The 137,611-nt window shown below is 54.8% G+C and overlaps 7 protein-coding genes across 10 annotated transcripts in view; 5 read left to right on the top strand and 2 right to left on the bottom strand.

Moving 5' to 3' along the window:
• The window catches only part of ADAMTSL5 (ADAMTS like 5), a 15,756-nt gene extending 8,109 nt beyond the window's left edge, over nt 1-7,647 (top strand). Inside the window, exons 3-12 of the mRNA XM_032763627.1 lie at nt 1-129; nt 1,613-1,673; nt 2,373-2,481; nt 2,854-2,981; nt 3,311-3,434; nt 4,442-4,525; nt 5,075-5,238; nt 5,552-5,795; nt 6,657-6,728; nt 7,329-7,647. The exon at nt 1-129 is cut by the window's left edge and continues 26 nt beyond it. Of these exons, the coding sequence (XP_032619518.1) occupies nt 1-129; nt 1,613-1,673; nt 2,373-2,481; nt 2,854-2,981; nt 3,311-3,434; nt 4,442-4,525; nt 5,075-5,238; nt 5,552-5,795; nt 6,657-6,728; nt 7,329-7,642 (1,429 nt within the window). The 3' untranslated portion in view covers nt 7,643-7,647. The remainder of the gene's footprint in view (nt 130-1,612; nt 1,674-2,372; nt 2,482-2,853; nt 2,982-3,310; nt 3,435-4,441; nt 4,526-5,074; nt 5,239-5,551; nt 5,796-6,656; nt 6,729-7,328) is intronic.
• Nucleotides 7,648-14,144: 6,497 nt separating this feature from the next.
• On the top strand, nt 14,145-37,140 carry LOC116838910 (uncharacterized). Its single transcript, XM_075071362.1, has 12 exons — nt 14,145-14,307; nt 14,468-14,602; nt 16,234-16,468; nt 19,728-19,833; nt 20,021-20,107; nt 20,720-20,782; nt 21,173-21,252; nt 21,334-21,460; nt 23,114-23,209; nt 30,523-31,429; nt 35,431-35,644; nt 36,933-37,140. The coding sequence occupies exons 1-12, from the start codon at nt 14,145-14,147 to the stop codon at nt 37,138-37,140; spliced, it is 2,421 nt and encodes an 806-aa protein (XP_074927463.1).
• A 2,507-nt stretch (nt 37,141-39,647) lies between these two features.
• Nucleotides 39,648-54,679, bottom strand: PCSK4 (proprotein convertase subtilisin/kexin type 4). Its single transcript, XM_075070467.1, has 15 exons — nt 54,506-54,679; nt 51,561-51,665; nt 50,560-50,655; nt 49,999-50,127; nt 48,262-48,338; nt 47,383-47,471; nt 45,968-46,140; nt 45,158-45,370; nt 44,774-44,874; nt 44,100-44,203; nt 43,662-43,779; nt 42,923-43,102; nt 42,073-42,197; nt 41,286-41,405; nt 39,648-40,250 (listed from the first exon to the last, which is right to left on the bottom strand). The coding sequence occupies exons 1-15, from the start codon at nt 54,677-54,679 to the stop codon at nt 39,667-39,669; spliced, it is 2,388 nt and encodes a 795-aa protein (XP_074926568.1). The 3' UTR covers nt 39,648-39,666.
• Nucleotides 54,680-55,785: 1,106 nt separating this feature from the next.
• On the top strand, nt 55,786-74,679 carry REEP6 (receptor accessory protein 6). 2 transcript variants are annotated; one of them, XM_075070466.1, is made up of 5 exons: nt 55,786-55,976; nt 67,275-67,368; nt 67,908-68,046; nt 68,686-68,854; nt 69,396-74,679. In XM_075070466.1, exons 1-5 carry the CDS (start codon nt 55,862-55,864, stop codon nt 69,467-69,469), a joined length of 591 nt encoding a protein of 196 aa, XP_074926567.1. In that variant the 5' UTR covers nt 55,786-55,861; the 3' UTR covers nt 69,470-74,679. The 2 variants fall into 2 exon arrangements, with proteins under 2 accessions (XP_074926567.1, XP_032619402.1); XM_032763511.2 differs by having other exon boundaries at nt 55,823-55,976; nt 73,122-73,258.
• Nucleotides 74,680-78,616: 3,937 nt separating this feature from the next.
• Nucleotides 78,617-82,636, top strand: C11H19orf25 (chromosome 11 C19orf25 homolog). The gene is made up of 3 exons (XM_032791643.2): nt 78,617-78,681; nt 80,142-80,304; nt 81,028-82,636. Exons 2-3 carry the CDS (start codon nt 80,169-80,171, stop codon nt 81,222-81,224), a joined length of 333 nt encoding a protein of 110 aa, XP_032647534.1. The 5' UTR covers nt 78,617-78,681; nt 80,142-80,168; the 3' UTR covers nt 81,225-82,636.
• On the top strand, nt 82,443-89,012 carry LOC116831334 (granzyme M-like). Of its 3 annotated transcripts, none has more exons than XM_032791357.2 (6): nt 82,443-82,494; nt 84,084-84,376; nt 84,896-85,052; nt 86,002-86,146; nt 87,133-87,390; nt 88,554-89,012. In XM_032791357.2, exons 2-6 carry the CDS (start codon nt 84,316-84,318, stop codon nt 88,719-88,721), a joined length of 789 nt encoding a protein of 262 aa, XP_032647248.1. In that variant the 5' UTR covers nt 82,443-82,494; nt 84,084-84,315; the 3' UTR covers nt 88,722-89,012. The 3 variants fall into 3 exon arrangements, with proteins under 3 accessions (XP_032647248.1, XP_032647162.1, XP_032647417.1); XM_032791271.2 differs by having other exon boundaries at nt 84,056-84,376; XM_032791526.2 differs by lacking the exon at nt 82,443-82,494 and having other exon boundaries at nt 82,718-84,376; nt 84,899-85,052.
• A 4,590-nt stretch (nt 89,013-93,602) lies between these two features.
• On the bottom strand, nt 93,603-137,094 carry APC2 (APC regulator of Wnt signaling pathway 2). The gene is made up of 15 exons (XM_032791167.2): nt 136,906-137,094; nt 117,572-117,730; nt 116,609-116,699; nt 114,821-114,998; nt 113,963-114,071; nt 113,581-113,694; nt 112,949-113,026; nt 107,390-107,482; nt 105,677-106,067; nt 104,404-104,499; nt 103,887-104,026; nt 102,928-103,005; nt 102,158-102,274; nt 101,577-101,791; nt 93,603-100,808 (listed from the first exon to the last, which is right to left on the bottom strand). Exons 1-15 carry the CDS (start codon nt 136,957-136,959, stop codon nt 95,195-95,197), a joined length of 7,527 nt encoding a protein of 2,508 aa, XP_032647058.1. The 5' UTR covers nt 136,960-137,094; the 3' UTR covers nt 93,603-95,194.
• Nucleotides 137,095-137,611: the final 517 nt, after the last annotated feature.

The following is a 137,611-nucleotide window of genomic DNA, read 5'->3' as shown; positions in this document are numbered from 1 at the left end:
CGGCCTGGAGCCTCAGCCCCGCCATCGGCGCCAGCCGGGCCGTGGGGAATGGACACCATGGGGAGGCTGGAGCGCCTGCTCCAGTACGTGTGGGGATGGTGCCTCCTTTCGCACCAGGAAATGCATCCGGTGAGTGAGGGAGCTGGGGGGCGGTGGGGTCCATGAGAACCACTCCCCATGGCATGTGTGACTGTACATGGAACAGGCATGACAGCGTCCTCCCCCAGGGCCCAGACACAGGGCATCTCAGCCTGGTTATTACAGGCCCAGTGCTGATGTGGGACATAGGGGTGTCTTTGCCCTGGGTGCGAATGACCCCTATGCAATGCACCCTGCTACAGTGACATGCACCAGTTCCACTCCAGGCAGGCCCAGGAATCCACCTCTGGTTCTGTCCAAAGCCCATCAGCCTAACCCTCCCTGTGCCCAGCATGGCCAGCTGTGCCAGTCCTGGGCAAGCACTGGCCCGGATTCCGGGGTCCAGCTAGCAGGGATCCAAGGAACAGGTTTGATTTCTCGAGCAGCCCGAAAGGTTCTCATGGAAACATATTTTTCTCTGGGGCATTTCCCACGACTTTGCATTTTAATTTGGATTGAAACTTTGCCGGAGGTTTCTAATGACAAATGTTTGATTTACGGGTTTTTTCCCTTTTTTGGAGGGTGGGGGAAGGAGAACAACAATATTTTTAGTTAATCTGAAAAATTCCATAGAAAAATGGGGAAGGAAACTAATTTTTTTGGGAGGTGGGGAGAATGGCCTGGATGTTCCCATCCACAAGAAATTGTGGATGAAATTTTTTAAGGCTCATTTGACATTTTGCATGGAAAATACACAGGCTTGGCCTGATTTCTAGGAGGAGGAGAAATAAGAAAGCTTAAACGTGGGCAGAAGAAGCTGCTCCGCAACCCCCAACTATTCCTATCTCCACCCCCTCCCTCCAAGTGACAAGGCTCAACCTGAGTCTGAGGATCAGACTAGATGATCCCAATGGTCCCTTGAAAGCCAGGACGCACGCGCCCAAGGGAAAGCTGCTGGGGGGTGGGGCGGTGCATTGTGGTACCAGTCCCGTTTTGGGGATCCTCAGCTGTGGCTGGGATCCCAGGCAGACATGAGCAGGGTGGAGGCCTGTGGATTTGTCTGTGCCCATTGGCCAGCGTCTGTGGGTGAGCGGGTTCCTTCTCTCTGCCCTGAGTAGCCAGGGGGGCACCTGGCGAGATAGGGCATGATTCAGGGCGCAATCTGCCCTGCTCCCCCAGCGCCTCAGCCTTCGTGGGGATGTCAGTGCTCACCTTGGCTAGCCCTGGGGGGCACCGCTGGCTCGGCAGGCGTCTGGCCCCGCGCCATGCCTGGGATTTCAGGCACCTTTTTCTTCCCCTTTGTTTTCTCCTTGTGCCCCAGTGATGCCGCCACACATTTTTCCAGCGAACTGTCACAGCTCCCACATCCCACATGCCCCACCCCAGAATCCCTGCCCCAAACGGGCGCAGCAGAGCCAGCCCTGCCCCCCCCACCCTGGCCCCCTCCCTAGGGCACAGGGCCTATGATGGGACCCCTGCCCGATGGAAGGCCTGGCAGCTTGGGAACCGCTGCGCTAAGGTGCTTTTACGGCAGGTTCCCTGAAGAGGAGCTGTGTGCGGGGGAGCCCCGGCAGTACCGAGTGTGCAAGCTACACGTGAGTGTGCACCAGAGCGACGGTGGCTGGAGTGGGGGAGGGGTGCATGTGAATCACTTTATGTCCCCACCGTGTGGCCTCCCCATGAGGCCACAGCTACACAGAGCTGCCAGCTCACAGCGAGGCACCAGTGTGCTAGACCGGGACGGCAGGCACCTGGGTTCTCGTTCTGGCTCTGCCGCTGGCCCTGGCTAGGTCCTGCTTCTCTGTGCCTCAGTTTCTCCATCTGCTCCTCGCGTGAGCTTTGCAGCCACTGGAGGGGTGGAGGTCAGTGGCCGGACCCTTCTCCGCACCATCGCCTTCAAGGTTTGTCCGTCGCTCCCACAACTGGATCGTGTTCCATCCCGTCTCGGTGGCAGACCCTTTGTGGTTCCTTCCTGTACTGTCCAGCCCAGCTCCTCTGCTGTTCTGATCTCAAGACTCACATCTCATCTGACTCCCTGGAAGGACAGAGCTCAGGGATCCAGACCAGCGCTGGGCATGGGAATTCTCCCTGATTCTTGGCCTCCTGCATTCCTCTCCCCACACACACACCTGCCCCATTTACAGGTATCCCTGCTGGGTGCACTGTAACCTGCCCGCTGGTCTCTGCCAGTACAGAGGGGACTTGGCGGTGCTTTGCCACTCCTTCACATGCCCGACGGCCAAGGAAAGGCGGGTCACCCTATGAGGCTGCAGCCCTGTGCCCTTCCCTTTCAGGAGTGTCCTGGCAGCTCGGTGCCCTTCCGGGCCGTGCAGTGCTCTCTGTATGACGGCAAGCCCATCCCGGGGACCCAGGCGAGGTACCAGTGGGTTCCTTTTCATGGAGGTGAGTCCTGGGTTCGAATCCACCCCTGTGGTGGCACCGCCATTCCACTGCATCTCCGCTCTCAGCCTGGGGGCCCTTCTCCAGCCACCCTCGCTGAACGGCAGGGCCTGCTGGTTTCCTGGCCCTGATACCGGAAACGCTCCCCACAGCCCTTAGTAACCCAGAGGCTGCCCCAATGGATGGCTCTTGTGGCTGTGGAGAACAGCTGTTCCATGCCGGGGTGGAGGAGTTGTCGAGGACAAGAGTCTGCTGCGCTACCTAACCTGACAGCAGGGTAGATCCCCCCCGAAATCCCTCCTTCTTCTCTTAATCTCGTTTTTTCCTTCCCTCTCTCTCACTCGCCCTCCCTTCCCATCACTCCCCGACCCCCAGCACCCAACCTCTGTGACCTGAACTGCCTGGCGGTGGGATACAATTTCTACTACACCTTCGGCCGAGTGCTGGACGGGACCCGCTGCAGCCTGGACTCTCCTGATCTCTGCATCAGCGGCCAGTGCTTGGTAGGGCTCCCTGCGGCTGCAGGGCATGGGCTCATGGGAGACCCCGGCTGGGACCTGCGTTGTCTGCCAGTGCCTGGCGTACCAAGGCAGAGGGGGGGTTTGCCCTGGACCTCGTACCCAAGGGGTGGCCAACGCCATGGCAACGAGGGATGCTGGATACGGCTCAGGCAAGGGGCATAGGTGGGGGAGTTCCAGCCCTGGCAATGCAGGGAGGTGCCAGCACTCAGGGCTGACCCAGCCCCCGTCGTTCTGGGGGTTGTCCCGTGCTGGGCAGGGATATTCGGTGCAGCTGCCTCGCCCTCCTTGATGCCTGCTTTCCCCTCCCCCAGACAGCAGGCTGTGACGGGATCCTGGGCTCCAGCTCTCGGAGCGACGCCTGCGGCCTGTGCGATGGCAGGAACGACTCATGCCTCTTCGTGCAGAGGGTGTTCCGGGCCGCGCTCCCCTCCTCCGGTGATTGATTCTCCAGGGGTGAATGCTTTGGCTCTTGGCTTCAACGCGCTCTCCCTGTCTCCGCTGCATGCTCCTCCTGCCCCCACCCCCACCCACTGTGCCAGCCCAGTCCCTTCCCCCTCCGGGCACCATATCCTCGTCCTGACCCCAAACCCACTGGCCGGGAGGAACTGGGCGACCCCATTGCTCGACAGCAATTCCCAAGCCTTGCAGTTGATAGAGCAGATGAGCTGGCATGGCCGGGGGTACCAGCTCCAGGAGCAGGAGGCAAAACACTGTTTGCTGTGGTGCCAGGCTCCAGTGCCCACTGTGTCCCTCCCTGTGCCGTAACAGGCTTGCTAGTGGCTTAGCAAATAATCCAGGCCCCCCTTGAGTAGCGGCAGGGGAGGGGAGGAGGGTGCCCAGCCGCATGCTAGCATGGCTCAGGGAGCCACGCCCTAGTGACGCCAGGAGAAGAGGCCTGGGGCCTCTATGGGAAAAAGGGCTGATGATCAGTGCGAAGATCCCAGAAGACAGCTGGTCTTTGCCCACAGGGCAGTGCCAGGGCCAGCTTTCTTCTACACCCCTAGAGCGTGTCTGAGCCCTGCCCTCCAGGGGGGCTTCGGGCCGCCTGAGCCCCTTTCAGTCCTGGACCTCTACAGAGGCTGCTGTCGAGGGCTTCCACCTGGGGTGGCCGTGATGGTGACTTCAGAGCTGGACTGGAGGTGGTGACCCCTGAGAGAAGGGATCCCCAGGCCCATTGCCCCGCTTGAGCCCTCCCCAGCCATCCAGTGCCCCCCATGCCTGCGTGTGCATGTGAAACCGACATCCCGCCAGCTCCAAACCACGCCGCAGCCTTCGTTTCCTTCCCTGCCCTGGACACGAGTCGGGGGAGTCGTGCAGGATGAGCTCGCCTCTTGCTGCCCCCGGGGTGGCGCCGTTGGGTTCAGCCCATGCATCACTGCAGCGCCGGGAGGAACCAGCCTCCCACATGCCCCTGACTCCTGTCTCCCCACCCCCATCTATAGGTTTCTTTGGGTACAAGAACGTGACGAGGATCCCAGCAGGGGCAATGCACATCAAGGTCACCGACCGCAGCCGCAACTACCTAGGTAGGAGGAGCCATCCTCACCCCATGGCCTCTTGGTAGCCCTGCCCTGCCTCATATGGCTCCGCACCCCACCGCAGAATGATTCCACTTCGAGTGATTCTCTAGCCCAACAGCCAGGAAGAGGAAGATTGTCCTTGATTGTGCTTGGGGCGGGGAAGGTGCCTTTAAGCCAGAACCCAGGAGTCCTGACTGCCAGAACCCCATCCCACTCTAACCACCAGACCCCACTTCCCTCCCCAAGCTCAGAAAGGAACCCAGGAGTCCTGACTCCCACCCCGCCCCTGCTCTAACCACTAGACCCCACTTCCCTCCCCCTCCTCTAACCATTAAATCTTACTGCCTAGCCCAGCTGTGCTGGGTTGGAGCCCTTTGTGCATCCTCCTGCCCCTGATGGCACAGCAACAGTCCAAGTGCCATTGCACCATCTGCAACTTCATCCCACGGTGCCTCCTCTCCCCAAGCCCAGCAGACCCACATGCTGTACCCCACCCCGGTCTTCCCCCCAGCCCTCCCTCTCTCTCACTCGAGCTGTTCCATTGTGTCTCTGCAGCACTGATGAACGGGGAGCAGAGGTACGTGATCAACGGGGACTGGGCCATCGACTGGCCGGGCGCGTACGAGGTGGCAGGCACCACGGTGCACTATGCCCGGGACCCGGACAATCACGAGACCCTCGAGGCAGCCGGGCCGACAGAGGAGGATCTGCACATCATGGTGAGGGGGGCTAGAGGAGAGAGCGACCAGGGCTTACAGACTAAGGGGTTTCCCCATCTCTCTCCCCTTCACAGGCTGATCTCCTTGGTGCCCCGACAGCACAACACCCCTGGGGCCCCGGTGCATGGGAGAATACCCCCTCCCACACACACACACACACTTCTCCCAGCATGTGTGCACACCTGGTTTGTTATTGTAGGGTCTCTCTGGGGGCCTGTTGTACGCCCCCTGGCAGGTGGGAACTGGGACATGGGCTCATGCTGCCTGGTGGGTGGGCTCAAAGGCAGCTCTCCGTCTTCCCCCTGCCAAGCAGGTCCTGTTCCAGGAGCCGAACCCGGGCATTGAGTACGAGTACTGGCTACCCAGAGAGCAGCACGGGCACCTCCAGAGCGACTCCAGCCCCCTGCGACAGCCTCATCCCAGAGGGATCAACCTGGACCCACCCAGCGTGCCCCAGCCTGGGCCTTGGACCACACTGGTGCCCCCCACTCACCTCAGCATCAGGGACACAACCACGGAGAGGTCCTGGCAGGGACCCACAGACACAGCTCAAACAGGTGCCTGCTCTGTCCCCATCTGGGTCTTCCCTCTGGGGCTCGGGCAGTTGGCCCGGATGAACAGACAGACAGTACCTTGATTGGCCCTTCTGGAGGGGACTGGGGCAGGAGAGGGGCAGGATGCTACCGCATGGGGGCATATTGCAGAGCCCAGGGGAAGCCACCTTGTCAGCAGGATCCCAGCTCTGCTGTGACGGGCAGATATAGCACTATGGGGGTGGCAGGGGGGGAAGGCCAAGGCTAGAGAAGTGCCCAATCCCAGAGGGACTCCAGGCCGGGATCCAAACCAAAGCCCCAGATCCGAGCCCCTGGGGCCCTGGGGGAAGTTTGGATCTGGAGCTAAACATCATCCCCCTGCCCCAGGCCCATTTGTCCATAGGGCACCCCCAGCTGCTGGGGTGTGGGACCAGCCCCGGCGGGGAGGGCTCTCAACACTCACTGCTCCCCAGCTGCAAAACCCTCCTGGCCTGGACAGCCAGACCCTCTCCCACCATCCACACCCCGAACACGTGGGAGGGCGGATGGGGGGGTCACTGGCACCCAGTGCCCGTCTGCGCCCCCCGGCTACAGGCAGCCCCACAGCGGGGAGCTAGAGGGTGTCGGGGGTGTGTGTGTGCGTGTTTTGGGAAGAGGTTTCAGCCTTATTGTCCCCAGGACAGCAGACTCCCTCCCACCCCCCCAGCAGGGCTGCTAATGCTCCACCACATCCCCGTCTGTCCCACCCCAGACCTTACCCAGCATCTCTCGGCCCTGGGAGCTTCCGCCGGGGCATGCAGCTGCCGGGCAGGGTAGCGGGGTTGTCTGCACCCCCCTAAACGATTCTCCACCCCCCACTGACTGCCCCGGCTTTGTGCCCTGTAGGAAGCTGCGGCAGGTGTCAGACGCCCAAGGGAAAGTCCCAGCGCATCCGCCACTACTGCCAGAGTGACTTTGGTAAGAGCCCTGGCCCGGCCCCCTGCGGGGGGGTTGAGTGTGAACAAGACAGGGGCCAGGGGCAGGCACAGGGACCACTCATGACTGGAACAGGCCAGGAGACCGCAGGAAGGGGTTGCCGGGGCAGGGTGGGCACTGAGCCTGGCTCCACATAAAAAAAACCTTGGCCACCCTGGCTGCCTGCTTGGGCTGGATCAGAGCCAGTGCCCCCAAGCGGGGAACCCCATGTCCCACTCCCCAACATTCCCAGGGCAGCCAGTTCCCCACTGTGGGGCAGACTGGAGCTGGCGCCCCCTATAGGGGAAAGGCCTCATGTCCCATTCCCCACCCCCTGAGCCTGCCAGTCCCCCCACACTCTGTGGCCAGCTTGGAACTGGCGCCCCCTAGAGGAGGAAGGGCCCCATGTCCCTTTCCCCAACACCCTAGGGAAGCCAGATCCCCCCCCCAGGGTGGATTGGAGCCAGTGCCCCCTGGAGGAGGAAGGGCCCCATGTCCCTTTCCCCAACACCGGCAAGGCAGCTGATTTTCCACCTGGCCTGTTGCTCCCATTCCACCCCCTCTCCCCGCCCCACCCCTGACTCTGCTCTCGCCCCCCCGCAGTGTTCCGGGCCCGGATCCTGGCCAAGAGGCCGATCGGGCAGGAGATGCGCTACGACGTGCAGGTGAAGCACACCTACCGCAACCGCTTCCCCCTGGTGCACCGGGAGTACGTGTGGGTCTCCAACGCCTGCGACTGCCCCCAGCTGCTGGAGCGCCGCGAGTACCTGCTTATGGCCCGGCGGCATGTCAACTACGAGCATACGCTCAACCGCATCCTGCTGCAGCGCGGCAGCTACGCCCGGCCCTGGTCACCCCGCGAGGACAAGCTGCTGCGGGACATCACTGGGCACTGCACCCGGGGCAGGCCGACATGACCGGATGGGAGCCCCCTCCCGCAGCAGCGTGGGAGAGCCCAGCCACGGACAGGGCTGGCACGGAGCGGTTTGGGGGCACCCTGATCTGTTTCCGCTCAGCTCCCCCATACATACCTGGGGTGAAGCCACAAAATCTGGTTTCTCCTCAGATCAGCCAGTCTGACCAATGCTGCCTTCACCTGCCACTCACCCCTGGGCTGGCTGGCTCCAAGGCAGGGCCCTGATGCAGGCACATCCCCTGGCCTAAAGTCACCTCCTTGCTCCGAGTGCAGCCAGACCCCCACCTCGAGTGCCAGCCATGAGGGCAAGATCTGGGGGCTGATGGGACAGCAGTTGCTGAGATCAGCCTGGGACGGAGGAAGGCAGAGGGTAATCGGAACGGGGGGATTTCAGCCTCCAGTCTCTCCCTGATCCATTGAGCGGAACCCAGCCACATTGCCCGAGGGGTAAAATGGGACTGTGGCTTCCCAACAGGGCAGGATGTTCGAGTCCATGTCTGGTGGATGAGGGGACACAGGGCTTCAAAATGGTGCAAATCCAGGTCGTGAGCCTCATAGCAACCCATTCACTAGACCGGGACCACCCTGCTTGGCCACCTCCCTGCAGCCCTGACACTGCAAAATCCATGCCATGCAGGGTGCAAATGGTGTGAGAACCCACACATCACATCCACATCAGCTAGCCCATCATGCAAACACACGCACATGCTAGCCCATCATGCAAACACACGCACATGCAAACAAACACACAAACACACAAGCTCACTCTTCAGCCCCCACATGCACACCAGCACCCAGCCAAGTCCCACCCCTCGCACATCTAAACTCGTCTGGCGCTCGGAGCGCCCAAGGCAAAGTGTCTGTGTCTGTCTGTAATTAACCCCACTCCCCACCCCCTCTCCCTGGTGCAGGGCTCGGCTGCTTTTCTCCCTGGGGAGCTGCTCTGAGTCGAGTCTCTGGGATCAGACCCTGCTGGGCTGCCTCCCCCTCCCCCAGCCCCACACTGACGCCTGCCACGTACTCCTCCTCTAGCTCTGCCCAGCAGTGATAACACTTGAGTCCCCAGAATCCCACCCTCAAGCCCACGGGAGGCGCCCTGGACTCCATCTGCCCAGCCAGCCCCTTTGCCTGGGCCCACCAGCCCATGTCCGGCGAGATTCCCAGCTGGGCTTGGTCCTTGTTCCATCTCCACCCTGCCTGCCCCACTCCCTGCTCCTGCTGGGAGCCGCATGCTCCCTTCAGCCCAGGGGTGGGCTCCCAAGAGCTGGCAGAGTTGGCAAGGGATGGGCACACTGTGAGACGGGCACCTAAGGGACGTGGGACAGCTAGAGAGGGGTGCCAACCCGTGAGGGTGCTCCTAGGGCCAGGGCAATTGGAGGAGGGTGCAGACACACCAGAACATGCCAACAGGTGGGCACAGCAGGTGACGTGCTGCAGAAGCAGGTGCAGCAGGTGTGGGCTCTGCAGGAATGGGCAGGACCTGTGTTGAGATGGGCATCTCAGGGGCGGAGGCTCCTGGGACTGGGGGTAGAAGAGGAAGAGATCGGAGATGGGCACAGCGGGAGGTGGGCCCTTCCTAATGCCACCTGAATGTGCCGCTAACTCAATACATAGCCCAGACTCGCCCTAGCTGCCCCTCGGTGGTGCTTCCTCCAAGACCCCTCTGCAGCCCCCCTGCCTGCTTCACATAGGGGCACTTCCCAGCCTCTCGCCCAGGGAGAGTCAAGCCAATGTGGGGCTCCCTTGCTGCCCCCCATCCCTTCTCTGTGTTGTGTTTTGGGGGTAATTTATTTTTGCCAAATAAAATATGTTGCCATGTTTTTAATTTAACCCTTTCTCCCCCAGTATGACCGAGTGCTTGACCCAGTGCCATGCCTGGCCTTCAAGGAATCCCCACCAGCTCTCCGCCCGCTGCCTCCGGGCTGTTTAACTGCTGCTCCACAGGGAAAGGAGGAATTCTGCATCCATTGGACCCCAGAATGTCAGTAATGAGCCAGCATCCAGCCAGGGCAAGCACTAGCTCCTGCCTTAGCATCTCCAATGATCCCAGAGGGTAGGGCCCTTGCTGCCCACATCCCCCGACATCCTTCCCATGGAGCCCATCTGTTCTCTGCTCTCAGATACCCAGGGAAGCACCTTTCCACACAGCACCCGGGATCGCCCTGGCGAGCTCCTGCGTTTACAGATGCTCCCTGGGGAGCTTTAATGCCCTTCACGCAAAATGGGCAAAGGCCTTAAAGCCTGATGCATCGGTGGAGTATGTGCCTCCCCCTCCCCCGCTCCAGCATCTCCCCACCACTCAGGGCTCCTGCTTCCCCGTCACTGTGACTCAGGTGGGGCCCTGCACCCAGTGATTCTGTGCCAGCCTCATCTCAGGGCTCCAGGGCGTTGTCCCCCACTGTCACAGCAGCAGGCTGCTAAGGAACTAGGCAAGCCCTCCCCAGCGATCACTGGAGCCAGGGGCTGAGCCCCCCTGACTCGTGCCCCCGATGATTCCCTGTTTGCAAAGCACCGTTCGATCCCGCTCAGCTGATGAACTTTCCCATCCCAGTGAAAGGATGGGGGGGGGCGGATGAAAGGGAAGCGCTGGAATAGCCAGAGCTCAGCAGAAGCCAGCGCTCTGGCCCCGCTCCCTTATCTGGAGCTGTTTCCCAAAACAGGCGGCTTTGTCTCCAGGAAACGAGCTGGAAATCCCCCATCGTCACAATTAACAATGGCGGAAGGACTTGCTCCTTCCCCTCCAGCACACTCACCTCTCACCCCTAGACCCAGAGCGCCTGCCAAAGGGCAGCTCGAATAAACAAGGGAACAGGCTGCAAAATCATGGCCGAGCGGGGTCTGATTCGCAAAGGCTGGGCCTGGGTGTCACCGGTGGATTTTTTTAGGCACGTGCTGTGGCCTTTACAGGCCTAGTGACTTTGCGCTATCGACAGTGTCTTTTGTCTGGCCCCCACCAAGGACAGCTGGAGGGTTCCAAACGAGTATGAGAACTCAGCAAGAAAGAACTAACGTCAAGTCACCATGGGAGACAGCTGGGTGTGTGTCTGGGACTTAAAGGTTGCTGAATAACTGCACTTGGCTACTTGAGGCTGCAGGGTGCAGGACGCAATAAGCGTTGACATTTCATAGCTCCAGCCTCTCCAGAGATGGCTAACCAGGCTGCTGAAATGCGGCTGCTTCTGGGATGCTGTGGGGAGAGGATTCAGAGCGCAGTGCTGGGCACTAGCAGGAAATGCGTCCTGAAGGTGAGATCTAAGAAACTGTGGAGTAGCCTCCAAAGGGATGGGTTGGCCCATGGCCCTGGGGAATACGCTGCAAAGAGAACCATCCTGTCCAGGGCAGGAGGATGGGGTAGCTGGGATCTGATAGGCTTCCCTTGCAAAGCAGCCTGGTGCACTGGGGTTGTGAGTGCCTGGCAGAGAAAGCCCATGAAACGACATCGCCGGCTCTCATGATCTTAACCTGAGTCTCACGATACCAGGTGCTTTCCTTGAAGCCCCAGTTCTTGCAGTCAGGTGATTTCATCAGACTCTGAGCTTGCATTTAAAAACACAGCACATTTCCACTCCCCCCGTGGCTGCCCAGAAAGCGTGAAAAGGTGACACCCAGAGACTCAACAGCCAGGAGGGAAAGAAACCCAGCCCCATGGTATGAATTAAAAGAAATCTTGTGATCTTTAAGCCCATCTGATGATTTGAAGAGGGGTGATAATACCTTGGGCTATGTGATAACACATGGCCACGCCCACCTGCTCACAGATACACCCATGAACACGCATGAACAAGCACTTACATGCGTGAATATACAAACACATCTGTGCACACACATATACACAGATGTGCATGCACCTGTGTACACACACACAGGCATTCAGCCCCACTCCTTCTTTCTCAGGCTCCATCTGCAGTTTGAAACAATTCCCACTCGATATCCCAGAGAGAACACACCCAGGGCTGAGCGCACAGGCTCCTGATGGCAGGTCGCCTGGCCACAAACCTGTGAGTGAAGCCGATGATTTTACGCTGGGCTGTTTATTTTGAGTTCTCCAGCGACTATCCACCAGTATATCTGGGGGCCTCACATCCCCATGGAAAACACCCGTCGGCCCCAAGGCCACCCCACAGCTGGAGTGGGGCTCCCCCTGCTGGCTGTTTGGAATATGACAGGCCCCGCAAGAACCGCAGAGTTGGGCTCGGTGTGGTGGGCTCAGGGACCAGAGCAATGTGTGTCTGACAGATCACAGGCTGGGCCTGGCACAGACCTTTCATCTCCCATGTGAACCCTCTGCCACCAGCAGAATCAAAGAGGAAACGAGAAGGGTTGTCTTGTCTCCCCAGGGCCCACAGATGCTGGGAAGAGCAAATCCACTTATGACAATATTTGCATAGGGCATCCGCCATCCCAGGAGCTCAAACATTGACGCAGCCCCGCAGTCCCTCTGTGGGGTAGAGTGTCCCTGTTTTCCACATGGGGAAACCGAGGCACAGAGGGGGAAGTGACTTGGCCACACCAATACACCGAGTCAGTGTCAGAGCTGGGGACAGAACCCAGAATCCTGCCTCACTGTGCCCAACCACTAGGCACCACTGCCCCTTATGTCTTAATTTCTGGTTTAGGTCAAAAGTGAAATGACTTTGTTGGGTCTTTACCCAGCCCTGCATGGATGTTTCATCATAGCAGGAAAAACACCACAGCAATTGGCATGCCTGGCAGCTGCTCCTGACAAGTCCCAAGACTTGAATGGGGGGGGGGGCGCTGTGGATAGGGACTGAGGGGCATCAGCAGAGCTACAGGGAGAGGTTCCACACTGGAATAGGTCCCTGTGGGTCAGGACTAAGGGGCGTTGGCAGGGCTGCAGGGGGTGAACCAAGACTGGAATAGCAGCAGGGGCTGTGGGTCAGGACTGAGGGGCAGTGGCAGGGCGAGGGGTGAGGGAACTGGAATAGCGCTGGAAGCTGCGGATCAGGAACGAGGTACACCCTAAGACCTGTGTGGGTGAAGTTTGCAAACACCTGCCTAAGCTACTGCCCCAGCCAGTGCTATTAACCCCTCGCGCTCGTGAGCACTCCAGGGCACCCGTGAGAAAGCTGGGCTGCATTGTTCGTTTTGTGCTTGAATGGTTGAGTCTCCACCTCTGTGTGTTGGGCTGATTTTTTTTTTTTTAAAAGCTCCTGTCCCTTTAAATGCACCAAGATTACCTGCAACCCCAGCTGGGCTGCATTACTAACCAACCCTGCCAATAAAACAGCTTCCCGGGGGGGCTTTGTCCTCTCTCACTGCAGGCTCTGGGTGCTGTGTTCCTCCAGCTAGGTGAGTGTTGAGGTCTCTCTGGCTCCTGGCTGTGGCTTTTCAGGCCTCAGGGAGACTTGAACAAGATGCTGGCTCTGCCCTAGCTGGGGCCCATTTGGTGCAATGAGTGGCAGGTTTTCTAAAGTGCCTGTTGCTGGGTTGTCTAGTTTATCAGAGCAGACAGGGCTCCCCAGCCTCTGGGCTACGCTTACATCATGGGGCATACAGAAGGGATCCCTCCTGTAGTGCATCATGACATTGGCAGGAGTCTAGCCCTGCCTGAGGCTGGTGATAAGTGGGAGTCCCCTTGGCTGGCTCCTGAGGCCTGGCTCCCTATATCTCTGCCCCCTGTGCAGGCGTTCACGCCAGGGTCAAGCAGCTGTTCTGAACTCACAGGAATCCCTGTGCTAGGGGCAGGTTGATGGCAAATCAAAGCCCTGTTTGTGCCCACCCAGGGATGCTGCAGCGTGGTGCAGAGGCTGGAGCAGATGTGGCTGCTGGGGATGGACTGATACCAAAGTGACTTTACTGCTCATATAGGCTGGCACTAGGGCTGCGTGACCCCTTCCAGCTGGGGCAGACACAGCAGTGACAAAGCAGCTATTATGCTGCTGTGCGCCCCCCCCCCCCCAAGCAGCTGTGGGTCCCCCTGCCTGGGAGCAAGCCTCCTCTGTCCAGAAGGAGATTCATTAGCCTCTCTGCTGAGGCTCCCAGGCAGGGGACTGGCTACAACCATAGTGCAGTGTCAGCTCCTGCTCGCTGGGACCTGGTTGGTGACTCTCATGCCCTGCCTGGTTGAAGCTTTTGTGGAGCATGGGGGAGGGACTGATTCCCCTTCCTCTGGGGGTCCTGGCCCTCTTCTCTCTCAATGACTCCAAAGGCACTTGATAGGTGCCCTGCTGGCTTGAAATGCTCCTCTCCAAGCACTTCAGCCTCTGTTTCTGGGGTGACTTTCTGCCAAGTGTTGCTGTAGGTCTTGGGCTCAGCTAAGGCCTGGATCCCTCAGGCGAGTCGCTCATAAGGGTCTGTCTATAGTGGGGAATAAAGGGGCATTTTCCCATCACCGTTTGTGAAGCGCATTGAGATCCCTGGGGCTAGGGCCCTGGAGAAGGGGCTGAGTGTTCTTGAGTCTGGTCCCGCTGACCGCTAACAACACAGGGTGGGCTGTTTGAAGGGTCTGGGTGGTTCTGTCTCCTCCGCTGCCCGTCTGCACCATGATGCTGCGCTCGGGTAAGATCACGCCCCGGGTGAAGAAGCCCTTTAGCCCCAGAGAGACCAGCGGCGACCTGGAGGATCTGGGACCCCCAGCTCGGAAGGCGAGCACCCCCAGAGGGGGGAAAAGCCGGTGGAGAGGCTGGCGAGAGGACGGCACTACTGGTGAGGGAGCTCAGGCTGGGGAGGGCTGGTGTCCCAGGGTTCCCCGTTCCCCATGGGCATGGAGTGCCCAGAACCTTTCAGAGCTGGCGCCTTGTGCTGACTCTTCTGTGGGTCCCACCTCCTATGGGCTGTAACCGCCTGCCCCCTTTGCCTCCCGCAGAGCCTGTGTCCCCGCTGACGGGAAGGGCTGTGAGGGTGCATTTTGATGGGTGCCCATCCAGCCCAGCAAGCAATGCGGCTTCCCTCCAGATCCCACCCCTGGGCATCGTCTGCTTCTCTCCTCTGGGCGTGGAGGGTAAGTGAGGCTGGAGGAATTGCCAGGTCCCTGATGACCGGGCACTCCCGTGCCCCACTTCGGGGCTGGTTCATGAAGCCGGTTGCCCTGGTGTCAGAGTCCCCGGGCGATGCTCTGGAACAGCTCCCCACAAAGCCAGGCAGGACTTTGGGGAGCCTCCTCTCCCTCGGAGCAGACTTGTTCAGGGCAAGAAGCTCACACGTCTTCACCTCCTGGGTCTCTCCTTGGAGCATTCAGCATTCCCTGGCCCTCCGTGGGCTTTCCCACAGCGAGCCCACCCAGAGCGGGAGTCCAGCTGGGGCCACAGGGTTTCTGCACCCCCATCTTTGCCGTCAAGGACGTTGACTCTTAGCCAGCAAAAAGAGGTTTATATGTCGATTGACAGGAACAGGGTCTAAAAACAGAGCTTCGTACGAACAGCGAACACAGAACCCCTCGGCCGGGTCCATTCTGGGGGGCAAGGAGACCACCTCTCGGTCTGCACTTCATCTATCTCCCAGCAAGGTCAGACTACTCACTCCCCCAGCCCCTCCTCTTCTGTCTCAGCTCTTTCCGCGGGCCAGAGGTCACCTGATCCTTGTCTCCAACACTTTCAGTTGGCACCTTTGCAGAGGAGGGGCCCAGGCCATCAGTTGCTAGGAGACAGAGTGCCGCAATTTAGGTGCACTGGCCCCTTCTCTGCAGCAATCACACCCTTATCCACCACCTAGATACTTAAGAACTGCCTAGGGACACTGAGGCACCAACACAGTGTTCAAGAGCAAACATTAAGAAACATCCCAGTTCGTCACATCTCTCCCCCCTTCAGACCGAACTGAGCCAGGTCAGCTCACCAGTGGCCTGGGGAAGTTCGAACCCCACCAACGTTCCATGATGCCCAGCATCCTCCCATTCCTTGGTGTGAGTTCACACCCAGCCCTCCAGTTTGTGCCCCTCTTAGGCTTGTAGTGTGCTCGATGGCACTTGCGAGGCCGCGTGTGGGAGTATTAGTGGCCCTGCTACCCTTTGCCACCCCAATACTCCTGGGGTTTAAACTGGGACATGGTCTTCTCCAGCACTCTAGGCTGGCGATCGGAACTCTCTTGGTTAAGAGCCCCCATCTGCTTGCCAGCTCTGGGCTGGCAGCTGCTCCCCACCTTGTGGGCCAAGTACACTAACACCTCTGCCATTCCCATCTATACTTTCCAGCTTTACCATCAGTCCCAACTCCTTGACGCGAGCCCAGCCCCCTCTGATCCCGCTGGGACACCTGTTCCTCCCAGGTCTGGCTAAAGATGCACATGTTATCAGTGTCGCTGCCGGGGAAGATTCTTCCATCACCCTCTGCTTGTCTAAGAATCTCACCGCCTGGCATGGGGTTGGCCATGCAGACACTGTGAATGGCTTGTAAGCTTCTGAATAGCCCCCATAAAACCAGACCATCCTGTCTCCCTTGGGATCAGCCCCCTGGATGAGCCCATGGGCTCTAAAACGGCTGGATCCATCTAAAGAGCATGTCCTTGATGACCTCTCTCTCCAGGATCTGGGTTGCTGCCCAGTGACTCTGAAATGGGGAACACGGTGGAGAGATTGGTCCCACCTCAGGGAAGAGATCCACCAGGGTTTCCCCTTCTTCCCAATCTCCCTTTCAGGTCCAGGGGTCCCCTACTCTCCTCCCATCCAGCAGCTCGAGAGGAAGAACCCTGCGGATTCTGGCCACCAGCTGCCTCCGATCCCCTCAAGTTCTACTTCCCCTTGGGGGAGCCCATTCCGGGACGGAATCCCTTCCCCCACAGGATCTGTCCCTGCAGCCTCCCCAAGGGGTTGCAGCGCTGTGACCAGCAAGTCCCTCAGCTTCTCCAAGGAGGGGATCTCTCTGCCAGCTCGGTCTGGGATTCATGCTGCTGGGCAGGGAGTGGGACCGCTCCCCTCACTGGCGGGGCTGGGTCACAGCCCCCTGAAGCCTTGTCCCTGGTAGCCTGCCTCCCTGCTGTATAATATTCCGCAGCAGCACGTCTGGACCAGGCAAACCTGGTTGGCAGCTGACCCTGCCCTTCCTGGGTGCCCCCACTCAGCTGGGTCTCAAATTCCCCCAGTGCGTCACGCTGCCTGGCTGTCAGTGGGGGCGGCAGCAGCAGCCTCACTGCCTGGTCTCCAGCATCAGAGCCAGCGTGAGCCCCCTCTCCAGTGTGCAGGGGGGGCAAGGAAAGCATTTCTCCTCCCCCTCAGTCCCAGGGGGCTGGTTACAGGTAGGCAGGTATCCTGAGACCCCTCCCCACTCCAGCAAAGGCCCCATTCGCGTTTTCACTGACATTTTCCATCCAGCCATTGGTTCCTGTTTAAATTAACAGGCAGTTACAGGAGGGCAGGCCTGGATTACCAAGGGAGACAGTCACCCCCCACCACAGGGCCTGCCAGCGATATCTGGAAGAACCTCCCAGTACCAGCCAGTCCGACCCCTCTGCGTCTGCACAGGGATCAGGGCCATAGGTCAGGCGAGGGCTTCCCCCAAGGGACCTTACACTCCAGGTCACCACAGCCCTCAGCCATCTGCGCTGCATCCACACATCCCTCTGTCCCAGGCCCTCGCCCCTGCAGGCGTGTTTCCCCACATGACCCCTGGCAGCCCCCTATGTCTACCACTACCACCATCACCGGAGTCCCGGCTGCTGCTGCTTCCCTGCAGCTTTTTCCACAGCCTCGATGCTCTCATGGTCCTCGCCCCCTCCACCCCTTCCTCTCTCAGGCTCTGGCTCCAATCCCATCCGTTCGATCCCCTGATGGGAACCCAATCGTGGAAGATCTTTGTTCTGGTTGGGACCAGACTCTCAGGGTGCCTGGTGCTGCTTCCAGCTGCCTCCAGATCCTCTGTTAGCCCCATCTGGGTCAGGAAGTCTGCTCCTCAGAATCGGGTCCTCCTCCTCCAAGCTGCACGATTAACTGTGCTTGTGTCAAGTCAACAGAGGGTAGCCGTGTTAGTCTGGATCTGTAAACGAGCAGAGAATCCTGTGGCACCTATAGACTAACAACAGAGGCGCGAGCTTTCGTGGTGAATACCCACTTCGTCAGACGCAGGTAGTGGAAATTTCCGGGCAGGTAAATATGCTAGCAAGCAAGCTAGAGATACGAGGTTAGCATCAGGGAGGGGAGGCCCGGTCTAGCAGTAAGGTGTGAAAACCAAGGGAGGAGAATGGTTCTGTATGGCAAGCCATTCACTCTTTGTGAGTCGAGGAGCTGATAGTGTCAAATTTGCAAGTGAATGAAGCTCGCAGTTTCTTCTCTTGAATCTGGTCCTGAAGTTTTTTTGCTGCAGGATGGCCACCTTAAGGTCTGCTATAGTGTGGCCAGGGAGGTGAAGTGCTCTCCTACAGGTTTTTGTATATTGCCATTCCTGATATCTGATTTGTGTCCATTTATCCTTTTCCGTAGTGACTGTCCAGTTTGGCCGATGTACATGAGCAGAGGGGCGTAACTCTCTCTTTGTGCACAGGATCACAATGTCCTTCTTAAGGAGCTGGTGATAGGCCATCACTTCACCGCTCCCAAGTGGCTCTGGACTCACAGGCCTGTGCTCTTGGCTCCCCATGGTTTCAGGAAGAACCCCTGGTGTGCCAGCCCTTCTCGTGATCCCACCTCTTTGCAGGTCGAGCTGCAGACTCCTCTGCCCCTGGGACTGCTCCTGCAATCCCCAGGGGAACCCTGCTACTGCAAAATCCTTCTCTCTCCCAGGGTCAAGCGGCAAGCTCCTCCGCCCTGAGACGGCTCACTGCAGCCTAGGGGGACCCTGTTACTCCAACAGTCCTTCTCGCTGGTCACACACTCCAGAGGTTAACTGCCCCCTGAAACCATTCCTCTCCAGCCTTCAGCACGCCTGGTCCTCATTATCCCTCTTTGTTTTACTGCTCCAGTCACTTACTGCAGGAACGCCATCCACGGGTGCAGTATATCCCACCTCTGCCACCAGTTGTCACAGAGTCCCGGGCGATGCTCTGGAACAGCTCCACAAAGCCAGGCAGGACTTGGGAAGCCTCCTCTCCCTTGGAGCAGACTTGTTCAGGGCAAGAAGTCCACACGTCTTCACTTCCTGGTCTCTCCTTGGAGCATCAGCATCCTCTGCCCCTCCGTGGGCTTCCCACAGCGAGCACACCAGGCGGGGTCCTGGGGAAGCCACAGGGTTCTGCACCCCCACTTTGCAGTCAGACGTGACTCTTAGCCAGCAAAACAGAGGTTTATCGATGACAGGAACAGAGTCTAAAACAGAGCTTGTAGATACAGCGAACCAGACCCCTCGGCCGGGTCCATTCTAGGGGGCACGAGCCAGACCCCTCGGTCTGCCCTTCACTCCTCGTCCCCAGCAAGGTCCAGACTAACCACCCCTCCAGCCCCTCCTCTCTGCCAGCCCCTTTCCCGGGCCAGGAGGTCACCTGATCCCTTTGCTCCAACACCTTCAGTTGGCACTTGGCAGAGGAGGGGCCCAGGCCATCAGTTGCTAGGAGACAGAGTGCCAGACATTTAGGTGCACTGGCCCTTTGCTCTGCAGCAATCACACGCCTATCCCACCACTAGATACTTAAGAACTGCCTAGGGGACACTGAGGCACCAACACAGTGTTCAGAGCAAACATTAAGAACAGCCCAAGTTCGTCACACCTGGCAAGGGTGCTTGGGCACTGCCTGCCATCCAGGAGCCCACAGACGGCAGCTGAGTGTGGGGAGGTCCAGGGTCCGGCCCCCACTGAGCTGTCTGGGGGGCCATTGCTGGTGACCCTGGGGATTTAGTGTTTGTGCTGCTTGGATATTGACTGGACTGGGACCCCTCAGCCCTGGCCTGCAGGCTCTGGGCCCTGGCGTGTTTTCTTGGGCACCACCCCATTGGGTGCCCCAAAGTCCTAGTGTGTCTCCATGGAGATGGGGTCCATCTTGAAGCCAGGCCTTTGCCCCTACAGAGCCAGAGAGCCCACGGGTGCAGAGGGGAAGGCCTGGAGCTCAGCCCCCAGGTGGAGTTGTGTATTTTGGGGAACTCCCGCCGGATGAGCCAGAGGAAACCAGTATCTTGAGTCCGTGAGTATGGAGCTCACTGTCCCAGGGGTAGGGGGGTGACTGTACCCCTGAAGCTCCAATCTATTTCTCTGCTTCCCCACATCCAGCTTCATCCACAAGGCCCTGCCCCCCAGGTCCAGCCAGAAGCCCCCCAGGAAAGAAACTCCCATCAAGACCCGCAGCACCCCTGAGAGCACCCTGGTCCTGGAGCTGGTGAGCTGGGTGGGGGGTGTCTCTGCAGGGATCAGGCACGTCCTAAAGGAACCAAATCCTCCGTGGGCCTGGTGTCACCATACAGTGCATCCTGGCTGCTGTGCCAGCTTGGGGGGCAGGGGTGGCTGCTGGGGGTGCTTGCATGTGGTGAGGTTGCTAAAAGCAGCTCCATGTTTCCTGCTTGTAGGAGGGGATCCTGGTCTGTTGCTCCCTGACATCCAGCCAGGATGTGGACTGCACCTTCCTCACAGACTTCCAAGGGGACACTTATCGGGTTAGTGCCTGGCAGGGGATGCCAAGCAGCCTTGGGAGTAATTTGGGGGGGGGGGGAACAGCTGGAGGGGCTCATCACCCTTGGAGGTGGCAGTGAGGACAGTAGTGGGGAGATGGGCCCATTCCTCAACATGTCCCTGATCTGCCCACTAGATGGGGATTGAGAGCTGTGTTGTTAACCTGGCTTCCCTGTCTGTCCTTTTCTGCTGCCCTCCTGTGCTGATCAGACTCTGTGGCCTTGCCCAGCCAGTGGAAAGTGCAGGAAGAATATTCATTTTTCATCTGTAGTTGCAGTGGCTAAAAGCCTAATAGCAAGAGCTACTGATCCTCATGCTTCAGGGCGCAAGCTGAGTTTGCATGGGGGCAGCGGGGTCAGGAAGGAGTAGGCTTATCCTGCACACCAAGGAGCTGCTCCATCCTCCTGAAGTGTCTGGAGCCAGCTGCTCTTGGCGACCAGATCGGCAGCTAGATGGGCCTTGGAGCTGAATCACTGCCTCATTAGTCTCTGGTGCTGACTGAGAAGCTGTTGCTGGGGGTGGGGGTTACAGTGCAGGGGATGGATGCTGGACCCATCAATACTGATCCCTGCTTCCTGCCTCCTGGTTTCCTTGAGGTTTACATGAAGCTGCGCCCCCACGTGCAGGAGTTCCTGGAAACCCTCGCCAAAGCCTACGAGGTACCCGCTGGGCCCATGGCCTCCCTCTCCAACAGCCAGGGCGCTGCATGGATGTGCTGGGGGGAGGGAGGAGGTGTAAGGGAGCTGGGACATCTGCGACAGGGCGAGGACTCAGCTGCAGAATCCAGATCCAAAGCCAGGCTTGAATTCAGAGGCCTGTGGGATTGTCTGGATGGGTGGTGAAGGGAAGCTGGCTGGGGGCTCATCTCTGGAATCACTGGGTCAACCCCTCTCTGCCACTGACTCCCATACCTCTGGCTCCCCACTGGTAACAGCCGGTGGTCCTCCTGAGGGAGGAGGGTTGAGGATGGGGAATGAGGGGTGACTTGGGAGCTGCTCAGACACAGCTGTGGGGGAGCCACTCCCAAGCCCTGCTCACGCTCTCCCCAGATCTTTGTCTTCACCACCGCAAAGCAGCACTACACAGAGAAGATCCTGGATGTCTTGGACCCTCAGAAGAAGCTGATCAGGTGATTGTCTCAGGCAAGAGGCATGTGTCCCCTCCCTGTTCCTGCTCCGATTCTTATCCTGCCCTGGCCTCTCCCTCCCAGGCACCGCCTCTATCAGCAGGACTGCCTCTGCGTGCAGGGTTACTATGTGAAGGACCTTTCCATCCTGGAGAGAGACCTGGCCAGGACAGTGGCCCTGGATGATTCCCTCCAAGGGTTCCCTTACCAGGTAACTGGGGGGTGTTGGATGCAGCTGGAATTGCTCTGCCTGCACAGGATGGGGGTGAGCTCTCCAAAGGCAATGTGACCATCTGGCTGTTCACCCCCACCCAGTGCCATGCTGTGGGTCAGACCTGGCCCCCCCAAGGGGAGCAATGTGTTAAAGGGCATGGGTGAGGTGTGCTTGCTGTCCAAAGCATAAAAGGGTCATTTTAGTGCCTTTCATCTCGAGGTTCCTATGGTGCTTTGCAAACAGTCACACACACACCCTGCTGCCAGAATGCAGCCACTTCTGGGGTGTGATGCAGCAGCTAAACAATACCCAGCAAGGCTAGGCTGCTGAAGGTAAGAATTGCCCCATATACGATGCCCTGGCTGGATTCTACACTCTGGCATTCTCCTGAAAGCAAACACCCCAAGTTCAGGGGCATTAGAGACCCCAAGAGGCCAGGGTCTCCCATGCTTGATCCTCACCTTGCATCCTTCCCAGCTGAGGTCCTGCTGGGGTTTTGGTCTGTATACGGCCATGCCTGCCCATAGTGCTGCCTGCCCCCTTTTGGGGGAATGGGACTTTGCAGAGGAAGTGGGGATAAATGCAGGAGAAAGCAGGATTTGGGGGATGGGTTCCCACTCAGCCTAGCTCTGCCAAGCACTTTGAGTCCAGAAAGAGGCCAATATGGCTCTTTAATGGCCTCCAAACCAAAAACGAATCCTACAAAAAGCAGAAACATGGACAAATGGTTGAAGAGGCGCCCAGACAAATCGCACACGTGGGGACAAAGTGCGACAGACCAGTTCCCAAACAGCGTTACACCCAGCATACCGGATTCTATATATACCCAACCACAAATGGGGAAGGAACGCAAGTCACGCAGGGAAAGAGCAGGCTAAAGAATAGGTAGCTACAGTCACATTGGCAGGACCTGAGGAACTAGCTGAAGCAATCTGAGAACCGTCAGCAATTCTCTGAAGACTCCTGGAGGATGGGTGAGATCTCAGAGGACTGGCATAGGGAGTTCTAGACCACTCTGCCTTCTTTCACTCCCCAGAAAGACACTAGAACCAAATTCTAAACAATCCGTTTGTGAACACATGGAGGATTAGCCAGCCTGAATCTGTAAAGAACAAATCATACCAGCCAACCTGATGTCCTTGGTTTGGGGTTACTGGCCTAGTGGATTGGGGGGAAGGAATTGTATGTCCCCATCTCACCTGAAACTCTCAAACCTGGGAAATGCAATAGAGAGGAAATTGCTAATGGTTGGTGTGCAACTGATACCCAAGTTGTCAGTGACCTCCTGCCCAACAGGGAGGGTGCATGTAATGGGTCCTGCAAGTCTTCCGAGGGTGATTCCACCATCACCCTCAGAAGACTTGTAGGACCCATTAGATGCACCATCAGTGGAGGTTTAACTGGTTAGACGAACACCCATCAGGGATGGTTTAGACTGACTTCATCCTGCCTCAGTGCAGGGAGGTTGGACTTGATAAACCTCCTGAGGTTCCTTCCAGCCCCGCACCTCTAGGATTCTGCACTTCAGGGTACATTCTCCCCACTCCTGCCCCTGGATCTCCAACCTCTCAGCGTTCCCCTGGCTAACTGCAGCCTGGCTGGTGGGACTGACTGGTTCTTGCACAGCCAATGCTTCTTCCCTCCCTGCAGATTTCCAACTGGATCCCGATCCCCGGCTGGCTGGGAGACCGCCAGGATGAGGAGTTGCTGCGCGTCCTCCCGCTGCTGGGGAAGCTTAGCCAAGCGGTAAGGAGACGAGTGCGCTGAGCCAGCTCGGTCAATATCCCTCTAACCCGGCAGATGAAGGGGCTGGATGGGATCTCGACTGTTCTCGCCTTTCATGGACATTGCCCCTCGTTGTGCTTCAGGGCTCAGCTGTGCCCTGTTTCTATGGAGACAGGCCCCCAGCTGAGCAGTGACATGGTTCCTCATGCCACTCCATCTAGGGTTATTGATCTACCAATAACATGGCAGGATCAGCTCCTGTCAGCCTTAGGAGTCCATGGTGCAGTTCATCTGCTTAGGAAAAATGCCCCAGTAATGCAATGGCAGAACATGCCCTCCCCCCAGGCCCCACACACACACCCAGGGGCTGGTCCACTGAAGGACTCCCTGGCCTTGTGGGGGATCCTTGGGAGCCTTGCACACTTCACCTGCTGCGCTTAACTTGTGATGAGAGATGCTGGGGCTAAAGTGACCAGATAGCAAATGTGAAAAATTGGGATGGGGGTGGGGGGTAATAGGAGCCTATATAAGAGACCCAAAAATCAAGACTATGTCCCTCAGGGCTGCCCAGAGGATTCAGGGGGCCTGGGGCAAAGCAATTTTGGGGGCCCCTTAAAGTTGCAATACTATAATCTTGTGGGGGCCCCTGCAGAGCCTGGGACAAATTGCCCCACTTGCCCCCCCACCCCTCTGGGCAGCCCTGCTGTCCCTATAAAATCAGGACATCTGGTCACCCTAGCCAGGGCTATGAACTACCAGGCCCACAGGTGCCGGGGCTGAGCCCTGGCACAAATCAAGCATTACCCGCCTGAGCTATAACCTTGGAAATCCCTCTTCTGCAGGGTGACGTCCGCACTGAAATCCGGAGGAAATACCGACTCTGCAGGCTACTGGCTGTGGACTGACGTCTGCCCAGGGACTGGGTGTGGAGGGAAAACCCCTTCCCAGACGTGTCCTGATGGGCTGCTCTCAGAAGTCCATCCCCACCTATCTACACTCCTTCTCCACATACAGCCAACTGGGAAAACAGCTTGGCAACCCAACGTGCGCAGAGGGCAGCTTCCTATAGGGGAAATCCAAATCTGACCCCCAAGATCAACAGTTCAGAAGTTACTAGTGCCTTTGATTACCTCAATTTTGAGGGTCCATCTTGAGAACTTCTTAAAGGGGCTGATTTTTTCGCCTACCATCTGACAAATCAGGCCACTTAAATGTGTCCCAGATGGGCACCTCGACTCAGTTAAGAATATATACACACACCTCACCCTAAGATTAACCCAAACAAAGACCCTTTGAAAGTTTCCCTTTTACTTGCTCTTCACACAGCAGAAGGAAGCTTTTTTTGTCTCCTTCCAAAGCAACAACTTCCCTGCAGGCCTTTGCAACCCAAGCATTGCAGCAAGTTCCCAGGACATGAGCACCTGAAAGTGAAACCAAACTAGAAACAACAGTTGAAACTGACCAGCCTCTGAGCAGAGAGAAATGCAAATAGCTGAAGGTAAACGGCCACTTAAATTCTGTTGTTGCCTTTGTATTAAGCTGGGCTGTTTGTATTGGCTTTGAAATGTGTGTCCTTAAAACAGCTTTTAAAAAACCCACCTCTGAGACCGTTTGTTCAGCCAGAGGGCTATATTTAAGGCTTGCTGTCCCAGAGTGGCTACAGTCTAGCATCAGTGTGCTGGGCCCCAGGGCAGTGGTCACTGGCTTGTGCAGCTCTGCTTGCTGCTAAGATTTCTCTAGTGGTACATTCCCACATGCCTCTTGCGTCTTTTTGTAGCTCACCTCCTGAATTCTTCCATCTTGCTCAAGGTCTCACTCTTTTCCCTGGGTGGGTCAGTGGAGAGCAAGCCAGGCATTCCCTGTAGCCACTCCAGGGGCGGGTGGGTCCTGGGGTGGGGGGGAAGCTGGAGGGGAATTTTTGTCCCTGGCAGGACTTGCAGCCAGCCTTGGTTTTCAGTTTTCAATCTGTTGCATGCCACTCTCTTGCCAACAGGCCTCCCCACCGTACTGGGAACTGAGCTGCTTGGGTGAGCTGGCTGGCACAGCCAACCCTGGGAGCTTGGCATTCTGATCGCCTAGCCTGGGTTCTTCAGTGAGCCCCTGGAGCTTCAAAGGCATAACTGGCACTAATGCTAAGAGTTGTGTTCAGCAAGGCCATTCCCTGGGACCAAGGAGCTGGGGTGGGTCAGCAATGGACTCTCCAACTCAGCTGCACCAAGTAGCTCTTTCCAGGCAAAACATTGATCTTCTTCCCTCCCTGCCCCCCCCCCCCCCCCCACTTCTCTCATGATCATCCACCTGCACAGCAGATGTGTAGCCCTTGTGCCTGGCGCTGCCAAGGTTGGGCTGGAGTAAGAGGTTTTGCGTTTGTGCTCTTCCTGTTTTAAGGGCCATGTGCTGAGATTCCCAGCTGGACTCTTGTAACTTTTTTTTTAAAAGTTCTTTCTTTGTAACCTTTGTTTAATAAAAACCAAAACCAACTACTCATCTCTGCTGTGCTGCTTCCCTTTTCTTCCCCCCACCCCTGTGCTGCCTGCTGTAGTGCAAACGGCCTGAACACAACTCAGTCCTAGTCTGCGGAACACGTGCCAGAGGGAAACTGTCTTCGCTGCTGGTGGCAAAGGGCTGCTGGCTTGGAGGCAGCCCCAGCCCTGTAAGGTGCTAGATCTGGTGCCCTCCAGCAGCTACCCCAGTCATGCAGGAGTAGCTGGTACCTCAGACAATCTACCCTGCTGCTGAGCCAGGGCTGCCCAGACCAGGGAAGCCCCAGCTGTCTCCAGGAGGTGTCTGCACAGGTGCAGCCAGCTGCTTGCTGGAATAGGCACAAGTTCCCCCTACAGCTGCAGCCTTGGGCTGGCACTGCCCCCACAGTGGGGTGCTCTGGCTGGGCTACAGGGAGATTCATGAGCCGACCACACAGGGTCCCTGAGCTTAGGTAGCAGCTCCTGCTGTTAGACCCAGAGGTCCCAGGTTCAGTCCCTACAGCTCATGGCCCTGCCCCAGGCTGGGGGGTCTGGAATGGGTGGGTTACTGAGCCAGCCTTTCTCTTCTGAAGGAGACTTGAGTTGTGACCTAGCTGCCTTCTCTCCCCATTGGGAAATGGGGGGGGGGGGCCTTCCTGGCCTAGGGAAGGCTGGAGCTGGGGCCTCGGGGTAGGGGCTGCATCCTGTTCTGGGAGCTGAGAAATGCCCCCTCTCCCAGTCACCACCAGCTCGGTCAGAGGGGGGCAGACATTCCTCCTCTTCTCTCCACCCCGCCCCCAGTCTCATTCCTCCCCATGCACAAGGGGCTGCAAAACCCAGTAGCCAGAGGGGGGGAAGCCCTGAGCTGTTTCAGCAGCTGCCCAATCTAGCCCTGTGGCTACTAGCGCCCTGGGTCCACAGCCCTGCCCCTGGCACCCTCTGCAGAATCCAGCCGGATCCCATCACTGGCTTATGTAACTCTATCCTTGCCCCCAGCCCCCCTTCTGCTGGGCTCAACATTGCACACATGGCTGCTGCCAAACAAAGGGTACTATTGTCAGAGAAGCCCTTAGATCCCCCCATCCTGGAGGATTTCAGCCCAGCTCTCAAAGCAATTTATGGGGGAGAAGCTGTAGTCACCAACAGTACTGCTTCCCCGGGCACTGAGAGAGATCCTAGCTGCACAGAGGCCATGCTTCCGGCAGGAGGCTGCTACCCGAGCCACCCCAGTGCAGTGAGAAACCACCTCTCTGGCCAGGGCTGCTTCACCTCCCCTACAACCAGGATAGGGCCAGGGGAGATGGGTTCTCTACCCTGACTGGCTGGGGGCCTTTGAGCAAGTCACTTCCTCTCTGTGCTTTGGGCTCCCCCATGGAGTCTTCCTGTTAGGGGAAGATGGCAATGGGTGAGGCAGCTCTGAATTAGGCAGAGGGGCAGCTGCAGAGGCCAAGCTTCTGTCCTGTCAGACGGATGGGCAGGAGGGATTAAGATTCAGGAGACCTGGGCTTGATTTCTGGCTCTGCCACAGACTGTGGTTGAGTTTACTTGGGTGAGTCACTCCCTCTGTGCCTCTGTTTCCCCTCTGTAAAAACAGAGATGGTAAGACTGGCCCACCGTACTTTGCAATCTAGGGAGGGGACATGCCTTGCAAGTTAAGAGCCGGGCTGGGCCCGGATGGTTGTGCATGGAGAGAACCAGCTTTAACCATTTCGGGGCTGGGCAGGGGTGAGGACCTCACCACGGTACAGCAAAGGAACGGTCGGGATAGTTACACACCCAAGCAGTGCAATTTTAGCAGGACCCAACGCCCCGGCTCTGAGACATGGGTGCTACAGGGGGGACACTCCTGAGACCCGGTTACATTCCCTTAGTGCTGGTTTTAGGGTCCTGAGAGTTCATCAGATCTAACCCCCACGGGGACTGTTACCCTCATCTAGCCTGATGTGCAGAGCACTGGCTGCCTGGTGATTCCTGGATCCAGCCCATATCTTGTAGCTGAGCTAGCGAATCTTAACTAGGACTGGACGTCAGGGGTAGAGAATGTACCATGTGCCCAGGTAAGTGTGTTCCAGTGGTTAATTCCTCTCGCTGGCAAATAGATTCCTCTTATTTCTAGGCCTTGTCTTGTTCTGCCTTTGCCTGCTAGATCAAAGAGCCCTCTGCTGCCAGTGGGCTATTCCTCAGGCAGGAACTCTGTCTCCTCTCAAGGGCTGATACTTACAGAGAAGCCCTTTGGGTAAGAGCAGCCTAGCAGAGGTCAGGCTGCCTGGATCCCAATCTCAGCTCTGCCACTGGGACTTGCTGGGTAATTTTTTTCTGTCCCCTTCCCTCAGTGCCTCAGTTTCCCCACCTCGTATTTGTATTCCAGGAACACTAACCCCCGTTGTGCTAAGGAGGGCATGGAAGCCCCTGCAGCCTAAACAGGCCAGGAGCAAGAAGGGGAAACTCAGGCACGGGCATATTTCTCCCACCTGGCAGTGCCCCACTCCATGCCCTTACCCCCTGGCCCATGCTGCTGCTGGAGCAGGGGACTGGGGGGCTGAAGCCCTGCTCCCGCGTCGGCTGGCTTCAGCTGAATGGCTCCGACTCCCGTGGGGGCGAGCGGCGCAGAATCGAGCCCGGGCAGGGTGTGGCTGCAAAGCGCTTTGGGGTCCTCCGCTGGCGGGGTCAGACTCGGAGCCCTTTGGGCCGGGTTAGGGGCCGGGGGGCGGCCCCGCCTGCGGGGATTGGCCGGGCTGGGCCGGGCGGGGGGAGCCGCCTCGGCCAGGAACGAAAGTTGACTCGCGTTTTCATTCAAACTTGCAGCCAAGGCGGCGAGACAGAGCCGAGCCCGGGCGCTGCGCGGAGAGTCCCGGGGACTAGCGCGTGAGCCGCGGGGGGGGCGCAGCGGCCGGAGAGAGATTGGGGGGCTCTGGAGGAGGAGGTTCGGGTGGATGCTACGGAGCGGTGAGGGAGTGGATGTGTTGGGGCATGGACGAGGGCATGGCTGATTGGGAGATATGGAGGGCAGCAGCGATGCTGGAGGGGTCAACTGGGGTAGAAGGGCAGGTGATGTGAGACGCTGTAGAGTTAGGAGGTAGATGTGGGGGCATTGGGCATGGAAGGGGGCAGGTGGACTAGCGGGGCAAGGGGGGGGGAAGGAGGGGCACGGCGGATGTGGGGTGCAGGAGGGGCAGGGGTGGGGGACTGAAGGGTTCAAATCCATTTGCACTCTGAGCTCTCGACTGTGTTTGAAGTGACCGTTTCCTAACAGAACAGATCCCCCCCGGCCCCCACCATCCCACTAGAGTTGTGGGGAGAGTCCTCTCCTTGTCTCACTTGGGGTCGCTCTGAGGTGCCGGCTTTGGCTGGGGCCCCCGGGACCGAGACGCGGGGGGAGGGAGGAGGCGTTTCACTGAGCTGTCTCCTCTCTGCTTTCCATCAGCACGGGAGGAGGGGGGCAGTGGAGATCTTGGGGGGGGGGGTTAGGGTTAGGCAGACGGGGCTGTAGCTTTTCTGAGTTTGCTTAGGAGCCCTGTGCGCCTTTGACCCCCCCACGCCCGCCCAGGTGTCTCCCAGATCCCAGTACATAGGGCTGGGTCCAGCAACTTCGCGTCCAGCTCCAGGGCTGGAGCTGATGGGGGGCGGGCGGAGATCACCTCCCTGCGGGATATTATCGCCCATCCAGGTGCATTGTGGAGGCAGTTCTCCTCCTCCCGGATTTGGCTGGTAGCGGAGATGGGATTCCCACTGTGCCGCCCCATTGATCTGTGCACCGTGGCGATTCCCATCTCCCAACAACATGGCACCCATGGGTGTGGGTCACGTGTCTTCTGTTCCACTGCAGTGAAGAGCCCCCTGTTATAAGGACACAGCCTCCCCATGGCACATTCGGGGGCCATCCCTGAGGGGTCATCCAGCCCATGGGCTGCACCCCACGAGGCCCCTGGCTCCCATGTTGGGGGAGGGACGAGACTGGGGAAATTGCTGCTCAGTGGCCCATTCACCCCCAGATTTCCAGGGGGCTCCGTCCTGCAGCCGGCATGGAAACAGAGCTGCCTCTGAGCCCCCTGGACCCTGCGGTGTCTGAAATCCAGACCACACTCTTGGGGGCTGGAACCCACATCCAGCCCCATCCTAACCCCTTTCACAAGCTGTGGGGCAGCAGGGCTCTGCCCCAATGGGAGCCCAGGGACTGCACAGCGCTTTCCCAGAGGTAGCAGCCTCCTTCTGGCTTCAGAGTCTCAGCCACCTCTTCCAGCTACAAGAGGAGCCTGCTCCCCAGGGAGGCCGAGGCCTGTCTCGACTAAGAGCACTGAGCCCCCAGCCCTGATCTTCGGGGCCAGCAGGAGAGAAGGGATCACAGCACCCATCCCCCAAGAGAAATTCTACCTCTCTGGGGGATTCTCTCCCTGCCCCAGATAACACGGAGCTCCCCTCTCCACCAAACAGATCTGCGGCGACAGCTGCTTTTCAGGCATCAAATCTAATACAATGTCCCTGTCAGTCTCTACCCGCCCATGAGAAACATTGCTGGAAGAGATTGGCCTATTACATTTTCCCAGGAGCAATGAGAGGGAGTGGGGTCTAGTGGTTAGAGCAGGGGGGCCGGGAGTCAGGATTTCCACTGGTTAGCGCAGGTGTGGGAATCTGGACTTCCCACCTCTGAGGGGAACAGGGTCTAGTAGTTGCAGCAAGAGAACCCAGGAGTCAGAACTGGCAGGACCTCTCCCTGGCTCTGCTACTGATTTGTGGGGTTGCCTTCCCCTCTCTCTCTCAGATTCCCCCTCCATGACCGTGAGACCCACCTGCCGGGACAGCTGATGAGCCCTGGGGATCAGCAGGGAATAGAGGGAGTCAGACACCCTGTTCTCTCCCCTGGGCTCTGACGAGTCTCTGCCTTGCAACTCTGCCCCTCCAGCCATGACAGCCCTCAAAGCCCCGGCCAGCTGCCACCAGCTGCGGGAGTTTGACAACGTCAAGGACTCCATTGCTGACCTCATCAACCAGCTGCAGGACATCGACCCGAGCCGCCTCTCCTTCTCGCCCTTCTTGGACCTGGACACCCAGATCTCCCTGGCACCTGTCTCCGACAGCCCCGAGTCCTCCGTCGAGGAGCTGCACTCCACCTTTGAGGAGGAGGCTTCTCTCAGCCAGGCTACAAGCGACTCTCCAGGGCCAGAGGCTGAGCCGGTGGAGGGGATGCAGAGCCAGGGAGCTGGTCCTTTCCTGGAGAAGGACCCCCAGCCTTCCAAGGTGCAGGGGGACCCCGGGCTTCCCATGGCAATGGACCCCAAAGACCCCATCGTTCCACTGGGCTGCGACCCACGGGAGACCAGCTGGGCAGGGCCTGGAGACAGTGTGGTGGTGGCAGTGCCCAAGGAGACCTGCTTCCTGGACAGGGTGGGGGCACAGACCCCCATGGTGCAGCACATGGAGCATCTGCCCACTTGCAGGGAGCCACGCAGTGCGCAGCCCCACAGCAAAGGGCCAGCATGCCCCACGGCCAGTCGGCCTCTCCCCAGGGAGGAGCAGCCGTTCCTCGGCTTGGGTGTGGAGCCGGTTTCCTGTGGCCCCGAGGAGCCCGTCCCTCGCCCACCGGGGAAGTGCTGCGGCTGCGGCACCAGCTCCCACCTGAAGGCCGTGTCCTCGGTCTTCATCTCGCTGCTCCTGGTGCCCTGGGTCCTCTACGGACTCTACTATCTCCTGCCCTTCGAGCCGCCGCTTTGCCCGGACCTGGCCAGCCGTGTGGCCTTCGCCCTGCGCTGCCTCCTCATCGCCGTGGTGCCCAGCATTCTTGGTAAGGCCTGGGGTCGTCGGGCTTCAGGGCCTGGGCAGGGGTCAGGAGGGAATCTCCTCTCCTCCTGGCAAGCTTCTGGGGGACCCAAGCTGTCACCCTGCCTGTCAGCGCCCCCCAACCCATCATGGCCCAGTCCCTGGTGCAGTTTACCCCGATGCAAATCAGGATGGTGGTGTTTGCACACTCACCCTTTGCACTGGTGAACAGTGTGACTGCACGGGGGGCAGGGTGACGAGGGGCTGGTCCTGATGTTGCTGTGACCACCAGGGACTGACTTTTGGAGGGAGAGTTATCAAGCAGTGAAAGCAGGGGGCGGAGGCTCTTGGCTGCTATTCCTGGCTCTGCCACTCACTATGTGACCTTAGGCAAGTCCCTGTCCTGTGCCTCAGTTTACCCCACTGTAAAATGAGGATAATGACCCTGTCAGGGCAGGGGGCAATTGGCGTTTCTCAGACCTGGGTCATGGCAACATCTGCTTAGAAACCCGGACAAAGAGAGCAGAATTCCAGCTTTCCTTCCAGCCCGTCTGCCTTTCTTGAGACCCTCATACAAGGGTCTCGGGATCTTTCTATTGACTCCTGCATCTTGGCCTGAGCCTGACGCTAATGCTCTGTGCTCCCCCTTGAGCACACGGGTATTTGTCAGGGGTTCCCCTCCCAGGAGACCTTCCTCCGATCATTTGGGATCCCTCATTTGGGCTCTCATGAAAGGGTCTGGAGCCCCAAGGGCACCAAGACATTCACTCTGCCCTATTGGTGACAGAAAGCCACTTCCTAGTGGGCCTGGTGCTGTATGGGATGGTGTCACCAGCTACACTGCTCCCTGGACCCCCAGGAAGTGCGGGTGCGTCTGCCCAGTGCAGGCACACCGGGCTGGATGGCTGATCAGGCTGCCGTCAGCTGGGGTCCCCCTCTGCCTTCTCATTTCCCCCTCCCTCCCTGCTCTGGCCATGGTGCTGAATGCAGAAGAGAGAAGATGTGGTCCCCACCCCAGTTAATGTCTTTGCATGCTGATGGCTTTCCGTGGGGTGCCGAGTGGCTGGGGCTTGCCAGCCCCAATCGCCAATTCCTCCTCGTTCCCAGCAGCGGGGTCTCTGTGATGTGCTTGGCAATGGAAATCTCCCTCTAAGTGGGGCCAGGGTGTGGACAGCTCCCAGAACAGCAACCAGTAGTGACCCATCACTCTTTGATGTCCTGGGAAGACTCCCCCCCCCACCTGATTCCAAACCAGGACTTTGGCACCAGCCCTGTTTTAATCTGTCCCGTGTTTTGCACTGAGCCCAGCGCCTGCTGGGGGCAGGACTATGGGTGCTCAGGGCCTGATCTGAAGGCCATCGGAGTGTTTCATAGTATCATAGAATCTCAGGGTTGGAAGGGACCTAAGGAGGTATCTAGTCCCACCCTCTGCTCACAGCAGGGCCAGTCCCAACTAAATCATCCCAGCCAGGGCTTTATCAAGCCGGGCTTTAAAAACCTCTAAGGATGGAGATTCCACCACCTTCCTAGGTTTCCATTTGATCTGTTTGGCTCAGGCTCCTAGTGAGTGCTGCGAGGTCATCCCTGTAGGGCAGACATGGCCCCTGGAGCCTACTGTCCTATAGCTCAGCCCCTCCACAGCAGGAGCACAGTATCCCCACCATGGGGCAGAGCAGCTTGCGTGGGGCTGCAGATCCTGCAGAGACCTTGCTTTGGGCTGTGGAGAAGACCTGCCAGATCCCCAGTCCTCTCCCTGATGGCTGAGAACAGCTGGTTATTCCTAGAGCAGGGGAAGTGGCAGAGCTGGAGTCTATGGGGAAAAAGGAGTCACCTCAATGCACGGTCACTGCTTTGATTTCCAGCTAAGCCCCCTGAGCGCCCACCCCTCACCCCATTGCTGGCAGAAACCTTTCCACCCCGAGCCAAGCCAGGAATGTGCTCTGCACCTGACTCCCATCTCCAGCCACCCGAGCTCTGTCTCCCACGCCCAGCTGCTCCCTGGGCTGGACACATCTGCCACTTGTACACATCTCCTGCTGTCTCGGTGCTGCCAGCACAGGGGATGAGTGTTGCTAAGCGCTGGGGCCAGCCCCCAGCCCCCGCCTGTCTCCCATGGAAGGCAGAAGGGAAGATGGTTTAATTACAGAGAAAATTCTTCCGGGTCCCTTTGTTATCTCTGTAAACAGCAAGCGGGAGAGGAGCAAACACGGGGCTGTTGGGCTGAAATTGGATTTTGGAAAGATCCCTGAGCCCAGCATTCCTGCCTTAATGAGAGAGGAGTGGGAGCTGCTGCAGCAGCTGCCCAGCCAGTCCCTGAGCCTAGACAGACTCTGAGCAGGCAAGCAAAGGCCTTGTCACCAGGGTAACCTGAGCACCTGGATGTCTCATCCGGAGGCCTGCAGTGGGCCGAATGCGCTGGGCTTTGCATGACCAGCTAGCTTATCCTCTCCCTTCACTGGGTGCTGGGCAGGGCGGTGGCCTGGCCCCACTGCTCACGCTAATTTGCTGTGCACCTCCTGAGCATCCAGTCCTCAAGTCTGTTATAATGCTTAGTGGTAGCGTGGACATGTCCAGGAGCTCCCAGACCCGTGATGTTAGGTTCTGCACAAACACAGCCCTGCCCTATGATCTAGGTTCCAGTCCCCCCACCCTCCGGCCCCAAAAGCTGCACTTGTAGGAAATTTCCCATCCCAGTGTTGCATGCACTAATAACTCTCATCTGCATCTGGTAGGAGACTGAGTGGGGAGGGATCAAAAGGGACCCCCCCTCTTCCCCGCTGAGTGACCCAGTTCTGAGCCTCTGCTGGCTCTTGCCAGATCAGGGCAGCCAGCTCCACCTGCCCTTGAATGTTTCGTGGTGGCTTTTGATTCCTGTCCACCAGGGAATGAATTCAGGGGAGAGGATTTCTGATGAGGGGCTGTGGGGGTATCAGCTGGGGAGGAGGAAGGGCAGCAGGTCTGACCTTCAAGTGTTTGCTGTAACCTGTACGGGGGATGGGGGCGACTCCTGGCTGCCTCTGAGACCGAGGCCTCCCCTTCTTGCACAGTGGGTAAGGTTTAGCAGGAGTGACAGGTCTCCCAGCTCGGCAGGAGACAGGTGGTCCTCCCTGGCAGGATGGGCCCTACCTGCTGTTTGCAGCAGCGCTCCTCAGCCCGTGCAGCCACCTGTTCAAGGCACAAAGCTAGTGCAAACCAACGGCTTTAAGTGTAGGCTCAGGTGCGTGTCTCATACTTCTGCTCCTGGAGCTCACCGTGTCCTGCCTTGTGCCTCGCCAGCCAATGGACTCAGCCCTCTGACACGTGTTTCCATCCACTGGTAACAGTAGTGCCTAGCACTCTGCAGCAAGATTGAGGCTTATCATCACCACGGTACCAAAAGGGAAACTGAGGCACACAGCTGCAGAATGACTCATGAGGTTTCACATACTGGCAGAACCCCAGATAGAAGCCAGAAGTCCTGGCTGCCACCTATCTAGGGTATTTATGGCTCCTATTTCTGTAGTGTCTGAGCATCTCACAGGCTTCATCCTCCTTCCCTCCCTGTGAGGCAGGACAGGGCTGGGGGATCTGCTGTGCAGAGAGGCTGGGACCTACCCAAGACATAAGAAGTCTGGCAGAGCAGGGAATTGAACCTGGCTCACTCGAGTGCCACCCTGACCGCTGCAGTGGTCTGCCCTAACTGCCCAGTACTACGGGCCCTATCAACTCTGAGCCTCAGCTCTTTGTCTGGTACGGCTCGGAGCACGTCGTGGGCACTGAACAGCTCTGATAAAATAGGGAGGAGTTGTACCCAGGGACTGGGTGAGCCACATTTACCCACAAGCTCCACCAAGCCTACGAGCTCTTTCATTTTGGGGACAGGGAAGATGACATGTGGTGCTGGCTTCGCTGGTGCTGGCAGCCGACAGCAGCTCTGTCTCAGCAAGAGCAGAGTGAAGGCAGGAATTGGCGCTCAGAGGCATGAAGGGGTCTGGGTTTGGCTGTGGTGTCTGATGCAAACCTCCCCCTACCCCGCCCTGCCGCTAGGTGCCATGTTCGGGGCTCTCGCCAAGCTCTGCCCGGTGGCCATTGACCCGCTGGACACACGCTCCCCACCCGTCCTGCTCCACCGGCTGTACATCACCAGCTCCACGGAGCAGCTTGTCCTCTTCGGCCTCAACACGGTGGTGCTGGCCACGTTCCTGGCCCAGGAGCACCTGCGCCTCATCCCCATCCTGGCTGGGCTGTTCTCCATTGGCAGGTGAGACGCTGGGACCAGAGATGGCAGTGGGCAGCATGGACGATGCACCCAGTTAACCCCCTCTCCCCCACACCGCTTCCTGTGCCCCATGGAGATTCAGTTAAATGCCTCTTGTCCGGCCCCTCCTTAGTAAAGACACAACTCGGAGGCCTGACGCTGCTCTTGCCCACCGTAGCTCCGCTGAAGCCAGTTCACCCCAACTGAGGATCTGGCTCCAGGGCCACCCAGAGGATTCAGGGGGCCTGGGGTCTACGGCAGCAGGGGGCCCCCACTGCCGAATTGCCACCGAAGACCCGCCCCAGGATCCGCCACCAAAGTGCTGGAAAGACCCCCTGCCGCTGGTCTTTGGGGCACTTCAGCAGCAGGTCCCGGAGCGGAAGGCTCCCCGTCGCCGAATTGCCGACAATGACCCAGAGTGGAAGAAGCTCCGGGGGCCCGAGCCCCACGAGAGTTTTCCAGGGCCCTTGGAGTGAGTGAAGGACCCTGCTGCAGGGGCCCCAAAAAACTCTCGTGGGGGCCCCTGCAGGGCCCAGGGCAAATTGGCTTCTGGGTGGCCCTGTCTGGCTCTCCAGCGGGAACTGAAGCATTCAGCTCTTTTGGGTGAAGTCCCCCTCATGTCCCCTTTAACTGCTGCTCTCCACTGAGCTGGCGGCCCCTCCCGGCCTGCGACTTGCCTCAGGGACCGTTGTGAGGGATTCCCGGCCCCTTGCTCGGGCTGCGCTGCCTTCCAGAAACTCCCTTCCCCCATTGGCATAGCCACGTGCTAGCCCGGAGCAGCGGCCGGAGCAGCGCCCGGAGCTGTCGGACCCATAGAAGTCAGTAGGTGCCTCCATGATGTAACAGACAGGAGAGCTCCTCAGAGCCTCTCGTTTATTTCCAGCCATGTTGTGAGCCAGATCTTGTTGGCACGAGCGTAACCCTGATTGCATCTCCTTGGCCGGCTGATTTCTTTGCCTGGGGAGAGCTGGGGGAGCTTTCCACAAGAGGCTGCAGCCTGGCGAGGAATGAGTTGGTCTCACATGACCGGCTGGGAGGCAATGATGGGTACCGGAGAGAGCAGAGTTGTCATCAAGCACTTGGACCTTTAACCTCCCAAGTAACTGCATGATCCTCGTGTTCTCCCCCACCCTGGTCTCATCTCCTGGTCTCCATGAATTACGTACGCTCCCCGGGGCAGGGAGTCCATCTTTATCACGCGCTGCTGCGCGCTCCATATACTTGTCCCCTGGCGAGCTGCCCTCCGGTGCGCTGGGGATGGGTAGCGAACGCTCTGCCTTTTGTGCTGCAGATGCTGTTACTGGATCAGCCTCCACGTCGGCAGCGCTTACCGCGGCTTTGGCTTTGGCATCTCTTTCTTCCCGGCCCTGGCGATGACCGTCTACAACTTGTTCTGTCTGTACGACCTGGGCCTCGCCTTCCTCTTCGCGCCCTCTCCAGCAGGTGGCGGTGGGGCCACACCAGCTCCCACTTGGGAGCCGGCGAGCCAAGGCACTTGAAGGAGGAGACGGCATAGGATGGGGAGGGTCCTGAGCTCCAGCAGCCTCCCCCTCTGAACAGCTGCTCCAGCCCAGCTTGGATCAACACACAAGGCAGCATAAAGCATCCCTGCTTCAGTCCATCCCCAGCTGTGCCCTCCCACCCCCCAGCTGGGCAGTGCTGAGTGATGGACGAGCCCCTAGCAACCACCGCAGTAAGGTCACCAAGACACCACAGAGCAGCAGGGCCCAGCCCTGTGCTATCAAGCAGCGTGGGAAGGGCTTTTCCCAGCCCAAAGCTTGCAGCATGTGAAACTGCTCCAGCAAGCTCCTGCTCCGAGGAGATATTGTAATTGACATTGAGTCGTGCCCCTGGAGATCCCCTTGGTCTCTCCCTCCAGCCCAGCCTTCCCCAGGGCTGTGCCGTGTGCCAGGGCATAGCTGTCTCTGCAGCCTGGCCAAGGTTAATCTGAGCCCAGAGGAGAGGGGCTTTAGCCTCTCCCTTTGATGTGGCCTGGTCCTACCTCCCTCTGCCATGCTGCTGCAGCCAGGGCAGGGAGATGAGCAACTGTAGTGTCCTAATGACATGCTAAGCCTGGCAGACCTGGTCACGTGGGCAGACCTGGGCCAAAAACCTGGCTTTATTGCCCTGGAAAATTAGCCTGAACTCCCAGGAGAAGGCTCTGAAATCCTCAGCCCTGTCATTTTTCTTGCTATTTCCTCCATGGGGCCAGGGCACCTCACAAACACTACCCGGCAGCTGTAGCAGTGCCCATAGAAGCTGTCCTTTCCTTTTTCTGCCACCCCCTCAAGTACAGGCAGGTTACATAACACCAACTGCAGGCACAAGCCGGGTACTCAGTTGTGTGAGTGGCTGGGGGATTAAGCCCTTCTCTGTGCATTTATGATCCCAAATACTCTTGATCAAAGTGACTTTCTGAGTTAAGAGGGGCAGCGGTGGCTTGCTGGGAGAGAGGATTTCATCCCATTCAGGGATAATCTGGAGCAGAGCAGTAGGCAGTGGACTTGATCCAGCATTGCCCTGTTCCTCAGGGGAGTACTTAAACAAGGGCCAGGTGCCCCCCGCTCCCAGATCAGAAGGGTGACGATTGGTATACAGGAATGGGAAAGCAGGCTGGCTGGGCGAGGAGTGTGGATGCTGGCGGGTGAGCTGTGTAGGATGCAGGGGGCAGTAGCTGGTGTGGCTGGTAAGCAGGAACTGGCTGGTTGTAGTGTGAGAGGAGACAGCTGTTAGTGCTGTTGGGGGGCACACGCAGTGGTGTTGCTGGGCCCAGGACCTTACAGAGACAAGGCAGGTGAGGGACTCACCTTTTTTTGTGACTCACCTCAGGACTCAGGCCAATAAAAGATGTCACCTCCCTCCCCTCGGCTCTGTCTGATCACCACTAAGAATTCAAACTCCCCCACCACGGCCCAAGGCAGAAAAAGCACCTGCCAGGATCTAGGCTTCCTCCCTGCGGAGGATGATTTGCCAGGAGAGAATATTCCCTTTCCTGGCTGAGCAGAGGTAACTTCCCCCTTCCGCTGTGCCCACAGGGAACGGCACCTGAACTGGGAATTCTGAGAAGGGAAACTTGAGGCTAAGCTGCCCCTCCCGCAAGGCCAAGCCCCTCAGCTCTGTTCCTGGAGCAGAAACCTGCCTCCCTCCTCTACTGGTACAATCACGGTGCAGGCCTGGGCCCAGCGCTGCAGGAACCCCCTTGAAATCCAAGCTGAGGGTCCGGTCGGCCGTGTCCAGCGCAAAAAGGCCATTATGTGTAGTGATGGCAGCCTCCGCTCTGCTCAGATGGTTCCTTGCAGAACCTACCTGGGCAAAAACCTCTGAACAAAATAAGCTATTGTTTCTACCTCTTCAGGCCCACCGCATCTGTTACCGGAAGGGGGATCGCCACCCCTGAGGGATTGCGGCAGCACAAAGCAATGGCGGGAGCTGGTTGCAGGAGTGCAGGCCCAGAGCCTCACAGAACGGCCTGAGGCACCAAGCTGCGATTGCTTTCAGTGGGCAGTGGGTTCCTAAAGGCCTCTGATGCTCTGGGCTGCAGAGATCAAGGCTTGGTCCTTTGTTAACTAGTGAGACCCCTGGGGCTGTCTGTGCGCCAAGCAGTCCAGCTACCAGCTTAACATTCCCCCACTCCCACTTGCAAAGTTGCCTCAGCTCACGGCCTGTGAGGGTTCAAACACCCTCCTCCACAGGGAAGAGGGACAGGTGACTGGGTGGAAAATCCTCTCCCAACTCATCACTTTTCGCTCTCCCTCCCTTGTGAGCGTGGAAGGCGACACACCGCACGCTTAGCAATGCTGCGGCCCTCGGCCAATATGCAGTAGCCCCCAGGAGCCACAGCCGGGGACAGGCGCAGAGGAGCACAGAACCCCCTCACCTGACTCTCTGACCCCTGAGGCTCCGGGATGCGTGATGGGAGGGCAGCCAATGCAGTGGTCATGGTAGCCAGTACGGTTTGCAGTAAGAGAGGAGGGCCCAGCTGTGACTGACAATAGCTGATTTATTTCACAAGGTGGGGGGCAGTCTCAGGTTCTAAGTCTGGAAGCAGCATGGCCTGCAGGCAGGGTCTGGGCTATGTGGCCAGCGCTGCCCTCCGCTGGTGGCCCCAGAGCCTGCAGCTGTCTGAGCTCATTTAAGCACCCAGCCTCTGTTGGGGTCCCAGGGTGATTTCCCCCTTCCAGGCCAGCAGCTGTGGGCAGAGCAGAGAGCCCCCTCCGCTGCCTCCAGGAGGCAGCGAGGGACACCCCATGGCAGGTGATGCAGAGGACACCCATGAGGAGAAGGCCCCCACCCAGCAGGATTGCCAGGACGATGAAGATGAAGTGCTGCCAGTGCTGCGCCGCTGCAGGCTTGCTGGGAAAGACTGAGGGGTATGCCGGCGGGGAGCAGGAGTGGGAGAGCTCGTGGAAGGTGCAGAAGGGTGGGCAGGCGGTGCAGTTGTTGGCAGTGTCCCCCCGGCAGGTGTAGCAGGACGGGTGGCAGGTGGCACAGACCTGGGCAGGGTGTGGGCTCCTGTCCAGGCTGGGGGACCTCCTGGATCGGTTGTAATAGCGGGGAGGGCAGTAGGACAGGCAGAGGTGCTGGAATGCATAGAAGGCGCTGCTGCATTCTGTGGGGAGAGGGGCAAGGGTTAGCCTCAGGCTACGTACTGCAACACGGGCTGAAATGCAGCCACCTCTAGGGTGAGCGGGTAAGAGCCAGTACAGAGCCAGCTGCACAGCTGTGGGGCACGATCTTACTGAAGTGCCCTAGCATGGCCAGTGCCCACACACAGCAGAGGGGAGCCTGGGCCCAGATCCACAGAGCTATTTCAGTAGCAGTAAGGAGCCTAGATACCTTGGAGGATCTGGGCCTTGGTGTTTAAGGTCTCCTCCAAGAAAGCCCCCCACATGGAGAACACCAGTTACTGCTCTCTGTGGCACAAAGGGTTAAATTGGCCTTGACTGGATTCAAACCTGTGACTCCAAGGAATCTAAGTGGTTTCTAGTTCCAGCCTGCTGCACAGAGCACTGATATCCCCTTGGGCTTAAGGACAGACAGGCGCACTGAGAAACTCTCAACTGCTTATGGCTGTGGGACTGAAAGCCAGAGACTGATTCAGCCCCAGCCCGGCCCGGTTTGCTGAACTCAAGTCGAATGGCTTAGCAGCCCCTCTAGCCAAGCCAGCCATGCCCCATTGTAATGCCCAACTGCAGAGGGGGAAGGACACCAGGCTGACATGAAGCAGGCTTCCCCCAATTCATTTCTGGGGCCAGCAGGAGATGCCAGTATGGCCAAGGCCCGGCGCACAGCACCTCTGAAAGGAGGATGGTCTGTCACTCAGTGATCTCCCTGGCTCACTGAGGAGGGCCACTGACTGGATTTTTGGAAGACCCAGCCAGGAGAGTCTAAAGGGAACACAGAAGCATCTTCAGGGCTGCTGCACGGATGTACCCCCCCACCCCAGCTCACCAGGCAAATGGCCTCCTCTGAGGTGAGCTGAGGTAACTCCTGGGTGGCCAGCTGTCCTGGGGTGGGTGGGTGTCAGGAAGAGCTGGCCACGTGGCTGTGGATAACTCTTGACTTTGCCTGAGGACTACAGCAGAGCCCCATGCTAATGAGTCTATTGGTGCCAGGGTGGTAACGAAGAACCAGGACGACTCACCCTCGCACGCTCCCTTGGAGTCCCGCCTCACACACTCGCTCACAACAGAGGCTGCTATCTTCCTGGCTGTCATGTCCTCGTCCGTTCCGTAGAGCTGCAGGACGAAGCTGGTGAGGAACCCTGGGAGAGGGGGTTCAAGAGAGGAGGAGTTTCAGACTCGATCCAGTGGAGCCCACGATCCCAAATGCCACGAGTTCCCTACAAGTCACCCACTCGGGCACTTCACGGAGCTCTGGCCCCGAAGGCCCCTGGCGAGGGAGCTTTCAAGGATCCGAAGCAGGTGCAACCTCAGTAGCTCCAGAATCCCCATGAGAAGAGGGAATTTAGCCCAGGCCCTGTGCACACTGAGTGGTGCGGAAGAAGGATGGGATAAACAGGACAACAAAGGAGGGGTGCACAGGGGAGGAAACGTAACCGGGCTCAGGGGCACCACTGGTTCCTGGTGCACAAGGGATTAACTTTGGCTCTGCTTCCCCTTGCACAAGCGTTCAGAGGAAGAGCGGTGAACAGCCACCTGGGAGACACCACTGCCTTTGGGAACAGTCGCTCCCACTGGGCGATGGCAACATAACAACTAACCCGGGAAGAGACCTTGCTGCCTGGAACTCCTCTGCTGGCCTACAGGGGAACATGGCTCCAGTTCTTTAGGCACATCCCCGCTCGCCGAGCTGTTCAGCAGCCTGGGATGTCCTGAACTCTGCTCATCCTCAGCTAACCAGAGGAAAAGCAGCTGCAGCGATAGCAACGGGGCTCTTGCAGACATCTCCTGCATGATGGGGAGGCTCACCTGTGTTGTAAGCATCACCCTTGTTCTCTAGGAAGAGCGTCCAGGTGCCCCATGGGTCCTCATCCCAGAAGTGCGTGGACATGAAGGACCAATCCCTGTAGCCCTGGTTGCTGGTGTCGTATGGCCTAGCGGGGGTGGGGGAAGGGAAATTCACAAACCCTTCAGACTTTGGACACTAGAAGGTCATGGGATGCACTTCAGAAACCCAGAGGTGAGCGTTGGACAAGTATCCGGGTTCTTACAATGGCAGCATCAAATGTACCAGAGCCCAAGAGACATGGCTTGCCTTAACCATTTGCCTTTCTAGCAGGAAGACTTGTCAAAGCAGCCTTCACCTCATAGCCCTGCTGGGGTAACTGTCTTCTGCGCATATGCTGCTCCCCTGCTTGGGTCAGGAAGGAACCTGTGCCCCTGTAATCTAGTGCATTGTGGAGGCTGTGGCTTCCCCTCAAGGAGGAGACCGGATACCACACCAGATAATCCACGGATCCATTCCGGTGCGGCAGTTCTGATGTCCCCAGCACAATGGTTCCATATAGAGACACGACCTACCTCTCATCTAGCTGGGACCCCCCTATCCCCCGCACACTCGCCTTTAGCAATATGGGAAGGGCAGGGTGATTGTAACCCTGACACCTACTCGTGACCCCCTGCAGGGTTGTGACCTGCAAGTTGAGAACTCCTATCCTAGTGCCACAGCTCGTTTGGAGCAATCACACTCCCTGAGATTCAGGTTTTAAGATTCTATAGCCATGAAATTCCCATTTGATCACTGCAGGCTGCACCCCCACCCCACCCCCACCCCCACCCTGTGGAAGTACCAGCAGGAAGTGTTCAGTCCACACCTTACCTGATGGCCACCAGGGTGGACTTGGTTCCCATTGGGCTGGTCAGAGAGATTGCCAGATCCCCTCTCCTGCTGTAGCTTAGAGAGATGCGGACCTGGACGTGCTCCAGGGAGCGAATATGCCTGGTCCTCCCAATGCAGGTGGAGACTTCTTTGCTGACTGTGAGTTTTGAGCCTATCTCCCTGCCAGGAGACAAGAAGAGGAGGTGAAGTGTCTGCCCCAGCTTGGGGCCCAGAAACCCAATGAGACCAGGTACGGGGGAGTCTGCTACTAAAGCCTCTTGCTTCAGTGGATGTTTTTTAATGAAACCACAAAGGAGCAGCATCAGGTCAGGTGTGTCCAGCAAACTGGAGCTAAAGCAGAGCAGAGCTTTGGGATAAAAGTTCATAGGGTCCAAGCAGAGGATGGGGATCACTCTTTGCGAGCAGGGTTATTTTTCTGGGGGAGGACTGCCCAGTGACCCAGCTCTTGTCCCCAAGAATATGAAGGACAGGCAGTCACTAATCTTTGCTGCCACCCCCTTTAACACCCACACAGAAGTGAAACAGCAGGAGCTCCTGAAGTGCTGTGGTGTTTGTAAGTATCCAGCCCATACTTGAGACCTTGGGATGGAGAGCAGGTTCCCATTTCCCTGCAAAAACGTCCTTGGGAAGTGGTTCCCAGCTCCTGCTTTTTCTACCAGAACTTCCCCTGCAACGCACAACACAAGGGGTCAGATTCCAACAGGATTTCTTCTCTTACAGGGGCATGTAGATAACCTTGACGGAACACTTCCTCTGGGGCCTGGTCGTAGTCCACTTCTTGGCCAGGTCCACCAGATCGCCAGCATCCAGGAGTCCATAGCCGTAATGGTGGCTTACTGAAAAACAGACACCCAGTCCAGGGAAGGATCAATGAGCCCCAACACCGGACTGCTAAGCAATGACTCATGGGAGCTTATTGCTGCCAGATATGCTGGTGAAAAATCAGCTCTTAGATACCCAAAGAACCAGCATTTTCTTTCACAGCACGCATGAGAGGTGCACTTGATTTAGATGCTGCAGCATTTATGGAGACCATCAACAGCTGATGAAGGCTGGTAAGGGCTGCAAGCCTCTTGTTCTTTTATATACCATGGTGGAAGTAACTAGAGTCCCGGTAGCAATTTTCACTGAGTAAACATCTAACGAGCAGCCTCACCTTTGCGTCCGACTCCATTCAGGGCCCAGTCTTCTGCCTGCAGGTGGGCTGGCTTGGAGGCTCTCACCACGAGATGCTGCATGTCGCGCCAGGTCAGTGCTGGGCTAGAGACAAGTAGCACTTGGGAAAGAGGTCTCTTGTATCAAAAGGCTGAGGTGACTCTGGGGCTGGCAAGAGGGGGCAGGTGGCTTCTGCTCATCCACACAGCAGATAGAGCATGGGCAAGCTTTCTCCAGACAGTCCCAGCTTGGAGAGGCCATGTTACAGGGTTAACAGCAGACCATCTGTGGCTCATTCAGTCCTTGGCTTCTCTGCCAACAGGAGGGCCAGTTAGGGCAGATGGTGGGTTGGACACCCAGCCATGTGGACTGGATGGAGACCCCCAACTGGTTTCCCGCAGGCAGCTGAACAGCTGGAAGGGGGCGCTCGCTTTGGTTCCCTGTAATGTATCCCTGGAGAGGAGACTGCGCAACCCAGGTCATCGTGAGCTATTTTAGTTACCGTGTTTGCTTTTGTCAGGGTGATGGGGACATATTTTGACCGTAATCCCTACAGACATTCTAATAGACTCTGGAAAGAGACCCTAGCAGACTCCCTGGGGGTAGCGGCTTCGTTGCCGAGGCAGGGGCAGCCTTAGGAGGTAGGAGTGCAGCGTGAACGCATGTTCTGCCTACTTGGCCTCCAGAGCGAGCGCGATCATCCCGGCAGCCAGGGGGGCAGAGGCCGAGGTGCCCGTGTGCTTGTCGGTGCAGCGGTGCCGCAGGTCAGTTGTCACCTGGGGAGAGAGGGTAGGTGAGGAAGCCATGGGATTGGCTTCTCAGAGAGATGCAGAGACACATTCTGTGCTGAATCATCTGCTGGGTCTGAGCAGCCTTTGCTAGTAAAGGAGCAGCAGTGAAATTCAGGGCAGAACTCTCAAGCCATCGGTCTGCTCCGCAGTTGGCCAGAAGGGGTCATTGCTGAGCTGCCTCTTGGCTGGGGCCCCGCTATGGTGGGCCCTCGAGAGCAGCCTTAACCTAGGGGAGAAAGGAATGGGCGGGGGGGGGGAAGGGACTCACGATCTGCTTCTCGCTCTTGATGCCGCTGCTGTAGGTGGTGGTGAGGGTGGAGGCACAGGCCTCGCTGTACCAGGGCACGCGGCCGCTCTGGGTCACGCTGCCCACCGACAGGGTGTAGATGCTGTTGGTGTAGCCATCGCAGTTACAGTTATCCGAGTGGATGCCGCCATTGCCAGAGGCCCAGACAAAGAGAGACCCCAGGCCGCCGCGCCCCTGTGGGGAGGGAAGCAAGCAGGGACCAGTGTTACACAGAGTCCCTGCTGCAGTGGTGTTAATATGGTGCTAATGTGGCACAGGGCTCCTCCCAGCTCCCCTGTCTGTTGGCAGTGGGGGGATTCCTGGGTCCTGGCTACAACTGACCTTGTTTCCATAGAAACACAATATACTGTAGTTAAGCTGACCAATCCCCACCTGCCGCAGCATGCGTACAGGGTGCTATTTCAGAGGGGGATGGCAGTAAATAGGAAGGGTGGGGCTAGTCCTATGTAAAATTATACCCAACATTTGTTCATACTGGATCAAACCAAGGCTCCAGCTAGCTTAGTCTTGATCAGCAGGCTGGCTCTGATGCGTCAGTGGAGGGCAAAAAAGGACCCAGCACCCAGGGCTGTGTCATGCACGGGGAGCAGAATTCCTCCCTGAACTGGCCCCAGGTGCCTGGCTGAGAGCTGCCCCGCTTGGGGGCTAGCGTAGCAGAGTGCCTAGTTCGGTGCTCTCCAGTCCACGTCATCCCTCCCCTTCAGAAGCCACAAACCCCCTTTTCAGAGGCAACAAGCCAGCAAAGGAACCAAGCCCAGAGCCCGCGCTTACATTCACTATCCCCTTGTAGAAGGCTTCCAGGGCCAGGATCCCAGGTCCATCCACAGTTTTACCATCATCCTCTGGGCCCCAGCTTGCGCTGTAGATGTGAATGTGTTGGGGGCGGAAACTCAAGGACTGAGCCTCCACGATGTCTGTGATGGGACCATCGAGCATCCTCACACCTGTGGGGCCAGGGAAGAGAGGGCGGCTAGACCAGAGGTCTCAACGAGCCAGAACTGCCCTTAACTGGCCCATGAGCCTCTCCCACTCCAGGTCAGGCAGGCGTCTCCAGTTGCTGATATTAGCATGCAAGCCTCCATGTTAGCCTCATAACCATGACCCTACCAAATTCACAGCCATGAAAAACGCGTCACAGACCATGAAATCTGGTCCCTGTACTATACAGATTTCGCAGGGGAGACCAGCATTTCTCAAATTAGGAGGCCTGACACTAAAGGGACTTGCAGGTTATTTCGGAGGGCGGGGGGGTTGCTGTATTGCCACCCTTACTTCTGCGCTCCCTTCAGAGCTGGACGGCTGGAGAGTGGCGGCTGCTGACCGAGCATCCAGCTCTGAAGGCAGCACTGCCGCCAGCAGCAGTGCAGAAGTAAAGGTAGCAGTATTGCAACGCACCCCTACAATAACCCTGTGACCCGCCCCCCCCGCACACAACTCCTTTTTGGGTCAGGACCCCTACAATTACAACACTGTGAAATTTCAGATTTAAATAGCTGAAATCATGAAATTTGCCATTTTTAAAATCCTATGACCATGAAATTGACCAAAATGGCTTGTGAATTTGGTACGGCCCCTAACATCGCCCTTTCCAGCAGCTAAGCAAGAGCTCCCTCTAGTGTACTCAAGGCTCCAGCTTCAGCCAGGTCAGCCTAACCTGGAGCACTTTGCATATGTTCAGTGCAATGCCCAGGCATTAACCAATCTCTGTAGCCATAGCAGCATGGTGAGGCAGGGATGGGGTTTTCACTATTCTACAAACGGACACACAGAGGTTAAGGGACCAGATGTTCAGAGATGCTGAGCACCTGCAATTCTCATTGGCTTCAAATGGATTTGTAACTACTTGCTGCTGCTGCAAAATAAAATAAAAAAAAATAAAAATCAATCAATCGGGTCCTAACTGATTGTCCAAGCCCTTGCAGTACGTAATCGGCAGAGCTGGATTGAGAGCTCCGGAGCTCCTGCCCTCATGCCCTGTGCTCAATCCACTAAACTGTACTGCCTTTTACGACAGTTCCATTCGGTTTTAACCAAGAGTTTGGTTTGAGAGGCCAGAACTGCCCTTATGCTGTACAGCCAAGTCGCTGTTCTGTGGCCATGCACTCCCCCCGAGGTCTGGGCAAGTTCAGGCCCTCCCTTCCCCCTGGTATCTGGGAAGTATCACACCAAGAAAGCAGGTTGCTTACCTCCAATTTTTGCGTTGTACGCGACGCCGACTCCACAGAGTCTGTTGTTGGCTGCTGCTGCCACCTCTCCTGCACAGCGTGTCCCGTGCCTGAGGGACAGAGGCAGGGAGCAAGAGTCACCACAGCCATATCTGCCAGCCAAACAACCAGATTCCTCCATATGCTCTGCTTTGCCATGAGGTACAGCGCATGCTAATGCTGACTAGCAGCTGTTCCTCTCCCTGGAATATTCCATTGGAGCAGGGAGGGTCCCTCCTTAAGTCACCTTGGGGGGTTGCTTTCCATTTGGGCACTACTCAGTCACATGCAAGTTGTGGGAAGTGGTGCAGTAAGTGCTGGCAGGTGGGATGAGAGAGAACCACTGAAAGCACCCAGCCTGCCTGATGGCCCAGAGAGCATTACATTTGGTCACTGTGAGAGGAGGAGGAGGGGCCAGACACAAGGTTAGAATCCTCCTATTTGAGTCAGCTGGGGATTCAAGGTACTGGACACTCTGGGGTACATTGCGCCCTGCATACACGCACTGGTGAGCCTGCCAGACCAATACCACGATCGTAACATCTTCACTACAGCTGAGGTGCTGCTTAGTGTCACTGCCTAGGTAGGTGCAAACCTGAGGCAGATCCCTCTGACTCCAATCCAAATGCCTGAATGTCCCCCCACAGGAACACACATGCTTTGTAACCCTAGTCCTTCATTGTTCAGGGACAGAATTCGCTTCCACCTTCTTCACCTCAATGCATCCTAATAGTGAATCTCATGATGCATCAAGAGGACAACCTTGGAGATCAGCTATACCAGAGAGACAATATCCCCAGGGCAGGGGATTTAGATCTGACACTCCAAGCAGCAGCACCCCCGTTTGCTGCGGGAACTCACCGATTCTCATCCCAGATGTTGTAACGAGGCTGTGGGTCAGGATCGTTGCTGTTGAAGTCATAACTTGCAAGGGGATCCTAAAGCAAGACGAAACACGAAGATGAGAAGACCCTGCTTAGGAAAGCATGTCTTTGTTACAATGGACATTATACATTCGCTTTAACCCCTAGAACGAAGCCAACAACCAGGTAAATAATCAGCACTCATGGTGAGTGTTCTTCACAAGTTTTACCATGTGCTCCTATGGGACACTGATAACAATAGCCCAGGGGTTAATCCAGGGAAATCCTATGGCCTGTGTTACACAGGAGGGCAAACTAGATGATCAGAGTGGTTGTTTCTGGCCTAATAATCTATTAATCTGTATTTTAATAACAGGAAACAAAGTGATTCAGTAGCAGAGACAGGATTAGAACAGGAATTCCTGGCTCCTAGCCCTGTGTGTGGGGGCACACACACACATGCACACACTTATTAAACAGGATTTAATTAAACCAGTGCAACTTTGTAGACCACTATTCTGGTTTAAACTCAGTTACACCAGTTTAACTTAGATGCAAATTAACCTGATAGAAAACAGGTTTAAATCAATATACACATCTTTCACTGGTTTTGACAAGGTCTACTTATAATCACACCTTTGGTTAAACTGGTGCTACTCTGTGTTTTGACCAGAGCACAAGGATACCTAATGCTTTACAAAGGAAGTCTGTGTCATTATCCCCATTTTAAATATGGGGAAAAGGAGGCAAAAGGAGGTAAAAAGTCACTTGCTAAAATAACCCAGCAGGTCTGTGACAAAGCCAGGAGTAGAAGTCAAGTCTCCTGAATCCCATGCCAGTGCTTTGTTCATTAGCCCAGTGGTTCTCAAGGGGTACGTGTACCCCTAGGGGTAGGTAGAGGTCTTCCAGGGGGTCCATCAACTCATCTAGATATTTGCCTAGTTTTACAACAGGCTACATAAAAAGCCTTAGCAAAGCCAGTACGAACTAAAATTTCAGACAGACATTGATTTGTTTATGCTGCTCTATAGACTATACACAAATGCAAGTACAATATTTATATTCCAATTGATTTATTTTATAATTATATGGCAAAATGAGAGAGGAAGCAATTTGTCAGTACTAGTGTGGCTGTGACACTTTTGTATTTTTACGTCCGATTTTATAAGCAAGTAGTTTTTAAGTGAGGTGAAATTTGGGGCTATGCAAGACAAATCAGACTCCTGAAAGGGGGGACAGTCATCTGGAAAGGATGAGAGCCACTGCATTAACCCATGCTGCCTCTCTGGGAGAGGATATGGCTGGGAGGGAGGAGTCAACCCAACTTCTATGCAATTTAGAGGACATACGAGGTGCACTATAGATGATCACTTATTTAGGAGATTCAATTGCTCCTTTCTCCATTCATTTTCTAAACATGTGCTGGGATTCAGCTTCCTCTAATTACATCTCATCATGTTTCTTTGGTCTTGGATATTTCTTTTATAGAAGCCATTTCAAACTTCAGAAGTTTCCCTCAGTGAAGAGGCTAAGCCTTTTGATCCAGCCATCCAGATGCTGGGCTCCCCAGAGGTGAGCCCTACCACACCAGGATAAAGGTTCTGTCACAGCTTCTCCTCTTTCTTGCAGGAAATATGCTGCAAAGAAGCACCTAGCTGTAGCTGATCAATCCCAAGGGACTCAGCTGTGGAGGTCACAACATTGGGATGCCTGGATAGTTTCAGATTGATCTTACATAGTTAGCAGACAGATCGGGGTGGTCTCTCTCCAGTCCATCATCCAGGATGGAGAGCACCACGCCCAAGCCGGTGTACCCCTTGCTCCAAGCGGTAAGGATGTTCAGGTCTGGATGGACGTCGTTGTTCTGAAACAAAAGCCAGACCAGGTTTGAGCACAAAGGTCCATTCTGGCCTGTGATCTATGAATCACCTTTACGAATCATAAAATTGTAGGACTGGAAGGGACCTCAAGAGGTCTTCTAGTCCAGACTCCTGTACTCAAGGCAGGACGAAGTATTATCTAAACTATCCCTGACAGGTGACTGTCTAACCTGCTCTTAAAAACCTTCAATGACAGAGATTGTTCTGATTTATTACCAGTATTATTCTGCTTTACAACTAAGGAAAATGAGGTATGCAGTGGTAAAGTGAATGCCTCAAGCAAGTCAGAGCTGAAGAATAAAAGCCAGAAGTCCTGGCACCTGGTTGGCTGCTCTAAATGCTAGAACCCACTTCCTCACGGACCATTAAAACAAGAAGAGGATCAGACAGGAGGAGGAAACAATATAAATTCTTACCATGTACCACTGTTTATGGAACCAAGGATCTGTTGGCACGACAGCGATGGTTCTTTTCGTACGCCTCTTCAGCGTTTGCTGCTGAAACCACTGGACCTAGATGGAGAGGAGTCACCCTTCTTAATGCCAGGGAAAGCAGCAAGTTCCTCTTCACCGATCTACTCCCAGTGACAGATTTCACCTCCCATTGTACATTTCCCATACCACTTAGGCCTTTGTGCTCTACCAGCTTGGTGGAAGGGCCATTTTTAACCATACATCCAGAGGTTTTCCATAGCCACCGAAGTAGATCTCATTTCCTGAAGCTTTAGTCTATGGTTGCAAAGCACTAACAGAAAAGACTCTCTATCAATTCCTAACCAAATCAGTTCCAAAGTCTGTTACAGACATTGTAACTGACAGGACACCAAATTAATTAGGAGATCTTTGGCAAACGCATCCAAGGTTTGCCTCTAGAAGACTACTTCTAGGAAAAATAACATTGGCAGTCGCTTATGATAAGATAATAGGGCTATTGGTCCTTATGCTTCAGATCTGATCATAAGCTGGGGCCCAAGAAGAAACTCTCTCCACCAAACAAACAAACAGTGGATAGTAACATACTATTAGTTCTCCTGCCATCCTCTGAAGCACTGGCCACTGTCAGGGATGGGCTATCAAAGTAGGTGGGACCCTGCATTCAAGGTTACACATGCTGGTTTGACAGCACAGCAACTCCATTCAATCGGTGCCTGATCTGCAGTATTTATAGACAGAACTACGGAAGCCAATCCCTTGGCCGATCCCTTTCCACCTTAGCTCGGACAGGAGGAAAGAGCCCGTGCTACGTCTCAACCAGAAGTCAGGAGCTCCATGCAGGAGTAACTCGGTGATATTCTCTGCCCTGTGCTATGCAGGAGACCAAACTAGATGCTCACAATGGTCCAGTTAAAATTCACCAACACATTTTCTAACAAGCTGAAGTTCTTTTGAGTTTCCACCACAAATTACACCCTGTTCACCTTGGGCTCTCTTTTCAGATGCACATGCCAGCCCCAGTGTCTGTTCAGGGATTCCTGCACTATGCCTCGGTGTCTGAAATGGTAATAGTCTTCCCCTTCAATTATCTGCAGAAAGAAGAGTTATATATAAGGCTATGACATGGGTGACAACCAGAACCCACCAGGGAAATTAACCGTGTATGCCTTTCAGCATAATAAACTGCAGGATCTGTCATTCTCTGAGTATACAAGCCAAATCTCTTCTCCCCTATAAGCACTTTCTCTGGGCATACTTTAACATATAAAAACAGAACAGAGTTGTGTGGGGTGGTTTTATTTTTTTTACTGGCCTGTTGCATTAGGAATTTCCATTCTATAGTCACCTTTGTCATTTTAGAATTCCCTTCAGAGTAACAGAGAGCTAACGTTTCTGATCTACTTGCCAACTGCTAGCTGACTGGGGTGGGTCTCTCTCTGTTTCCATTTTCTCAATCATGGGGCACTAAGTGAAACCACAGTGAGTGGCAGTTTGAATGAAATTTTGTTCTCCCCAAAGGACAGGCATCCGCCAAAGATCCCGAGCCCTGAACACTCCAGAGAGCTGGTTCCACAATCAGTTAGCAAATGACGTATTTTAAAGCAAAAGGCGGAGAGAAACAAGACAAAGATCTGCACAATCTTTTAAATATTCTAGGAGGCTATTTGGATGCTATAGTAGAAAGGCAGGGAAGGACACAGAGGTGGAGCTGATAAAGAGGAAATCCCTGTAATAGCCAATCTCAAGCACAGAGTCTCTGCTTAAGAGAGAAAAACGTTTTGTGGCAAGTTTTGGCTCAGAACTCAGTTATTCATGCAGCTGAGTTACCCTGAAAACAGGCCTATACAATGGTAAAGACATGCAATTGTTACTTAGCAAAGCAACACTCAGATAAAGGTTGGTTTCGCGATTGAAACATTACCTTGTAGGGAACATACTGCCAAGGAAACAGCAGAGGGTGGAAAAGGGGCAAACAGATGTTCAAATACTCAGACTCAAAGTGAATGGAAAGTGGTGAGTGGTTGCACTATTTCAGAAGTCTCAGCAATGTAGAACACCTAGAATAAAGGACAAGTAGAAATCCTACAGTCTATTCAGAGAGCGACTGTGAGAGGAATCAAAGAAAAAGAACTAAGAAGATAATGGATTTTGGAATGAGGTCTGAAGGAGGTGACATTGAATTAATGGGACACCTGGCTGTATGAAGCACCACCATTCCCCCTGCTCTGGATTTTATGAAGAGGGCAAACCATTGTATGATCAAAGCGAGCACCATGGAAGATGGGTAGGTCAATATCTGATAAAAAAATCAAGGTGGAAAGTCAGTTGGGGGCTTGTTTTGGTACAACAGAAGATCAGATTAAAAGGTGGGGAAAGCAGATTGTTTGTAAACAAACAGCTGCCCAGTGGAGTTCTCAAGGCCTAAAACAAGTTGTATAGGCAGAGAAGGTGACTCTGATCTCTTATTGATTTACGGGGATACATGGCAGGATGATGGCTGTTGGCCATTTAGAACTAAAAGGAGATAAAGCTCTTTCAGAAAAGGGTGTTCACTGGCAGGCTGGCTTTGTGTTCAGTAAGATAGTGAAGGGAGGTAGCATGATCTAGTGGATAGAGCACCAGACTGGGTTCTATTCCCAGCTCGGCCACTCACCTGGTGCATGACTTTGGGCAAGTCACTTCCTCTGCCTTCCTCCCACCCTTTATCAGTCTGGTCTCTTTGGAGTGTGAGCTTTTCAGGACAGTAGTGGTCTTTTACTAGATCTTTGTACAGAATCTAGCACAGCAGGGCCCCAGATCTCAACTGGGGCCTTCTAGGTTTTAGAACACTAAATAAATATAAATAAAAAAGTGCAGAGAATGCGTCCAGAGAGACCAGGGAATGCTGAACAGAGCCATGGACTGCAGGGTTTGGAAAAGCAAGTATCCCTTCTAGTATGACTATTACATTATTAAAAATTTAATGGAAATGTTTTCATTAATCTGGGATTTTTTGGTAAATTAATTATGGGCCCAACTATAACGGGAGAGACCTGATCTGCACCAAACTTTTCTTCCTTAAATTGCCATCCATTACTAATCCCCTGGTGGCAGCATTAGTGCAGATAATGGGCTGGACACCAGTGATATTCTTTCTGTACAAACTTGCTGTATAACAGGGCCTCTCTTTAAAGATTCATTTGCATCTGCTGTTAATGCCATATGCATCATGTATGCTTTTAGCTTGAGCTGTTGCATGAGGAGGAATTGGTTATGATGCTAGAATGTCACCATCTAAAAATAAAAATAGACCCTGAGAAAAGCATCTCAGATACAGATATGAGAGAAGAGGGAGAGTGAGGGGAGGAAAATGGATAAATAAGAGGCATGGTTTGCAGGAGAAAAAGATTGCAACGTCAAATGGCACCTATGCAGGGCTGGCCCAGAAGTCTCCTACATAGTCCTAGGTGCAGTGCTGTAGTTTCACTTCTGGAATAGTCATCTTTAATTGCAGGCCATGCAAAGTCACTGTCAGAAGGGTGAACTTCTGCAGCAGGTCAGCCTTTCATTAGCTCCCATTGCAGACAATCGGGTGGAGGAGTGACCTGGCCCCCTGGCTCTCAACAAGAGCTTTTCCACCTGGGGAACAAATGTTGGGGGTGTCTTTGGAGGGAGGAGGGTATGCTTCACTCCCCAGCCCCCCTTTTAGAAACATCTCCCCCCCCCACTTCTTGGAAAGGGGGGTTGGAACAGGAAATTGACTGAATCCATGGGGAAGGGAGGGGTGTTGGGAAGGAGAAGGGAAGAGTTTGGCAGCAGCCACTCATGGGAAGGGGGTGTTCAGTGGGGGAGGAGGCTCGGGAGAAGCAGGGTTTGGGGCAGGGGGAGAAGGTTGCTGGGGCTAGGGGTGGCATTTGCAGATTGCCCCTCTTCCCCCCCCGCCCCTCACCTGCCCCAGGCAGAGCAGCCTGTGCTTGCGGGCCAGGCGCTCGGCCTCCCGGGCCCCCGCGGACACCCTCACCGCCCAGCTGCTCAGGTAGATGCTGAGCCCGCTCAAGCCGCAGGAGGCTCCGGCCAGCAGCAGCAGCAGCAAGAGGCGGAGCCAGGCAGCCGCCCCCGCCATGGCTCCGCCCAGAGCGCGGATCCGGTCTCCCCCGCCCAGGGGGAAACGCAGGACCACCCCCGCCAAGGGGCCCTTAAATACCCCCCCGCCCCGGAGCTGCGGCCTAGCACTACGCCTGAAGCCGGGGCCTCGATTTTGCCTCTCTCCCGGGCCGGGAAAAGCTTTCTCGGGCTGCCCCACTCCACGTGTTCACACCCCGGTCTAGCCGGGGTCGCCATAGCAACCGCAAGCCAAGGGAGCCGGGCACGGCACCCTCGGCTCTCAACAAACTACAACTCCCAATGGGCTTTGCGAGGAGAGGCGGACGTTCATGGGCCGCGAAGCCTTATGGGAGTTGTAGTTTTTTAAAGCCTCGCGCGAGTGTGTTTTTTGTGCTTCCTATGATGATGTTGGCCGGGCTGGAGTATCGTCTGTGATTGAAAGAAGATGACAAAGCATGTGGGGAGGGGGGCTTTCTTTCTGTAATAAATATGTTTGTAAATATATTTTATTATTATTATTGGATTGCATCAAGATAGCGCCTAGGGAGCTCGGGTCATGAGCCAGGACTGCCCTGTGCTAGGCGCTGTCTAAATACAGAACTAAAAGACAGTCCCTGCCCCCAGGAGCTCACCATTGCAATCACTGTGTGCACCCCATCCCCTCTGTCAGGCTCTTCCCCCCCCCCGCTACCTTGGCTCCCACCTGTCCTGCTCTCACAGGCAGGCAGCCCCTGTCCACAGTCTTGCTTCCCGAGCAAGGGGCGCAGCCGGGGAGCTGGTTTGCTAGAGATGATCCTTATTTGCAGGAAGCTGCTGCTGCTCAGGCTGGGTCTCACCCTCCTCTAGTTCTGTATATTCGGCTGGGGCCTCCCCGGGGCCTCCCCCTCCCCCCCCCCGCTGCTGTCCTGAGCCCTCCTGGCATTCCACGTGTGGGCTACCCCCCACGAGAACCCCGACCCGGCCCCCTCTGACCCCCCTTCTCTCCTACCCTCCCCCCCGCCGCACCCTCTCCTGGTCCGTCCCACCTGCGCCCTCACCTGTCCCCTGTGACGTGCCCTGCCCCGGCTCTCACCTGGCTGCGCCCCGCCCCGCTCCCGCATTGGCCTGGCGCGGGGAGGCGGGCCCGGCCCGGCCACTAAGCGGATAGAGAGCTGGCAGCCGCCGCTAGAGCCGGACCACGGCTCGCCCCGTCGCAGCAGCCATGGGCTCCCTGCAGCAGCGCTTCCAGACCTTCCTCGACCAGCCCAACCTGCTCACCGATCTGCTGGGCCGGCTGGAGGCCAAGACCGGCGTCAAGCGCTACTATCTGGCCACAGGTGGGAGTCCGGGAACAGCGCCCTCCGAGCTGGGGTGCTCCCCAAGGACACCCCCCCAGGGGACCTCCCGCTCCTGTGAACCCCCCTTGCTACGGAGCCAGGCATGCTACTTCCCTCCCCCACCTTTGGGGGGGGGATGCTTCATTTGGCAGGGGGCCCCCTTTGCCCTGTGTGGGTGTCCCACTGCTGGGGAGCCCCTTGGGGCACCCCTTTTTCTAAGGCAGGGCTGCCCAGAGGATTCAGGGGACCTGGGGCAAAGCAATTTTGGGGGGCCCTTCCATAAAAAAAGTTGCAATACTATAGAATACTATATTCTTGGGCGGGGGGTGCCTGGGGCAAATTGCCCCATATGCCTCCCCCCTCCCTGGGCAGACCTGTTCTAAGGGGACCTCACCACAGATCTCTGCCCATGCTCCTCAGGGACACCCTTTCTCAACACATCCCTGTCGCATTCCTCCCATAAGAGACCCCCTTCCCCCCTGAGATCTCCCTTCCCAATGTCCCCTCCCTTGGTGCTCCCTTCCCCCAAGGACTGGAGGAGCAGTTGCCAGTTGATCCTTGCCTGGAAAGGGAGAGTCTTGCAGGTGCACTCCAGGTAGGGTGACCAGACAGCAAATGTGAAAAATTGGGACGGGGGTGGGGGGTAATATCAGAAAGAGACCCAAAAATCGGGACATCTGGTCACCCTAGCCCCAGGCTCGTCCCATGAAAGGGCTTTGCTTGGCTGAGTCAGTTTAGAGGGAAGGGAGGAGACCCTCACAAGAAGGAAGAGGCTGAGCTCTTTGAAACTCTGCTTCTTGCTGAACTCTGAGAACCTCTCCTGGTCTCTGACCACATGGGACCTCCTTGGTTTGCAATGTACAGATCTCTAGGAGCTCTTTCCTCCATTGCCCAAAGCACAGTTGTTTCTGGGTCTCCTTGTTGCTGGGTGTGACTGGGGGGCAGGGGACAAGCTCTGGGGACTGGCATCTCCTGGTAGACCTGCTCTTGAGGAACACCTGGCTGGAGGGTGTGACCCCTTTTCAGACAAGCTATTTAAGGGGCTAATAGAAGAAATCAGTGTATCATGCTGCAGGGTTTAAACCAAACTCTGCTTGGGATGTGGGGAGATAATCTCACATCTGCCTCCTGCGGGATTTCTTGCAGCTTCCTCTGAAGCAACTGGTAGGTACTGGGTTAGATGGTCCTTGGGTCTGATCCAGTCCAGCAATTACTGTAGATCCTGTGTTTGCCTCCAGTCATGGCACAAGACACATTGTTAATGTAGCTGCCTGTTTTGGCTGAATGGTCAGTCAGGGCTTCCAAGCTAAATGCCTAGCTGTACAGTACTTCAGCGACTGTTTGGAAAGTTCAGTGACTTTCATGAACTTGCCCCAGCGCTGCTCTGGGGGAAGGAAGTATTTTTGTGTGGGCGAGGGAGGCACAGAGAGGTCAGATAATAGGCCCAACAGAGAGCTTGTGGCAGAACTGGGAACAGAAAGTGGAGTCCTCCATTCCCCTCTAGCCAAGCCTCTCTAGCTGCATTGGTTTTAGACGAGACCATTCTTAAATGTTTGCTGCAGGCTGATGCTAGGAATCAAAATTCCCAGCTCCCAAGCACTGTTCTTGTGACCTGACTTTTGGAGTTAATGTGCCAATAAAAGACCTTCTTCCCTCTTTCTTAAAAATCATCTTCTTTGTGCTCCCCGAGGTCACACGGCATCTAACGTCACATCCAGCCTTTGCTTGGCTGACTCTATGAAGTTTTTACTTGTTCTGCAGCAAGTGCAGCAGCAGTTTTGAGGTAGCTGACTGCTGTAGCCTGGAGGATGGGACTGGCACAAAGTTACTCATTCATTTATAACTGTAAGCATCCTCTGCCAACTTCTAGTCCAAGTCTGATGGTAAAGGAACAAATAGTAAATTGCTTATTGGCAATTATATTTTGTTTCATCCCTCTATGGTGTATTCTCACCTGTCTCGTTTCTCCTTGGACCAACCTGCAGGATTGTGGTCTATGTAGCCAGACTCCTGTGCTCAGCTCATGGGACAACTTGCAAGATTGGACTTAGACTCTGGGGCTGAGACGGGGTTATTCTATCACATGTGGCACATTGGGGTCCTGGTCCTGATTGCAACCTTTGGGTGCTGCTCTGATGGTGCATCACCCTGGGGCCTGCATGCTGGAGTACACTTTCCTCCTTTCACCTTTGCCTGGGACTTTCCTGACTTTAAATGTGTCACAATGCTGGAAACAGCTGCATAAAGAGACATTGTTATGTGTTTTTTCAAGCAGACAAATGTTTGCAAACTTAGCCCTCTGACATCCTTTCTGCCAAAGATCCAAGTGGTCTGTGTGGCACTTGGATAATTAGGATTTAATACTCTCCTTAGTAGAAGGACATGTAAATTATTATCAATCAGATTTAAGCTAGAAGCAAGTCTATGCTGAGATAGCTACTCTCTGTGGCCTAAGGATTAACTCCTGTGAAAGGAGAGTCTGTCTCCTCCAAACCACAGGGCTTCTCTCCCTCCCCCACCCCACCCCGCCAAGCTTTAATACAAACTTTTGTTTTAGTCCAACTGCATTTTACTCTGATTTATTTTAATTACAATCTGGGTTACTGTACTACAGAGATGCTGGCGCGGAGTCCTTGACAAGTTGTCTGTCAGCGTCTGCCTGCAGTTCAGCCATGTGACGGGTAGTGGACCGCTTGAGAACAAAGGAATATTAAAAAAGCAGCTCCCTTGTAACTGATCGGAAGCCGTCTGCTTCTGTTGCTGGGGTAACGTTCCTGGCCGCTGTATGCAGTGGAAGGGGACACTCCCGCAAAATTTAATTTGCCTTTTAAACATCATTGTTCTTGTTCCCTTTTAGATCTCTTTAAAATCGATTTCTCTTCCCCCACCCTCACCCTGTGGGATGTTAAATGGAGTCATTGGTCTTTGGCCTCAGAAGACCAGGGATCTACTCCTATTCTAGAACATGATTTGAAAGGAGTATGGTTGTCATGCTAGATCTGCATTGTGTGTGGGGGTTTGCACTTTTTAACTAATATTTGCAAAGTGCTTTGGTGGTGTCTCATATTGGAGAGATCCATGCAATATGGTCTGTCTCCAGTGCCGGCTCTGGCTTTTTTTTTTTTTTTTTTTTTTTGCTTGGGGCAGCAAAAAACCTGGAGTGCTGCCGCCAAAGGGCCAGAATGCTGCCCCTTGAAAAAGTACACCCCAAGCACATGCCTGTGTCTATAATGGACTAGATTAGCGGAGGCCTTGCTGGGATGGACTGGGGCGCACTGGCAGAGTTCTGCACTGGGCAGGGCTGCGTGGAATAGCAGCTAGTGCAGAAGGTCAGGTAGAAGGTTGTCATGGAGCCACAAGATCAGCGCTCTGCCCCAGCTTTTAAACAGGCCCTGGGAGAAACCCAGGCCCCTAGTAGATCACATCTTCCTTAATTGTATGTCATGCAGCCTCGGTGCCTCAGAGGCTGAATCCTAGGGCTCCAGCACTCGGTTTCACCCCAGGAGCTCTGCCCAGCGAGTCCAGCTGAGATGCTTGCTCTTGGTCAGAGACGTTGTGTTCTTCAGGGACAATGCGCTTTAGCGAGCAGTCGCAGTGACCCCAGGCAGAGTAGGGTTTATTAGCTGACTGTAACACACCATTGGGTTGCCCTTAGATTACCATAGGGAAGCAAAGCTTAGCACATGGTCTGTCCTGGCCGTGCCTGCACTCCACACAGCCAAACTGCTGTTCGATCAATGTTTTTGGCTCTCATGTATCTTTGTCTGTCTCAGGTGAGAACTCCTGCTGAGCCACCTGACTCTCAGCTCTGCCTGCCCAAGGTCTTTGGGTGTCAGTTGTTCAGTCCCATTGTCTTTCTGGATCCTCCACTGATATGAGTGGGTGTCAGCCAACCCATTTTACCACCCATTCGTACCACCCCAGAGCAGGAACATCTCCTGCTCTGCCTCCAAAACAGATTTAACCCTTTTGCAACCACTGGGCAGCAATGAAAAGACAGAGGGAAACTGAGGCACACATAGGCTACATAAAACTATTCTAGAAAATTCCCACTGTCACAAAGGGGCATTGGCCAAGCTATCTTTGTGGGAGAACAGGGCTGGATTAGCAGGGAGTGCTGCATATCAGAACTGATCTGCACTGGCAGAGCTGTGCGGCCAGCCTCCGCAGCCAGTCACAGTTAGTCCTTTTATGACCTGTAAGGAAAAGAGAAATCCAAACACACACACACATAAAGGCCTTAATCCCACCTAATGAATGTGGTTGCTCCCCCTCCACCTCCCCCATGCTACCTTTTTTTACCCCTTTTGATACGTGTCCTATTGTAAGGCTTAAGCAGGCTGGTATTTCAAAAAGTTCCTGTAGCTAAACTTCGTGCAGCCCATAAAATCAATTTTAAGGTTCCCAGCTGAGCCCATCACAATGTGATGCTGCTTTATTTTAAAGGGACGTTGGCAAATGCCACCCTGCAAACCTTGGGTAGGGCTGAAATTAGTCCTGCCAGTCAGATCCAGGGGCTTTTACCCAGGACTTGCTGCCCTAAACCAGACCCAGAGTCAAGCTGATCAGTGTCCTGCCTCCGGCTGGCCAACCCCTGGTTGTTCAGAGGAAGGCGCAAGAAAGCAGGCAAGTGTGGGATAATCTGCCCCCTGTGAAGGCTGCCTCCTCCCCCCTAATAATTAGAGATTGGCCTAAAGCTTGAGGTTTTTATGTCCCTTTGGGGCCCATCTATGCTCTGCTCATGTTACGTGCGCTGTAACATGACCCTCCTGTCCTGCCAAGTGTCATGTCCCTCTTTGGTAACTTATCCACTGAATACAAGCGCCTACTACCACAACTCGCTGATGGAGTTCCTCCTCTGGAGGCCTGTGTTCTGGTGCTCTAACCGTAACTGTCTGCAACTCAGTGTGAACCCATCTAGATCCCTTCAGACATGTACTGATGGGCATCCCTGCAGTCCCCAGTAGATTTGTCTGTGCTGGTACAACGCCGGTCTTACAGACCGTGGCACTGCTAGGGGGTGTGGGGGGGGGTATGAAATAGGGTAACTAGCTGCCACCCCTCCTCGATTGGGAGATATGCCCACCCTGTAAATTGCAGCACCAGGGGGGTATGTGGGGTGCTGCACTTACTGCTTTGCTCGTGCTTGGCAGCAGTGCATGTTCTTCCTGGACTTCGTGTCTCAACCTTTGTGCCGTCCCTGGCTAACACCCAGCTGCTAGGAACACTCAGTACAGAACTTGGGGTTTTCTCCTCTTCTAGGCTGGGCAGCATTCCCCTCTCCCTCTTGGTACTGAGTTAATCGATGTGGTTTTAACTACTGGGACTGGGAGGGTTTAATTCTTTAGTACACGTTTGTACAGACAACGCTCAAAGACAGCAGCAGAGGTGTGTACGTATTGGGTCCCAGCAACTGGGAGACTCCCAGACAGGTTCCCTGAGTTCAGGGGACCTCTGCCACCCAGGGGAGGGGGGCAGGTATCAAGCTCCCCAGCTGTACTGCAGATGCTCAGGCAGGAGTGGGGAGAAGAAACCCAGCCCCATGCCACTGAATGCCCAGGCAAGCATGCCAGTCCATGGGTCCCACCCCTCCAAGGGACCACTTGCACTGCAGCAGAGCTCAGGTCGTGGAGCTGAGTGGCAAAATTTTGGGTGTTCCCCACCATAATCCTCCTGCTCCTCCTATGCACCTCACGAGTTGTCCCTGTGTTCCTTCCTGTCCACCAGCTGTGGGTCCCCTGATGTAGGGGAGCAAAGGAAGTTGTTTTGTTGTCCTCAAGTAACATCCCTTCACATCATAGTCCTTGCTGTCAGGTGTAGCAAACACATCCTACTTCTCCCCTACTGGCTTTCTCGTGTGACCTCCAGTAGTTCATGGGTCAAGCTGGATCAGACATGCTGCGAGGTCAGGTCGCTGTAGGTGCGGCTGATCCTGGCTGACGCCCAGATCAGTGTGCAGAAGAAGACTCTTCCCTCTGGAGGAAGAGTTTGGGGGGCGGGTTCTTCTGTTGCACATGTCTGTATGGCAGTAGCATCTAGAAGTCCCAGCTAAGATTTGGACCCCATTGTGCCAGGCGCTGTACATGTATGTAATAGACATTCTACCCCCAGGCACTCACAACCTAAATAGACAAGACAAAGCATGGGAGGGGAAAGAGGCACATAGAGGGGACGTGCCTGTGGTCACACAGCAGGTCAAGGGCAGAGCTGGGAATTGAATGCAGGTCTTTTGAATCCCATGCCCCTAACCACTAGACTACACTGCATCTCAGGTCATCTGAGCTGGTTGTCTGTCTTGTTTGCCCCAGAAGGACCTGACTGAGAAGCAAGAATCCTGGGGTCTTTGAATTGCTCTCTGCCTATCGCATCCTATGTTTTCCCCAATGCTGCTGCTCTTACATGCAGCTGGTTTTAAAAACAGTACAGACACCGTCTAGCATTAGCCTGAAGGCCAGCAAGAGACCTTCTTTCCATTAAAATAACTTTTAAGTTTTCAGTTCCATTAGCAATGATGGACGCCTCTCCGCTTTGTTTTCCTTTCTTCCAGAGCTTGCTAATGTCTCCTTGCAAACAGCTTGCCACTTAGTAGCAATTTTTGCTTCCCCTCGGCAACAAGGAATGCAGCATGTTCCCGAGGGAGCTGCTCTCTGAGCTCTTGAACAGATGGGAAGACTGGCCCTTGCACATAGTCCGATGTGCTCTGCGGCCAACAGGTTGTTCCTAACCTGGCAAATAGTTCCCCAAAGTTAAGGAAACAGTAGAAATAGGGAGGGGGAGGAGTGGGTGTGGCCTATGGGGTCATCCACCTTGAAGTGGACAGTTCAAATCCAGCCCTGGCAGGTTCTACTGGCTCCAGCAGCAGCCTCTGCCCCCCGATAGATGAAGTGAAATGAGTTGGACTCAGTCCAGTCCTCATCCTTTTTTTAAAAAAGACCAGCGCAGCCCCTGCTAGCTGGCAGCAATAACAGAAGGCTAGGCAAGGTGGAGGTTTCCCACTAGCTGCAAAGAACCAGCTGACAGAATGGAGGTGACTAGCTCTTAGTGATGTCAGGAGATGCCTCTGTCCCTTCTGGGGCTCTGCTTTGCTTGTTGTTGGACTTTCCACTGCTCCCATCAGGGTGGATTTGATTTAAATCACTAGTCAGGAAGGCTCGATTTAATCGTGGATTTCTACATAAAAGTGCATTCTTGGTGGTGGTTATAACCCGAATGCATATTCTTCACAATTCAGAGATGGATGTAGGCTTCACTTTTAGAAGATATACACTATATACATTTTTCAACAGTGATTGATTTATTTTTGAAAACTTTTCAGATTAGTTTTACAGGTCTGTCAGAAAATGAAGGATTGTTTGTTTGGTTATTTCATTTACCAAAGGTAATTGAAGCAGATAGTTCACCTCCCAATGACCTCACAAATATCTCCAATTCAGCAGGTTAATCATTAATATTTGGAGGATTTTCTTGCCATGCTGTATTAGGAGAACATCACCAGACAGTCATTTACATTGTTTTAGTTAACTAAAACAACAACATTTGGTATTCTGTTTTCTTTTCTTCAACAGCAAACGCATAATATTTTAACAAAACAAGCATATGAATTTTTTAATTTAGACATTCAAGTTTTTTAAAATCCAGGTTTGTTTTTTTGTTAAAATTTGTTTTTAACTAAAATAGTTAAATGAAATATTAAAAAAAAAAAATCAACTCAGCCAGGTCAACACGAGAAATTTAAAATATTGGCTTCTGCAGCAAACTCAATCGTCTTCACCTTCATTTTCCTGTTTGTTCACAATCTGGAAAAGAAAAACAAGCTTCCTTGCTTTTTTCAGGTCCCAAACAATTTCTCAGTTTGGAATGAATTAGTCCAAAGGAAGAAAATTATTCTTTCTACACCAGCAGAAGATGCTACTGCTGTTTAAAAGTGAGATTATCACTTCAATAGTGTCTGAATCCAAGTGCTTAAGTGACTTTCATCAGTTCACTGGTGGGACTTTCTTTAAAACATCATCAGCAAACACACATTTCTTGAATGGTTCTTATTCCCAAACTGGGTCTCTCTTATGGCCTGCTGCCATTATAGGTTTTCCCTTCTAGTCAGAGAATGGTATTGTAGATCTCAAATCACTGAAGGCTACACTCAGCAAGACTTCTGGAATATGCTGCTCAAACAGTTTCGCTTTTGTTTCTACTGCCTGTCCCTCCCTTCTCACATTATCTCCAGATTCCTTCTCCTATTCCGCTCCCAACAATCTTCTATTCAATGAACTTTTTTAAACTTTGCTCTTTTAAAGAGAGGTAAGGGATTGACTCTGTGTATACAAATTTGCAGAGTGACAATAGGGTTGAGGTCTGTTGTTTCTCACCTTTAGATATCATTTACTTATTTTAAAACATTTTTGCTGTTAACAAGCATGTTATCTCTGGAGACACAAATCCAGAGTTTGAGAACTGCAAAACTAAGCATCTCTGATGGTATCTTCTAGACTGAGCACTGCGTCCCACTGGGTGGATAGAAAGATTAACCTAAATCTATACAGAAGCCTGTGGAACACCATAAGATTGGGTCCCTAATCCATGAACTATTAGAACTCATTTACAAAACTTTTCTTAAACGTTACATGAATCTATTGTCTCGTACTATAGAATTTATAATCCCTATTCCATGATGAGATCTCTTTGAGCTATAACGTATCTTAATTAAAATTATCTTTAGTCAAAAAGCATTTTATCAAATCTTTTTGTCCACCCTGGCTCTCATGAGTCCTCAGAGCTCCTTAGGAGCCTTGCTGAGGAATGGGCAGAACTACCACCCCCGCCCCATTTCAGTTTTACTCCTGCTTATCGCTCAAAGGATGCAGCTGTATGTGCAAAGCCCAGGGGAAAGGAGAGAACGTGAGGCTCCCATGGGATCAAAGGTTCCTGCCAGGTCTCTGGAGGTTTTATTTCCAAATGCCAATCAGTATCTCGTGCAACAGGAATTTCTGGGAAGGAAAATCACAACGTACTGTAGCTCTTGGGGATCGTTAAAGGAACCTTTGAACGTTCTCTTGTGGGCCTGACCGAATCTTTCTGTTATATGTTGGTTCTTATCTTGCCTTCATCACCACGGTATCTGAGTGCCTTCCATTTGTGCATTAAGCGACAGGACCGGCATCCGTCTCGTGTGACTTGTTCTCTCACCCTCTCTGCCGGGGGAGAATTGTGTGTGTTGTGAGGTGTTAAGATTTACTGTCTCTTTCTAATCACCAATCCAAGCAGAGCAGCATGGGCAAGGCAGAGGGGAGAAGTGTGCCTTGCATTTGGGGCAGAAGATCAAGAGGTCTGTGATTTGGGGCGGGGTGGGGCTTGTTCCTGTAGGAGTTTGTTCCATGGTCTCTGAAAAAGCTCCGACTCCAGCACAGATGCACTTTACCTTCCTGGGAGAACCACAATAAGCCAAGCTGCAGTAAATAACACTGTTACTTGTTAGTGTCTTCCACTGAAGGATCTCAAACCACCTTGACTATTAATGCCTCATGACCACTCTGTGGAGTGGGTCGGTATCAAACGCTGTCCCCTTTTTTTACATATGGGGAAACTGAGGCACAAAGTGACTGGCCTAAGGTCACATGCTGAGTCTGTAGCCACCCTCTTGTTGGCAGGGAGTCATCTTAGGCCATGGCTGTTTAAATGAGTGAGACTTTGAGGGTATATCTGCACTGGAGCTGGGGGTGTAACTTCTAAAAATAGCAGTATACCCTCGGCAGCAGGACAGACTGGCTGCCCAAGTACATCCCTCAGGTTTCAGATGGGTCATATTTGGGGTGGCTACCCCCATTCTGCTACTTGCGTTGCCATGGCAACGCTGCTATTTTTGGTTCTCTGGCTTGATCAGAGCTAGCAGGGGTACGTCTACCCCAGCTGGAAATTACCTTCCTGCTCCAGTGCAGACGTATCTTCAATGTCTCTGCCATGGTGTGACGCTTCCCCGGGGTACTCATGGTTATTAGACTCCTTGCTACCACATGCCCCGTCTGTGCCCACCACGAGTCAGCTTCCCTTTGCCTCTGGGAATATAAGCACTGTCGGGGGCCCTGCTCTCTCCAAACAGCTTAAAAATAGGCACGTTCCAACCTCTGAGCATCTCCCTGGAGCAACCAGCCACTGATCCACTGAAATTCCCTGATCCTCTGCTCCCAAAGGAGCAGTATCCCGGCCCAGCCAACCAGCACAGCACCACTTAACACACACCACTTAGATTTGTTTATGGAGCAAGCAAGTGTATGTTTCTTCTACAAAGCACAGATTCCAACCATAGCCAGCAGACCCATTGGAAAGAGAGGGTTACACATCAAATCAAATCATAATACAGGTCCTAGAGCCTAAACTTAGCAAGCCACTATGGTGTCATAAGAGCCAAAGCTCGCCCCAAATACTCTGTGCCTCTTTCATTCATAAACTGAACGCTGGGCTTGCTTACTTCCTCTGTGAAAGATACCAGGGTGTCCCTTTACAGCCCACAGATGTATCAAGTGTCCTTTGGTCTTTAGTCACCCTCCTGCTGTGTGTTCCTGGCTGAAGATTTTGCCAGTCTTATTAACTTCTGCTGGGGGCTCAGCGTGCACACAGAATCTGTGGTGAAGTGTACAATCCTTTGCATATAACCAGACCGATAGAGATGCATTTCCTGCCTGTCTGATAGGGCCATGTTAGTCACCTCCTGATGGCTTGCTTTAACTCTGACCTTAAGAATATAATTTCCAGTCTGAGTACACAACTCCTTAAATATTATCCTTGTCTACAACTTGTCGTGGTTCTGCTGACCTGGGTACTCCTGGCTCTCCATTGAGACTTTGCCGGCGCTCCTTCAGTGACTCGATATTCCTAGAAAGGACCCGGGGATCCCCGTAAAACTCTGTACCTCCTGTGCCCTCCTACACTTGGCATCACGAGTTCCCTGGCTCATACATGCCAAAATGCCTGTTAATAAATGCCTTCAAGCGAGTGACCTCTGCCTGATTCCCATCATTGGATGTGGGATGGTAGGATCAAAACAAATAAACGGGAACTTCCTGGCCGGCCCTGTGTAAACAAGAGGTTGAAGGGAGTTAACCCAACCTACAAGCAAGCTTCTCTGGTGGCCACACAATCAGACTGGCCATCTGACTACCAACAAAATGGATCTGACACTGCCACGCTGAGGGGGTTTCCTCCAATCATGACTCTGCCATTAGCCAGCTATGTCCAAAAAATCTCTCCTCTGTGGAACGGTGACTCACTAGCACTATTCTCACTCCTGTCTCTTTTCTTGGCCAGGTACCATCACTTTCCTGGGGCTGTACCTCATGTTTGGATACGGCGCCTCACTGCTGTGCAATCTTATTGGCTTTGTCTACCCAGCCTACGTTTCGTAAGTGGCAGCAGTCCGCGTTCCGCCTAGCACTGCGGCACCTTGCCTTTGCATGGGGGTGGAGGGCAGGGGCATTAGTTTCACTGCTGAGAACGTCCCTCTGGGGAGAGGGACCCGGCAGAAAGCAAAATCTTGTTGTGTTCACCTCCAACGTTGATGGGCAGAGCCCTCTGCTGGGCCAGCATGTTCTGATGAGCCCCACAAACTTGCTAAAATGATCATTCTTTGCTTATTGGGCATGAAATGCTAAATACTCATCGTCCAGGAAGAACGTCCCACAACGTTATTTGAGTCCCAAATTTAGTCTCCATTACGTTTTTTGACAAAGATAGTTAGATGGGGTGTGCTCAGCTTGAGGCTCTCTTAAAGGGGCGTGTTCTTCAGACACTGGATGCTCAGCAAAGCCTCTGTGGGGCATCCAAAACTGACCCTCCCAACTCATTTGGTAAGGCTGAGATTTTCAAAGCTTAACGTGCCTGCCTTTAACACACCTAAGCAGTGTAGAAGGTGGAACTGACCTGTCCCCTTTCTGCCCGTAGCATCAAAGCCATTGAAAGCACTGACAAGGACGATGATACCATGTGGCTCACATACTGGGTGGTATATGGAGTCTTCCATGTGGCAGAGTTTTTTTCCGACACCTTCCTCTACTGGTTCCCGTTTTACTATGCTGGAAAGGTAACTGGGGCACAGAGACTGGCTGCTGTCCTGTTTCTCCCTCTGTGATTTATCTTCTGGAGATAAAACCTTGGGTTAATGTGGAGTTGACCAATTAGTAGCACTGTAGGCTTGGGGGCAATCTCTCTCTCTGGTGTAACTGGAAGTCAATACCAGGGATGACTCTCTCCGTTGTGGGTGTCTAGGGGGTTGCTGTTTCTAGGTGGAGAGTCCAGCCCAAAACTCAACTGAACTTGGCAGAGACGCCTATCAAGTTCAATAGGTTTTAAAGAATAACCGTGGAAGCCCACCATGGTACCAGTGGCTGCTGAGCAGAGCCATGCTGGGATAAAAGTCGCTGGCTCCTCTTGGAGGTGGTTCTTCACCTAACTGGGTCTGATCCCACCTAAAACTTAAACTGACGCTTGTGTGAACCAAAACAGACCAAAACAGTTTGTTCAGGTCTAGCTGGAGCCTCTTGGCTGCTTTCCCCTCCTTGTCCAGCTGGATGCTCCTCACTGAGGGTTTGTCCTGCTGACATCACCCGTGGCCAATTCTGTCCTTTAAAGCTGATGCATTGGAACAGTTTGAGGCCTCTGTCTTGCCCCCTGACTTCTGGGTCTCTTCCAAACCTGGAGTGAGGTGTCTGCTTCCCTGCAGTGCCTGTTCCTGGTCTGGTGCATGGCGCCTGTCTCCTGGAATGGCTCCCAGGTGTTGTACCAAAAAGTTATCCGGCCCTTCTTCCTGAAGCACCACCGGATAGTAGACAGCGTGATCAGTGACCTGAGCGGCACAGCGCTCGATGCTGCTTCGACAGTCACCAGAGAAGGTATCGTGTCCTATTCCCTCCCTCTCTGTTCTGGCCTGTGTTCAGTTACCCAGTTCCTGTGCTTCAGGCAGCAATGGGGAGAAGGGCGTTAAACACCTTTTGTTCTCCTGTATTCCGGGGCAGGGCCCTACCTGGCCAGGGTGTAAGTTAGAACTGTCTCAGGGCTGCTCTAATTTTGACATTGCTTCCCATTGCCCATGTGTGTCCTGGGAAGCAGCGATTAGCTGTCATGCAAGGTATTCCAGCCGTACCTCCAGTACTGGGAGCAGGGCCCTTACGCCAGCCTGGGAAACCCTCTGAGCTGGGAGTATTTTCAGAGTGCTGTTTGCACCCTGCTAGAGTGGCACAGCTGGAACTGCAAATCAGGCCCTCGTTCAAGACTAGACCATCCCGTCGGTGTCGCTGCAGGAACGTGCTCTCTCTCCACCCTTCTCTCGTTCCGTAACTTCATGGCCAGACACAGCCCTGTCGTCTTTCCACAGCAATACGAGTCGGCTCATAATCTCTTGCCTCTTCTCCTTTTTTCTTCTCTTGTGCACAGTTCTCTCTACTCTGGCCGACAGCAGAGCCCGTCTGGTGTCCGAGGTGGCCACAGCTCAGCTTGTCTGTATGTAATAACCCATGTCGTTCACCCGGGGAGCAAAGGTCCATTTAGCATGACTTCCCCTCTTAACACGTCAGTGTGGGCTGGACCAGGACACTTGCTCTTGGGTTTTAAAGGCAGCCAGTTCAAATCTTGGCGCAGTTCAGAGCAAAGCCCCATAGCATGTTCTTGGTTGAAGATGTGTCATGTCCTGTCCCAGTGGCTTCTAGAATTTAGGGTGGGTGGTGCAGGGGCAGAGACGGCTCAGGGACTTGTTAATTGGCCCTAGAACCTCTCCTTCAGCTGGATTTGAACCACCCATTGATCAGTAAGGACCAAAACCTGGCTTAGTGGCCACCAAAATAAAAAGGCCCATATCTAGTTGCCAGTGGATTTTCCCCCTCTTCCCTCCCCATAGATTTTTTTAAAGCCAGAGGGACTGTTGCCAAACTGACTTGATCCCCAGCATAACACAGGCCCGACAGTCACCCAGTGATTCCTGCATTGTGCTCATTGCAGAAATCGCCCACTGTATTGGCCCTCCGGCTGGCAGCCTTGGCAGATGTGCCAAGGATTAAATGAGCACTGGGAAAGGACCCTCCCCCTCCGGCCCCAAACGAGGGTCACTCAGTAGCAGGATTGAGGTACACTGGTAGTCAGTGTCTGGAAGCCAAGTTCTACTGGGGCTCCGTCTGCTCTGGGGCAAACGGAGGTGGCAACAGTCTTTGCAGCTGTCAAAGCTGTGCTGAGTTCGTGCAAAACATCTGGAGGAAGGTGCTGGGGCGAACTTGTGCTCTCTTCTCCCTGGCCACTGACTGGTGGTACAGGTCCTGTAATTGGCAAGCACGTGGATTAATACGTTGCCTCTGTACAGCCACCATGGCTGTTGCTAACCCTACAAACGGAACTTGAGTAATGCTCAGCTCCCAAAAGCAGCAAGCTTGTGACATGTGATTGCAGCCCAGAGCATTGTGGGTAACTTGTGTTGCTTTGCATGACCGTGGAGATCTTCTTTCTCCAACAAGAGTGAGTGATGGGGCTGTCCTACTTGGACTGAAAATGCTTGTGGTTTCTTGAGAAAGCTGGTGACGCTGGGGGAAAGTCTTCTCAATGGGAGTCATGCTAAACTCTCCTTTCTCTTCCTTCCCTTGTGGAGAACAGTCTCTGTCCTCTAAATTCCCACACCTCCCTGGCCTCCAGTATCTTAACCCGCCAGTCGAGAACGGTGCACTGTAGTCTGTCTTCCCTTTGCTTATTACTGTGGGGTTCGTGTCTATTCATATACATGCCTTGGTGGTAGATACGTGTGGGTGGGGTTTGGTGTCTCTGTTCTCTCTTGGGTAGCACCTGCCCCACATCCTAGGGTGTTTGGGCTGTTACCACCTCAGAGTGCTATTTCAGTACAGCTCAGGCCCAGCCCGGTGTCTTGGCTGGCAGCACAGTGCCACATAGGAGACCTACATTTTGGGGGTGGGGTCACATTCCAGGGGCCCACAAGAGACTTGTCGGTGATGGAGGTGAAATCCAATGGCCTGGGGAAGGGATGGCAGCGGCAGGCCAGCTGGATGGAACAGCGCTGATGTGGTTTCTCCTCTGGTGGGAGTGGGTTGCTTGGAAAGGTCTGTCTGTTTTTCCCTGAGACAGCCAGCACTTGGGGTGCTGTATCTACAGGGCCCTGCTGCTTATGGGGAACAGGGCCTTCTCCACCCCAACAGGCATCAAATGATAGTGGCTGCATTGTGGGTGACCCTGGAGGGGAGGGAGAGAGGAAATTGCAGAGCCTCCAATCTGGCCTGAGATCCGACATAAGGGATGTGGCAAAAGAAAATCCACCACTTGGATGGCTGAGCCAGAAAAACTTGCCCAAGCGGGGGCGTCCCCTGCCCTTCATCCCTTGAACTGACCCCAGCTGTCTGTTTGTGAAATTACGGTGCCGGGAGTTTCCAGCTGCCTGTCAGACACACTAAACCCATCAATCGCATTAGCCAGGATTGGATTATCCTGTGCCCTGTGTTCCAGCAACACAAATAGCTCTGCTAGCGCAGCCCTCCCTAATGTGAGTGTCCTCAGATGGCATCAGTCCCAGCCCATGTTCCACCTTCCAGCGGGAGTGGGGGTGCAGTTCCTGGCTGGGAAGCCCACTTGGTCCCCTTAAAAGACCACAGGGGATAATCACTTGGGGTTCATCTACATTGTAATTAAACACCTGCAGCTGGGCTGCATCAGCTGGCTTGGGCTGGAGCCCGGGCTCTGGGACCTTCCCCCTTTGCAGGTTCCAATCCAAATGTCTGCATCACATTTCAACATCCCCATGACCCTGAATCAGCTGACGCAGGCCAGGTGCTGGTGTTTAGCTGCAGTGTAGACACGCCGAGAGGTGCCCAGTTACTACAGGGTGTGTGGTAGGTATGGCTGCCTAGATAAGAACTTACTGAGGGTTAACTTCAAAAGCAGGTGGACTGGAGTGTATAAAGCCTCAGGTGACAATGGGATCTGGCTGGTGCTTTAGGTTGAATAACAGGTCCAAAGATTGCCACTCCACTTCTCTTTGGGAGGGGCACAGATCCACCCCAGCTGTTGGCAAGGGGTGGGGTGCAAATTCTTCACAGCTCCAGTTTCCAGGCCCCTGCTGCATGTACAGCAGAACCTCAGTTTTGAACACCAGAGTTACGAACTGACCAGTTAACCCCACACCTCATTTGGACCTGGAAGGATGCAATCAGGAAGCAGCAGAGACCAAAGAAAAGCAAATACAGTACTGTTAACTGTAAACTACTAAAACAAAGGGAGAGGGGAACAGTATTTTTCTTCTGCATAGAACAGTTTCAAAGCAGTTTTAAACCAATGTTCAGTTGTGAATTTTTGAAAACAACTGTAATGTTTTGCTCAGAGTTACAAACCTCCATTCCCAAGGTGTTTGTAACTCTGCGGTTCTGCTGTACCTCTGCCTGACCAGCCCCTGGCCCCCTGGCTGCATGTTCAATTGGGCAGGGCTCCAAAGGAGGAGAATCTGGCTCTGGCCTGGTGGAGCTGGAGCACCTGCCTTTAACCCTCTGGAAAGCGGATGCAGTGGTTTGTGGTGTTATAGCTGGATTACTAGGGCCCTAGCTGCTCCTGAAATGGATTAGGTAGGAGCTCTGCCAAGAAGTTCACAAGCTGACACACAAGGGTACCTCTGTGCCAGGGCAAGGCTTCTGTCTGCCTCCTGTTACAGCCGAGCGTTTTGCCTAAGTGCGATAACAGCACAGACGACATAACCAGGAGCAGGACATTGCCAGTGTTTTCTCTTCTCTTTGTTTCACTGGAATAACATGTTTTGTGGGGCCTAATACCCAGGGAATAGGGTGTAGGATAGAGGGGAGCCTAGTGGTCAGAATAGTGTTCAGCAAGCTGGGCACCTGGGTTTTATTCCTGGCTCCGGGAAGGAATGTTATCTGGTGATTCAAGCACAAGCCGGAGGCAGCACTCCTTGATTCTCTATTGCTGGCTCTGCCATGGATGTGCTCTGTGACCCTGGGCAAGTCACTTCTCTGTGCCTCCACTGACTGGTCTGTAAAATGGGGACAATATTTCCCTTGCTCAGTAAAGGTGGGGGCAGAGGTTATAGGGCTCATTCTATCACTCTGGTCACCTGTCACTGGAGGAGCCCCATGTGCTAATTGCCTTTATTTCCCCCATTTGTAGCATCCAAAGCAACAGTGAACCTTGGTCTAGAATCTGACAAGACCAAGTGAGGATGGAGCTCCTAGGGGCCGGCTGTTCTGAGTTTTCCACTGCAACTCCCTAAACCAAAGGCTTGAAGTAACCCACGGGCACCCGCCAATAAACCAGTGATCCCCTTCCCACTCTGAAACCATGCTGGCCAGCAGCGACAGCAAGCAACTGGCTCCAAGGTGTCTAAGAAGTACAGCTTCCAGATCTCCCCAAACCCCAAGAGCTCCAGCAGATCTAAAATTGCGAACAGGCCCGTGCTGGGAGTCGGCACGTGGGACCATCTGATCTCAAATAGACACAGTTCGGTAGTTCATGTTTTACAGGCAGCCTTTATTCTGCAGGAAAGCTGTCGGCTCTGCACTAGATATCACAGGGGCTGCTGGTGCATTTTCCCCCATGGTGTTTTTGTGATGTAGGGCACAGATTGGAGTGGGGAGGGGGAGACAGTCCACTGGAGCTAGCCTGAGACCTGGCCTTCTAGTATTTTTGTGGCCTGAGCGTAGGTGTTGACTCATGATGCAGTGTAACTCCCTTGGTGGATGGATCCTGCAGCATTTACCACTGGCTATTAAGCCTTCAAGGCCCCCATCCCGTTTCCCCTCCCCCAGGCCCCTCAGTTCTCCTAACACAGGATCCTTTGCAATAAACCACAGCACAAAGGGGAGAAGAAAGTGGGTTCTGTAGCCACTGGCTCTTCAGCTGTCAATCCCACGGGTTCTTTTCCTGTCTGGCTTGTTCAGTTTTCACTTCAGCAGGCTGAGGTCCAGCGTTCCAGAGCAGGCAGCAATACACATCCCCTCACACACCCCAGCATTGTGCTCCTCCTCGCTGAAGTCAGGGGCCAAGCTTCCCACTTTAGTAGCCGTGGCCCTTCTAGGTAAACAGCCAAGCCGAGAGAGGTGCCAGTTGGCTGAATGCAATAGGGGACAGGTGGCCTTTGTGGGGAGGGGGTGTTAGCGCCAGCCTGTGAGCAGCACATGCTCCATAGCCTGCGGATCTGGAGCTGGGCTTACATCATAAGCAGGCTGCTTTGGCAATCGTGTGTTCTGATAGTCTGGTTAAGTGTTGGCTCTGCAGAACTGGACAAGGCCGAATCTTCCAGTGGGGTGTGTGCTTGGGCAGGATGCTTTAAGGGCATGTTTGCTTTCCAGGGGGTTGGCCTTAGATTTTTGCTAATCTTAATCCTGTTTGAGTGTGGAAAAACCTGATCTTCGTCTGCCCCTCTACACTTCAGGAGCTGAACTCTAGCATGTCTGCATTCTGCTTGCAATTTGCCATCTCCCTCCTCTTTCAAAAATCAAATGTTAATTTATCTAATTTACTTAATCAGATCCTGGCAGGGGCCAATCTCAAGCTGTGAATTCTGCAGGGAGCAACTGGCTTCCGTTTGTCCTCCATGGTGACTCCAAGTTACAGCAGTTCATGTACTGTCTGCTTTTTTATTTAAAAAAAGTTGCTCGTGATTTTTTTCCTCTCATTTGTATCCATTTATTTTGTATGAAACAGAATAAATGTGACTCATAACAACTTTTCTGTTCATGGATTTTATCTGCATTGCTTGTTCCCTTCATGCTTGACTTGATTCCTGACATGCTCTGAATCCTGGGGAAGGGAGAGGGTGGAACAATGAAAGTGCCCCTTCCCCCCCCCCCAACTTAGAGGAAGGGCTACAGAGCACTGCAGATGACCCATTCTGCCACTGCACCTCAAGCCTGGATCCTTCTGAGACTGAGAAGGGAGATTAGATACTGTCATTCCATCACCGGAGCACATCTGCTGGCTTCACACAGGCAGAAAAAGGCATCTGAGGGTAACAGTTTAGGAATGATCTAAATTTGCTCCAATGTGGCTGTAACTCCTCTTAAAGTCAGCGAGTTGCTGCTACTTCAGCCCAGGGTGGATTTGATTTAAATCACTAGTCACAAAAACTTGATTTAATTGTGGATTTTTACATAAAAGTGCATTCTTGCTGGTTATTATAACCTTAATACACATTCTTCACAACTCAGAGATAGATGTAGGCTTCATTTTTAGAAGGTACACAATATACGTTTCTAAACAGTGATTTATTGTTGAAAACTTTTCAGAATAGTTTTACGGCTATATCAGAAGATGAAGGATTGTTTGGTTATTTCATTTACCAAAGGTAATTGAAGCAGTTCACCTCCCAATGACTTCATAGATATCTATCTCCAATTCAACAGGTTAATCATTAATATTTGGAGGATTTTCTTGCCATGCTGTATTAGGAGAAGAACATCACCAGACAGACATTTACATTGTTTTATTTAACTAAAGCTACGTTATGTATTCTGGATTTTTTTCTTCAACAGCAAACATAATAGTTTTAACAAAACAAGCATATGGATTTTAAAATAAACACATGAATGTTTAACTAAATTCAAAAACACGTTTGTTTTTTGTTAAAATTGTTTAGCTAAAATAGTTTTGTTTAAAAAAACAAACAAACACAAACATTCTGTTAACCTAGCTGTTCTGTTAACATTCAATTTGAGAAACTTAAAATATTGGCTTCTGTAGCTAACTCAGTTGTCTTCACGTTCATTTTCCTGTTTGTTCACAATCTGGAAAAGGAAAAACAAGCTTTCCTGCTTTTATTTTTTAGAATGAATTAATCCAAAGGAAGAAAATATTCTTTCTACGCCAGCAGAAGAAGCTGCTGCTCTTAAAAGTGAGATTATCACTTCAACAGTCTCTGAATCCAAGTGCTTAAGTGACTTTCACCAGTTCACTGGTGGGACTTTCTTTAAAACATCAGCAAACATATGGTTCTTGTTCCCAAACTGGGTCTCTTTTATGGCCTGCTGCCATTATAGGTTTTCCCTTCTAGTCAGAGAATAGTATTGTAGATCTCAAATCACTGAAGGCTACACTCAGCAAGACTTCTGGAATATACTGCTCAAACAGTTTCGCTTTTGTTTCTACTGCCTGTCCCTCCCTTCTCACATTATCTCCAGATTTCTTCTCCTATTCCACTTCCAACAATCTTCTATTCAATGAACTTTTTTAAACTTTGCACTTTTAGAGAGAGGTAAGGGATTGACTCTGTGTATACAAATTTGCAGAGTGACAATAGGGTTGAGGTCTGTTGTTTCTCACCTCTAGATATCATTTACTTATTTTAAAACATTTTTGCTGTTAACAAGCATGTTATCTCTGGAGACACAAATCCAGAGTTTGAGAACTGCAAAACTAAGCATCTCTGATGGTATCTTCTAGACTGAGCACTGAGTCCCATTGGGTGGATAGAAAGATTAACCTAAATAATCTATACAGAAGCCTGTGGAACCCCATAAGATTGGGTCCCTAATCCGTGAACTATTAGAACTCATTTACAAAACTTTTCTTAAACATTGCATAAATACACTATCTCATACTATAGAATTTGTAATCCCTATTCCATGATGAGATATCTTTGAGTTAGAATGTAATTTAATTAAAACTATTCATTTTTTTCCTCAAAAAGCATTTTATGAAATCAATTTTGTAGAATCTAAAAAACTTTTTTAAAATCTGGATTTTTATCCACCCTGCTTCAACCAGGGCTGACCTTAGCAGCCCCTGTTGCTGCTCACTGGGTGCCAACTGAGACTTGCAGTTTTGACATAACAGGACATGCAATTTCTTGTAGCAACACGCTACTGGTTTTACCCACTCACCTGCAGTCATCCAGTTCATAGTGCTGCTGTGGTGCCACTAGAGATTTTGGTGTGTTGTACATGCTGATGTTGGGATGGGTGACAGGATTTCATGAGGGACTGAACCTTAAGCGCTGTGGCTAAACAACCTTTTTGCTGCACTGTAATGGTGGCTCCATAAACCAAGAGCCCCTATGGGAAATTTGCAAGTGGGTATCCCTACCCCAGTGGTGATACTGAATGAACTACAGGTTTATTTGTGTAAGCAGGGTCTGAATGAGCTCTCCCCAACACCTAGTGGTGAGCTGTGGAAAAAGACTTCAGAAGCTGATCTTGTTTGCATAGACACACCCATCCTGCCTAGGTGCTGAGTATGCGGGGCTGGCTCCAGTCACCAGCCGACCAAGCACATGCTTGGGGCAGCACCTTGGGGTGGGGTGGCGCTTGGGTTTTTGGTGGTTTTTTTTTTTGGTTTGGCCAGGCGGTGCTGGGGGGGACGGGCGGGCGGGTGGCATTACGGCAGGGCGGTGCTCTTTTTTTTTTTTTTTTTTGCTTGAGGCTGCAAAAAAGTTAGATCTGGCCCTGTCAGTATGATGGAATTGCTTGCAAAAATTTAACCCTTCTGCCAGGTGGCTCCAGTAGCAACAAGGGTCAGATTCAGTGTCTAGGGCTTCCTTTTCACCAATACAACACAAAACTAGTTCAATTCTCCCCCGTCCCCCCCTCTGTGACCTGGGCACCTCTAATAGGGAATACTTCCCCTCTCGCAAGCACAGAGTCTGAATGTAGCAAAAACTTTTAATAAAAGGAGGAAAATAACTCAACATTAATTTAGGAAAACACCGCAACTAGGGTTCATAAACACAAACCGAGAGCAAAAGCCCCACTCCCAAGTAAGTTACCCAGTGTCCCTTTCCTCAGGTTCTTAAGTCCAGCAACCCAGAAGTCCCTTTAACCGGCCCATCCCTTCTCTGCACTCCACCCACTCACAGTTGCTGCCCTTGGCCAGTGCAGCCCAAGTTCAGAGGTTCATCTCCCACCCTGTGTGGAAGGCAGAGGCAGGTAAAGAGGCACCTTACAAGCGGCACTGCTTGGGCACTTGCTCGTCGCCCCAGTGGCTGATTGCCATGCCTCTGGGAGGCTCTGCTCTGGCCCTCTCTGCCAGCCGCCCTAAACTGTAGCTACCTCTCTAAAAATGCCTGCAGGCCAGGGGCTGTCAGTTGCCTCTCTTCCTCCCTACCCCTGCACTGGCTACCTTTCATGGGAGCTGATCCCCCTAGGAATTTGGGACGGCACCTATTCCACTGACCCTCAGGGCCCCCATGTCTAACATGGTGTCTCAAGGCCGCCTACGGCCGCTGGGCACAGCACCGCCTGCCCCTCGCCTCGTTCCACCCGCCTCCCGCTGGTGGTCCAAATCTCACCCCCTGACTAATGCTCTGCAAAGTGCCCACCCCGTGTGCCCTGGGGCAGGGCTCGCCCCTTCTGCCAATGCAACGCTGGGGCGCAGGGGGAGATGCAGGGTCTGCGGTGACAATTCGGGGTGCAGCCCCTGGGGATGTGGGGGGTGGCCCCGAGCTCCAGATCAGGATGTGGGGGGCAGAGAGCAGGCTGGGGGGCGGGGCCTCCGGGGCCGTGGCTGAGTCACGTTTCATCCCCCTCCCCCATCTGCCTCCCAGCCCCTGGCTCGCAGCCGCCCCAGGCCGCAGCACGAGGGGCGCGCGCGCCCCCTTTAAGGGAGGGGCGGGGCGTATCATGCAGCGCCGGACGCCAATGACGTGACAGGGGCGTAACCGGAAGTGGGGCCTGCTCCTGAGCTGGAGGGGGCGGGACAGACGGTGGCCGGGAAGGGGTTCGGGGGCAGCGATCAGGTGAATTTCTGGGTGGGCGCGTCCGTTCTCGGGGGGTATCCGGGGAGCGGGCGGTTGGGCGCGGCACTGTTACTGGCCCCGAGTGGCACGGGCCGGCGGGAGATCCTGTGCGTAGCGATGGGCTGGGGGCACGGCATAGTACGTCTCAGGGTCAGGCGGTGGGGGTGCGCGGTGATGGGGAGCAGGGGTGTCTGTGTATGCAGTGGGGGCTTAGGGGCTGAGGATATCGGTAGGGGTGGGTGGTGGGGAGGGGTGAGAGGGGGGACTTATGGTAACGAGTGGGGCTGGGCGGGATATGTGAGGGGTGGAATGGGAGATGGAGAGGGCATGTAGCAGGGGGGCGGGGTAGGTAGAGTGGGCAGGGTGGGGAGCAGGGGGTATATTGATATTGAGCAGGGAGTTGGAAGGGTTACGTATGAGGGGTGGGGTGGAATGGGGGCAGGATAACGGTAGGAGTGTGGGCGTAGAGAATGGGGAGGGAGGAGATGGGAGAGGGGGTCTATTTATGAGTGGGGGCTTGGGGTGGGGTTTAGCTGGGTAGGGCAGGGCGTGAGAAATAGGTGCAGGGGTATACAGTAGAGTGGGGGCTTGGGTGCGGGGGATATCAGCGTACGAGTGGGGAGAGACTAGGGGCGGGATGGGGAGCGGGGTCTATGGTACGAGCAGGGAGTTGAAGGGATTATACGGTATGGGATGGGTGGAAATGGGAGCAGGGATTATTGGTATGAAGTGGGGGGCTTGGGCAGGATATACGGTAGGGTGTGGGGTCGGGGATGGGGAGGCAGGGGGTCTGTGGTATGAGTTGGGGGCTAGGGGCGGGGATATCGGTAGGTTGGGGGTGAGAATGGGGGCAGGAGATGGGGAGCAGGGGGTCTATGGTATGAGCAGGGAGTTGGAAGGGGTATACAGTATGAGGGGTGGGTGGGAATAGGGAGCAGGGGGTATATGGTATGAGTGGGGGGCTTGGGGGTGGGGTTATAGGGTAGGGGCAGGAGTGAGAATAGGGGCAGGGGATGGGGAGCAGGGGGTATACAGTACGAGTGGGGGGCTTGGGGGGCAGGGATATACGGTACGAGTGGGGGTGAGACTAGGGGCAGGGGATGGGGAGCGGGGGGTATATGGTACGAGCAGGGAGTTGGAAGGGATATACGGTATGAGGGATGGGTGGGAATGGGAAGCAGGGAGTATATGGTATGAGTGGGGGGCTTGGGGGCAGGGATATACGGTAGGAGTGGGGGTGAGAATGGGGGTGGGGGATATGCAGTACGAGCAAGGGTGGGTGGCAATGGGGGCATGGGATATATGATATGAGCAGGGGGTATAGGAATAGGGGTATGGGATATACAGTGTGCATTGTGGGGGCAGGGATAAAGGGTGTATATCCAGTCATGGGGGGCAGCAGCATTATATCAGCAGGCAGGAAAGTCACTGACTCCTTAGTCTCTTCATGCCCACTCCAGGATGCCCGTTTATGAGGTGGGAGAGTTATGAGCTCGAAAGGCAAGAAGCGGGTGGTTCTGCCGACCCGGCCTGAACCACCCAGTGTGGAACAGATCCTTGAGGATGTCAGGAGCACCCAGCCATCCGATCCCATGTTTGTCCTTATAGCAGAGTCCAATAAAGGTAGGAGAATGTATCCCAGCTCTTTGCCTCAGGAATCTCCATGATCCAGTCTGTATGAAATCTACCAGATGATGGGAGCCTATCTCTGTTCACTCCTAAAATCTCCGTCAGCGAGCATTGCACAAATTAGCCCTGAAAGTTGCTGCCATCTTGCCAGTTTGTTGACTTGGGGGACATGAATTGCTGGGTCTCAGTCCCATTCTTGGGGGACACCTCTTTATAGTCCAAAATCCACAGCTGTGATTGCTGCTTTTGTTGACAGTTTCTTCAGGGAAGTCATAGACTTCATGGGGCCTGGAGACTGACCTTCCCTTTCACCTGTACAGGTGTCTTCCCCTGTTCATAAGTAAGGCGCATTGGTCAGAGCATGGTAGGGAGACATCCCCTGCCGCTACCTGTGTTGTGACAGTTTTGAGGCTATAAACAGACCTGAAGGTGCGTCTGATCTGAAATGCAGCAAAGAGTCCTGTGGCACCTTATAGACTAACAGACGTATTGGAGCATGAGCTTTCGTGGGTGAATACCAACTGCATCAGATGCATCCAACACGTCTGTTAGTCTATAAGTGCCACAGCACTCTGCTGCTTTTACAGATCCAGACTAACACGGCTACCCCTCTGATACTTGATCTGAAATGTAACTTAGCTTTACATGAAAAGATTACTACCCCGTTTTAAATTCATGTTATTCTCTGTCTTTTCCTCCCACATTTCCCCTCCCCAGACTTGCCTGTCCCTAGAAAGAAGGAGGAGTCTGAAGTGAAGAGCGAGCCCCTGTACCAACAGAGTCATTCTTATGTAGAGATGAACCACCGGCTCCAGAAGGCCTGTAGTCTGCTGAAGGAGAAGTGCGAAGAGCTGAAGCAGGCGGGCGCGACTTTGGAACAGAATATCGTGGAAATTAAGGAAAAAGCCTTGTGAGGTTGTCTGGCCTCTCTGGAATGCCGAGACATTGGGAGCAGAGACAGAAAGCTGGCCCAGAAGGGTTGTGCTCGACAGTAAAAAGCCCCACCTCCTAGTCCTGACGCACTTGTCAATGTGCTTTCGACTTTCACAGACGTCCCCAGTGTGACTTCTTGTTTCTGTATCCAAATTGTAGGGCCAGAAAGCCACCCAGCCAGGTAACCCCAGTGTGCACTTTGATTTAATGGAAGATCTGGCACTGCTGCATCTTCCCTGGAATCTCCAAGAACCCGCCAAGCCTCATGAATGCAGCTTCACAAGAGTCACCCCTCATGCTCATTGGAAATGCTAGGGGGTATGTGAGGGGGAGGTTCATCTTTAAAGCTAAAAATGCTGCAGGATTTGCCTCCGTAACCCCTTCCCAATGAACAACCCTGATCTCATTGCTCATGTTCGGAAGGGACTCTTGGACCAGGTGTTTCATTGAGCCATTAGGAGAACCTGATGCCAATTTCCAAATGGCAAGCTTGAACCTGACCTGGCTGGGGTAAGCGTGGGCTCCGGGCAGCTGCTGGCTTTTCGTAAGCTGCTTGTCACCGTCTCAGGTGCTTGTTGGCATGACATCCCCCTCACCCTCCAGGTTTACCTATGACTTCTCCATCTGGTACTGCCTCCGTGACGACAATATTGCTTCCTGCATCTCCATGTTGCTGAAAAAGCAAGGCCTCCAGGGTTATGACGAGCACCAGGACCAAGTGGCAGGGACGTCCATCCTCATGACGGCCGCCGAGGTCATCCAAGCTAGCAGGGTCACTATCGTCATCTTGTCGGCCAGCTCGCTGGACGACCCCTGGTGTCAGCGCGTCGTGGAGTGGAACCTGCATCATGTGATAGAGCAGGAGGGGACGAAGATGATCCCGGTTTATGTCGACGTGGAGAAAGAGCAGGTGCCTCTGGTTTTAAGGCATCTTAACGAACTCGACTACAGAAACAAATTCTTTGAGCGGAGGCTGCTGGAGAGCTTGAAAAGCATCATGCCTCCAGCTGGCCGATTGAGGGCTGGGCGCCCCTCCAAAGCGACCGTTGCCAAAAGCAGAGCCAGCCGATAGCGCTGGGACTTAGCAGCAGCAATGCTGCCGCTGCATGGAGAAACTGAGCCCCAGGGGGCTTGGCTTTGGTGGATTCCTGCCAGGAGTGACACGGTGTGTCTTGCCTTGTTCATTTGGCATCCAGGGTTTGCTATGTTGGCAGTGAACTAATCTGCTTGGCTTTGCACCTAAACTCGACGGTGAGAAGACTTAGAAAATAAAGTTGTTGCTGGTGGGAGTTTGCTATTAAAATGCAGTGGGAATCTATATGGAATGTGATCCAAGGCTGCTCATAAATCTCATTATTTAATAAGCTCTTATTAAAATCCAGTCCTCAGAAAACTGAACGGCCGAGTCTTTGTTATGAAAAGGGCCGGGTAGGGATCAGATCAGGTCCTGCTGGGAGTCAATAATGAGCTGTATTCTCAGCTCTGACCGTGGCACCCCCTAACCCCACCCAGCTTTTCACTGTCTGTGTCTGCCCTGGTAACTAACTGGTCGTCTCCCAAGGCTTTGCTACATTGATGCAGCTCACACCAGACCCCTGAGAGCTCTGTCTGCACTAGCCGTTCCCAGTGCAGATAGCAACAGATGACGATGTCCCTAAAACTGCTTTGTAGGCCTGTGCCTCAATTTCTTTCCATCTGTGAAATGGGTGTAACAATGCTTGCCTGTTTTGAAGGGGAGGGGGAGTTGTGAGCACTAGTTAAAGTCTGTGATTTCTTTGGAAGTCGTAATAACCCCTTGTCCTTATTCAGTGCTTTTCAGCACCAGAGCTCAAAGGGCTTTGCAAAGGTCAGTCTCATTATCCCCATCTTGTAGATAGGGAAACTGAGGCACATGGATGGGCTGTGACTTGCCCGAGGACACAACTAGCATACTAGTGGAAGAACTGGGAATAGAATTTTGGGATCTGGAGACCCAGCCCCTTGTTCTGTCCACTAGCTAAGTACCATGGACCTAAAAACCCAGAGAAGCCCGAGCACTTTCCTTCAGATCTCTGCCAGCACCTGGGTGTTGGCTCCACCCCAGTTTGCTCATTGGGATGTTGTGCTCGCGGCAGTTAAGACTCTTCAGTGAGCATTGGGTGGTTAAGACCTTGGTTTTACGTCTCAGAAAGAGCAGCAGAACTCTGGGAGAGGAATGGTTTTATTACATGCTACAAGCCCCAGCAGAGCTTCTTGCATGGGCTGGGTGCCGGGGAGGCGATCAAAGGGGCATGTTGCAGTCGATCACATAAGTGGTTGCGAAAATGAAGGTAGTGGCGTATCTCTTTATCGTGACAAGGTCCAGGGCTGTGCAGTGGCTGAGAGCCTGTGCATGGGGGTGACGGGTTGGGCGATGGGACTCTACGCTACAAACCTAGCTGGATCAGGGGAATGGTTCCAGCTTTGTAATCATGTTTGTGCCTAAAGATGTGCCCCTGAGCTCCGAGTGCAATAGAGAGGGAGTTAAAAGTGGTTGGAAATGGCAGGGGAGCAGTTTACATCTCTTCTGTCAGGGCGTGTGGGGGGTGTGTGTATGGGGGTGTGCTGTTGCGGGGTAGAATGTCACAGACATGTCAGAATCTGGCCCCAAAGCATTCAGGAAGCATGTCGTGTATTTTTACACACTCACTCTTGAGGGCTGAGTTCCTGTTTTTCTGGGGGTAGCGAGGTGAGCACATGCTGTGTAGCAGCTCCTTTCCTCTCGCTGCCGGTAGCTTTGGCGTGTTTCAGCTGTTGGCACCCAGCTTCTGCCTCCCTCTGAAACATCTCCCAGCCCCAGCGCGGCAACACTTTGCTTCCAGTGCCATCCAGTTTTCACAAGCGGTGAAGAAAGGCCCTACCTTGGCTGTGGGTGCGACAGCCTTTGCTCTGCAAACCTCACCCTCTGCCTCCCGAAAGCCCTTTCTCCCACTGCTGCAGAGGAGATGTGAATGCGCTCAGGGCAGGAGCGGGTATATAACTACGAGCGGAAATCCCCTCCGGCAGAAGCGGTGGGGGTGACAAAGTCTGCAGACGGCTCAGCGTGGTGGCAGCATGAAGGCAGATGGGCAATTGCTTTTCCTGGTGCTGCTGTTCCTCCCCATTGGGAAGGCTGGTGAGTGGGTGGTCACGTGGTGCTGGGGAGTGGCAGGGTGTCCCAGTGGATAGGAGCACTGGGCTGTGAATCCGGAAGGCTGGATTTTATTCCTGACTCTGCCCCTAATTTGAGTGGGCTCAGCTGAGCCACTTCTCCTCTCTCTCTGCCTCGGTTCCCCCATTGGTGAAGGACTTTGCCTTTCTCTGAAGCATCCAATATCAGCAGCTGCTGGAGCCAGGCGTCTGGACATGATGGGTCAATAGACTGATGGTTTAATGTGGCTGTGGGGGAATCCAGGGCTCTTGATTCATACTCCGATGCCCTGCCTGCTGGACAGCAGCTAGCTACCTCCAGGCTTCAGGGCTTATACACCCAAGGGCACAGTTGGAGCAGCTGGAACATGGATCGGTTCCAGCCTGGTAGTGCTGGGTTTCGAACACACCTCCCTTTCCAGGGTTTGGGGTGAGAATTGTCCCCTGCATCCGCCTTGCTCCCCAGTCCCCGTGCACTGGGCCATGTCGTGCTATTTCTTTGCAGCAGGCCAGCTCCAGTCTTCGATCATTGGAGGACGCGAAGCATTGCCTCACTCCAGGCCCTATATGGTGTCTATCCACATAGGAGGCATTCCCGCCTGCGGGGGAGTCCTAGTCCACGCGCGCTGGGTGCTGACGGCTGCGCACTGCTACCCCAACCTGTGAGTACAGAACCCACCCCTGGCTGGTGGGTTCCTGCAGATTAGGGCCAGAGGAGCAGGCTCCCAGCTCGGCTGGGGGGAGCAGGGGTTGCTCTGCTGTTGCAGGGGCAAATAGTGAAACCTGGATTTAAGAAATGCCAGAGGAAAAGCCTTGATGCCAGCCCAGAGGGGAAAGGGGCCGTTATTTACCGAACACCTGTCGGAATCTCACCAACCAGTAGAGTAGCAAACAAGGACCCCTGAAGGTCATTCAGCTAGGCAGGCGCGCAGGGTCGGGGTTGGTCATGAGGTGTAAATGGGGGGATTGAATGCAATTGGATTCTTTCTTCAGCTCCTCCGTGGCTTTGGGAGAGCCAGACAGGTCCCCTTTGAAAAATGTGGCCTCTGATTTGGGGTCTGAGGGCCTGATTTTCAGAGGTGGCTGAGCGTCTCCAGCTCCCCTAACGCCCACTGGAGTTGTGGGCACTCAGCCTCTCTCAAAAGAATCTGGCCCAAAGGTGTGTCATGGGCTGGGCACCCCAAAACCAAAGCACCCCAAATCAGAGGTCTCTTTTTTTTTTTTTTTTTTTTTTAAAGTGGCCTGAATGGCCCTGACCCTCAGAGGTATTTGGGCACCTAACTTCCAATGGGAATTAGACACCTAAATACTTTTGAAGAATCCGGGCCAACGTGCCTCCCTCTGCATTCCCAGATGATACTTGCTCAGCTCATGGGAGGCTACTGCATGCAGAGCCCGTCTGCCCTCAGCACGCCAGGGGCATCAGTGGTTGGGCCAGCGTCACTGGGGTCATGAGTCGAGAGCTGGGGGAATGTGCTCCACCAGAAAGCCGACTTGCTTCTCTGACTGCAGGCTTAGCTTTGTGCCTCCCCAATGGGGTGTTTCCACTGGGATAGCCGGGTGTCTGCAGGAGGGTGCTAATGCTAGAGAGGGTTTCTTTTTGTGTCTCAGGATTCAGGGTCCCATCAGGGTGATGGTGGGTCTCCATTGGCAGCCCAGGAGAAATGCCCGAGTGCAGGTCTTCACTGTCGCAAAGTTTGTCCCGCATCCTTCCTACAACCGCACAACCCTGGCAAATGACATCATGCTGCTCAAGGTATGTGGGCTTGCTAGGAAGGCATGGGAGCCTGTCCTACAAGGCAGCAGCGTCTGAGCATGTGGCTAGGGCAGTGGAGTGGGTTCAAATCCTGGCTGATCCTGTTGTTTGGTCTTGGGCAGGTTGTGTTGCTGCTGTCTGCCTCAACCTGCATCTGTAAAATGGAGGTAGTAATAGTCCCTAGCTCTTATCAGTGGATGTCAAAGCACTTTACAAAGGAGAACAGAGTTGTCATCCTCCTTTTACATATGGGGAAACTGAGGCACACGGAGGGGAAAAATGTCATGCCTGAGGTCACCCAGTGGGTCAGTGGCAGAGGCAGGCCTAGAATGCAGCTGTCCTGGGTCCCAACCGGGGGCCTAGCTGCTAGGCCATGCTGCTAACCATATCAGTATTTCCTTTGTGGATGGAAAACACTGTGTTAGGACCCTCAGAGGCAAGCCAGGGTATTCAGCACTGCGTAGGATTTACTCCTTCCTTTGTTCCTCCATCTCAGGGTAGGGGGAAGGTTGAGTGGGGTGAAGCTGCAATGGGGAGAAGCGGGGCGGGGGGTCTCTCTGGAGGCCTCTCCTGCTGCGGCTAGAAAGGTGAGATTCAGAAGTGACAAACTGCCTAACCCTTACAGGAAATCTTTAACGCGAGCAGTGCTCTCTAGCCAGCCTTGAGTCATTCTCAGCTCACACCCTCGCCTCTGAGGTGCTGGTAGGTGTGCAGCCTGGCCTTGCTTTCACTGACGGGTAAAGTATTTTCTGGAGTCTGGCCTCTTTAACAGAGTGAAGGATGCTTCCCTTTGTCCCTCAGCTGCTTCCCAACAGCTAGGAAGTCTCATTCCTCCCACCCCTTTCCGCCATCCCTCGGCTTCTGGGCCTGCACAGTTTCCTCTAGGGTCGGACTAGGGGCTTGGCCTCTCAGAAAGCAGCCTAGAAGGTGCAGCCTGGCAGAGTCTGTCCCCAAGGCCTGACCTTGGCTTTCGCTCCTGCCTGCAGCTGGACAAGAAGGTGGTTTGGAACAAGGAGACGAGCCTTCTCCCACTGTCCAAGAGGAATCCGACCCCAGGGACCCTGTGCAGCGTGGCTGGCTGGGGGAGGTTCAGAGAGGGAAGCAAATATTCCCACGTCCTGCGTGAACTCGATGTCAAGGTGATGGACATCAGGATGTGCAACAACAGCCAGTACTGGCATGGCGAGGTCACCAGCACCATGATGTGCATCGAAGGGATCAAGAAGGGCTCTGCCCCTTGTCAGGTGATGGCTTAATAGCAACGCTGGTCTAGAACGGGCTGATGGGGGAGAGTCCCCAGCTGGCTGTGTGCAAGGGGGACGGCCTCGTTGCTAGGCCTGCATGCTTAGTTGCCTGTTCTCGAGCATGCATGGAGATGGCAGGATCCTACAAGTGTGCCCCAGACCTAGCTAAGATACTAAAGAACCCAGGGAACATGACTAGGGTGACCAGATGTCGTCCTGATTTTATAGGGGCAGTCCCAATTTTGGGGTCTTTTTCTTATATAGGTTCCTATTATCTCCCACCCCCATCCCAATTTTTCATATTTGCTATCTGGTCACCCTAGAACATGACAGACACTGACAGGCACAGGCACCGACTTGCTGAGTTCCCCGGGGGTGCTTGCTCCCTGCTCTGCCCCAGACTCTGCCCCCAATCCACCCCTGCCCCTCCCCAAAGCATGCCCTGCCCTCCCTCTGCCTCTTCCTGCTCCCCATCCCACCCAGCATCTGCTGCTAAACAGCTGATCAGCAGTGGGCAGGAGGTGCTGAGTGGGGAGGGGGAGGAGCTGATCGGCAGGGCCCACCATGGGGTGCTGAGCACCCTCTGTTTTTTTTCCATGGGTGCTCCAGCCCCAGAGCACCCACGGAGGCAGAGCCTTTGCTAATAGGGATGCCAGGGGGTCTGGCCACGTGTTCTCCCTGGGAATTGTCTCCAATTTTCCATCCCTGAGGCTTTGATCCTTTTCGGCAGGCGAGGATAAGTGAGGTGCAGGGAACTGCTGGCCAGGGTCTCCCCAATCCTTTGAAGCCCTTGGTGGTGGGCTTGGCAGAGAGGCTAGAGACAGAATGGGCCATGGTCAGGGCTGAGCTCCGGTGGGGCACGTGTGGGACACTCGCCCTACTCTGCACCCGCTCTGTGGAGAGAGGACTCCAGTCTCCAGGGCTATCAGTCAGGCCCCTTTCACCAGCACAGGATTTGGTCCAAGCTTTTGGTTAGCTCCAGTCCTAGGATAACCCTCAGGCCTGCCCTGTGCAATGTGCCCCACTGCCTCTCAACTCTCTGTTGCTTGGTGCTACCGCCTCTGTGCCCACCCCTGGGCCCTGCCATGCTCCTGACCCTCACTCCCAATGCTGTGCGGGGCCCTCCCAGGCTAACAGACGCTGTGAACTCTGTGCTGTTGCAGGGTGATTCCGGGGGCCCTGTGGTGTGTGGAAAGAAAGCGGAGGTAGCTGGCGTGATCTCCTTCACGGGCAAAAGCTGCGTCGATGTGTTCAAACCGCCCGTCGCAATGGCTGTCTTTAAATACAAGACGTGGATCAAAAAATACCTGCGCTGGGGCCGAGACCTGTGACTGCAGCATCATTTGTAAGCTTGCCTGTCCATCCCCTCTGCTGTGTATTGACCCCTCGTCGCTTCCCTATGCTGCCCAGGTTAGAGATCAGCTCACTCACCCAGCCACGTGTGCCTCATCCATCCGTCCGGGCACTGCTGGTGCAAACCCACGCCCCCACCCCCCTTGCCTACCTGTTCTCTTACAGAGGATTCAGCTCTGTCCTTCTCTCTCTCAGGAAACTGTCTGCCTGCATCCCTGTGTCATGCTTCCTGCTGCTGATTTGAAATAAAAGTGAAACCTCACCTGGTCCTAGGTAGTGGTGGTGTATGTCTGCGTCTTGGGGGTATCACGCTGTGGTTGCCCCAGCTACAGCTGACACCACAGCCGTGTCTTGTAACAAAGCTAAAGTCTTGGCTAGACCAACTCCGTGTTGGAAATTGGAGCTGGGGGAAGGAACAGCTGGGTGGTGAGCAGCTTCCCTGCCCTGAGAGGCACTTGCTGCCTCCTGTAGCGATTACAGAGAGGCAGGAGCCTCTAAGCATTCCTCACATCACCTCCCCGGCCGGGGTGCATCTATACTACCTGGAGAAGCCCAGCTAGCCCTTGAGATATGCTACACAAACACTGTGTACGGTATGTGGGACACTAGCTATGTTCAAAGCTCAGGTTTTCCCAGCTCTGTGCATGGTCTCTCTGGGCAGAGTATCTGAGAGCCTGGTGTGAGCGGTTAGTATTATCCCTGTTTTATGGCTGGGGAAACTGAGGCACAGAAAGGGGGTGGTGGTGTCTATGTTAAAGTTGGGCATTAAACCCAGATCTGCAAGCCAGTGCCTTACCCCTGAACTCACCCCCTCCCCTTCTGGTGAGCAGGATGATGTGCCTGTGAATCAGCAACTCCTCAAACCAGCAGAGGAACCAACCACCTCTGGTTATTAAATGAAAACTCCTCCCCCGCCCCTGCTGGCTCTCTCCTCTCTACTCCCCCCTGACCACCATTTCCAACTGGCCATGCCGTCCTTATTAGCAGGGTGGAAAATAAAGAGAACGACTTCCTAGTTATACAGCTTTAATTTTAATACTGTCCAGTGCCCCAGTAAAATAACATCCTTAGTACATACAGACAGCAGGTGGGGGAAGAAACCAGTAGCAAAGAACAGGACGGCTCAACATTCAGCATTGCTCGACAGAAGAGGATGAAAGCTGAGGGTAACTGTTAGGGGCTGCTAGGCTAACAGAAAGCACAGCTGTGGGGAGGTTGTATTTTAAAGTTAAACAAATAGTTACTGCAAAAATGGTGAGGTAATGCAGGTGTCCCCTGTTACGACAGGTGTGTTGTACCCTGAATTAATTACAGCATTCGGACTGAATGGTGTGTGTGGCTCCTGAAGGGGGAGGGCTCAGGTGCTTTCTTTCCCTGGGGGAGGAGAGACAAGACCTTTGCTTGTTTAACCCCATCGCTGCAGCCCCATTTGCTGAACCGACTCCCATGGCTCTGAGTTTGCCACCGCAAAGGCCTCCCACGGGGTTGTGTGAGAGGTCATGTCCCAGAGAGCGAGGTGCTGTGGGCCCCACACAGCAGGATGGGGGGGGGGGTTTGCACTCATGTTACAGCACAACCCTTTGGGGCATGATGCAACCACGCAGCTGCCATCGCTGCGGGGAGGAGAGAAACTGCTAGAATTGCAGGGGAGCCAGCTTCTCTGCAAGGGGATCAAGGCTGTTGAGTGCCACAGCTGGGGTTGGTGTGAGCATGTGGGGGCCAGCACGTGTTTGGAAGGGGCAAGGCAGGCGAGGGGAAGGTAGGAAAGTTCAAGCCACGAGGTGGGTGCTGAGGCTGGAAAACCCACCTGCCCCAGCACCCTTCCCTTGAGATCAAGGAGCACAAGCCCCATCAGGAGCTAAAGTCCCACCTCTAGCCAGTGCAGCAGTTGGTCCCCAGGGTGGATTGCAGCACAGAGCCTCACTGCTGCAACCGGTAGGGCTCTGTCCAGCCTGTGCCAATGATGGGCCCAAGGAGCTGCCCCTGTCAGCTGCAGGCCAGGCCCCACAAGGGTAAGGTGCCCCCCCACGCCCTCCAGCAGCCCCATTCTGCTGCCGCTTCATTTTTGTAATACAAGAGTTGCAACGCATGTGACTTGAGCCCCTTCCAAAGCGAATTAACCCACCGCTCCCCAGGGAGAGCGACGCAGGAGCATTAGACTGTGTAAGATAGGGAGGCAGAGGGGGGGCAAAGATAGGGAGGCAGAGGGGGGGCAAAGCAAGTGGCCTTGTTCAGGGCAAGAAGCAAGACCCACTTTGCTCTTTTTTGGCACCCCGGGTCGTCACTCAAAACCATGCAAAGCCAAGGGGGGAAATCGTTGTGGTTCCAATGTTGTGGCATTTCACACCCAGTGTGCATGGGTGGAAATCACCACAGCAGCCCTGAGCCAGCCAACCCCAACCCTGAGGTGGTTTTTTTCGCTGTGTAGCTTTGCAGAGCAGGGCCTGGCTGACAAGGCTAGCAGGCAGGACTCGAGCTGGGGCGCTGGCTAGAGAGGAGCCAGGACCCCCAACGCCTACATGTCCCCTGCTCGCACAGTGAGTGCGGACAACATGAAGAGCACAGGGTCAGGCCCCATACACAGGCCACGCCTCCGCTTTCAGCACTGCTTCAAAATGCCCAGAGAAAGGAGGGAACTTCCCCCTGCAGAATGTATTTAGCAGCTGCTGAGAGAGAAGGGGGTGCAGGCTGGCCCTCCCAAACCCTCCTGACCTCACACAGCCCATCTAAGGGGGGGGGGCGCTGTGACTTGGTGGATTTAGTCCAGTTCTTAGTGGCCCCCATCTCCACCCCATAAAAACCATTCCTGGCTCTGATTGGCGCCACCACAAGCAGGGCTGAATAGGACCCATGTGCCAGGCTGCCTGTCAACTCAGGCACATGGGACGGGCGATGCCCAGCCACTGATCGACTGGAGCCTTTCAGCTGCAGGACTGTCCTTTCGCCAAGCCTAGCGTCACTATGACCAGTCTGTATTTTGAATTGCCTATAAGGCTCTGCCTAGCACCTGAAAACAACGTCAGGGGCTTAGTAGCGTAGCTGGGGAAGGGTTTTTCCATGAAAAAATTCAAAAGAAACAATGTTTTGCAGCCCTTATTGGTGACGCATTGGCCATTTTCAGTCCCATTTTTCTGTTTTGAGAGGTTTTTAATCAAAAACTGAAATTTTGTTGGGGGAGAGGGTTTCTGTTGAAAAACTGGAAATTTTGGCACCTTGAGGACTTAAAATGTAGGGGCCAAGGGCCTTTCATGCAGCTCCAAAATGGGGCAGTTAGGTGCATACGTCCCCTTTGTGAACGCCAGCCTCTCATTCCGGACTAAAAATGTGGTGGTGCTGTTGAACTTGCCCCACTTCCAAAGTGAATAGAGCCACCACCCATGGAGGTCTTCCTGAATAGCCGTTCCTGAGTTGCTCCAGGTTTAGAGAAGCCCTTGTGCTCCTAAACCACTTAGACAAGCTTTTGAAAATGTCCCCACCCCCCCTCGTTTAGTACTTTCAGTGAGTACCTTGTACAACTCTCACTCTCCATTGGAGCTGCTACGTATCTGACTCTGACCCCCCTCCCCCCAATTACCATATCACCTGGGTAATTTACCACCTTTAATCCTCATAACCTCCCTGGGAGGCAGGGCTACGTCCTTATTTTACAGATGGCCCTCCTTATGCCTCAGTTTCCCAAGGTCACCCAGGCTTTCTGTGGCAGAACAAGTCCTTGATGCCAGCTCTCCACAGTCCTAAGCTAGAGCCACTCTGCTGGCCTTTCCACCTAAGGCTGCAACAGCTCCAGTAGCTCTGCTCTGTCCTTGTTCCGACTTGCACTCTCCTAACCCCCTGTCCCCTTCCTGCCCATCATCTGTTTCTACAGCATGGCTTGGGGTGGGGCATGTTTCCCCCGGTAGGTTTGTTCAGCACCCGGCCCATGGGCGGGGCGGGGGGCAGGAATAGGAATGCTACTGTATTACAGCTATTAAATAGCCATCTTTATCTTTCATTCAAAAGGATCCCAAAGAATTTTGCACAGCACAGACTGAATAGTGGCCCCTGGGAAGGCAGTGACAAAACTCACATAGGCTTCTATGAGACCAGCATTTTGCCATGTACAACAGCACCTTTAGATGCAAGTATCTTCATCTGCCACTGAAATAAAGCCACCTCTGGGGCTGAACATGGTGGCTCCTTTCAACAGCACACAGCAACGCTGCCAGCTGTGGAAATCAAGCTGTGCCCCGCATCCAGCTGAAATGCCTGGATAATTCTAGGGAGGTGGACTGGAATAGCCCATCTTGGAATCAAGCCATGACCTGGTAAGAACACCTGCCTCTGTCATAAAGACCCTGCGCTTTGTTATCGCTACTGCGAAGGAATCTGGGCAGCCTGCAAACATTTATTCCTTTGGAAACTACCATACAATTATCATTCAGCAGATTTAAATTAAAAATCTGGCATTCTGATTAATGTATAACACTCTTGAAAGAGAGCAGGCACTGGCCAAACTGACACCCCCAGAATACATCTTTTTGTAAAAATACCACTTCACCCCCCCGCCCCTACAATCTGCCCTCCTGATCCTAGGAAGCAACGTTGGCAGTTTCCCTGCAAGCTTTGCAACATTAATCAAAACCAAATCTGACCATGCTGGACAAAACCTGTAACAACAAAGCCCAAACATCTGGTAGGCAACTCTCTCTGCTCTCTACTTGTGATCAGGCAAGGCCCTGAAACAAACAAGGAGTCCCAAGTCCCAGTGTATCTATAAAGCATAGTATCTTTGGGGGCAGGAGTGAGGCTCGAGAGAGAGAGATGTGCCTCTTTCCCGCTTGCAAATCAGGAAGTCACTCCCCTGCCACTGACCTTGTCAAACCACAAGAATCAGGACAAAATTTTTAAGGGGAGATTTTCACTCCATGCCTATGGAATTAGGCACCCAATGAGCAACTCTGCCTCAGATGCCACGGTCAAGGGGCATTGATACGGACCTCGCTCCTTTCCTCATGTCCCACTGCAGCCTGCGACTCCCTCCCACCCCTTGTCTGGGAGGTGTTGAAGCACAAATTGGACTAACCAAAGGGAGGCCCTGAAGCTCATTAGGAGTCGCCTCTGGCCGCAGCTTTAGCGCAAAGCCTGCATAGTGGGGCTGAGTTTATAAAGAGGATGAACAGCATAAATCACCTCTCCCGCCCAGACCCGTCCCCTCACCCGCCAAAAAAACAAAAATGGCCTTTCCTCGCCTTAGGTCCTTGGCGTTCCCCCATGTGCTGCGAGAAGCATTTCCATAACAACCCTCCTCCCTTGGTGAAAATAAGGTGCTGCTCTGCTCCCCCCAGATACTGGGTGACACCCAACGCAAACACAATCCCAGCAAGTTAGTCATTAGCAGATTAACCAGTCACCATAATTACAGGCCTCGTGCTGCACAAATGGCTGGTTCCGTAATGGGGAGGTTCTGCCCTTCTTCTATTCCCCATTGTAGAATCCTCCCCAGATCCCCTCGCCCCACCCCTCTCCCACTCTGCTTTTGGTCCAGGGGTGGGTTTCTGAAGGTGTTTCTGTAAATCAGCTGAGATTATTTGGATACATGGATATTAGTGCCAACATGTGAGACAAGGCATGCAGCTGAGACCTAAGATTAAGGCTTTTGCTTGAAGCATTCTTGGTGGTTGGGTTTGTTTGTTTGTTTGTTTGTTTAAAACAGAAAGAGCAGCAATCCCAGTTCCCTTTGAAATCTCGACCTCCTGGGAGAATTTAGAGACACCCCAGTGAATCAACGACCCCTGTTGGTTGTCCTCGGATCGAAAATCCCAAGTGTGCTTCAATGAAAGCATGGAGAAAATGGGCCTACAGCCCCTCCTGGCATTGGCGTGTCTAGCGGGGAAGTTGGCTGATCGCTGCTTCAAAGTTCTTCAACAACTGTGAACTGTGAGGCCATCAAGACATCCCATAGGCTTCACTGCAAAAGTCCATCCCTTCGTGCAGGACACCTGTGGCCATCTAGGCTCCATGGATAAAAATCCCTTTCCTTAAACTAGAGTGTATAGTGATCAGACATCGCAGAGAAGACATTGGCACAGCCATCAGCAGAACACAGATGTCAGGGGGATGGGGTGGGCAGTTACCTGGTTCTTTCCCAGTGCCCGACAGTAAAACTTCCAAAGCTCCATTAAAAAAAAAGAAAGGGCAGAGAGAATAAAGGAATAAATACTTGCTTTTCTCCAGGTGTTTCGTGTGTGTCTCAATGAAAATTGTCACAACCCTCCTGGCCAACAGTCACATCAACGCAAAAGTTCCTCCTTGGTTTATTAAGCTTGAGAAAACAAAAACGCTGCTGCTTCTGTCTCTTTATGAACAAGAGTTTTGTCCTCACGGCAGTGCAGTAGTGAGTGCCTGGGGCTTTGCTCGTTTCTTAATACACTATCATCAAAGTTGAGGTGTTCTTTGCATTTGCAATAGCGGCTTAAGCTGGCATTTTTTCAAGCGATTTCTTGTTGATCATTGGTGCTACCATGGGGCTGGGAACGTAGTTGAAGGGAGTCACCCGGGCAGATCTACTGGGAGAGCTGTGCCTGCTGGAGGGGAAGCTCCCAACAGATCCAGTCGGCCCTTCATGGCTGAAGATGGGCATGGTGCCCTTGGTCAATGTCAGGCACTCTGTTTCGCTCTTGGGCATCTCCCGGGTCTCCAGTGTTGGAGAGGTGCTGGAGTTGGTCTTGGTGGTGGGGTAGTCCTCAGTTTGCACCACAGCATCACTGGTTTTCCTCTGGATGGGGATCTGAGCACTGGGGGTCTCCTCCTCCAGGGTGCTGACCAGAGGCAGGGCTGAGGAAGGCAGGGTGCTTTTGAGGATGTGTGGAATGTCTTCGTCGCGGATCCTTCTCCAAGTACCCTTCATCATTGCCATCCGCTGCTTGTCCTGCTGCCCCGGGTTCCCCGCTGCAGGATTCGGGGTCAGCTTGGAGGCCTCTTGGCTCTTCCTTCTCCTGGCTGATGACTCGGAGCAAGAGGACAGGACGGAGGAGGGGCTGCTGGTCCTCTTGATGATGCTGATGTTGGGGGAGGAGGAATACCTCTTGAAGGGCTCAGGCGAAGGGGTGTTGGTCTTCACAGGCAGCCGGGAAGGGCTCTCAGAGCTGGTCCTCCGAGGAGGCCTCTCACTGGGAGTTTTGTTGTTGGCCGGGGTCCTTGAGATGACTGGCCTCTGGCTGGTCACCACTGGCTTGGCCACCTTGAGCTCTTCGCACCTGGAGGAACACAGGAATACAGCTGGGAGGCCTGGCCTGCTTCTCTTGGGGGAAGCGCTCTGAGACAGCGAGGACATGGACTCGCAGGAGGAGAGCTCGGAGCGGTGCCTCATGATGAGGCTAGAGGACTCTTTGATGAAGGTGAGCTGCCTCAGGAAGCTGGACCGGTCCGACTCACTGCTGCTGGACCTGGCCGAGGACATCCGCACCAAATTGAGCCGGGCGGGCTGCAGGATGCCCTTCCTGCTGCCTTTCAGCTTAGGGCTGCCCACGTGCTCTTCCAGCACCGGCATGGAGCTCTTGGCTGGCAGCATCTTCTTGTTCGGCTTCTGCATGAAGGGGATGCGGACAGGGGATTTCTGGGTCTTGTGCTGCTTGGTGGCTGGGGATTTCGGGGGGGGCGCTTTGGGGGCAGTGCCTGTTGGGGAGCTCCTGGTAACCTTCACCCCCTGAGACGGCAGCTGCTTGTTGAGCTGGGAGGGCGACGTTAACTTCTTCTGGGTGGGCTGGGAGGGGGTGGAGGTCCTGGAGGAGCCTGAGGATGGGGGCTTGGTGATCCTGGCAGGAGGGGTGGCGCTTCTCTTGGGCAAGGTGAGGTCGGCCATCTCCGAGGCCTTCCCCAGCCTGTGAAGACTCTGTGACCTCTGCTGACTCAGGGTGAGGTTTTGGATGGTGGCTTCGGGCTTAGTTGTGGCTGTTTTCTGTGGGGTCGACCTGGGGCTTGGGGTGTCCTTCACCGCACTGGGCACGTATATCACTGTCCTGCCTCGGAAAACCACTGGCAAGTTCGACATTGGCTTCTGCTGGCTTACATTTTTCTCTACCCTGGCATTTCTGCCCCCGGAGTCCATCACTTTCTTGCTCTCCATTGCATGGTCTCTCTTCTCCACCTCACGGCTTACCCCATTCCTATCCCGCTTCTTCTTATCGTTCCTGTCCAGGGACAGCTGCAGGGTGGGGCCGACAGACAGCCCTGACACAAAGGAGAGGATGGAGTCAGACTCCGAGGAAGGCTCCCTGGAGAGGGATGCTGCAGCCTGATGCAGCCACGTGACGATGGAGTTGGCACCTTCTTGGATGGCCTTCCACTCGACGCTGTCCAGGTCGGAGCCTTTGTCCGACATCATCTCATCCGCTGGGTTGTGCCTCGGCTCCGGCTTCCGCTCCTTGCCAGCGGCGCTCTTGGGGTTGGCACCTTTCAGCTTCTGCTTGTGCTCAGCATTCCTGCGCCGAGCGGAGTGCCGCCTCCTCCTGGGCAAGGTGGAGCCGATGCACTTCTGCAGCAGGTCGTCATCCGAGGTGAAGCTCAGGGAGCTCGGGGAGCTGTCTCTCTCTCTGGCTAAGGCCCTAGAGGCCGCGCTCTCTTGTATCCGGCTGAGAGTCAGCTGCCTGTTGGCCTTGTACAGGGTTGTCCGCTCCTCGTGGTCACAGAGGTCGATGTCACTCAGGGAGCTCATGGAGGAGCTGAGGGAATAGCAGGGCGGCGTCTCATCCACGATGAGGTTGTTGTGGAGTTTGGCGGACATCTTGGTTTTGGCCTGCAGTAGCTGCCTGGAGCTTTGCTCCGGTTCCTTCTTAGGGGTGGTTCCGCTCCAGCGTTCCTTCTTCTGAGCCTGGGCAGGGCTGGCCTTCCTCTTAGGCGAGTCTCTCCGCACCTCCAGCAGGTCGTCGGAGTCGTTCTCATAGAAGCAGTAGACGGCCTCCTCGGTCGGCGTGGTATGGCACAGGGACTGAAAGGCCATGCCCCCAGGGGCACTGTCCTCACAAGGAGCACCCTTCCTGGGGGGGACGCCCTCCAGGTGGACCCCCACCCTGCCAAAGTCCGGCTCCAGGTTGGGTCCATTCTTCAGGGGAGGTAGCCCTCTCTTCACCTCAGCTGCTTGGCCCCTGCCTGCCTGGACAGGGCTGCCATGTCTCGACCCGCCCTTCTGCTGGTAGGCCGTACTCATCTTGGTGGGCGTCGAGGAGTTGGAAGCCGCTTTTCGGCCTGGTGTGGGGCTCAAACTCCCTTGCTCACGGTGTGCTTCCATATTGCACCCCACCGGTGGCCCCGCCACTTCCTTCTTCTCCAGTCTCTTTCCAGGGCCGCGCTTGTGGTCAACCTCCTCCTTCAGTGGGTACTTGAGGGTCTCGTCACTCAGGGAAGCGGCGCTGGAGAAGTTGATGGGGGTGCCTTCTGCGGAGTCAGTGAAGGAGTCATCATCCTTGAAGAGGTCCCGGGCGGCAGGCTGCAGGTGTTTGGCGACGCCCCGGTGCGAATGCGTGGGCACCAGCATGTAGACCGGCATGTGCAGAGCCTTTTTGGTCTGAGGATTCAAGACCTGGCTGGGGAGGCCGGAAACAAGGGAGGTTTTGACCTTCCTGAAGCGGGAAGGCATGGCCGAGTTGATGCATTCCTTCAGGATCTCGATATCATCGTCTGAGTTGAGCTCTGGACGCTCCAGCTTCCTCTTGCTCTCCCCGAATCTCTCTTCCCGCCTATCCTCCTGCTTCTCATGTGCCACGAAATTCAGGCTGTTTCTCTCAGGGAAAGGCGGCATAAGCTTCAACTCCACGTCCTTTTGGATGTAGTGCTCGTGAAGGGGCAGGGCACTTAAGCTGGAAGCGCAGGAGAAGTTCTCGTTGGGTTTCTCCACCGTGAAGTAGATCATGGAGTCCAGGTCTTGGGGCAGCTGGAAACGCTCCTTGAAATCCGTGATCTCCATGAACTTCTTGACATTGTTTTCCCACTGGATATTGAACTGGCTGGTCTCCTTCTCTGGCTGGGATCCCAGTTCGAACAGGGGCGTCTTGCTGCGGCTTGGGGGCATGGTCTGACCAGGGCTGTCCGGCAGCTCACTCGGGCTGATAGTGCCACTGATCATCTCACTACAGGGGTCGCTCTGGATGGAGCTGGCAATGGATGGGCTTTCAAAGCTGCCTAGGGAGCTGACCGAGCTACACCGGCTCATCACCAGAGGGGTCTCCTGAATGTAGTTCTCCGAGGAGCTGGACGGGGTCAGGTCCTCGTGCTGGGATGGGGAGGATTCCCTCAGGAAGATCTTGTCTCGCTTCTGGAAGGGGATGGCGATGGGTTGGGAGATCCCTCCCGGCGCGGCCGGGCCTAGATCTGCCGCCTTCACCTTCTCCTGTCTCCTATCGCAGGCCTCGGCCTGCTCTACGTCACCTTCGGCCTCGGCGCCCTCCTCCACCTCGATGATCTCCAGGGAGGAGTCGCTGTCCACCTCGTTCTCACTGTGACTCTGCCCGTCCAGCACATTGTCAGCGGAGGAGAGGGAAGAGAGGGAGCTGCACCGGGAGAAACAGATGGGGGTGTCCTCCACCGCATACGTCTGGACTGACTCCTGCTCCACTGGGGCCGGCGTGTGGGCAGCCAGCTTCTCTGGGATCTTGCTCAAGTTCTCGGCCATCTGGAGAAACCCCATGGGGAGCCAGGCTTGCTTCCGGCCTGGGAGAGTTGGGTGGTAACTAGCACCTGAGATCCCCACGGCGCCAGAGGCCGGGCTGCTCTTGGCCAGATTCTCCAGCAGGGGTACATGCTGGTAAGAAGGGGAGAGTTTGATGGTGTGGACCTGAGGGTTGGGAGAAAGCTCATTGTCTGGATCCTTCTTCCACTCAGGCTCCTTCTCAGGGACATTGGGGCTCGGGAACGTCACCGCTTTCTTAGCCCTGTCATGCGTGTCTCTCGGTTCCAGTTTATCCGGCTCGCCTGACTCTTTGACCTTGACCCCGGGCTGCTCCATCCTCTCAGGCCTGTGGATGAGGATTTTCTTCAGATCCAGCCTGCTGGGCCGCTTCTGGTATCTCTGCAGCTCCTCCTTGCAATCTAGGAAGGAGGCCCGGGTGCAGGGCTTCATGTGCTCCTTGGTGCAGTAGCCGTCACTGGTGCTGCCGCTGTTCAGGCTGTCATTGGACAAGCTGGTGTAGGCCTTCTTCAGCCTCAGGAGGGTGTGGGCCCGGCTCAGGTTCTCCCGCTTCACGAAGCTGCTGGCATCCGAGGCGCGACACGGGGAGCAGGACTGGGCCCGGGCCTCGTGGACCTCCTCAGAGCCGTACTGCCAGTCAAGGCAGTGGTCCTCCGAGCTCAGGCTGAAGCTGTCGTCCGAGGAGGTGTGGAGGGTGGAGATGTCCTCCACCAGCTTGTCGATCTTGGCCACCGTGGTGGAGATCTTGTTTGCTAGCTTCTCGGCCACCAGCGACACCTCATCCTCGGGCAACGGCAGCTTCTTGGGCTCGGCCAGCTTGCTGCTCTCGTCCTTCTCAGGCTCCGGGCCCCTCCTCTGGGCGATGGCCCTGGGCAAGGCCTGGCCCTGGAGGAAGGAGGAGTTGAGGAACATGGAGAGGATGGAGGCATTCCCTGTCTCCGCCCCTGCTGAGACATTGGGCACCTCGTCGTCGTCGAAGCAGCCGGAGTCGGAGGCGTAGTCCTTCGCCAGGCTGTCCATGTGCCTCAGGGGCTTCTTGGTGTCGAAGGCCTCCGCCAGGTGCTTAGCATCCAGCTCGGCCTCCAGCGCCTTCTGCTTCCTCACATAGAGCGAAGGCATGCAGGAGCCCGGGGAGATGACTGCGGTGTCCTTGTACTTGAGGGGTCGGTTGGTGAGCAGGTTCCGGAGGGCGGCGGCGCTGCCCATGGCGATCATCTTGTGCTTGGAGTGGATGAGGTTGCGCAGCATGCTGACAGCCCCCAGGTCCCACAGCAGCTCCTGGTCTTTGGGGCTCCGGGCGGAGAGGTTCCAGAGGGTCCCGCAGGCATTGCTGACGATGGTGAGGCTGTGGGATTTGAGGTGCTGCAGCAGGGTCTGCAGGCAGTTGTGGTCCCGGAGCACTTGCCTGCAGGACATGGATCGACCTTCCATTAGAATCACCCCGCTTTGAACATCAGAGCGTTAATAAACAACACCACCGCTTTGCCCTCCTCGGCTGCACCCAGTCATAAGATCTCAAAGTGCCTCAAAATCCTCCAATTGATCCACCCTCGCAGCAGCCCCATTCTACAGGGGGGCAGCTAAGACATAAAGAGGGGAAATGACTTGCCCAAGGTCACACAGTGAGTCACCAGAGCAACCCAGGAGTCCTGAATCCCAGCTCCTCCCACAATCCACTGGACCTTATTCCCCTCCCAGAGCTGGGAACAGAATCCAGGAGTCCTGACTGCCAGTCACTTCCCCACTTCATGCCTCAGTTTTCCCATCATAAAATGGGCACAATGAGCTTTGCAAAGTGCTTCAGGATCTTCTGGCGAAGATCGCACAGTATTTACAAAAACCCGATCAACCAACATAGCACTCCCGAGATGGTAAGGTTCCCCAAGGCACCGTGAATCTGTTCTGTGGGGGAGGCACACACCCCAGAGATGGTACTCCGAGCTACCACAAATAATATTAGCATCTCATCAGGGACAGCCGACAGCGACAGCACATCTTGCTGCCCTTATACTCAGGGGCCAGAATGGATCCAAGGTAGCTGGGAATGACCCACAGCCCCGCCAGATCCCGCTCACTGACCAGCACAGCGCTTTGGGGTTGTGGGGGGATGGGACTTGGGAGCAGCGAGAGGATCGGTGCTGGGTGTGGCAGCTGCCATCAGGGCTAGGCTGACCTGTAATCCTCCCGGGTGGCGATCAGGCTGGACACGTTTCTCAGGATGCCTCCTCCACTCTCGATGATGGCCAGTGAGTTGCTCTGGCACTTGTAGGTGAGGGTGCTCACCAGGAAGCCCAGGGCACCCTGCACCAAGCAGATGGCGGCTTTGTTCTCGGTGCTGTGAGCGGACAGATTCCACAGGGCGCTGAGGACACTCTTCAGGGTGGATTCCTAGCCAGGATAAAATCATCATCAGCGTCCCTCTAGTGACAGGGCCTCTTCAACTGCAACGGTAGCATATCTGTGAGTGCATCTGCTTTGCACGCACACCCCGCTGTCATTTGCACACTTACTGTAAGCATGCTTACTCCGTGCATGCCACGACAACATTTGCACCTCTAGTTCACTGTACACATGCATGCCATCCCCCACGTACACACTTATAGTGGATGTGCAAGCCATCAGCTGCTCTGTGTGTGCAAGGGCAGTGTTTGCACATGCAGCTCATTGTGAGCACGTAAGCTGTCCCTCGTTTTGTGTGTGCGCAAATGCAGGGTTTGCACACGCAGCCTAGAGATCAGGGCTCGCGTCTCTTACCTTGGTGGCACGCAGGGCGCACTGCATCAGGCCAGTCACGCTGCCCACCTCCCGCAAGATTTTCTTGCTGTTGATGTCTGCCCTCCAAGAGAGGTTCCGCAGGATGCTGGAGACCACCTGCGGGGACGAGATGAGGATGTTCACACACAGGGAGGGACATGGCCAGATTCCCATGCTCAGCCCACCTGCTCCGGGCAGAGCTGTCAATACAGGACCGGAGCAGTTCGGCCACAGCCCAGCAGAGGGCAACATCATGACCCTCTTTCACCCCACCCGCCCTGCCATCCCAAAGTCTCCCAGCCCGCCCTCCTGTTCCAGCACCAGCTCCTGGCTTGGCGTTCTCAGCAGAGGGGATCTATGGGGAGCTCCTGGGCCTCTTCGGATGATTCCAGGGCCCGCAATGGAACAGCCAGGCGGGATGAGCAGCAAGGACTTAGCCAGCTTGCTCCAGCAGGAGCAGGAATCCTGCATCCAGCAGCACACGCTGGTCCTGGTGAAAGGCACCAAGTCAGGGACCGGGCCGAGCTTTGCCCTGCAATACCAGGCAGCCTCACCATGCATCGCTGGGTGCCAAGCATGGGGTATCCAGAGTTAGCTCGCCTAGCCATGCGTGAGCGCCCCCGAGGCAGGCGGGCACCTGGAATAACTCAGGCCCTGTGTAGCAGGCAGTAGTCAGCTATGTGTGCCCAGGTGTATGCCGTGGCTTAGTGCGCATGGGAGCGACCGCCCAAGTGTCTGCCACCGCCCCAGGGGAGCCAGTGTCCACCTACCTGGTGCAGTTCCTCGTTCTCGGAGGCCAGCTGGGCCACAATGGCCTGCATGCAGCCCCGGCGGGAGGACAGAGTTGCCTGCCAAGGGGAAGAGATGGGGGAGGTCAGATCCTGCGCACACGCACCCCCAGTGCAGCCCGCAGGGACACCAGAGCCCCTGCCATTATTGGAAGGGACCACAGCTGGGTCACCCAACGCCCGGAAGCTTAGAGCCAGCTGAGATCACTGCTCTCCAGGTCCCTGGGCCCCATCCCCACCAGGATCCCTGCTCCGGTGCATTCCCCTAACACTCCTGTCCTGTCCTCCCCCCAAGTCTCTGCTTCCCAGTCCCTTCCTCTGGGTCCTCACCCCCCAACCACCCCCACACTCCCCCCAAGCCTTCCCAGTCCCTGCTCCATGGTCCTCACTCCCCTCCCCACAAGCCTTCCCAGTCCCTGCCTCATGGTCCTCACTCCCCTTCCCACAAGCCTTCTCAGTCCCTGCCCCATGGTCCTCACTCCTCTCCCCACCGCGCTCCCCCCAAGCCTTCCCAGTCCCTGCCCCATGGTCCTCACTCCCCGCCCCCCCCAAGCCTTCCCAGTCCCTGCCCCATGGTCCTCACTCCCCTCCCCTCTGTGCACCCCCCCAAGCCTTCCCAGTCCCTGCCCCTGGCTCCTCACTCTCCTCCCCACCGCGCTCCCCTCAAGCCTTCCCAGTCCCTGCCCCATGGTCCTCACTCCCCGCCCCCAGCACTACTCCCAACCTTCCCAGTCCCTGCCCCTGGGTCCTCACTCCCCTCCCCCCCGGGCTCCCCCCAAGCCTTTTTATCTCTTCCCTGACTCTCCTGACCCGTCCCAGACCCCCACTCCCCAACCCCAGGCTCCCTGACCCATCTTCCCCTGACCTCCTCCCCTCCACCCATCACCTTTCCACGTCCTCCACCCCCGGGGACACCTTTCCCAGCTCCCCCACCTCCTCACCTTGTTCACCACGTCCCCGAAGGTGAGGTTGGTCAGTGCCATGCCTGCGTATCTCCTCAGCGCCAGGTTCAGAGGGTCACTGGTCATTTTGTGCATCTCATAATCCACCTGCAGCAGCTCAGCCACGGCCTGGAGACCACCTGGGGGATGATTCGGGTGTGTGTGGGGATTACAGAGATGGACGGGCCCAGCCAGGCACTGCGGGGGAACAACACCCCCCGCTCCTCTTTGTGCCAGGGACTCCACTGGTTTGTCAGGGAGGGGGTGGAGCTGGGGTCAGGGTGTCCCACTGAAAAGGAGCCAGGGTGCTGTATTCCCAGCCCCCTCCTGTGTGTTCCCCACAGGCACCCACCCCACTGCCAGGCAGTGCCATGCAGGAGGGGCTTGCTCAGTCCATGGCATGGGGTACAGGAGCCCCCAGAGACTCTAACCCGTTGAGTCGTGTCCTCTGCACTCCCTGCCCACGCAGGGATGGGGGAGCAGAGCCCGGAACCCTCTTGGGGTTCGTGCGGCTTACCGAGCTCGTTCATGGCCCGCCTGTACTCCTCGTCGAAGGAGAGCTTCATGATGGCGCAGGTGGCCTGGCAGATCTGTGGCTCGATGGGCACCGGTACTGCAAGGAGAGCGGAGGTGAGTGACGCCAGCCCGCTGGGGGGCACGGGCCATGCAAGATCCCAGCCCAGCCACGGATCAGACACACCTGGATCCTTTAGCCGTCGGAATCCCCAAATCCCAGCGAGGCGGGAGGGGATGGGGCTGTTTTCCCATCAGAGAGGATCTGTTTTACTAACAGGACCAACAGACTCTCTAGGACCAATCCGCCCAGAGATGAGAACCAGCGGAGAGACACCTGTGCTTAACCATGCTCTGCACGTGCCCCCAACACCCCTCCACCATGTGTGTGCACCTCACGCACCTGTATGTACCCATCCCTTCACACACGCCTTCACTCACAATCACACACATGTACTGACCCCCCCATGCACACACCTGTAGGTGGACACGCTCAGCTGCACACCGACACACACACACAGCTGCACACTGAGACACACACACCATATGCATACACACAGCTGCACAGCAACATACACACACACTCAGCTACAGACTGACACACACACACTCAGCTGCACACTGACACACACATACCATGTGCACGCACACACACTCAGCTGTACACCCATACCCAAACTCAGCTGCACAACAAACACATAGACACCGACACTCACCATGTGCATACACACACACTCAACTGCAGAGCGACACACACCGTCTGCACACACAAACACACACATCCAGCTACACACTGACACACACGCACACCATGTGCATACACATACACTCAGCTACACACCGACACACACCCACATATCGACACACACACACTCAGCTGCACAGCGACACACCAACCCACCATGTGCATACACATACACTCAGCTACACACCGACACACACCCACATATCGACACACACACACTCAGCTGCACAGCGACACACCAACCCACCATGTGCATACACATACACTCAGCTGCACACCGACGCTCACATGGACACACACACACGCAGTTGCACACTGACACACACACGCACACTGACACACACACACTCAACGGCACACCAGCATGCACAGACATGCTTGAAAACCCCCACCCCACCCCCCCGCATACACATGCTCTCTCCAAGCAGAAGCATCAAGATCAGGTGTCCCCTGCTCCCAGTGTCCCCCCACACTCTGCTGGGAGCAGCAGGCCCTGGCGCCCCCTGCTGGAGACACCATCACCCTTCCCTACCGGCACTGCCCTCGGGGCCTTTGCCCCCATCTTTGCTCTGCAGCTGCATCTGCAGCCAGTCCCAGCAGGTCTCTGAGTAGGAGCGGATCTGCTCCAGCACGTGCAGCACCCGCATCTCCTTCTTGGCCTGGCCCTCGTCAGGCTGCGAGAAGATGATGTTGTGCAGGGCGGCGTTGGCCCGCATGCGGGAGTCCTTGCCGCTGCCGGGGCTCTGGGGGCCTCCCGGCTCCCTGTCCGTGTCGTGCAGGAGCTGGACGAGGAGTGGGAGGCAGCCAGACTTGCGCATGGCCAGGCAGCTCTCCTGTGAGCTGGACATGGCCAGCAGGGTGCGGGACATGTCATCCTTGTCCCGGGTGGCCAGCATGGACAGGAGCCAGAAGACCACTTCCACCTGCAGAGCACAAGCACCCAATGGGTTACCCTGCACCCCACCCTGGCCAGACCCCCTGGCACAAATCCTGCTGCACTGTACTCTCAAATGCAGAGGTCCCCTAACTGTGCGGTGCGCCCCCCCAGGAGAGCATGGAGGACCGTTTGGGGGGGGCACAGCAGGGGCCTAGGCCCGCCCCCAAGAAGGGGACGAGGAGGGAGTGTCACCCAGCTCCACTCCCTGCCCTGCCCTCACCCCCAGCCCCTTACTCAGCTCCAGGGAGGGGGTGTGTGGACAGAGGTAAGGGGGGAACAAGGTAAAAAGTTTGGGGACCACTGGGGTCTATTCAATGGTGGGCAAAGTGAAACAGACTAGAGACAGGTCAGTTTCACTCAGCAGCTGCCAGCAACCTCTGGTCACCAGCTGACAAGCCTGGGGCCGGAGATGGGGAACTGGGCTGGGAGCAGAGCTGGGTGGCACTCCCTCCCCGCCCCTCATGGGCCCCTGGGCCCCTGCTGTGCCCCTGACGGTCCTCCACACCCCCCTAGGTGTGGGGAATTGGGGCACAGAATGGGGAGGCTACCTGACTTGCCCAAGATCACACAATGAATGTCCTCTAACCTTCTCAGCACCTTGGGCCTGATTCTTCTCTAACTCACCTCAGTGGAAATCACGTGACCCCACTGAATTTGGTGGGTTCACACTGGGGTACAAGTGACGCAGGAACAGAATCAGGCTCCTTGCTTGTTTGGGGATCTAAATCTCAAGCCCTTTCCTGGTGCAATTAAACCAAGAAGCAACATGAGACCCCCTTCCGCCCCAAGTGGCGCTGGGGGAAAACGTCAAATCAGATACTGGGGTCAGAGTGCACAATCTGAATAGACGTGTGTAGGAATTGGGTAGCATCCCTTTAAATAGGTTGCATGCCTGCTGGTGGCACTCACTGTCTTCTGTGTTCCTGAAGCCTCCAGAACCCCGGCAGAGCAGCAAGGTGTGAATGCAGCTAAGCCTGGCAAGTTGTACCTAGTGAGCACACGTGGTTATCTGGACCCCGTTGTGCCTGTGGGATTCCTTCATTTTACATTTCTGGTGTAAAGAGCCAAAGACACAATAGACCAAGGGCAGGAGGGGAAACTGAGGCACGGCACAGGGAAGTGACTCGCCCATGGTCACCCAGCAAGTGAGCAGCAGAGCTGGCAACAGAAGCTCTGGGTGTAATGACCTGTCCGCTACGCAACACTGACTGGCACCGTTCACAGCCGGGGAAGAACTCAATTTGTTCATCTCCAGCGAGCGTCTGCGTTTCCTCCATCAAATGCCCAAGGGATGGGGATTCTCATTACCTTATTGTTGCTGAGGTGGCTCCCTCCCTCCTCAGGATGCGTTGGGATGTCCAGGCTCCCGTCCCCTTCCACGCCAGACAGCTTCCCACACAGCTACAAGAACAGAGAGGGGGGATGCGTAAGAACCAGAGAACTGTACAGAGCACATCGCAGCAGCTGCAGTGTTGGGCTGGCTGGCTCTGACTAGCCCCTGCCCTGTGAGGACCCAGCCTGCTTAACTTCATCCAAGCAGCCTCCTCTGTTCCCGAGCTGCTGGGAGGCCGGGCAGCAGCCACAGTGTATGGATGGGTTCAGGGGACTCTGTTCACGGAGGATTGGAAAATGCAGAATGCTGTGATTTTATTCTCCTCTCCCAGTCTGCTTGCCCCGTCTCTGTCTGTCTCCTGCATCGGGCACACACAGATCCCAGATCACGGGTGAGTCTTGGTGCGATTTGCCCCTTCAGAGTGTAAATTATACCCCAGTTAATTCAACTCAGCGGGCCAGACTCAGAGGGAGCGTAAGGTGGATGACATAACCAGAGCCTGCCAGAGCTAACCACAGGAGTCTCTGCAGCGTCTGTAGCTGGGGCAGTGACAGACTCACATCCCCTGTGGATCGGACCTGGAGGGGGACCCACGACACACTGATCAGTGGGTTCCACACCTTAAAGGTCAGCACAGGGCGTGAGCGGGACTTGTACGCTGGAGCCATGTCTCACACCAGTTTTCATGTCCTTAGATACAGACGAGACCCAGTTCTGCTCTGTGTGAGGCCGGCAGCAAAAACCATTTCATCTGAAGAGGCCAATCTACCCACCCCAATACCACCCCCATCAGCGGCTCGATCCAGGCAAGCAAACTCTCCGGAAATTGCTAAGGGACCCTGGCTCTGTCCAGACCTGCTCTCAGATCCAAGTGTGCTCCAGAAAGACATCCAGCAAAGTGCCAGTCGCCTTCCAGGGGCAGAGGGGCCCAGAAAGGTCCCAATGCAGCAGAGGCTGGGAGGGGAGGAGGCATACATGGGACCCCTCGGCATCACATAACTGGGCTCTGCAATGGAGAGAAGTTTGGAAGTAGGCTGTGCTCACTGGGACCTTGATTCAGCAAAGAACTTAAGCGCTCACTTAAAATCCCATTTGCTTCCACGGGACTTGGTGCTTTCTGAACTGGGGCCTGCAGCCCCTGTTCTAGCCTTGGGGCAGCACCCAGCAAGGGCAAAAGTCCCATTGACTTCAATGGGAGCAGGATTGTGCCCTCTATGAGCCCTGGAGAGAGACCCTTCAAACGGTCCCTCCAGCTCAATCCTGAGCCGGCTCCTTTCGCCAGCGCTAAACGGAGGGATACTGAAGTAGAGGTGTCAGTGAGCAGGGTGCTGGGTTGCAGGAATGCCAGGTGACTGTGTAATATGCAACACGGATTTTCCTATGAGACCAATGCATGTTTCAGCATCTTTGCTGCACAGGGTTTTGCTAGGCCGTGCATGTAGGGTGGCCAGTTTTGGTTGGACATATTCCTGGAGGTTTCATCACACGACATCTTAAACGAAAGATGATTCTTTAATTCCTGGAGACTCCAAGGCAACCCTGGAAGGCTGACAACCCTCCTTGCACAGTGGAGAAAATTACTTCTGGCTGCCCCGGGGGGGAGGGGGCAAGTGGGGCAATCTGCCCCAGGCCCTGGGCCCCACAGGGGCCCCCACTAGAATATAGTATTCTATAGTATTACTTTTTTTTTATGGAAGGGGTCCCCAAAATTGCTTTGCCCCAGGCCCCCTGAATCCTCTGGGCAGCCCTGCATGTAGAAGAGCCAATTCATACCTCTGCTACCATCCTTAGTGATGCATCTCCCACTCCATCCTGCTCCTCAATAATCCGCCCATATTAAATTATTTTAAACTCTCTCTCTCAAAATACTTAGACAGCCCCAATCCCATAGTATCTGAGCACCTCAAAGCCACCCTGTGAGACAGGGCAGCAATATTGTCTCCATTGCACAGATGGGAAACTGAGGCACAGAGAAGCTAAGTGTCTTGCCCAAGATCACACGTACAGTTTATGGCAGAGGAGGGAACTGAACCCAGCTTTCCTGAGTTGTAGGGCAAAGGGCCTAGGCACAGAACTATCCTTCCTCGCTACCAACCGGCCTTATTGCAGATGCATGTAAAAAAATATGTATTGCCCAGGGATTCAAGGCCTCAGGACCGAGCACTATGGCTTATTTCTCTTTCCAGGACAAATCCCCTTTTTAGCCAAGTGTGATAATTGTCTTACTGAATCTAAACCACTCCATCTTCTCAGGACTTAGCTAAAAGCCCCGCTGTGCTCTGGCGTTGCATGGGGTTAAGGGAGAAATTCACAGCCAGTTCTGCTATCGATTCCTTGGTGCAGAGAAAGGCTCGGGGCCAGGGGCAAAATAATTTGTCTCTGTACTCAGTTAATCTGTCACAGAAGGTAGGAGAGAGAGCACCAGTGACTCTTCGGAGCCCAGAGTAGGAATCACGTGACCTCTGGCTTTTTAAATCCTGTTCAGATGTTAATGAAACCCTAAGGGGGAATTCTGATCCCACTGAAGTCAATGGCTAAACTCCTATTCATTTTAATAAGGCCAGGATTTCATATATGGCCTCTGGGTTTAAAAACTGTTCAGAGGCTAGTTAAACTCTGGACACTTAACCCTTAGAAAAATGCTACAGTATTATGCAGTAATTATCCCAAACACTACAGCTTCCTGCCACATTACTGAAGGATTCAGGAGTCTTATTGTAGAATGCCCTAGTATTTTTAATAACATTGTACGTTTCTTATATTGTAGTATCTTTGTTTAAAAATACTGTTTTTATTATAAAACTGTGCGGGTTGTTAAATAATAATGCAATATCTTTAAAACAATATTGTAGTATTATTTCCTAGCAGTACAGTATTTTTCTTTATAATCCTCTAGTATTTTTAATAGAGAAGCAATCACCTTAATTGTAGAGCTGCAGGTATTTTTTCTTTAACAATTATATAGTACTTTTCTTATTACATAATATATTTAATAAAACCATGGCATTTCCCCTTGTAATTCTGAAGTATTTTTAAAGGGCTGTCCTATTTAATAACATTGTAGTATTTTTTAAAAAAAAATGCTGCAGGTATTTTTCTTATAATTTAGCATTTTCTTATAATTTAGTATTTTTAATAAAACTATTTCTTTTCCTTTTAATATGATGGTATTTTTGAGAATACTGTACATTTAAAAATTATGTAGTTGATTTTATTCATAAAATCATGGTATTTTCCTTACAATGCATTTTTAATTTAGTATTGTTTAGTATTTGGGGGGAAATAATGCTGTAGCATTTCAATATTGCTATAATATTTTAGAAACAACACTGCAGTATTTTAACATTACTGAATCTTTTCAAATACGTTAGTACTTTCAATATTACTGTAGCAGTTAAACATTATAATTTGAATATTAATATAGGTTTTATATTACTGGAATATTTAGAGATTTAAAATACACCGCTACCTCGATATAACGCCACCCGATACAACACAAATTTGGATATAATGCGGTAAAGCAGTGCTCTAGGGGGGCCAGGGCTGCGCACTCCAGTGGATCAAAGCAAGTTCAATATAACACGGTTTCATCTATAACGCGGCAAGATTTTTTTGGCTCCCAAGGACAGCGTTGTATCGAGGTAGAGGTGTAATGCTGTGGTAGTTTTGTACAGTTCTGGCAGGATATTCACTGTGAGTGGGCTTTGCTGTGGACTGTGTTAGATCTGTGGGGTCAGTAACACACATCCAGCCTAGGCAGCAGTGAGATTAATTCGGGGGGGTCTGGGACACATCTGCCCCCCGCCTCAACCCCACCCACTCCTGATTCCCAGCATGGGGGTTGGCTCAGCCACTCAGAATCCAACGCTGGGCCTGCCAGCATCTCCCCTCCTGGCCTACTTCTCGTCGCCATGGCAACTGCCCATTTCACGGTGCCAGAGACACACAAAGGCCTGCCCCCCCCACTCAGTGGGGTGGGGAGGCCTCGGAGACCCGCCTGCCTCTAGTGCAGAGATGGGCAAACTACGGCCTGCGGGCCACATCCGGGCCACACCGTCAGGGGCAGGGGGTCCGGGGGTGGTCAGGGGACAGGGAACGGGGAGGCATGGATGGGGCAGGGGTCCCGGGGGGGCCATCAAGGGACAGGGAACAAGGGGGTTTGGATGGGGCAGGTGTCCCAGGGGGACCGTCAGGGGGCGAGAGGTGGTAAGATGGGGGCAGGGGCTGGGCCACACCTGGCTGTTTGACAAGGCACAGCCTCCCCTAACCGGCTCTCCATACAATTTCGGAAACCCGATGTGGCCCTCAGGCCAAAAAGTTTGCCCGCCCCTGCTGTAGCACCATTCTCACCCCCATGCCAAGCAGCCTCCTCCAGCATTCCCATCCTGGACGCAGAATGAGAGTCCACATGCCCCTCATCCACCCAAATGCAGCCAGCGCTGCCATGGCCCACGTGACTCTGCCATTGCCTGACCAGCCAGGCTGTCCAGACACAGTGCCCAGGCCTGCGGATGGGACGCGAATTGCTCCCAAGGGCGAGCACCGGAGAAATACACCCCGACCTCCAGCTGGGGCAGAGGGAAATGCCAGAGATGCTGCCCAGCTGCTGCCTGCCACAGCAAGGCCCTGCAGAGACCCCAGCCACTGGAGAGCAGAGGATGGGGGAGACAGTCTGGGCTACGGCCCTAGACCCTCACCTGAGGATCTCCAAGCCCTTTGTAAATACCAGTGAGCAAAGCTCTGGGCCAGGGAGACTAAAAGTATCATCCTGCCTGTTAGAGGGGGACACTGAGGCACAGAAAGGGGAACATGGATCAGGAGTGAGTGGCGAGCCCAGGTCTCCCCTCTCCTGGCCCTGTGTGTTAGCACAAAGGCCAGCCTTGCCTAGATAGAGGTGTGTGTGTATGAGATATATATATATGGGCCTGGGCTGTGTCTGCAAGGGAGGTCTCCCCCACATTGGTGCAATGAGGGGTGTGTGCAGGTGGAGAACGGGCACACCTGGACCATTGTGGTGGTGGTAGGGGGGGAGAGCATACCTGTCTTCGTAAGCACCAGCCCCCATCGGGAGCGTGTGCAATGGGTCAGTGCAGGGGAGTTTCTGGGTGACTACACACATCCGACGAAGTGGGTATTCACCTACGAAAGCTCATGCTCCAAAATGTCTGTTAGTCTATAAGGTGCCACAGGATTCTTTGCTGCTTTTACAGATCCAGACTAACACAGCTACCCCTCTGATACAAATGGCAGGTGTGAGTGTGCGAGCCCACACGTAAGTGTGCACATGAGTCTGGAGCATAGGTGTGAAAGTGCGGGTGTGCACACCTGTGGGTGATGCTGTGCGTGCCAGTGAATGAGCAACACTCGCGGTGTTGATGGCTGGGTGTGTACACATGTAGGGGTGACACGGGGGGGGGAGGAGAGGGGTGCACAGGGGCATTGCAAACACAGGACAGGGACTCTGTTAGCACCACCGCTTCCTCCCGTGGGGGCTGCAGCCTGAGGCCCAGCGGACCCAGCTCCTGCTCCGTTACCTGTGGCTCCGACATCTGCACCTGGTCCTGAGCCTCCATCAGCTCCTTGTCAATCTGCTCTAGCCGGGAAGCTCGGATCTGTGGGGATTTAACCACAGAGTCAGCAAACGCCAGCCCCACCGCCCCCTACAATGCCTTCCAGCCGTGTCCCGTGAAAGGATGGGGTCAGGCAGCATGGGGCCCTAGAGAGGCAGACTCAGCCACCAGGTGGTGAAGGGGGACAAAGGAAAGGGGGGGCACTCCTTTCCCAGAGGAGCTACTCCCCCATGCAAAAATAAACCACCCCATAGTAGAACATGATCCTGATTCCTACCCACTCCCTATTGTCCTGTTTTGTGAGTAGGGGGGTTGCACCCTCGTCCCCCCCACCACTACCCAAATTTCTGGAGTGACAGGGGAGAGCCTGATCTCCCCCAGTGCCTCCCATTTCCCATCTTTTTTTGGGGGGTTGTTGCTTCCCAATCCACTTCCCCCCGCACACACAAACACACTGCCTTGCTTTGAGGAGAGAGCTTTGCAGTCTAATCCCTCCCATTACTTGGTTTTGCAAAGGGGGGTTGCATTACTGGGGGAAGAAGGGTGAGGCTGAAGGGAAATAACCCACGGGAAGGGAGCAGCTCCCCTGCCCTGACCTGAGCCCTCTGCACCATCTCATCGGTCGTCCCGAAGCGCTCCTCCATGAGCGAGCGAATGTGCTGGGCCTCGAACTCCAGCTGCTGCCGGATCAGATCCATCTGCATAGAGAACTGGGAGCCGGGAGGAGAGGCAGGGCATGAGGGGAGAGATCCCAGCAGTCTGCCTGGCCCTGCTCTACCCAGCACAGGGTATTCCCTGCAGGAGGCACATCCCATGGGGCAAAGCGCATCCTACAGGGCAGGGGACTCGCTCAGGGCTTGGGCTGAGTCCTCAACATCCCATGAGCCCCTGGGACCTCCCAGCATCCACGTACACCTGGCAGAGGAGGGATCCCTGTCGGCTCAGGACTCAGGCTGGGTCCTGAGCCCAGGAACTCACCGTCTCCACGTGAGGTAGCTCGTCCAGGCGCGTCGAGAGGCTCTGCAGCTGCGTGTAGTACCAGAGCTTCTCCTTCTCCTCCTTCTCAATCTCGCTCAGCAGGAAACACCTGAAGAAGGGGAGGTGGGTAGAGGGCAAGCAGTCACGGACCCCCCACTCCATGGACCCCACCCCCGGTGCTGAGCTGACGCCGACCCAACCCCAGGCCCAGCCAGAAACCTCACAAGGAGGGGGAAGAGCGACAAGAAGAGAGACAAATCCTCTAGGGGCCTCTTCACCAGGCTCTCCCCACACCGAGCCCAGCTGAAGGGCTGGCTAATGGCCCCGGGAGCATCCCAGGCCAGGGCACGCAGCAAGGTGAATGGGCAGAACACTGGGCTGCATGGGATACTGGGTAATGGGAGCAGCAAAGGGGCCCCTTAACCACCCGACAAGCTAAGGCTCAGACACTGTGGTGATGGGGGCAGCACGGAGAGAGACAGACAGGCAGACACCTGGATGTGCTGGGGGACAGACAGACAGATGGGTGCACAGGGGGAGAGGCGACAGACAGAGGGATGTGTCGGGGACAGACAGACGGGTGTGTAAGAGGACGGACAGGCAAACAGCAGTGCAGAGGGAGAGGCAGACAGACGGAGGTCTATGGGCATACGGAGACAGACAGACAGACGGGTGTGTAAGAGGACAGGCAGGCAGACAGGGGTGCAGGAGGACAGGCAGACAGACGGAGGTGTATGGGCATACGGAGACAGACGGGTGTGTAAGAGGACAGGCAGGCAGACAGGGGTGCCAGGGAACAGGCAGACAGACGGAGGTGTATGGGCATACGGAGACAGACAGACGGGTGTGTACGTTTACCTCTCTCTGTCCAGCTCCTCCAGCAGCCTGATGGTGGCTCGACTCAGCTCCCCCATGCTGTCCTTCTTCTGGGGAGCGGCTGAGTGCACGGGGCTGCCCTCGGGGCAGGCGAGCTCGGGCGCCAGGGCGGGAGGCTGGAACTTCAGGTTGTAGAGGCTGGTGATGTCCATCTGCAGAGCTGGGGGGGCAGCAGGAACAAGGTACCCTCATGTGGATGGTGCTCGGAGGAACAGCGGGAACTGCTAGTGGCCCCTGGGTCTTGACCCAGCCCTGGAGCGCTGCTCCCCCGAGAGGATGATTGTAGCATTGCAAAGCATCCCCAAACCAACCTCTGCCAGGATCCAGCCGCTGGCCAGCCCAGCTTCAGGAGAGGGTGGGGAACCCAGGCTACACTGTCCCAGCCAGCAGCCACTTACAGCTGCATCCTCAGCCCCATCAGAAGCCCTGAGGCCTGGTGACAGCTCACACAATCCCTGCCCCTCCTTTCGCCCGGGTGAATCCCATACACCAGGGCACAGGTGGGGCAGGGAACCCTGCTTATCACACAGTCTGGTCCAGTCCACACCAGCAAAAGTCCGCATGGTGGGAGTGGGGAGTGCTAGTATCTTATAATATGCTGCCCCGATACGCCAAATGCATTTCCCAGCAAAGCGAAGGCTGCTCATGGATCAGATGGTTCAAACTCAGTTGGAAGTGGGCAGAGTTAAGGGGAGTTAAGTGGGCCAGCACCTTCTCAAGCTCTGCTCACATTGGGAGGAGAATACGCAGCTGTGTTTGAACAGGATGCAGGCTGGCTCTGCCAGGGAGTCCCTTGGCACCGGGATCGGGAAGGAACAGGGCTGGATATAGGGGCACCTGAGGTGCCAGGCTTGGGGGGTGCCGGACTCGGGGTGCTGCTTTTGTTGTTAGGATCTGTACATCTGTATTTATTCATGTTAGCAGACAAATGTATCGTCTTATATGACAGGGATAAATCATGCATGTAAATTGTGCATCAGAGGCATGAAATGGGCTACAAATGCAATAAAAATTAGGTATTCAAATGGAGGCGGGGGCCGCCACAGGCGGTCCTCGCCTGAGGCACCCTTTGGTCCAGGGCCAGTCCTGGGGCAGTCCCTCAGATAGTGCAAAGTAGGGTAGCCCCACTGAAGCAAATGAAACTGCTTGTGTGTTTAAAGCACACAGGTAGGTGTTTGCGGGATCAGGACCTATGGGTGCATCGAAGGAGTCAGTGGATCATTGGCTTTGGATTCCTATTATTAAATGAACAGCCTGGGGTTAGAAACTCTTTGTCCCTCCCACCCTTGCAACATGCGGCTTCCATGTGTGTAAAGTTAAGTAGAGCCTGATGCATAGTAAGGATCAGGATCTGCTCCAAGGTCACACAGGGAGTCAGTGGAAGATTTGGGAAAAGAACCCAGATCTTCCGAGTCCTGGCCCAGCAGCCCATCCGCTAGACTCTACTCCCCTCCCAGTGCTAGCAACAGAACCCAGGACCGATAACCCCCAGGACCCTGCTCTAACCACTGAACACAACTCCCCAATCTGAGCTGGGGCTGGAACCCCAGAGTCCTGGCTCCAGTCTTCCCCACCATGCAGAACACTGGCCTTCTCGTTTCTTGGATCAAGGACAATTTATTTTCCATGTTGCCCCTGGCCCCCAGGTTCTGGGCTTCTTGCTGCATCACCCCACCGGCCACCAGGAGCTCTGCAGGACTCCCCTTGTGCAGAACAGAATCCCACCTGCCCTCACCTCACTGGACCGGCCACATCTTCGGGCTCACTCACCTTTCAGCTGGTCCAGAACCTCTGTCTGTCCGGAGGACACCATGACCCGGGCCTCTTGCTCCAGTTTGCCCTGAAGATGCTTCAGGACTTCCTAACAAACAGAGGAACACAACACAAACAAGTCAAGCCAGCCAGGCCACTGCAGAGAAGCCAAGATGAAAATGGGCCATGGAGACGGGGCTCCCCTCTTACTTCTAAGGGGGATCCCTGTAGGGCAGGCTGGCTGCACTCCTGGGTGGGTTGTTAACAGCAGGGATCAAGCCCCCACTTACACTAGCCATGGCTGGCGCTGGCCCACAAGCTGCTATGCAAGGCCTCGGCATCACCAGTGAGGAACACGACACCATGCTGCAAGAGTGCAGGTTACACCCATGGGCCCCGGGGATGGGCAAAGAACATTAATTTCCAGGGCTTTGTGCTCAGCCCCTTTCACCAGCTCTTCCCAGCAGCGGGAGAACGAGAGGCGAAGCCGGCTTCGCTCCAGTCAGGCCAGCAGAGGGGTGGGGTGGGGGCACAAAGGGGGAGATTGTGAAACCACTCAGCTCCTACTGCTCTCCCCATGGTCTGACTGAAGCACAAGCTGCGGGGGTGGGGGAGGACTTGAAATACATGCCCCAATGAGCTCTAGTACAGAGCGGACCTGATTAACCCTTTTTTTGGGGGGGGAAAGGGGGAGGGAAAAGAGTCTTAGCTCCAGGTGGGGAAACTGAGGTACGGAAAGGGCAAATTCACTGCCTCACCAAGGTGTAAATCTGAACAGAATGTGGCCCAGAGAAGCACCACAACTGCCTGAGTCAAAAGCAGAGCGGAGGGGTCAGAACGCTGGACCCCCCAGCTGCCTGCCCTGTGCTCTGCCCACTAGGCCCCCCTCTCTCTCCGGGAAACCCACCCCCCCGCCCTGCTGCAGGGCATTGAGTGACATGCTCAGCAAGGGCTGGGCCCTGGGGCTGCCAGCGCCATCACCTTCATGTCCGAGGTCTCATTCTCTAGCTTGGAGAGGTGGCTGGAGTTGTCCTCCAGCTCTCTCCGCAGATGTGTGTTCTCCTTCTTCAGCGCCTCCACCTGCCGCACCAGCTGGTCATATGATGCTGTGGAGCCAGACATCTTCAGCTCCTCCAGCGTCTGGGGAAATAGAGAGACATGGGTGCGTCATCCCTGGCAGGGACCCCTTGCACCCTGGTGCACCGGGTTGTAGGTGTGTTCCAGCAGTGTTCAGCGGAAGCGCGAGGGGCTTGTGCATGGGGTGGGGGGTGCGGGTCCCAATTCAGCGCTGGCTAACAGGAGAAATCCATTACAGATGGGCAGAGGCTCAGATCCCAAGTAAGGGGAGGCCAGGGAAGTACCATAGCAAAAGATGGAGCCCCAGGGTGGTACCTGGAGAGCCAGCCCCTGCCCCAGTCTAAGACAGACCAAGGCAGGGTTATTAGTCCTACCTGTCAGTTGTGGACCTCAGGCCCAAAGAGAGTCAGCGACTTGTCCGAGTTCGCCCAGGGAGTCGGCAGCAGGGCTGAGAACTGGCCCCAGACCTGCATGCTCAGCACCACAGGTGGACGTAGGAAGCAACCGTCCCTCCCCCAAAGAGCGTCCAGTCTAAATAGATGAAGGCCTTGGAGGGGAACAGGAGAGGGGGGTGACTTGCCCAGGGTCACCCCGCCAGCCAGGAGCAGAGCTGGGAATGGCAGGACCCTACCCACTGAGCCACGCTGCCTTAGGACCTGCCCAGTGAGCTCACGTTACCCTGCATCCTTCTAGGAATCATCTCTTCTCTCACTCCCATCTCCCCAGCCAACCTTCTCCCCATCTGCTGCAGCTCACTGACCATCTCCTCCACCAGTATTTCTGCCATGCCTCCCTCAGCCTGCCTGCCCATCCTCCTTGTTCTCCGCTCCTCTTGCTGCAGCATTTTCTGGACGAAGCTCCTGGGAAGGAACTGGGCCAAGGATCCTGCTGGGGGGTGACGGAGCTGCCGGGGCTCAGAGAGCAGCAGGCCCCGGCCAAGGGGATCCTCAGATCAGGTCACGGCTCCTTTGGGTCTCTCCTGCCTTTCCCCCTGGAAGGACACGCCCGGCACGCACCCAGTTCAGTTCTATTTCCTCAGGGTGCCTCACACCTCTGGCCCAGCAGCACGGCTCCCTCTGAAGTCAGGGGGAGCGCTGCATGTGGAGGTGCTTGTAGGACTTGGCCCTCCAGGAAGTGCTCAGGTTGGGATTGAGGGTCAGTAGCGGAGTCATGGGGGATGAGGGGACAAAGCCCAGGGCTAAGGTAGCAGAGAGGCTGTGGGTCAGGTAGGACTGAGGGACATTGACAGAGCTGTGGAGAGCCCAGGGCTGGGGTAGCAGGGGGCTGTGGGTCAGGACTGAGGGGCACCAGCAGAGCTCAGGGATGGGGGAGCCCAGAGCTGGGGTAGCAGGGGGCTGTGGGTCAGGACTGAGGGGCACCAGCAGAGCTCAGGGATGGGGGAGCCCAGGGCTGGGGTAGCAGGGGGGCTGTCAGACAGGCCACAGGGGTAAAGACAGAGGCACATGGATACAGCTCACACAGCAGCTGGCTTCGCAGGCCTAGCCCGTGCTGTTACTCCAATGTGCCCTCTTCTCTGCAGGGCCCCGTCTCGCTCTTCCCACCCCTTCCCTTCCTCTGCAATCACCCTCTTTTCTTTCCTCCTCCTTCCCCCTCTCCTGGCACAAGATGCGGCAGCTCAGAGCTTGGCAGCAGAGGCCCCGTCCCACATCACCAACCTGCCGCTGTCCTGGCGGACATTCCTGGGCCTGTCTCAGCTGGTGGGGCAGCCGGCACGGCTCTCACCCCAGATAACGGAGCTCCCATAACCTCCAGCGTGGGACAGCTAATCCCAGCCTGATTACAACATTAGCACCATTAGGAAGCATTTGCAAGGCAGCATTAGCCCAGCCAGGTTCCCTTATTAGGGAGGGGATTTGCAGTTAGCCGAGCTAATGCAAGGAGATGCAGGTTTGCAGGAATCAGCTGGCCCTGCAATGTGCCAGGCAATCATCCAGTTCCCAGGCAGTGCTGCACTGGCAGTGCCTGGCATGTGGCACCCAGGGGGGAGGAGCTGGCAGCGTGGCCCCGAGCTGGGAGACCGAGGAGTGGGGGGACACCAGTGCCAATCACCTGTGTATGATGCATTACCCAGGCACTCACACTGGCTTCGTGATGCCCAAAGCAGGGGCTGGGCATCTCCCGGCATCGCCTCTGTGCACAGCATCACAGGGCTGCTCAGTGAGGGTAAAGGGGCCTTTAGACACGGCAGTGGCACGAGTCCAACCCCGCAGCCAACACAGTTGCCGTCTGGCAGGAGAGGGCTCAGGAAAAACCCTGGAGTACCCAGGAGCAACAGTGCAACCCTGCAGCAGGTTCAGCCTGTAACCTATGGGCCATTTCTGAACCACACCCTAGTGTTTACTCCCCCCCCCACCCCCGGACACACACACACAGCTGACACCCCCCCGGATCGTCCAGCCCACTTGCCCTAACTAGGTTAAAAAAGAACAGGCGCCCCCCTCCCCTAGCCCAAGCGAGAACAGCATGCACGGGGGAACGCAAAGGGTTAACTCCAAGCAGGCAATTCATCAGCCAGGCCCAGCCACCTGCCCTCCAAGTGACAGGTGACCCTACAACCCCTGGCCCCTCGACTCCTAAGCGTCCCCTTGTCCCTCTCCTTCCTTCACCCTTGAGCACCCTGCACAAGCCCCCCAGAGATGCCGTCTCTCCCCCACACCTGCTCCACTGCCTTCTCCCTTTGTCTGTCTCCCCCCAGCTCTCCTGGGTCCTCTCCCTCCCTCTCATTCCTTTTTCTTTCTTTTCCTTTGGAAGGGAACAACAAAGGATCCTTTTCCCCATCCCACCTGCCCCCACCTTGCTGAGTCCCCTCTGCCTCACCACATACCCGCCTCACTGCAGGCCGTACTGGGGCAGATCAACGGTCCGGCTAGCCCGGTATCGGGTCTTCCGGCAGCAGCCAGAGCCAGGTGCTTCAGAAGGAATGACCAGAACAGGGCAATTATCCCCCGCCGTCCAGTCCCCTGTGCCCTCCCTCCCCTGCTCACCCCATATCCCACCCCGCAGCCTCCCCTATCCCCTCTAACCTCCAGCTCTCAGGGCTGCCCCCAGCGCCTTCTCCTGCCCCACTGGCTCTGCGTCCCAGGCCAGGGCGTCCCGGAGGACCTGTCTTTGCACTCGTTATCCCAAGGGCCTGGCCGGCAGGCTGGGGGGCATCCAATGTCCCGGTGCACGCTGCATGTTCGGCCCTGTCCCAGGCGCCTCATCAATGTTCATTCACCGGGGGGGGCTTCCGTGATCAGCTAATTTCCTAGCAGCCCCAGCTCCACCCCCAGCATCTCCACAATCCCAGCAGAGACGGCGGCTGGGCTTTGTTTATCACGAGCAAGCGCTGGGCATGTTCATTCCTTCACATGCTGCATGGGGGCTAGGAAAGCAGCCCCCTCACCAGCCCTCCTCAACTGGAGCATGGGTTAAAATTACTTTTTGCTGCTGCCTCTGAGGGTGCATCCCCCTCCCTCTGCCTGGGGTTCGGCACCGCATGGGATGCCCCGGGGGAACCCTCAGAGGGGAGGAGTTGCAGGGGAGCTACCTCCACCCCAGTTCAATGGGCCTCAGTCCTAACCCCAGGGGGCCCCAGCAGGGCCCAAGGGGAAGTTTGGATTCCTGCTGCCCCATTCAGCCCTTTGCCACTCTGCTGAGGGGGCAACCAAAGGGAACCCTTAGGGGTAGGTTTGCAAAATTGCTCAGCACCTAGCAGCTCCCACTGAGAACAATGGGGCATCTCTCCCCTCCCCCACCAAGAACAATGGGCATCCCACTCCCACACTGAGGGAAATCTGGCCCTTACCAATAACCGGCACTAGTGGGTCTTTGTGATGTATCTGTTGGAAACTCAACCGAGATCAGGACTCATTCACCCTGGTGCCACCAACAAGCCACTAGATGGTTTTTGCACAGCCTAGGTTTGAACCAGAATCGCAGATGTGAGCAGCCGGGAGCTGCTCCGGTGCCCCCGAACTGAACAACGGAACAAAAATTGAACCTAAAATACAACACACACACACGCTCACTCGCTCTCTCTTCGATCGGGGACCCACGACAGAAAGGTGTTGCTGCCCAATGTGTCAGCTGAACCAAGAGCTGGGTGAATGGTTCTTTCAGCCACGACTTAATTAGGATTAAATAATTTTCCTGTGGTAGCGGCCAGGAGCCCCAGTCACCCCCTAGGCGCTGTACAAGCACACAGCAAAAAGACAGTCCCTGCCCCTCAATGCTCACCATCTCCCCAGCTGCATTCCTGTATCACCTGCCAGCCGAGGCTCTCAATGCACTGTGCACGTCAGTAAGCCGCTAGGAGGTAAGAGCCATCAATGAGAGCAGGGGGTGCTCAGCACTCCTTAAAACTCAGGTCCCATGGCTAGAATTTTCAGAGGGGCTCAGCATCCCCAGCAGGGCCACACTTTCCCAAGAGCGCCGCACGTCGGGTGCTAAGCCCTTGGAAATCTGGCCTCAGTGTCTCAAGTTGGGCACCGAAACCCAGTGGCCTCTTTAATGGACATCAGCATGAACTGCACTAGGCCAGCTGCTGTTCCCCGCTACAGATTTAAATCCACACTGCCCACAACGGAGTTGCTCTGGTTTTACATCCGTGTAAGTGAGATCAGAGGCTGGCCCTTTGCGATTACCTTTGCACAAGCGCCTGGAAAGGCAGAGCCATCTTGCGTGCATGAAAGGGTCACACCCTGGGGTCTCAGATAATGGGGACAAAGGCATTACCAGGTAGCCCGTGGCGATTGGATCGTATGAGCGGGCAGAGGAATAATCAATCATGCTGGTTGCTCAGGACTCTGCGTCTGGGGGACAGTTACCATGGTAGCTGCAATGGTTTCACACGGCTCCCTGGCTCTTGCGAGAGATTTTCATGTGGGTGCAGGACCCAACAGCTCCCCGTGCGAACGGGGAGACCATGGGTCCTTTATTGTCCTCCATGGGAACTGCAGGGTGACATGGGCATCCCCACAAGGAGAGCAGCGCGAGGGGGTGATGGGCAGTTCTAGGGCTTTAATAGCACTGCAGGGTCATTGCTAATGGCGCGCCGGTGGTGGTCCATGCAAGACTCCTTTGTGCTGCCCAGGCTGCAATTTCCCGTCTCGATGCATCAGGATGGCAGCCGTATGGGTCGGGCTTTGAGCTGTGACATTCCTGTTTCCCTCAGAGCTGGTGGCGTTTGCTTGCTGCCCCTTGGCTTCGGCGTAGGGTGTCCTGGAAGAGCTCGCACAAGGCCAGCAAGAGAGCAGGACAATAGCTGCTTCCCTGTTCCACGGTCAGTGCCCGCTAAACGTCTGAGCTTGCCAGAGGGCTGGTGAGCGGGCAGCAGCTCACGTGCGCCTGTGTCCCAGTGTGTCAGCGCACACGTGTCTCTGCACGCGTCACAGAGCACGGGCGTCTTTCAGGACGTGGGTGCTACCCACTAGGTCTCACGGTGGGTGTGCGTCCCACAGTCTCTCTCGGGGTGTGATTGTAGCCCAGTCGGATTGTGCGGTTGTGCCTCCGAGCGGGCATGCATGTGGCTTGGGGCGGCAGCCGGCGCCTGGGAAGGAGACGGCCCGTGTGCGGTGCAGTGGCGGAGTGCAAGGGTGTGTCAGTGCACCCGCGTTTCCTGTTCCAACACTGGACATAAGGAGGAAGCAGCCACAGCTCAGTCTCCTGGCCCTTCACTAGGCGCACATGTGAGGAACTAGCCCTGCCTGTGCCTTGGGGCAGCGGGGAGCGGCCAGGATTTAACTAGACTGATGTAAAGTTGCGTTAGTGCTCGAACCTCTGAGAGAGCCAGACGCTGGTGTTATCTGCCACAGCTGGGTTAACAGCCAAGCTTGCAACACCCTCCCCCACGGAGCTGCCCCCGGATATGGATTCAGGTCTAAGGCTGTACCAGTGCACAGTGTAATGGGGATAATGTGAGCACCCTCCTTTGTAAAGCGCCTTGAGATCTGCTGCTGAGAGGCTCCAGATAAGCTCTAGAGAGGGTTATTCCAGCGATCCAGAGAGTCAGACAGTAGGACCAGCAGCAGCAGAAAACCCCCTGGTAGTGGGGCCGAGGCAGCAGCCAAGAACCCCTCCCTCCAGCCTGTAAAACCACGACGGACGCCCTCGCATCTGACCCACCAGGGGCTGCTCCATGGACCTAAAAGCACAAGCTAACGAATGAACCCTCCTCGGTAGGCCTGTAACACTCACCTGCTCTGCAGGTGGGGCACCAGGGGGCACTGTCACCCACTCATCAGTGAACTGCGCAAGGTCTCTCCCAACTGAGATTCAAGACCGTGCAGCTCAGTGAGTCTCTCAGGTGGTCTGTCATTTAACCAGAGCTGCTGGGGAAATTCACTGGTTTTCCCCTGCAAAAAAGAAAAAAATACTTCTACAAAACTCAGATGTCTTGGTTTCTTTTCTGTCTGTCTCCACATTTCAAGGCCAAAAACATTCAAGGAAAACAGAATTTTCTTTCACAAAATCTCTGCTCCGTCAAAACGCCCTTTCCTGTTTTAAAACCCCTTTCAGTGGAAAAATTCCAGACCTGCTTGACTTAGGACCTATGACCCAAGGGCTTCGAACTGTTCTGCAGACATCAATGAGTTAAACCTCGCAACAGTCCTGCAGGGAAAGATTATCACTCCCATGTGACAAAGGGGGAAACCGAGGCATAGATCAGTCTCTGAGGCAGGAGTCCTATGTGTCAATCACTTCCCCCACCCTCTCCTCGCCACAACTCAGGGGTCCTGGCTCCCAGACTCCTCTGCACTAGCCACTAGACTAAACTCCCTCTCCAAGCCAGAGGAGAACCCAGGAGTCCTGACTCCCAGGCCTGCCTCGCTCCCCACCTCCCAGAGCTGGGCCAAAGCTCCCGATGTCCTGTCCTCGACTTCTGTGCTTTAAACACCTTCCATGCTGCCTCACAGCAGTGCAACACCATCTGGTCCTCCCCAGTCTGTTTGCACTTTGGGCTCCCTTATCCTCTTCCCAATGTCCTTCCCGAGCCGGCCAGCTGGCCCCACTCAAGCAGCTTTGCCAAGGCAGAGATAATGGGCCGAGGGTTCCTTTAAACCAGAGCCAAGCCAATTCCCCACTAAATAAATAAATCATAGACAAGCCCCAATGGGAGACAAAAGACTCCGCGGCTCTTTGAAGCCTCATGAATCTCGCGAATGTGGGCGATTCCCATGCGCTGCTGAATAAATCATGGCAATCAGGAAAAGCCATGGAGATGCTGCCAACCGGGCCAGCCAATCACAGCCTGGCCAAGGCTCTCTGGTTGCTATGGTGATAGCCAATAGCACCCCAGCAGCTGGAATATAAAGGCAAAGAAGCTTTCCATTTCTTTTCCTGGGCTCTCGACCAGGCCATCAAATATAGATGCAAGTGTGCTTGTTAATTCCAGCTCCGTCCTGGGTTTCTGGGCCCAGCTCAAGACAAGAACAGCTCTTTGGGGGCAGGGACTGTCTCTCACTGTGCGTACGTACAGCTCCTAGCATAACAGCCTTCTGATGCCTGCTGAGACTCTGGGTGCTACCGTAATGCACATAATAGAAGGATGTCAGTATGCAAAACTCCACGAGCTACTAGATGCAAGAGGCTATTCGTGGAACCAGGAATGCTGATCTAAAGCCAAGTTTAGCTCTTTGGGGCAGGGATCATGTCTTTGTCCTGTGTTTACAGAGCACCAAGCACAGAGACCCAATGCTGGTGTCTCACTTTACACACGCAAGCTTCAGAGGGAGCAGGATCTAGCCGAGCCGTCATTAGGCTGACATAAAGCAGATGGGTCTGAGTAAAAACCAGTTCAGTCCATCTCCTAGTTTCCACTCATAATACCCGCCTATTATGTAGTGCTGTCAGTCATTAGATCTCAGAGCACCACCTTAGAGAGGGGAAACTGAGGCACAGAGAGGGGAAGTGATTCACCAGCAGCAAAACTGGGACTAGAACTCAGGTCTCCTGACACCCAGGCTCTGTCCTCCAGACCACATGGCTGTCCTCCAGCTAATTGGGTTTGATAGCCAGGTGCAGACAGGACTGTAAGTGGGTTGCTACGAAGCCCAATCAGGAAATCATAAAGACTTTTATGTTAAAGGAAAATTGGGAGGGGGGTTGGGGACATTTCTCCTCCTTGGCACAGGGACTCTGTCTGAGTGCTGCACCATGGGCATTAGAAACAGACAACAAACAATAGAATGCAATGGACTTTCCACCACCAGAGTAAAGACTGCACACAGGCAAGTGGCAGAGGACTCCCCGCAGGACAGCCCTCCCTCATATTGCAGCATCCCAATGGGTCTGTTTGCTTCCAAGGAAGGATTTAACAGGAAAACAAGAATCCCCGTCCCCCATCACCTTGCATGCACCCTGTGCCCATGGCACACAAAGCCCCCTCCAGCCAGCCTTCCCGTCAGCTGCTTTAACCAGCATGTGTCTTTCTGGTTCAGCGGGCAAACAAATTATTTAGGTGCCCCAGGTTTCCGGCTATGATGGGAAATGGGGTGTGACTGTGGCAGTATTCCCCCAGCCTCGGCTCCTCCATTCCCCCCCAAACTCCATCCCTGGAAATGCTACCACGCCTGGGGGAGGAATTCCTATAGGACACTCCCTAATCCCCACTCTCTCCCACAGTCCTGTCTCTCCTTCCCCACCCCTCCTCCACTTTTCCTCTTTCGCTCTGTCTTTTTCTCTTTCCCCCATTCATTCCCTCCCTCTCCCTTCCTTGCTTCCCTGTTCCCCTGACTTCCTGCATTCCCCCCCTCATCTTTCTGAGTATTCAGCCCTTCATCTGATCACATGAGTTGACCCCCCGGAGTCTGTTTTAACGGTTCTCATCTCCAGATAACACTTGTTCATGCACCATCTTAGCTGGCACGAATGGCCATCGCTTCCCTGAAATCAATGCAGCCATGTCAATTTACCCCTGCTGACCACCTGACCTCTCGGGCCCAATTCCTCATAGCCCCACACCTGGCCCAGGCATTTACACCAATCAAAAAAAGCATAACACGCGACCAGCTCATCAAACCTACATCCATTGTGCACTGGTGCATGTGAGCGCATAAGGAGACCTGTGCCTATCATCGCCTTGTTCCTGCAGCTCCTTCAGCCGGCAGACGCCCACGCCCAGAGAGAGAAGCAGCTCAAAGAATGAGAAACATCGACGCTAGAGTTGGTTTGGATTGTTTCCCCTAAACCGAACGCTTTTAAAAATCATTCCCACATTAACCTTCATACCAACCCCAGCTCAGCCGCAAAGGGGCAGAGCTCACACAGAGGGAGACTGCAAATGAACACTGGCTGCTGGGCAAATGTCCCATTCCCAGAGGTAGAAGGTAGAAGCCAGAGTCAGAGTCCAGCTGGGGCATGCGCAGGTTCTAACGAAGCAGGAGCTGCACTGGTGTTTCCTGGGGGCAGGAGTGTGTTGAGATATTTACCAGGGATCCTGAGGACCTCCCAAGCTTTGATGGCGTTTTCCTTTCCTGTGCTTGCCTTTCGCACAGCAGGGGAGATGGCCCAGCGCACGCTGACATCAGTCTGGAATCTTGTGGTCGACGTCAATAGAAGTGGGATTGACCCCTCTTCTGGGGGGGTGTAGGCAACTGGTTTTAAATCAGGGCTGGGGGCGGAGGGACCAATTTACAAATCAAAGCTGCTGAATATCACTTGAATGAGTCATTTCGTACCGTGGCAAGATTTGTCCACTTCAAATCAAGTGAGATGGATGAGCTTCTGTTCCGCACTCAGCGTTTCATCTGGGCATGAATGCAGTCCCAGAAGAATGCAGGGCTGGGTTTGCCATAGCGGGCATTACCCCACTGGGGTTGAGTGTTCGGATTTGCTGGGCTCCTTTGAACATCTGGTCCTTCGTAGAGCCAGACATTTGTAGGGACTGACATGACCGCCGAGTCCGACCTCCTACACAAGCCAGGCCAGAGTACTCCACCCAACAATTTCTGAGTCGATCCCACAATGACTGTTGGATCTGCAGCACCTCTTGGGAAGACGTCCACTTGTGATTTAGGGGCTTGAAGTGATGGAGACATCACAACACCACTAAGTCAATTGTTGCAAGGGTTAAAAATGTGTCCCTTATTCCTAATCTGAATTTGTCTATCTTTTGCTTTTAGCCATTAGATGTTAGATGCCTGTTCCTGCTAGATAAAGAGCCTGATACTAGGGAAATCTCTTCACCACGTAGGAACTTGATCAGGTCACAGTCTTAACTCTCCTTTGGATAAACTAGATAAAAAGCGTTTCTCACTCGAAGGCATTCAAACCATGTCAGGAAAAAAAATATATTGACTCCTTTTTAATTAGCTTCGATTCTCATCCTAGCATCCTTCTGTCCTTGGCCTCAGATGCTACCGATGGCAGAAGCAGTGACAGCAGAACATCTTATTTCCTTCATTTTGCAACATCATTTTCTTTAATGAAAACAATCCAAAGTATTCGCTTCCTCACCCCACTCACTAGACAGGCACAGATTTTATGGCCAGAAGGAACTGTTAATCTGACCTTGTTGCATAGCAGAGGCCAGGGTGAATAATGAAATATCCGCAGGATAAAGAGGGAAAATGAAAACCCATCCGCTTCTTCTTAAATCATAAAATTCAACAAATTGTGCCACAAATTTCACTTTTTTCCCTTAGTAAATATTTGATCAATCATTATCTTTGGCCCCCTTGTTATTCACCCCTCTGAGGGCTCTCGTTACCAAAGGAAGGCTGGCCTCGTGACTAGGCTACTGGATGGCTGACTAACAAGATCTAGGTTCAAATCCTTGACCTGCCCGTGACCTTGGGCAAATCACAGCTGCCCAGCACCTCAGCTTCCCCACCACTAAAATAAGGGTAATAATTCTTCCTGACCTCACAGGCTAGAGGAGAACTGTACCTTGGGAAGAGGCAGTGTTGCCTGGGCTGCTGTTTCTCCTCCTACCCTTTGTCTGTCACACTTAAGGAGCTCGTAGACTCTTTGGGGCAGGCCCAGCCCCTCCCTGAGTGCTGGTGTGGCATTAAGCACTGGAGCTCTGAACCACAACACAGATAACAATCAGCTGGATTTTGCCGGCACGCACACAGCCAGTTTTCCTTGCCATGCTCCAGCCCTAGTCCAAGCACTGTGTCGTGTGATTCACGCCGTGCTGTAACCGCTTGGCGACTCTATAGCACTTCCCGGCCATAGATCTCCAAGAGCTTTGCAAAAGCAAGTCACTATCATATCTCCATTCTACAGAGGGGAAAACTGAGGCATGGACAAGTTATCTCCACTGGGGGTGGAAAAGGCATAAACTGCTTGATGTACAGCCAACAGCCCCATTTGCTTCTTCTTAGGTCTCCCGGTCTGCAATGGGTGTTTTAGTCTGGGGGAACCTGAGTGAGTCAGAGATTTTTATGGCTGGAAGAGACCATCGGATCACCAGTCACTCCTTTCTTAAGCCCAGTGACGTATGTTTGGCTAGAGCATGTCTCCCAGGCTGGCATCTTTCCAGAGAAGCTCTAACATTCGCTTCAGCAACGCAGGACTCTGCTCTGGACCAGAAAGTGCATTCTGAGCATTGGAGCTCACTTCTCAGTGCAGCCAGCACGCACGTGCACTCCCTCTCGCTTGCTCAGACACACACAGCGACAGGCTGAGCCACTGGAGCTGGCTTGTACAAGCCATCTGAGACCTGTGTTATTTTAAGGTTCTCATCATTATAAATTAATGCCATGTTCTCCCCAGAGGGGGATTTAATTCTCAGCAGCTATGTAATTCTTCACACCTTCCAAAGGCAACTCATTGCAGCACAGACCCAGAGGAACAAGTGATCCTATACCCATGATTAGATCCCCGGTTCCAGCCTGATTCTTCCTGTTCTGGTGCCGTATCTGGGTGCCAGTTATTGTCCCGTTTTATAGCTTGGGGAAACTGAGGCAGTACGGGACTTGCTCAAGGCCACTCAGAGTCAGTGGAAGAGCTGGGATTAGAACTCAGGGCTCCTGTGCTAGCAGCACTAGCTGCTCTGAATGTTTCCCCCAACCCTTTTAGATCCCTCCCCATCTTTCCAACTACAGGTTGGAAGCCAAGGGAGGGGGAAAGGCCTTGGGGTGAGTCATTCAAACTGTAATAAAAAATACTGGACAGTAGAAGCAATTGAAGTCTAACCCCCCATGCACAGGGGTAACTGCAGGGTTTATGCTGCCATAGGGAGACTCCCACAAGTCAACAGCACTTGGCTGGGACTCAGGAGACCTGGGTTCTAGTCCCCAACTCTCGTGTGCCTCAGTTCCCCCCCCACACACAATTCTTTCCTATTTAGATTAAAAGCTTTTTGGGGCAGGGGCTCTCCCATTGTGTGTATGTGCAGCACCTAGCACCATAGAGCCTGGATCTCACTTGGGACAGATGCCCATAGTAACTCCTCATGCTGCAATGGCCCTGCCCCCACGCAGGCTTCAGCACCATGGACAGGACCCAGGGTCTCTTCTGGCCAAGCCACATCTATGGAAGAGGCCAGTGGCATAGCTGGAGGTAGAGTGTGGCCCTGTGGACACTCACACACACTTAGCAGATAATTAGATTGGCCAAGCAAGATTGAGAACACAGTACAGGAAGCAATGTGAGGCTCGTTATTTCACCATAAGTGGCACTTTATGCAGAGACCTGACGTGCACCTGGCCCAAGGAGCGAACAGTCAAGGGCCTGTGGCATGGACAGTGGGATGTAGTGACCAGAGCAGAGGACTGGGAATCAGGACTCCTGGGTTCCATCCCCAGCTCTGCGGGGGGTGTAATATTCAGGACATCTGGGTTCTGGTCCCAGCTCTGCCATCAACTCGCTGTGTGACTATGAGCAACGTCTTTCCCCCTCTATGCGCCTCAGTTTACTTATCTTGTAACTGTGCAGGTTCTCAGGGAAGGGACGGTGCCTCATCACCTGACTTTGGCCAAGTGTCTCGACACCTTTGACGTAGAGGTCACGAGCCAGGCACCCGGCAGTGCAGATCACCTCCTGAGGACCTGGCTCAGTGCTGTTATACACTCCAAACGGTTAGGATAGTTTTGGGGAAACATCAGCCAGGAAATCAATTAAGAGAAATGGAGCCTGCCCCCCTGCAAAGCCCTTATGTAACTCGGCAGCAAGCTCCCAATGCCGCTCCCGGCCCCCACTGCCAACCCAAGCCACTAGCCCTTATCTGCCATCAGCCGCTGGCCTCTGTCCCAGCAGAACCCCAGGACTTTGCCAGCAGGGGGAAGAGACTCCCCTCTCCCCCTGCCCTACAGCTGATCAATGCACATAAAAAAAGCTGCTGATTTCCAGGGCCAGATCCCCAGCTGGTGCATGGCCCCATAACCCCACCGAACTCATTAAAGGTGACGATTTACACCCGCTGAGGACCTGGCCCCGGTTCTGAGTCTGGCACAAACCTGCCCCTCTGAAGCATCTCACGGCACCCAGCAATACAGAAAGGGACCGAGCATTAGCCCTACGCACAGCAAGGCCCAGGCTTGGCAGGGCCTAGCCGAGGGCACCCTCTGTGGTGACAGCCCTCTCGACAGCGACCAGCGGAGCCAGGCCATGTGGACCTGCCAAGACACTTTCTGCAGAGACCCCTGTGCCATCTCCATGGGCGAACAGGAATTTCATTCTCTCCTGCCCCCACCCCCCGGGACTATCAGGGCTCCACTGACACTCTGGTTACCTTCCCCAGACCTGGAGAAGAGCTCTGGGAAGCTCGAAAGCATCTCTCTTCCCCCAAAAGAAGCTGGTCCAATAAAAGGAATCCCACCCCTCCACAACCTTGTCTCTGTCTCAGCCTGGGACCCACACTGCAAACACTCCCATGTTCATTTCCAGGAAGTCTAATTCCCTGTTGCCCTGCAAGAACCCAAGCGACGGTATCCTTGGATACTCAGCCAGGCAATATTCCTGATGAGGGGTAAAATCTGCTGATCCTGACTCAAAGACTCATAGGTCAGAAGGGACCAATATGATCATCTAGTCTGACCTCCTGCACAAAGCAGGCCACAGAATCCTACCCATCCCCTTCTATAACAAACTCCTAACTTATGTCCGAGTTACTGAAGTCTTCAAATTGTGGTTTGAAGACCTCAAGCTGCGGAGCATCCACCAGCAAGCGACCCTCGGGAGCCTTCCTCTTCACCGTGGAGATCTGCCAAGGCCACAACACGTCACCTTGGCCCACGGCTCTCACGTGGCAATGGTCCATTTTAATCGATGCAGCACAAGGAAGGGAGGGGAAACCAGTAGCATTGTGTTGATTGGCACCTCCATGCGTTAGAATTAAAACCACTGCTAAGGACTTAGGTCTATTCTGCACCATCCCAAGGCTCAGGAGTCTGAGCTACCAGCCCAGATGTTGTGGGGAGATTACTGGGGTGGAAAGTCAAAACATCTGTGCAGGCTGCAGCTTCCCCTTGCTTAGCCAGGAGCTGCCTTTGTACCCAGCTGGGCATTTATAGGGAGGGGTGGGTGCGAGGTGCTTCTGCTGTCGCCTGGGCCTTCTAGGGCGTAGATCAGGAGCGAGGGGGAAGTAGGTGACTGGATGCAGATCATCTGCCTCCATCTCCTGTTGCTACAAATTCGGCCAATAACAGGAGTTTCTTCCCTACCTCTCCCAGCCTTGCGTCCCAGGGGAGCTGGTTAGGTCCCTGCAGGGTTCACCTTGTTATGGGACCGTTGATCCTCAGGAGCCCTGGATCAGAGGGGAGCTGTGGAAGAACAGGAAGGGTGCCCTCCCCCCACTGGGGATCCCAGGGGAGGTTTATTCTGCATCGGGATCAACCGGGTGGAACGAAGAGTTTGTGACAGCGAACGAAGGGTGAATAAAGGCGCAATCAGCTGTGCCATCGCCCCCCCTGGCTGCGAAAGGCAGCGGTTTGGCCACTCTGCTCCCAGCAGCTGCTGTCACACAGATGCCCTTGAGAATGGGGTGCAGAGAGCTGGGTGGGGGGAGAAAGGGAGAGGGAAATGCACAGCGAGGTTACAAAGGGGTATTGCAGGACGGAGCTGCACCTGCTGTTGCCTGGCTTCAAATTAGTGCAGGTCAAAACTCAGACCCATACCCCACTGTCACCCCCTGGGGCTGCCTCCAGCTCAGACAGGCCAGCAAGTGGGGGCTGCGTGGGTGGAGACAGAGGGGCCGGGGGCTGCAGGAACAGCAGAGAGCAGAGGACAGTCCCGACGGGAGAAAAACAGCATCTCAGTCACAGCAGCCTCCCCAGCAGGTCCCAAGGGGCATTAAACAGCATGTTGTTACCAGCTCCCGCTCATTGAAACCGGAGTAAAGGCTGGTTCCAGGAGAAGGGACCCATCTGGGGGAGCGAGAAACCCAATAACCAGCAGCGCAAACAGACCCAAGGGAGGGTTTTCCAGAGAACTAGCCCCACCCACCTCTGAACATATCCCAGTCCGTACAGCAGGGACCATTACGAACTAGAGGCAGCTCAAAGCACCCTCTCCCCCACACCAATAAAGCGAACGCAAGCCTCTCCGGGAGCAAAGGCAGCAGCAGAAGGGAACAGAGAACCCCACAGCAACCAGGCCTGGACGTCCGGGTTCTCCCCAGCGGCCAGTCTCCAAGGCACAACGGATGGAGGCCGCCAGAATGAAATAACGAGGCCACATCTCATGGAGGCAGATCCCGCACGGATGGCCCTGCTGCAGCACCTAGCAACCCACTGAGATCCCGGGGATCTGTGTTCATTTTGGATCTGGTTTTGCTCTGAGATAAACGAAGCATTCAGGGATCAGGACCTGCCTCAGGATTTTATACATCCACAAATCACCAGAACCACACCAGGAACCAGAATAGATCCTTCCTCTCGGCGCACACCCCTGGGCAGATCTGCATACGCCAGCCCCTGCTCTGGGGGCAGGAGACCTAGTGGGAATGATTAAAGGGAGGAGAGATAGGAGAGGACATAGGAAAGTGAAGGGAGGCAGCAGGCCAGATCCTGATCTCAGGGACACTTGGGTGAATCTGGAGTCACTCCATTTAACTCAATGGATTTAGGGCTAGATCCTGATCTCAGGGGCACCCCAAGTCACCCCCCTGACTTCAGGATCTGGCCCTCATGCCCAGTGAGGCTGGTACAGATGCAGAACCACCCCAGATTTGCACTGGCATCCCCGAGATCAGGATCCAGCCCCCAAGAGGAGATGCAGCACATTCCAATTCTGCTTTCAGTTACCTGCACGCAATCCCCCAGAAGTCCACGGGAAGAGAGGGCAGAACTCGCCCCAGTATGGATTGTATACACAAGAGAGAAGAGGTGCTAGAGAAAGACCTAGGTGATTTAGGCTCTCCATTGGAGGCATCCCTGGTCACTGCCTCAGTTTCCTCCACCACTGCCTCAGTTTCCCCTCCCAGCCTTTATCTATCTGGTCTCGTTTAATTGCAAGTTCCTTGTGACAGGGACTGTCTCCTACTGGCTCCATGCAGGCCCCAGCACAGTGGAGCTTCTAAGTAACGATCTAGTATGTTTCACAGCGCACCGTCCAGCCCGGATTTAACGGCCGCCCAGGGGAGACTCTTCCACAGTCTCCGAGATCTCACTGCCAAGATCAGAGTCCAAGCCCCCAACCCACATCGAGATTCTCATTGTGCCCAACTTCTGTCAGATCTCCCCTGCGCCGGCCCTGCCCCTCCCTCTCGCCAGCACCTGCAGATGCAGCTATGAATGCAGTGGAAACCTGAGAGCCAGGAAAGATCTATTCCCAGGGAACTAGAACAGGCCCCAGACTGTTTCAGGGCAGGGCAACGTACCACCTGCAGGGCTGGCTTTTGATTAGGGTGCTGGAATGGAACCAAGGAAAGTCATTTTGTGGGGCGAAAGACTCCCCCAGCCAGGCTACTGAACATGTTTCTGCTGGTTTTCAAGCCTCCCCTACGTTTCCCTGGCTTCTCACGAACCTCCTCGCAGCAAATATGGGGCTGGGACAGGCCAGGAACTGAAGAATAGTGGAGATGTGGAGTGGGTATAACCCCAGAGCAGAGAGGGGCAAGAGACAACAGTGCCTGGGCAGCAGAGGGGAAAATAACTGGGGGGAAGAGGACTGGCTGCCTCCTATGCCCTGAGATCCCACCTCTTAACCACGCCTGTCCAGCCTGGTAAGTGTCACCCAGAATCAGAGGTTCCATTAGCACAGCAGCATCGATTCACCCCAAACAGGGAGGTGGAGGCAGAGCCCTCTGCCTGCTCGTCCACGCTGTGGAGAGAACTGCCACAAGGATATGATGCAAGAAGCTGTTTAAAATCAGCTGCCACTGTCCCTCAATCCTGACCTGCTGCCCCGCTGCTATCTCAGTCCTGGGCTCCCTCCAGCCCCCAACCCCCAGCCCTTCTGGTGCCCCTCAATCCTGACTCACCGTCCCCCTGCTACTCCGAACCTGGGCCTCCCCTGACATTCCCAACACCCAGCTTTGCTGAAGACCCTCAGTCCTGCCCTGCACTCCCTCGCCTCCTCCAGGCCCCTGCTCCCAGCAAGACGCCAATGCCTTGGAAAAGCTAATTTGCAATGAAATTCAGGGCAGTCTCTCCTGCCCAGCTCAGGCAGTCTCCTCACAGGGACGTCAGAGACTCTGCATTCCCAAATGAAGCCAGACACCAAGCCCAGGTTTAACATTCTGCCCTTCCCAATTATGCACCAGCAATACTGAACTGGGCAGCACAATTAGAGACAGCAGCCCCTGCCCCCCTCCCATGAAAACACCCCCTGGATCTAGGAGAGACATACAAGGTCCAACCATCAGCCACGACTCAGGCCTCCAAATTTCAAAGCAATGCTGCCAGCAGGCTTTTAGGGGGCGCTGCACAGCCAGGGGGACTGTTTGACGTCTCATCACAAAAGACGGAGGCCCAGACCCCTTGCGGTCACTAAGAGATCCCCTGGCATTTCCCCTATGAGTCAGGAACCCTGGCGTCCTAGCTAGATCCCAGTGGGGGGGTTGGGGGAGGGCATTATGCGCTCCCTGAAATTCCCTGCATTGAAGAGACATGTTGTGCCATGTGTTTAGTGCAGCGCAGCTGCTGAGCTCCACCCCAGAGACAGCTGCAGCTCAGCGTGTGTGCGCGGGGACGGTCTGGGATGCTGCTGGATGAAAGGCAATACGATATCAGGCCAAATTCCTTCCTGGTGTAATTCCATTGGAGTCGGCGGAGTTACACTCAGGATTGAGCTGACCCATCGTTGTGATTGATGCGCGGAGTGGGCAGGCTGTGAGGATAAGAGGATGATCAGCCAGAACAACAGACCCCTGCATCGATCCAGCTCCGCCTGCACCCGCCACCTGGTCACCTCCCTTTCCCCCAGCACAACAGACCCCCCCTCCCCCCAACATCCCTGCAATCCCCCAGCCATGGAAGCTGCGAGCTGTCAGGAATCCAGCAGAACCCGGCCATGCACCCAGCAGCACCGTAACCCTCTGTGGGAAGCCCAGATGCCTTTTCCCCCACCCAGAGTTCATAGCTGCGTGGGGGGATCCAAGGTGCAGAGCCCTCCATGCGGAGGCGAGGATGGAGAATCACTGTACAGATGATGGAGCGATGGATAAACAAGGCAGGCACAGTGGCCGTTATGGGTCTCTCTGCCTCTCCAGACAGACCCTCCCCTACCAAGCAGCATGCGCAAAGCCCGGCTGCAAGGCCCACACTAGCCCTGCTCTGTCTGTGAAGCAACCAGCGCCGCTAGAAAAGGCACCCACACCTTGCCATTGTGCTGAAGCCAAGGCTCTGCCTCCCGCTGCAGGGAGCTTTGTTTCCATTCTACAACTCTCAGGGTCCCCACTGAACCTGCTAGATCTGATCTGACATCACAGCACTGGGTCGGCCTCAACCTGAGCCAGGACACGCATTCTGCAGCCACGTTCCCCCCGAGTCTAGGCACCTGCCCACGCCATGGAGGAGGAGGAGATGACGATTTCGACCGTGCCCCAATCTCCCTCAAAATAAAACAGAGTGTGGAATGAAAGCCCCACCGCGATTGCTCCATGCGGAGACTGCAGTCCCATAATGTGCCCCCCACCATCTATGTCTCCTGCAACAAACCCTCCCCCCCAAAACCCCTGCAGCTTCAGGGAGGATGCTGCTGACCCTGCTTAATATGCAGCTCAGGTTGGCAGCCTGAATATACAGCTACCAGCAGGGGGGAAAAACACCATTCCTTTTCTCCCCAACCCGCGTCAGCTGGCTTTGCCAGCCGATTGCACCTGAAATATCCGTCGCCTTTTGCTTTACCTCATCTCCAAAGAAGGTCGAATGCAGAAAGGACAGGAACCAAAGCAGTCCCATGTAGCCTGCATCCTGCAGCAGCTGACGCTGTATCTGTCTCTCTCTGTCTCCTCCTAAAGGGCTGGGTCCTTGGAGTGGAATTTTTTTCACAAGTGCCGGGCTGCCAGCCCTAGGTGGCAGCAGATCCCATTTGGCTCCAGCTATTAGACCTAATGCAACAGCAGTGAAAACGGAAAATTCAAGTGTGCAAGGCTAGCTAGCTGCAAAGGAGCGTGAGCCTTGGAAAAAGATGGGGGTGGGCAATAAACAAGACCTGAAGAGACAGCAAGGGAGACGTCGACAGTGCCAGAAGTGTCAGGGGGACAGCAGGTCACATCTGAAACAATCCCATGAAAATACACAAATCTCATCGCAGACTAAGCAGGGCCAGTGATCAGCTGTTCTCCACAGCCGCAGGCCAAGAAGAAATCAGCTAAGTTTCCAGCAAAGGAGAATTAGATTGGATATTAGGCAAAACTTTCTGACTGTAATGCTAGTTATGCTCTGGAAAAGGCTGCCTCGGGAGTTTTTGAGAACAGGTTGGACAGCCACTGCTCAGGGATGGCCTAGGGTTACTTCATATTGCTTTAGCCCATGGGGTTGGACCTCTTGAGGCCTCGTCCAGCCCGATATTCTTATTATTCTATTCTGTAAACGGACAAAAAAAATCTTT

The sequence above is a fragment of the Chelonoidis abingdonii genome, chromosome 11 (assembly GCF_003597395.2).
Source record: "Chelonoidis abingdonii isolate Lonesome George chromosome 11, CheloAbing_2.0, whole genome shotgun sequence".
Lineage (NCBI taxonomy): Eukaryota > Metazoa > Chordata > Testudines > Testudinidae > Chelonoidis > Chelonoidis abingdonii.
This window is presented reverse-complemented; position numbering and strand designations above follow the sequence as displayed.

Bases quoted from the DNA above. Each gene is read 5' to 3' on its own strand.
- LOC116838910 (XM_075071362.1), top strand. From the start codon at position 14,145: ATGATGCTGCGCTCGGGTAAGATCACGCCCCGGGTGAAGAAGCCCTTT. The intron at 14,308-14,467 runs GTGAGGGAGCTC...TGCCTCCCGCAG, and splicing joins GCGAGAGGACGGCACTACTG to AGCCTGTGTCCCCGCTGACG. The intron at 35,645-36,932 runs GTGAGACGCTGG...TTTGTGCTGCAG, and splicing joins GGGCTGTTCTCCATTGGCAG to ATGCTGTTACTGGATCAGCC.
- PCSK4 (XM_075070467.1), bottom strand. From the start codon at position 54,679: ATGGCGGGGGCGGCTGCCTGGCTCCGCCTCTTGCTGCTGCTGCTGCTG. The intron at 51,666-54,505 runs GTGAGGGGCGGG...TTCTTTCTGCAG, and splicing joins GGCTGCTCTGCCTGGGGCAG to ATAATTGAAGGGGAAGACTA. The intron at 44,875-45,157 runs GTGAGTCCCTTC...CTCTCTCCCCAG, and splicing joins TCAAGAGCGAGAAGCAGATC to GTGACAACTGACCTGCGGCA.
- REEP6 (XM_075070466.1), top strand. From the start codon at position 55,862: ATGGGCTCCCTGCAGCAGCGCTTCCAGACCTTCCTCGACCAGCCCAAC. The intron at 55,977-67,274 runs GTGGGAGTCCGG...TTTCTTGGCCAG, and splicing joins GCGCTACTATCTGGCCACAG to GTACCATCACTTTCCTGGGG. The intron at 68,047-68,685 runs GTAACTGGGGCA...GCTTCCCTGCAG, and splicing joins CGTTTTACTATGCTGGAAAG to TGCCTGTTCCTGGTCTGGTG.
- C11H19orf25 (XM_032791643.2), top strand. From the start codon at position 80,169: ATGAGCTCGAAAGGCAAGAAGCGGGTGGTTCTGCCGACCCGGCCTGAA. The intron at 80,305-81,027 runs GTAGGAGAATGT...TCCCCTCCCCAG, and splicing joins TATAGCAGAGTCCAATAAAG to ACTTGCCTGTCCCTAGAAAG.
- LOC116831334 (XM_032791357.2), top strand. From the start codon at position 84,316: ATGAAGGCAGATGGGCAATTGCTTTTCCTGGTGCTGCTGTTCCTCCCC. The intron at 85,053-86,001 runs GTGAGTACAGAA...TTTGTGTCTCAG, and splicing joins GCGCACTGCTACCCCAACCT to GATTCAGGGTCCCATCAGGG. The intron at 86,147-87,132 runs GTATGTGGGCTT...TCCTGCCTGCAG, and splicing joins ATGACATCATGCTGCTCAAG to CTGGACAAGAAGGTGGTTTG.
- APC2 (XM_032791167.2), bottom strand. From the start codon at position 136,959: ATGGGACTGCTTTGGTTCCTGTCCTTTCTGCATTCGACCTTCTTTGGA. The intron at 103,006-103,886 runs GTGAGGAGGTGG...TCCCCTTGGCAG, and splicing joins TCGGGGACGTGGTGAACAAG to GCAACTCTGTCCTCCCGCCG. The intron at 102,275-102,927 runs GTAGGTGGACAC...TCGTCCCCGCAG, and splicing joins AGAACGAGGAACTGCACCAG to GTGGTCTCCAGCATCCTGCG.